This window comes from Hirundo rustica, chromosome 2, assembly GCF_015227805.2.
Source record: "Hirundo rustica isolate bHirRus1 chromosome 2, bHirRus1.pri.v3, whole genome shotgun sequence".
Lineage (NCBI taxonomy): Eukaryota > Metazoa > Chordata > Aves > Passeriformes > Hirundinidae > Hirundo > Hirundo rustica.
The window spans coordinates 55699665-55843843 of NC_053451.1; the positions used below are offsets into that span (position 1 = coordinate 55699665).

The 144179-nt window shown below is 41.9% G+C and overlaps 3 protein-coding genes across 5 annotated transcripts; all 3 read left to right on the plus strand.

Moving 5' to 3' along the window:
* Window positions 1-5527: 5527 nt before the first annotated feature.
* CPB2 (carboxypeptidase B2) lies at window positions 5528-18342 on the plus strand. Its single transcript, XM_040056005.1, has 11 exons — window positions 5528-5598; window positions 8854-8929; window positions 10680-10804; window positions 10896-11004; window positions 11538-11639; window positions 12192-12296; window positions 14872-14988; window positions 15423-15513; window positions 16726-16928; window positions 17950-18034; window positions 18158-18342. Exons 1-11 carry the CDS (start codon window positions 5528-5530, stop codon window positions 18340-18342), a joined length of 1269 nt encoding a protein of 422 aa, XP_039911939.1.
* A 2042-nt stretch (window positions 18343-20384) lies between these two features.
* Window positions 20385-67031, plus strand: ZC3H13 (zinc finger CCCH-type containing 13). 3 transcript variants are annotated; one of them, XM_040054572.1, is made up of 20 exons: window positions 20385-20489; window positions 26379-26504; window positions 26938-27047; window positions 32513-32624; window positions 38851-38959; window positions 41157-41296; window positions 42020-42180; window positions 43503-43700; window positions 45117-45290; window positions 48094-48404; window positions 49418-49882; window positions 50869-51051; window positions 54128-54671; window positions 55301-55404; window positions 55662-56684; window positions 57604-58113; window positions 61743-61898; window positions 62505-62705; window positions 65805-65968; window positions 66535-67031. In XM_040054572.1, exons 2-20 carry the CDS (start codon window positions 26388-26390, stop codon window positions 66703-66705), a joined length of 4953 nt encoding a protein of 1650 aa, XP_039910506.1. In that variant the 5' UTR covers window positions 20385-20489; window positions 26379-26387; the 3' UTR covers window positions 66706-67031. The 3 variants fall into 3 exon arrangements, with proteins under 3 accessions (XP_039910506.1, XP_039910507.1, XP_058275189.1); XM_040054573.2 differs by having other exon boundaries at window positions 20407-20489; window positions 26382-26504; XM_058419206.1 differs by having other exon boundaries at window positions 20407-20489; window positions 26382-26504; window positions 61743-61892.
* Window positions 67032-96761: 29730 nt separating this feature from the next.
* On the plus strand, window positions 96762-139562 carry SIAH3 (siah E3 ubiquitin protein ligase family member 3). The gene is made up of 2 exons (XM_040056036.2): window positions 96762-96993; window positions 136933-139562. Exons 1-2 carry the CDS (start codon window positions 96859-96861, stop codon window positions 137524-137526), a joined length of 729 nt encoding a protein of 242 aa, XP_039911970.1. The 5' UTR covers window positions 96762-96858; the 3' UTR covers window positions 137527-139562.
* The last annotated feature ends 4617 nt before the right edge of the window (window positions 139563-144179 follow it).

The window sequence follows — 144179 nt, forward strand, 5'->3', positions numbered from 1 at the left end:
TGTTTGCTTGGGTGTCGGTGAAACCATCCTGTGCTTGAGTAACATGCCAGTGAAAGGCTCAGTCAGCAGGGAAAACAGAGATTCCTGAGGAGGGATGCAGGCCCTGCCCACCACTCCTATATCCACCGCCTGCTGCGCTGTCAAATCACAGGTGGCATTAGGGAAACGTGGCCTCAGCGTCCCATAATGCTTCTCAGACCTACCTGAGGTGACGTTGTCCACGTGGGGATCACATCTTGCATACCAGTCAAATGCCTCTAGAAAATTTCCAGTTTTGTAGAAACTTCCCAAATTTGGGAAGTTGGAGCCAGATTCTAGAGCAGTGATGGGTGTCTCTGCAGTGTGGATCTGCTTGCACATACTGACGGTGGTGGGGACCACACCAGCTGGGAGGGGCGAATGAAGGAGGGCAGGACCTTTGCTCTATTGGGTTTCTCTTCACCAGCATGCTCAAAACGGGCCCTGGCATCTTTCAAACAGATCCCAGCATTCTCCAAAAGCCCAGAGGAAGGGTCCGCTCTTTTAATTTCTGCCAAAAGCCGTGCAAGAAATGTGAGCAAGTGCAGGGAGTGCAAAGAAGAAAGAAAATTTTGTTGATCCAGCCAGAGACAGGCAGAACACATCACTGCTCCAGGGCAAATTGCATTCTGGATATGTGCACACATAACCTTTTTACACAGAGAGAAGGACAGGTGTGCATCCATTCACATGCAACTTGGCCAAAGTGGCACTTGGACACCTTCCTCAAGTGCTCAGAAGTTCTGCTTGGAGTGCCCCTGGGACTCTCTTTGATATCCTTTGTTTACCAAAATAAAACTTGCCTTGCAAGTGCTCCTTGTTGGCAAATAAGGCCAGTGTCACCAGTGTGTGTATCAGCAAAAAGAAAACACGAGTCACTTGGACAAGGTGTTGTTTGGGTGGCAGTTTATAACAGAGCTTCAGGAAGCAGAGCTCATGAAGAAAGTGTTTAAACAGTGCAGACAGCTCCCCACTTACCCCAAACCATGCATACACTATAGCAGCTTTCTCTCTGCTAACCCAGGAGAGCTGACTAGCAAAGAGAGTAAAATAAAAGAATTAATAAATAAAATAGGCTGGCACAACCGAGTCCTCAAAAATGCCATGGAAACATGTATTTTCAGGCTCTGCTCACAGCTATCAGCCATGATTGAAACATACTGCTGAGGTCTGTCTCCTCCCAGGTTAATCCATCATTTTCTAGCACAAGCAGCATCTGATTTTTATATTTGAGAATGATGTGAGGGAGAAATGCCAGCACCACAGAAATTTCAACATAGTCCAGATTTTCCCCTCCTGATGGTTTCATGGGCTGCAAAATTGTTTCCTGAATGAAATAACAGAGGTTGGCGACATTGGCCGTGTATGCAAATGATCAGAGTGTCCTACAGAGATTAATTGGTCCATGAATAAAGATGAGGAGCTGAGGTGTGCAGGGAGAAATCATTTATCAATTATATGCCTTGGAAAACTGAAAGATGATGCAGCCTTAACGGCTGAATGGGTTTGAAAGGGGGACTTGTAAATTGAGCTCTAATTCTGTTCTGCCACATTCAAAATAAAGAGCTGTTACACTAATTGCATCCTTGTGTGGCTCATGAGCAACAGCACTCAGCTGCATCACACAGGGAGCAGCAGAGATCAGAGTTTAGTTAGATTTTAGTCATCTTCTGCCTCACGTGGGAAGGATGCTCACTGGTTACCTTTGGCCTCATCAGTAGCGATAACGCACAAAAAAAAATGGCAAGAGCCTATCAGCAATTTTCATGAGATTATTTTGCATTTGAATTTGAATTTAAAGAACCAGTAAGGTCAGCACAGACTCACTTGGCTTTTATGTTCTGCTTCAGTCACACGGATGCATCAGCATGATTACCCATCCTGGAGGGGCTCCCTGGTTTACTGGAAACAAGAGCACTCTGGAGGATCAAAACCGTAACAGACTATGCAAATCTCAAACAAGGAAAAGGATCTAAGGGATGTGGCTGCTGCTAACAGCTGACCTCTGCTCCTCCTGCCCCTTCTGAGTGCTTGTTAACTGGTTTACTGTTACAAACAGACAGCACCAGCATAGCATGGGCTTTAGCTGAAACACAGACTCAGACCTGAGAACCTTGATGAGACTTGTTATTTAAAATCTTGCTGCTGGATACTGTGCAAGCCCCAGGATCAAAGAGAACAGCCACACTTAGGTCACAGCTGAGTATAAAGGAAATCTCGTGATACTTGGGTTGCTGAAAATCAGGGGTGACACTTATGGGATTCACTGGAGTGCACTCAGTGGCACTGCTGCAACTGCTTGACACCATCTGGCTGCAGCAATTCAAGAAGTTTCTCCTTTGATTAGTTTTATCTGACAGCTTTCCAGGGTCTGGCTCTCCTTCACCAAAAAGAGCAGCCTGCAGGAGCCCAGCATGATGACCAGGCACAGCCCAGCATCCCAGCATGTGCAGAAGGGTCTTGAGCAATGATAAGTGTCCCTTACTTAGCAGGGACACAGGTGCTGGTCTCCTCTGCTGCCACCATTTTGGGCACTGACATCTTAAACCGCTGCACAAAGATGCACCAGAGCCTGGTCTGGGTGAGATACAACACCCAGTCTCTGTCCAGGGGACACTGGTGTTACTAAATGCGAATGTTCAGAGGGAGAGGTGAGACAGCATTCAGCCAAAAGAGTGAAGACAACTCTTCAGAACTGCCTTTAAAGTGTGATTATATTTTTAAAAGCAATATAATAATGGCATCAGGAGGCTATATATATTGCCAGTCCTAATTCCCAGAGGCATGATTTTCAACAAAGAAACCAAGAGAACACTTAGTTAATTATCTGCTCTGAAAACTAAGACCTGGTCATCCCTCTTTAAATGAAAGTCTGTGCATCTCTCAAAACTACCCTAAAAATTAACACAACTGAAATCGTGCTCCATTAGTTCAAGGCCTCTGGTCATATTTGTTATGGCAACACTTGCAAATATCAGGTCAGCATAGCCCACGGACTACCCAGTGAAGAAAGAATAATTAACCCAAGTGCAGCAAAATCGTTGAACTCTGACAGAATTTTTGACCAAGCAGCACTTCACTACGGAATGCTGACTCAGCAGAAGTGAAAAGGGTTGCTGGAAATGATAGGTTTTGATGAATTTCCTGATTAGAGAAAAATAAATTTGTTCAAGAAAGGATTTCAGATAACCTGAAATTCAACTAAAAACCTCACCTTGCAACAGTTTTTAAATTCTATCTTATTTCCTCCAGGTTTTAAAAAAGACTGTAGAAATGCAAGTTAATTTTCAATAAAATAATTAAAACACCATTGAAAAAATCAAGCAACAGTTAAAATTCTCAAAATTGAATGGTTTTACTAATTCAATTATCTTTATAGTTGCCCTTCACAGTGTTTTTTAAGACTGCATTTTTCTTCCCAGATAATCTGGGAAATACTCCCCAGGTTTCTCAGAAATCCTCAAAGGTAATTAAAAGATTTACTGATGCAGGTAGAGTTTCTTTTTTTTTTTTTTTTTTTTTTTTTTTTTTTTTTTTTTTTTTTTTTTGTATGAAATATTTCCCCTGCGTTCCAGAAACCAAAAAGCAAGCAGGGAATCAGTAGCTTTCAAACACCGTGTGAACAGCCTCTTTGCAATAAACTGGAGAATCTACTAGAAAAGCAACCAACACTAAAAAATGTCTTACAACTACCGTTTGTCTAAAACTTTCTTCTCAGACTGACAGCAGAAAGTGTCCCCTTTTCCAACATAATTAACGCCCTAAGACACGTAGAGATATGATCCTTTCCTTCATATCTAAAGAGGAAATAAAGAGCAACCCAACTCCATCAGCTGTTCAATCTCTTCTGCTGAATCTAGCTCAGCAGATCAAATTTTTCTTCATATCTGTGCACGAAACATTTCCACATGAAAGAGTGCCTGGATGAGCAAGTTTTGTCTCCTGTATTTTATTTTTATTTGACAGCTTCCTTTTGCCTGTGTGAGGAAAGAGCATCTGAACCACTGGTTTAAAGATCAACCCTTCTGGCAGAGTGCTGCCCAGTGCCCTTGCTGGGAATGGCCTCTGTACCTTACCTGAACTTCCTATTTGTTTGAACAATGTCTAGAAAAGATAAAATAAGAACTAAAAGGTCTAGGTAAGGCATCAGTGGCTTCACTTCCCATGAGCCTTTCTTTGCCTTTCCTTTTGGGGTCTGGTTTGTGCTCAACTCCAGTTTGGGGATTTTCAGTGTTGGAATACTTTCACAGAGACATTAACCCCAGTATACTCACTGGGGAGCATGATTCACCTCTGTTGACTTCAGTCACCTAAAACTCACCTGTCTGGCTTCTTAAGACAGGGCTGCCCTTCTGAAACAATTAAAACAAAACAAAACTGCGACAAAAACAAAACAAAAAACCTAGGGCTGTGTTTGACTTCCAAAGGCCTGGCTGCTTGTTGAAGTGGAGAATTGGCTCTGATCCGGACCACTCCACAACTGTTCTAGATGTTCATGGATGCAATTTACTCTGCATTACTGAACCTTAGCTCCAAGGCTTGTTCCCAGGCATTTTTCACCCAGGGTATAGCTATAACCCTAAGCTACACCTAGAGCATCAAATAATTTAGTTCCCTCATTCACACCCAAGTCTTGGCTCCCTGGTGTCCCCATTACGTACACATTGATTCACTCCTCAGACCTCTTCTGGAATAAATTCCCTCTGGAGTAAGACTTAAATCAGGATGATAAGCTGTGTCTTAGTCAAGTTTGGATTTGCTGTTCGAGCACAGAACGGAGATGGAGATCATCTATTCTGGACATGCCAAATTCACACAGCTTTTCAGCATGTCCTGCACGGATAACTGTGGACAGAGATACGGGAAGCAAACCTTGGGGGCATGCAAAAATTAATAATAATGAGATGAAGAGTCTCTTGTATTTTTTTTTTTTTGAAAAGTAACCCTTATGACATCCATAAGGAAAATACATGGATGTCAAAGCACCACAAAAACATATGCCTCACTTGCTCCTTGTTTTCTCTGTTAGCAAATGCCAGGAAAAGAAGCTTTCCTGTTCACAATTTTTCTGTTTGGACTTAACCTCACTCCCACTGCTTTGAACCAGAGTCATGCTTGGCTGTGATGTCTTAAAACACAGCTGGATGCACAGCATGCTGCTGGACCTCCACAAATATTAGAGGATTACAAAAGCTTTGTTCTTGGTGTTCTTTCTTATGTCTGTGGTTTGTAGCTGCAATAAAATAAAAGGCTGAGATGACAAAGTGATTTGTCAATATGAAAATGTCCAAAATGTATTTTATCCTCTTGTACATGGATGGCATGAATATGAGCAGCACATCCCCAGGGAGCTCTGTCATATTGACTTAGCCACCAGGAGCTTGGGGTTGAAATGAGAGGCAGTATTAAATTTTAACTACTCTTTAAATAACATTTTTAAAATCAATAATGTGGGTCCTGAACCCTCAGCTCTCCTATTGCATTTGGTTTTGTTGTAGATGCCACGAAGATGAAGTTTTACCTGCTCTTTTTTACACTTTTTATCTTGGTTCCAGAGAAGCATGTCTTCACTATTCCAAGGTAAACATCTACTGATGCTACTGGGCATTCCAGTGTGTGGGACATGGAAAATATTGATGCAAAATAATTCTGAGTTGCATAAGAAAACATTTGTCAAAGGCTGACATATATTTATTGCCCTTGTAATTGGATACGTGGCTCAATTTAACATAAAGATGGTGGGGGAAATGAAATTATTTTAAGTCTTCTTTGCATCCATAAATCCTATGTTTTTAATCATATTAAGACTACTCTTTTCGGTCTAAGTGCAAATCAATTCTGTTCATTCAGTACTTTTGAATGCCAATAAAGGGCATTTTGAAACTTAATGGGAAAAAATAATTTGCTTCATTTGCCTTAAAACAAGATCTTAAATGAATTACTTCTTGAGGTAGAAAGAGAAACCATTTCAGAAAGTGCTAACAATCTGTTTTCTTTCCAAAGCTGCTTTTATGATGGTTTTTCCAGGCATAAATCATTTTTGAATAACCATCTGGTATTTGTACAATGTTTCAGAAGCAGCTTTATTGTTACCTATCGATAAACTTCAGAAATGCCCTGAAACCAAATGTTTTCTTAAAACATGAGTACATATGTCAAAGATGAAGACAGGCAAAGTGCTTCTATTTTCTGCATGTACCACTAGTTTAAAAACCTGAAATGTTTTAATAAGTAGAACTAAAAGAATAAGTTCCTCATGTGGTGATTTTAAGCAAAGCTGAACAACCTAGGATTAAATACAACCTGCACCCAAACTAAAATACCTACACAAATAAAATGCGAATTATTTCTCGTACCCCTTCTGTGATTTTGCACCACTCTGCAGACCTTTGAGAGGTAAACACCATTGAGTTCATGCCCTAAAAAGAGGATCTTTCCTCTCCCTTTGTGTTGCAATCATATTTTGCTGTGGATTACTATGGAGGTGGGAGGGTTAAAGTAGGGGGAAACAAACATGATTTTAGGTGAATTCAGTGGAACAATATTGCTCCGTGCTACTTGAAGATTTATTTATTTCATGTTTAAACAGAACACTGAATATCTGGCTCTTAAAGAAGAATATGGTGTTTCTCACTGATAAGTGGGAGCCTAACCCCCCTAGCCCCTGTTACAAAAATGGCTAAAATAATGAGATTCACCCAACTAGATGGAATTTTTACACAGCTTTGCGTAGGAACAAGTCCCCTTCACCTTTCTGTGCAGCTAGTGGGGAAAAATATGGGTATTTAGAAGGCAATTCATTTCAGGTTAGCACATACATCTAAATTAGCTCAGGTTAACCCTATCCCCTAAAGGGCCTGTTTCTTTATCAAGACTGTGCCTAGCTCAGATGAAGATATCAAACCCATCTAAAATTAACTGAAATGTATCTTACTTACAGAGTAAGATCTTAGTATTGTAGTGTGGGGACGGCAGCTGGACTTCTACCAAGAGGCGGAAGGGAAAGCAAAAAGATATGGGAAACAGAGCCCAGGGACTCTGGCAGAATGCTGGAAGAAGGGAATGAGAAGAGTCTTTTCAAGGACAAACTGAAAGCAATCAGAGAAGGAGAGCATGAGAACAGAAAGAAAAGAGGTGTGTTTATGATGACCAGGTCCCGCTGCACAGGGGCAGAAGGCAGGGCGAGGAAGCTGGGAGTAGAGGGCGGTTTCTGAGCTTGATATAAGGGTAATAAAGTTTTTGTCTGGCTGTTTCCTACAAAGAGTGGGGAAGAAGACAGATGAAAGAGGGTATAATGCCAAATCAAAGCAGGGGAACTGAGAAGGGCTACAACTACAGTTTTGGCTGTTAATACTTGCCACACTGAAGTGCAGGGGCAGAATTTTGATCAGCTTATTCAGAGTATTTAGGTCCTATCACAAGAGCTAGAGAGGAATTGTAACACCTCTTCAGTACTTATCACACTCAGACAAAATATTTGTGCCACAAACAGTGGGGTACAAGTGCATTATGGGGCTCTCAGGCTGTGGGAATCATGCAATGAAACCGGATGCAGCAGACCTTTTCTTGGCTCCAGTGTGAAAAGGCTCCCTCAGCTATGAGAAGATATTCATTCCTAAAGCAGCCTCAAACACTTCAGAGTGCACATACCTAAAGAAATAGGCAAACTGCTCACCTTGCCTATCCCTGATTGTTTTTTCATGTTCTGTCAAATGATGGTGGAAGCAAAAATAGGGTTGTTTGCTCTGCATGAGAAACAGCAGTGATTGCTTGGTGCCTGGCTAAAAGTAAAGACGAATCACCTGGTTGCCAAATGCTGTCAGGTTTCTGCTTGAAATCAGTCACAGCAACAAGCTGTGACAATCATGTTATGTTGCTTGAAAACCCTAGTTTTGAGAGCCCTGCCTATTTTCTTTTCAGGACAGGGCTGGCAGGGACTTTGATCATGCCTGGTTTATACTGTGCCACCAGTTCCACGTGATTAGATGGCTGAGAGCCACCCCAGCCCAGGAAATGGAAAAATGGGTCTGACATTCCCCTGAGTCTCCTTCTTCTACACACATAAATTATTTCCATTATCTATCCAGTGCAATTTTTACCTACATGACTTGCAGGACACTGATGATCAGGACTCAATGCAGAGTGTTATTTATTTCTTTACAGAAAGTGAATTTCACTTCTTTCACCAGCAGTGGGTAAGGCGTGGAGTAGCTGGGAAGCACCATGTCATGCACAGCATCTCCGAGCCACAGCTTTCAGATAGAAGGGGAATATAAGTCACTGGGCAAAGATGGGGAGGACAGTGGTGCAGACCATCTGGAACAATACCAGCAGAGAGCACAAATGAGGGGATCAGAAAAACCTGACTGAATTAGGAATGCACATCTACAGAACATCGTCTTTGGCTTTTGCCAGACCCGTGAGGGCTTTTGGCAGACTGGGAGGGCAGATGTCTCTGCTGAACAGCGACTGAGAAACTCAGGGGACAATAGGGGAACCAACTTTCTGTTCTCAGCTAGTTTTCAACTGCTGCTGGTGCAGTGTAGATTAGCTGGGGCTGGCGGCTGTGGCGCTGTTGCCAGCTCCCAGGAACAAGTTTGGTATTCAGCAGTAAATATTGCCTACCAAAGCCTGGCACCATCTCTTTAATGGATCCTACTGATTGGCAGATGCAGATGCCGGAACCAGATTCAACATCTTCACTATTGGATTGTCTTTGGGCTCATGGCAGTCAAGCCAGGGAATATGAGAGAGGCCAAGCCTGCTTCTCCACTTCTGCATGAACTGGAGCTGTTCCAAGTACCTGTGCTTTATCTAAATACCCTTGTTTTTCAGAGATGAAGTTTTGTGGGCTCTCCCACAAACCAATGAACAAGTTGAAGCTCTTCAGGATTTACTGAACACCACTGAGGTAAACAGATTGTTCTGTCTCTCTGAACTCTTGGCCAAGTTTTCCCCCAAGTGCCCTAATACTGCTTCTCCCTCCCACAAAAGATCTAGCCCATTTCCATTCATTTGTTCTAAAGCATCAGTTCAAGAAATGCTTGGTTTTAATTTCTCGCTACCTTCTCATTTACATGAGAATACCCCTCCAAAATGTTTCAGTAATGAATTATATCGAGTCCATATTTCTGCAATTGATTTTGTGTATTAAGGCACTGCAAAACTGGCAAAACACCAACACACAGTGAGTAGGAATACATTTGCTAGGGAACCTCAGCACTTTTGACCAGTGTGATCTTGACCTATATGGCCTGCACACCTTTGAAGATGAGGAATGGATTTTTGTGGTATTTTTTTAAAGGTAGCATCTAGGAAAAAAAAGTATCTTAAATAATACTTTTGTATTATTATTACTTCTGTCTTTCATCATATAAAGGAGTATTTAATTAAATTGAGACATTTCTTCCTCTTCACTTGCCCAGTCACATACCCCCAGTTTGAAGTCAACACTGCAACAAAGGTGTAACTATTCCCTAAATCAACGTAATTTACAGGATGATTGAGGATGGGTTTCATATGACTGAGAGCTTTTAAAAGTGCCTATGCCCGGTTTTTCTCTGTCTTTCTTGGCTCCTATTCCTTTTATTTCCACCCTAAAATCCTTCTGCTGTCCCTACTAGCATCTTCTAATCCTTCCCTTAAGTGCCCATTCAATGGAGAGAGGGCTTGTGGTGGTTTCTTCCGAGTCTTTTATGGGAATATGCAAGCCAAATACTTTTCATGGGTTATAAACTGGACAATTTGTTTCCATGACTATGAATTGGGCAAGCTATAAGAAAGAAACATAATGGGTATGGCAAAAAGAAAGGCAATAGGAAAGGGAAAGGAAAAGGGGAAGGGTAGAGACAAACAGCTCCTCCCTGCCAACTGTAATGGTTACCATTTATCATTCAAACAATAGTCCTTGTGCAACAGAAACATAAAGGAAAAAAGTAAACCCTATTTTCTAGCGAATTCATGCTGTATGATGGCCTAAAAATGCATCCAAGTATTACGCTGATTTTTTTCACACTCTAAATTTATGGCTTATTTTCTGCTGTCACCCCTAGATCTTTTTGTATTATTGGTTCTGAAGTTTCAGTCTTTTATTGAATATATTGGATTCTGATTTTATCATTGTAAAATATTTAATTTTACCAAGAACAATCTCATTTTCTTAGTTTTCTCCAGTTTCTAATCTCTCTATTGCTTCTTCAACTTGACTGATATTCAAACCCCTTCTGGCATTTAGTTCCTCCCTGATCAAAGTCATCAGAGAATACAATAACTACAAAGACATGTCTGATCTTCATTAATTCTCCAAATGCCCTCAGGAAAAATAACTCTCAGCAGACTCGAAAACATGTAACATAATAACCAGCTAAACATATCTATTATACTAGAAATACTATCTCAGAAAAGGTTACGTTCTTGTCTTTGTTCTTGATTTATGAATTTCTGTGCACAAGTCATTATAAACCTTTCTTAAATACACACAATTCATTTCCAGAAGTAACAGAATGCTACATATCACAAGGAACATTAAACTGTTTGTTACAAGCGGTCTCTTAAATTGAAAACATATGCTTTGATTATTTCCAAAATGCTTATTAAATGTTGGTAAGTCTATTTTTTCTTTCCTCAGTAAAAAAATAAAATGTTTTTTGAAAACTTTGTAGGTCATTCTCTGGCAACCTGTTGTTGTTGAAAACATCAAGAAGGACAGAGAAGTCCATTTCTATGTCAGGGCATCCAACATAAATAGCATAAAAGCTCAGTTAAGGCAACTGACCATCGAACACAAGTATGTATTTTTTATTTGCTGTCATGAATGATTCTGTAAAGTTGTTTGTCATTTATTTAACAGGAGGTTGTGCTCTTCCTTTGTTATTCAGAGTCTTGATGGGAGATGTTCAAGGAATTATTGAAAAACAGACTGTCAATGACACAGTCAATGCTCGTGGATCTTCCTCATACTATGAAAACTACCATTCAATGAAAGAAGTAAGCTTTTTTTTTGTGAACATCTGAAGATGCAAAGGGTGAAACTCGTCTCATGGTTGAGAATGGAGATAGAAGGAAAGAAATCATCAGCAGTTAATAATTACCACTGTACTGCTCAACAATTAAGAGTTCTATTTATTGTAATGCTTTCATTGAGATAGAAAGAAGCACCAGACAAAATCAACTTGAGGCATACATGTATTCCCTCAAGGTGTCATTCAAAGGAAGTAAATACAGAAGCAAAATGAAGTCACAAAACAAATGTATATATTTAAAACATGAAATCAATAACAATTTAAACAAATAGAACTAAACAGGAATTTCAGGGCTACATTTGGACTGTATTGTGACTGTATCTTACAGTTTGTTTGAACAAAAATTAGTCAGACAAGTGGTAAGTCAGTTGAATTATTAGTTTCTCTTTACCATCAGATAAAAATTACGGGAGGTAGAATGAATTTAAGTCTAGACCACTTTCAGAGATGAAGGAAAAGAATAGAGAGAAGTTCTACTTACTAACTTCTTCCTTACAGATATATCGTTGGATGGAGGAAGTAGTGAAAATCCACTCTGACCTCCTCCAGAAAATATATATTGGATCATCCTACGAAAAGCGACCACTGTATGTTCTAAAGGTACATCTGTGACTTATGCAAAAACTTCCAAAGTATTACTGTAACCAAATGATGGAGTTTGGTCAGGGCATTTCCTTGAATCTACACCTACATTCACATTTTTTGTGCTTTTTAGAAGTTTCATAACTTGTTCTAGTAAGATGCATTACTGTTGCAAATGCATTTGACCAGATTAGGTTCCTCTCTGGGTCACAGGGAAGTTACCACATCTAGGCCATCATGCCTAGGGGGCACAAAATACTGGCACAGTGGATACCCTCCCCTGTAGATGAAGCCAGTCTAGTCTCTTGCCCTGCATAGCTGATGGCAGACTCACCTGACCTCAGGTCTTGCTGCAGTCTCGATGCTTGCGTTAGGACTTTGCAAGCAGCCTGGATGTAGCTGTCTGACTGCATGTAAACCTAACCAACGGCTGCATCCCGGCCCAGGATCTGTCTGAGCTCTCCTTACGAGACAGATACTGCTTCTTCCCTCTTGGTTACCTTTCCACTTCCTCTTTTATGTGGTACCCTTTACAATGGTGACACTTGAATGCAACCTCTCTTTTGTCAGATTTCTAAAAGCAAGGAAAACTCAAAAAATGCCATATGGATTGACTGTGGTATCCATGCTAGAGAATGGATTTCTCCTGCTTTTTGCCTGTGGTTCATAGGTCATGTGAGTACATAATCACATCAAATGACAGTTTTCAAAGCAAAGCAAAAAATCTTGATGCTATTTACCTCTGTCCAATTGCATTTTAGGATCCATAAAGCCTTAATCCATTTACTCCCACAACACCAACACACGATATTTGTGTGTAAGCTAAAAGCACAGCAGCGTGTGTGTGTGTGTGTGTGTGTGTGTGTGTGTGCAGGTCAGTAGATAAGGGTATGCATGTATGAGAGAAACAGAAAGTCATTGGGAGTGAATGCAAAGGAGCTCAAATGTATTTTCAAGTATGAAAGAAACCTCAATGTATGCACAGCAAATTCAATGGAGACATTTATTGTTATGAATGGTCAGGGATGGAGAGGGCATGCCAGAGAAAGCACGTTTGGTAATCTGCTAGGGCTGTGTCTGTACTGCCACGTGGATTCCAGGAGGGATCCTGGCTCTGAGTCACGCAGCACACGGTGACCTGTGTCCATGGTACTGCAACTGGCACTGCCTGGAGCAGATCAGAAGACACACAGGGTGAGCTCAAGCTGTCCTACAACCCTTGGCTCTTCCCTACATGCCTTCCTGGAGCAATTGGCATCCCACACTTGCCTGCTCCAGACACGGCACAGCCCCACACCAGCAATCCACTGGCTGTGATGCATCACGTACTCCTGCGTCTCTTGCTACTGCTCCTCCTGACGCCATGTTTTTCATTTGTGCTCCTGCTTTTTTCTGGATCTGAAGAGAATAAAGCCTCATAAGCCACTTTCTTCTGAAGGTATTACCCCTGATAGTGACACCCTCATGTCAGACCTCCAGAACATGACCAACAACATCCAGCTGTAGCACCAGTTCATGTAAACTAGAAAATCACTGATGGGTTGAGCCTGAGCCTGTAGATTAATCACCGATGGGATGGATTTAGATTAACCAGCCTTAATGTGTGGCCACAGACAAATAGACACATCTATCTTTAGTATCTTTATTATCTACACTGCTCAGGAGAGGGAACAAAGGTGCACCAAAAGAAACAACATCCACAGTTTACAACTGGATTTTAAAATGCATTGTCTTGATCTTTTTGAACTTCAGGCATTTCTGCTCAACTTCTTATGCTGAGATGCTGACCCAGTCCCTGGTATGGACCAGGAAATTACTTCTGAGGCTTTCTGGCCCAGACTAGGTTGTCCATCTTGCTCAGTTAATGTTCTGAGATATTATTTATTATTACTTTTTCACAAAAGCAAAGTTCACAGTAAAAATAAACTGGATGACACTGAGACTTCTGTCACCAGTACTGTAATCAGAGAAACAACAGAGACGAGTCCTTGAAATGTGAATTATGATTTGGCCATGATGGAACTAAATAATGTGGATGATGATGCTAATAATAAAAAAAGTATTTATTTTTGTCATCAGTCACAACTATAAAATCTCAATGCTTAAAACATTTGAAAGGATATTGCAGGAGTTAGGGACAGATACAGATTAATGTACCTTGTGACCTACTGATAATCCCAGCTTTCAAGGTTCCACTGGATAGAAATGCATTTGCCCTTTTCACGCTGCTCCAAATAATTACCAGCTGTGCTGTCATTTTGCCAGTGACATGTCCCTGCAGCATTTTTCAGAAGTAACAAGCTGAACATTTAGGTTCTCCATTCCTTTGATCTAATTTATGTGGTTTAAATTCAAATTTTGTTTCTATATCTCTTCATGAAGCAACATTTTAAAATCTGACATTAATACACATCTGCACACGTGCACTAAAATCACCAGCTCTCCCTAGCAAATCCTAGGCATTCTTTATAATGGGTCCACTTTTTATAATTTAATTTTGTTGTTAAGTTTGTAGAAAGATTGACATTTCTCATTTAGTCAAAGGTAGTCCATTGCCTGAGGATAACTAGGAAGGATTTAAAATGAAAGGTGATCTAAGTAAGGAATAAAAAATAAAAAATAAAAAATAAAAAAAAAATAAAAAAAAAATAAAAAAAAAAGAATGATGGAGGACTTAGTCTATTCTAATAGTAACAAACCCACTTACCTAGATTAAAGTTTATTTCTTTGTTGGACCAACAACCAGGTTCAGTATCACTAAAGCCCTCAAAATAAGCTGTGAGGCAAAATTTGCAATGTAGTTCCTACTGACTCTTGTCATGCAGTTGCACTAAACTCACAATGTAACCAGGATAAAAAATGCTATGTACGGCAGCCATTTGAAATATTACTTGTTATTTTGGAGCTTGCTGTATTTTGGGCAGGAGGGAGGATTTCTATTACTTACAGAGGCAGCAAAAGCTCAAGCCTTCCTATTAACAGGCTTCATTTCTGTCTAATGACCATCCACTAACACTAAAGGACTGCAATGTATCTGACTGACTGCATCAATTTCTCCCTGTGGCACTTCTGAGCAGAGAGCTGCTTTGCTACTTAACCACTTCCATCATGTGATGAGCCTTATCAGACTCACGTAGACTGCTCTGATAATTGCACAATTATTTTACACATGCCACCAGGTACCTTTGTAGAAAGGTAAGAAAAATAACAATTACAATTGCTTTTATTATTTTCCCCCTGTGCTTTACAGGCAATCCATGTACGTGAGAGAGATCAGACCATGACAACCCTTCTGGAGCACTTTGATTTCTACATCATGCCTGTGATAAACGTGGATGGCTATGAGTACACGTGGAGCCACCCCTATGTATGTAGACCTTTTTGGACAGGTTGTAAATGGCACTGATTTGCTATTTATGGGAATTATCATTGTGCATCGCTAGGGCATAGTTTTCATCCTGGAACTGCACTCATACTCTGTGCTTGGAATTCCTGCATCTCTGCCCACAGGATTTGTGCTCCTAAACTCACATACTTGGCCAAACTATGTCTTCTGCCCTCCTTCCACAGTCCAAATTCCACTGAAATCAGAACGTGATCACTTCTGTTCCTACCCAACGTTTCCTTTCATCACCCAGCTGTGCTGGCAAGCAGACTGTGGTTTTAGAATCTTTCTTGGTCTTCACTAGCACAGGACTGTAGAGGCACAAGTCGGAAGTCGCATTTAACAAACCAGTGAGATGGTGCATTGACTTTTTCAGCATTTTTCCTTCAACATGGCTCGTGTGTCTCTTTCCATAGAATCGGCTGTGGAGAAAAAGCCGCTCCTCGCACAGTAACAGCAAGTGCATTGGTACTGACATGAACAGGAATTTTGATGCACACTGGTGTGGTAGGACATAATTTTCTTCCTATTGTACCCATGCCTCACTTTTGGCCTTTAAATTATTTTACTTTGAAAACATTTTCACCCACTGTTCCGCAAAGTTAATACAAACACAAATGCAGCTGAGTATCTGTTATGAACCAGTGAAAACTTTCCCAGCTTTAGATAATTCTTTTTGGGACTCAGGATTTTTCATCCCACGATGACACACCACAAGAGAGCACAAGAGAGCCCCTTGCATCACACCATGACACACCTGGGGGAGGTTGTTAGTGGGAAGAAAGAAAGAGGGAAGAGGTGGCCCTTGCCATGTCACCCAAGGCCTGTTACACTATCCAGCTGAGTAAATGCTCCACTGTGGCTTACAAACTGATCAGCTCCGTCATCCTTCCCTAATGCTGGGCTGACCAAGATTTTTTGGCCCTCAGTAATTCTTAAGAAGGCTTCACATATTTAATTACTGCAGACATTTTAGTACTCGACAAGTTTTTTTCATAGTCTGCAGAACAGCTGCCTTAAAATGTTACCCTATAGATCCGATCTGACTTCACTCAGTGCTGACACTGAAGTCTTATATGGATTTCAGCCATTCTAGCCCATTGCTAAACCATCCATGGCTGTTATATAAAGCAAACATGAGCATTTTTTGGTTTGGTTTTTCCCCCCAAACACTAAAGATTCTGACTGCTTCCAGAAAGTTATTTGGTCTTATTCGGAAGGCAGAAGTGGTGAATCTTATTTGTCTTCTTGATAATTTGTTCCACTGTTGATTTTTCTTTATAATCTTCATATATGATTTGTTTCCTCAACTTCCCATTGGGAGTTTGCTTTCCCACAAGATTAAATAATCACGTAGAATTTCCTTTTTCTTGTATTACCTCTAGATTTTAAGATGTGGTCTCACAATCATGTGATGATTTTAAATGAAGTATATTCATCCTCTCCTCTAAGACTTTGTATCCAGCCATTGAATTTTTTTTTCTACATCTTCTCCTTGATTGTTTATAAGAGCATTATAGGTGAGAAATCCTGGTAGGCTCGCAGAGATTTCTGCAAGCATGTGAGTTCTTGCCATAACATGGTAGAATCCAAGATTTCTTGTGTATTAGCATCATACTCTGCTCTTTCATTTCATACCCTTGCATTTTCCATGAACAGAAATGCAGAAAGGAAGTATGGGAGTAAAACTGTGCATTTTTTTTTTTTTTTTTGTTAAAGGTCCAGGAGCATCTCACTCTGAATGCCAGGAGACGTACTGTGGACCCTACCCAGAGTCTGAGCCTGAAGTGAAAGCAGTGGCTCGCTTCATCAGAGACCACAAAGACACCATTAAAGCCTACATAACCATGCACTCCTACTCCCAGATGGTGTTGTTTCCATATTCTTACACTACAAACAAAAGCAAAGACCATGAAGAGCTGGTAAGTCTTCCCACCTCCTGAAGCTTCACACTTATTTAAGAATGATTCACCCAGCTTGGTTAATGTTGTAGTGAGAGAGTCACTGTGCTGTGAGGATCAAGAAGGAAATTACATTTTTCTTGATGTTCTTAACGATTTTAAAAAGTCCAGGCTGGTCTAGCAGTGTGTAAGTCAGTAAGCTGCTTCCGAAGGCTACAGAAAAATGAAAATATTTGTTTCAGATTGATTATACATCAACAACAACTAATGTGTTGAAGCTGTTGCTGAAAGAGCAGAGTCCTGTTGTTCTGGACATCTTGAAAAGATAGATATGCGCAAATTCTTCACTATGTTGTATGATTTATATAAACTCTGAGATTAATTGGGTCACGAAAACAACCTTTCCTTACCTAAAGTAATGAGGTATTCTGGTGGACGGTTGCTACTTTAATTAAAGCTTTTTCTAGAGATACTTATTTAAAATTGTCTTAGAGGTAGGATGGAAAGTATATCCTGCATATGTAGAATTTTACTTTCTTGTGCCACCAAATGACACAGTACAAACTCTCACTGAAAACAGCAGGGTTCAGAACAGAACGGGTACTCTTTCCCTGTAAAGCAGAGAGAGGTGCAGTGATTCTGGGCATTTCAGTCTTCCTCATGGCTTAAGAGTAGGGTTCTCTCAATCAAAATATTTTCCTGTCATATTTGTCAATATTACTTAAATAAAGAGTGACTTAAATATTGTGGAAGAAAAGAAAAATATATGAGATGAATGAGAACAATGATTTGACAAGAGTTTCCTGCCAGAAGTGGCGATAAGGTCCCAACTATGCTTTTTATCTGTTCTACAGCAGAAATGTAATCTGTATCATGGGCATAGGCTGAAAACTTTTACCACATTCAGTGGGTTTTCTAGAACCTTTTATATGATTATTTAACTAATTAGAAATCCTGAGCACACTGTAAGTAAATTCTAACTGCATACATATTAACCATTATCACAAGGCCTTAAAGTTATTAATGTTTTGTTTAATTTCAGGAAAGTCTGGCACAGAAAGCAGCTAAAGCTATAAAGAGGACAACTCGGAAAATTTACAGACCTGGTGCTGGTGCACAAACAATCTGTAAGTATGACTTTACTGCAATGAAAGGCATGACAGTATATCCTTGCTAACATCAGAAGACAGCTTTTGAACAGAAAAAGTTCTGGTTTCAGGCAATTTTTTGACTTTCCCTTCCTCACACAGATTTAGCTCCTGGAGGGTCCGACGACTGGGCTTATGATCTTGGCATTAAATATTCTTTTACCTTTGAGCTTCGTGACACAGGAACTTACGGATTTTTGCTTCCTTCTCGAGAAATCAAGCCAACTTGCTTGGAAGCACTCTCTGCTGTCAAAGAGATAGCTCAACACGTTCTACAAAATTTGTGATGTTGAATATAATTTATTCCAGCATGACTGCACTTAGTTACTTACAAAAGTGTAATTAAAAAAAGGCTTGCTCCTTTATTGAAATTCTTTCTACATGGGAAAAAACCCAGAATGACTGCACCCCTTGTATTTTAGAACATATCAGTTTTTTTCAGCCATACTTATATAGCTATACTTACAATGGTAGCTCACTTCACCACAAGTATAATCGAGAGAACACAGTAGAGGGGGAAAAAAGCACACATCCCACTAGATGGTGGGAACTCCAGGTGAATGGGTCTTTGACTGACACAGGGCACACTGGGCAGACTCCATCCACAGGAGAGATTCCCCCATGTAGATAATTTGCATTATTGTAGGATTTTGTTACAAGAGAACAACCCCACTTATTCTGTCCACTGTGAAACAGGAAGGGTGTTCACAGCAAGGCAAGGACACACAAGTGGCCAAACCACCAAGTGGCAGTTTTTATCTTCTTTTCTTCCTGTTAGAGCCAGGATTAATGCATGGGAGACACAGTTTTCTCATGTTTGGACTCAGTTGTTTATTAAGTTTTCTCTATAGTACAGTCTCACGAGTTGTGAGCTCTAGCTAACAAGGTAGAAAATGGCTGCCTCTATAACTCTTTCCAAGGTATTTTAAGCATAATTTGTCCAACAACAAGATGACACCTGTATTATTTTTACTTTCAACCTAGTAACTAACTACCCGTGGTCCGCCATGCAGACCTTTTCACCCAATTAGAAAACTACCACCCAAACCCATGAAGGAGAAAGAAGAAGAACTTAGCCAGTGCCTTAAATCCTCCACCTTGTGATAAATATATAACTATATACCGAAACTTTAAATCCTAAGTTTTGCACCATGTGATACCACACATTTCTATTCAAACTACACACCCATAATCCCAGTGCTATCACTCAATTTCGGAAGCTGGTTCGACAGCCCCAGGTCAAATTCAGTGCTTGCTTGCTTGCTTGCTTTAGCAGAGAAAGCCAAAAATTCTCAGCCTCCAGGGTTCCAACAGGCAGCTGCCCAGAGGCTGCTCCACTACAATTAACCAAGTCCATTCACCCTGCAGCCAAGGGTTTGTTGCAGCACAGCAGTGGCCTGAAGCCTCTGTAGGACCTTTGTAAGGTGACAAGACAAGGGGCAATGGTTTTAAACCAAAATCGGCCAGGTTTAGATTAAAAAAGAAGGTTTTACAGTAAGGGTGGTGTGGCACTGGCACAGGTTGCCCAGAGAAGAGATGGATGCTCCCTCCCTGGAAACACTTATGGACAGGCTGGATGGGGCTCTGAGCAGCCTGGTCTAGTTGAAGATCACAGAAACACAGATTCATTGAAGTTGGTGAAGATCTCTGAGATCATTGAGTCCAAGCTACAATCCAACACTACCCTGTCAATTATTCCAGAGCGTCATGTACAGTACTTCCTTAAACGCCTCCAGGCACAGTGATTCCACCACCTCTCTAGACATCCGTTACAATGCTTAATCATGCTTTCTGTGAAGAATTTCTTCCTAACGTTCAACTTGAACCTCCATTAGCTCAGCTTAACACCAGGTCTTCTCATCCCATACTTGGTGCCAGGGCGAAGAGACCGCCCTTCACCTGGCGAAATCTCCTTCCAGATGGTTATAGGGAACGATAAAGGTCACCCCTGAGCCTCCTCCGGGCGAGACACCCGCAGCACCGACGGCCACTCCACACGGAATTTCAGCGCCAGGGCCTCCGCCGACCCCATCGCCACACCCGGGAGGCGGAGCCCGGGGCCTACCCCGCCCTGCCCAAGATGGCGGCGCTGCCGCTTCCGACCTTCCCGCCACCGCCCCCCCAGCCGCGACGTCACCGCCGCCGTCATCGTCGTCATCATCGGCGGCGGCGCGGGCGGCGCGAGGGCCGCCGGGAAGGGCGCGCGGAGGCGGTGGCGGCGGCGGCGCTCCCACGACGGCTGTCCCGGCGCGCGGGGCGGGAGCGGCGGGTCCGCGGGGGCGCGCGCCGCTCCGCGCGCTCCTCCCCCTCCTGCCCGCGCCGCTCCGCGCTCAGGCCCGGGAGGACGGACCCCCCCCTCGCCCCCTCCCACCCTCTCCGCCCCGGGCGGCGGCGGAGGAGGCGGCGGGGAGCGGCGCGGCAGCGCAAGGAGCAGGTGAGTGCGGCGGGGCGGCCGCGGGCGCGGAGGGTGGGGCGGAGAGGCGGGGCGGGCCCCCGCGTACCCTTCCCCCGTCTGGCCCCGGCCCGGGGCCTGCGGGCCTCGGGCGCGCCGGGCCTGCGGAGCGCGGCGGCGGGGAAGGGCCGCGCTGCCGCCCAGCTTGGTGCGCGGCCGCGGGCGCACGGGGGGCTCCCCGAGGAGGGGCGGGGTGAACGCCCCCGGGCGCCATCCCGCCTGTGCCCGGGGTGCCGTTCCGTCAGTCGGTGGTCGTGCTGGAGTCTGCTTCCCTTGCGCTCGGGTATTCCCTGCTCGTGGGGTTTCTTTGGTTGGATTTTGGTTTTGTTTGGGTTTTTTTTCTCCCACTTCGGTAGTGCTCTTCTCCCACTTTCTGGCGATAAAATAGTTTCTGCTTTATGTGCTTATGAGGGACTGCTTATTTCGCTTGTATGAATTCACTCATCACCATTCCTTCAGGCAGCGGCTACAGCTAACTCCCATCCCTTCCAGAGCTTGTAGCCGGGCACGTTGGGAAGGTGTGTTATGGGTGGTCTACTTAGGGCCTCGCCTTTGACTTCTCGATGGATTCTCACTCCACCGTCGATTTTTTTGTCGACCTTCTGCAAGGCTGAAGATGAGGTGTTTGGCTCTCAGTGTGATAGCAGCCAGCGCTTTGAGAGATCTTGGGCTGGAGATGAACACTCACGGTTCCTCTGTGCAGAGGGGAGTGGATGGACTCAGCCAATGTACCTGAACGCTGAAGAGTTGTGGCTTTATGTAGCTGTGCCCGAGATTATACACCCTGCTTCTCAGCATGTTTGCTGAGAGTGACGGCACGCTAGCGTGCTGATCCAGCTCACAGATTAGAGTGTGTGTATCCAGCAAGCTGGACACTAAGGCAGAGTGAACTTGGACCTGTCCACACCAGTCTGCACAGACTGTCCCTTAGTCTGGGGAAACACCTTCTCTGGGTAGGAAGACTTTGTTAGACAAGGCGTGGAGTACTCTGTACTTCCTGATACCGTACTGGGCCCTGATGTTTTTATTCACCTGTAGAAAGCCAACCTTGATTTTATACTTGCGCAAACATAATTTGCAGTTGCTTATTGCTACTAATGGAGAAGTAGCGTATGTGAAATTAGAGGGATAGATTCAAGTTACTGTGGTGATGGGTTACCAACAAGGAGTTTTTAAATTTGGATTAATTTCTAGTTTTGTGTCAAGTAGGCTTCTCTTGTGAGTATTTGACTGTTCTTTTGGAAGGTTCATTATGAATGCATTTTATCATTTTTAGTAATACTTTTAGGTAGTAAACCCATGGAGCTTCTTCAACTATCACTATTTTATTAGTGATGTGACATGGAAAAGTTAACATTGTAATAGGATCCGAAATATTTTCAGGTAAAAGCTCTTCATTTTAAGAAGTGCAGGGAACCATTCTCAAAGCTGTTATTTAGTTTTCAACATGTATTTAGTTTATCAAGGAGTGTTAATAATGAGTTTGTATCTGAACTTCTGTAGGACTTTGAAGTAATTTCTCTTGTTATTTGAAATGGCATGTTATCTATCTCTTCACAGGTAGGATTTTCTGGAGCGGTGTTATGTTTGTGTGTGGTGTGGTGTGCATGCGCAGACATTGACATGCTTATGAGTGATGTCTTGGACTTCCTAAAGAGATTTTTATCTCCTTAAATGTTTTCTTGTTTTTGAACTTCGCTTTTGTTCTGTTACATCTCAGTTTCAAGTTTTCCTGTAGAATCCTTCAGGATTCATTTTTTCAAGGGGCTGGATTAGGTTTTTCTGACAGAAAACCAGGGGTTTCAGTTATCTCTTGATTGTAACTTATGTAGTATCACGCTGATTTTGAGGAAAAATGTTAAGCATGCTCAACACCAAAATATAGGAATACTGGTAATAAAAAATAGAGAATTTCAGTGAATGCTGTGTCAATCATATCATGCCTCATTGATTTCGGTTCATTGTTCAGTGCCCACTAGGTGCACTCACTTCTCTCAAGTCTGTCACGTTTTAGAAGATTCATGTCAATAACACTCTGTGATGTGTTCTCCTTCAAACAGTAGTGTAATTAATGTCATTAACAGATTGTCTCTCACCTGGGAAAGTTACTTCATTTAAAGAATATCACAGATGCATCCATGAATGAGTTATCTATCCTAGTGTTACAGTATTTCTAATTTATTGTAAAGGTTTTCATGGATCTTATTTATGCATGGAAAAGTGATAATTTACGGTTATTTTTTAGGTATAGGATTTATTTTAGGAGGATAAAGTTAACTTTGCTTAGTTTCAGAAACTTCATTCTGTTGCAGAAGTAGCAGAAAGTTCAGTGCCCCTAAAGTAGAGTCCGCAATGCAACATCATTTACCTGAAATAGAGAAGTGCATAATATTCTACTTAATATTTTTTAATTCTGGTAGTAATTATTTGGAATGTTGAAGAGTACTTAAGGCTGAGTCCACACTGGTACTCCTGGCTGTCCCACATTAGTGGCTAATCCCACATTACTGTTTGATAAGGAGATGGTAATTCAGAGGCACAGATGACTGGTGGAAAGTTGCTGCACTGGCCATCAGTGTGGGATTGATAGCCGGACTGTGATCATCAGTAATAAAACAGCAGCAGGTGAAAATGTTTGAGAAGGGGAATCTTTATGGGATGTTCCATTTAAATTGTTCTTGGTTCTCCAATAATGTGCAGTCTGAGAAATTTGGAAATTAAACATGCAATTTTTTCCCCCTTACAGTACTTGTTTATGAGCAAGGAACCTTCTCAGAAATATAAAACCTTTCCATTATTCATCTGAGATTTTCAATACTGTTTTAATTGTCTCTTTATTTTTGCATCTCACTTGGTCCTCAAAGAATGAAAATGAGACTGACTGCGTTTGCAAACAGAGTCTCTCAAATGCAATGTTTGACAAAGTCACATTCCTCCTTTTCCCGCAGAATAATGTGTCTGGACTCTAATCCTTTGATAACATCTATATTCACTTAGCAGTGGAATGTCTTGCAGTTCTTGTTACATGAGCGAGGCCCTCATGTGATAATATGTGCATACAGAAAGTAATATGCTGTGCACTTACAGCATGATGGATTTGTTTCCATAGAATAATCTATCATGAAATATCTCTTCTGTTAATAAAGGATCTGTTGTTAATTGTAAACTGGTAGATATGGGCCAGACTATGAGGATAGAATTGACAGATTGCTACCTGAAATAGTGCAGGTTTTTGTTTCTCATTTTAAGTTGTTGTATTGTTTTGTTGTTTTTTTTTTTATTTTTTTTTTGTTTTTTTTTTTTTTTTTTTTTTTAATATGGGGGTGATACATACCTTAGAAAATTCAGGGTTGAATGATATTTTTCTTCATTTCCTTAGGCCAAAATACAGGGAAAAAGGCAGTTGGAATTAAATTATCTGGTCAGTTATGATGATGTTGCCTCCTTCATCCTCTCCATGTTTATATCCTGTTAAGCCTAGTCATCATTATAACTTCCTATACAAGTTAATTCCAAAAAGGTATTAAATGCTTGGTAAAAATTAACCATTAAAATGAAAGTTTTGCCTCTGTTTCTTCAAAAATAAAAGTACATTGGAACTGAGGCAAAATGAATGTAATTTTTCTGTATGCTCCTACAATGTCAGTGTGTGCTGTACTTGCGTATTAGATAGGCTCATCTGTCCTTCATGTGTTGAACCCTCTCCCTTTGCCATTGCCAGTGTCGTTTATCTAACCCTTTTTTATTTCAGATATGGCTCTTTTAACTGTAAATATTTAATCCAAATTAGGCATTTGTTATATGAATGTCTTATTAAAAATGCTTTTGCATGTGTCAGTTGATTTTTATATCTTCTATTAAAAGGGTGTGACTGTGTGAAACTAGAAATTTAGTAATTTTTTTCTAAAACTCTGAGAATCCTGAAATGGAAGGGTGCTCAGCTAGGTGAGATGTGGTATTGTTTTGCTTTCTAACTTTAATGGTTTATCCTGTCAGACTTTTTAACTATTGCTGCACATTGAGCTGTCCACAATGACTCCTAATTATTTTTCTCAGAAGACTGGACTAATTTGGTCTCATTGAATATTTAGACAAAATCATTTCTCCTTGTGTGCATTGCATTATATTTATTTGCATTTCATCTGCTGTTGTATTACTTAGTTCTCTAACTCAGTTAGATCTTTCTAGAAATCTCTATTCTCCACAGTTCTTACTAACCCAAATAATTTCATAATACTGAAAATTCTAATGTTACACTATCTGCTTCCATTAATTGATGTTAACCATTGTTTTTAATGTCTGGTATACACCATATGGTTAACTTCTACCCTCCCTGAACATCATGGTTCATGTCTTGATTATCTGAACCATATTTATGAGATAAAATTCTTCAGATAATCAGAGGCTTGGAGAAGGAGTTGGCAGAGTAGAGGTCTACTGAGAAATCTCAAATACGCAGTGTAATCTTTCTTCTGTTGTTTATAAAGGAGCTAAAGTACTTCACAAGAACTTCACAGCATTTTGTTTGTAGAAAATGCACAGGTGTCAGACTTCTAGGGAAGTCTTGTCATGGAAATAACTGTAGGGTTCAGATAATGAAGTGTCCATGTTTATAGATTATAATATTTTTTCCTATGAAATGTAACCTTACCATACAGATACTGTGGGAACATATTGCTGATCATATGTTGAAAATGTGTATTAATCCTCTCTGGTGGATGTTAGTTTAAATGTGTATTATTCTGCCTTTATGGATGAACTTTGTCATTTGTAATCTGTTTGTGTATGAGATAGTTTAAGAGAGAGTGTGTGTGTTCTAAATGCGGTGAGACGTGCTTAGAAGACAGCAGCAGAAGGGTTGGAGATTAGTGTTTGGCTAATCATGATCCACTGGTTAATGAGGGTGATGGCACATTGCAGTACAAGCGGTTTTTTGAGCTGTGTATAAATTGTCGAGCACCTGGCAGGTGTTCCCAAACTGATTTTATTTTTGCGTAGATCAAGTACAACGTAAGGAATGAGCAATAGTTTTTGAGGGCCATTTTGCCCTTTTTGTACAATCTGTCTATAGTGCTAAATATTTATGTTCCTTTTTTTCTGTAAATATGGGGAGGCGGAGGGGTTTCCTATAACTCCTTCCTTTCTCAGGTAAGATAAATTGTGGCTTCTTGTTTATCAAAGTTATGGTGTATTTCCTTTAAAATCTTTTTTTCTTAAAGAGAATGAGCTACTTTTTGAGCAGCTTAAGAAGTACATTATCATTATGGAGTTGTTGGGGTTTTTTTTCCTAAACTCATGTCATTCCAAACAGTTGTAGGAATCAAACTGATAACAAATGCAGGCTGTGGATGATATCAAGATGATTTTTCAGTAGGTTGTCATATACAACAAAGGGGAGAAAAAATAAAGCTCTCATTTTTTGAAATCTGTTTCAAAAGTGGGAGTCATTTTTAGTGGTTAAAACTGGTTCCTGAGAGGTTGGTGAAATAACATTAAAGGTTCTATTCACTGTAAGTCACTTGAGTTTGTGCACCAAAAATACATGATGAAAGAGAGCATCTGTCCTGTGTGGTGTTCACTGCCTAAATGAATAACATGTCATATCATCTTTCCCAAGCGGAAGCTGAAGAATCCAAAGCAGGTCATGAAATGAAATGAAAAATTATCATTACTGGTGTTCATCTGACTAGTTTAAGTCAGAAGCATTCCTTGTTATTAGATACATTTCATTCATTTATGACTTCTTTTTCTTTCTTCATCACCTCTGCGGCAACTCTTGCAATGTGTATCATACTATTTTTTTCATGTGAGTCAGTGTCAATAGCCCCAAACTGAAGGATTTTACAGTTTTGCTTTTTTTTTTGGTTGAAGTAGTACAAAATGTCAAAAATTAGAAGGAAGGTCACAGTGGAAAATACCAAGACCATATCCGATAGCACATCCCGAAGACCCAGTGTGTTTGAAAGGCTTGGACCCAGCACTGGAAGTACTGCAGAGGTGAGTTGTAAAAGCATTCTTCTTTTCCTCCCCACCCCAGCATCTTTTTTTCCAGGATTTGTGTGGTGGGAAAGAGTAGCTCACAAGCACCAAATGCTCAGATACTACTGAGGTTAAGTAGAGGTCAAAAGAATTTAACGCATGGATGTTCAACATGCTAATACTAGAATTTTCAAATACCGTGTGTTGTGCCAGCTTCTGGATGGAGCAGGAGTACTGTGCATATTAATACTTCCACCAACCTAAATTTTTCTCTGCTCAACCTAATGCTCTTTGTTGATTATTTTTTTTTTTAATCGATTATATTACTGGTGGGCAGAAATTAAAGATAAATGGGACTTAATGTGGAGTCATTTGTTTGTTCTGCCACACTCACACCAATGGTATTTCCAGAAAGGAGTGTGAAATTCACCCAGTAATGTCTGTCTCTTAGACACAGTGCCGTAACTGGCTGAAGACTGGCAACTGCCTCTATGGGAACACATGTAGATTCGTACATGGCCCTTCACCACGAGGTAAAGGCTATAGCAGCAGTTATAGAAGGTAAATCAAGAACTCACTTTGAATTCTTCACATGCTGTAGGAAAATAGCTTTTGCAACTCTGTCTTTCGTTTTGTTGGGGGTTTTTTAAAGTGGAATGCTGTGGTGTGCCTGATTCTATGTTATATCGATAACCAATTGCCTTATGAAGCTGCTTAAAACAATTATTTTGGCAATCTGCAGGATTTTTGTATGTATTCAGTTTTGCAAAAATGAATAGAGTCGACTGGATTTACTATATATTACTTGAAATGGGAAGTTCAAGTACCTTTTTGTTTTGGCATAGTGTCACTGCAGCTTTCTGGTATTCTTTTCTGTCCTGTACTAAAATGCTGGTTTGCAATTAGTTACAGCAGTGCTCGCACTCACAGCCCTTCTGCCTTTGCTATGTTGCGTGATGAGTGTCTATCCTTTCTCTCCTGTTGTGAGAAAACACTTCTTTTCAAAACGTGGCATTGTGACTTCATCTATCAGATATGGAAAAACGTCCTGTATTGTGGGGGGAGATCCCAGAAGTTAGCTCATTTTTCAAAAGAGAATATTTTTGTATTATATGTCTTTTCATATGTTGCTAAAATTTAATTTTTTTTTCCAACTGTCCTTCATGTGGCATAACACCTAACTTAATTGAAACCAAGTATGGCAGTAAGCTTGTAGTATTCTTGCTGTAAAGGACAGAAAGATGTTATGGTTTTAGCATAGTATCTCTTTCTGTGAAGGCTTCACAATTTACAAATAGCTGTCCTTCATAATATCAATATTACATACAGATTATGGATGGGCACACTGAAGCATCAAAAAGTAAAGCAGCAACAGGAGGGTTAGCATGAGGTTAGGGTTCTGTGTCTGGTTCTTTTTCCTATTCCTGTGGCATGCTCTTAGGATGATCTTGACTTGCTTGTTCTGTCTTCCATTGCTTCTAAGGTGGTAGCAGCTGGGATACAAAATACATCACTGAGTTTAATGTTTCTTTTGGTGTGTAAAATATTTTGTTCTGTTCTGCACTGAATGCACCAAATGAATAAAGTGAGTGATTTACTGGTAGGAATTAAATTTTAGAACAGTTATAATGTCACTTTCTCCTTGCATTCAGTGTTTGGAACACTCAGCACGTAATTCTGCTTGGTCACTTGAAAAAAAGTGACATTTCTTTTAATGACTAAAGCTGTGTTTCTGCTTTACTGTCACCACTGACATTTAAGAAAAACGTTGATTTCCTTCTTCTTATTGCTAACTTTTTTCTTAGGACTATATGAAAAGTCAAAGGACAAATCTGCTTGCTTATTTTCTTGGCACATTCAGCATTTAATAAAGGTGTTCTTAAAAGTAAAGAGGGGGAGGAGGTCCACCACCCCCACACACCCCCCAAAACAGGCAAATGAAAGAACTGTGCCTGTTTTCAAAAGTTTCCACTAATATCTCTTGGCCAGGCATTGAAAAAGCTGGTACATAATATGTACATAATAAAATGTTGGCATTTTCACACCATTTAACATAAAGAGAGATTTTCACAAATGTTATCCAAGCACTTCAAATGCAATTTTATTGGCTTCAGTTCATTTAAAGCAACACTCTTGTTCCAGTATCTGGGATAACAAAATGGCAGTGTGTCTGCATGTGTTCAGCCACACCTGCCAGGGACATCTTATCTGCTTTGTAAGGAGTCAGGTAGCACAAAGCGTGTCTTGCTGCCTTTCTGTCTTCATACTTTCAAGTTCCATACCTGTCTGCAGCAAATCTTGGTTTTGATGGTTTTATCTGACCATAATGCTTCCCATAGTTCAAAACATTACCAGACAGCAGGAAAACTTGACTCTAAAATATGAAAAAGATTGTTTCATCTTAGCAGTAATGTTGCCTCTCACAGCATGAATTTTAATCTTGCTATAAAAATAAAATCTAATGTGTTTTTACATGAAGCTTGCCTGATGATAGAATTAAGATTTCAGTATTAGACCTGCCAGTCTTCCCAACATCAGAATTAAAGAGAAGCTAACAAAGAGCTGTGTGTAAACATGCTATCCCATGAGGAATTTAGCTCTGTCTGCACTTGCAGATTATTGGTTAGTTGCTTGGCAGCTTCCTGGCTGACTCCTTCATGCAATTGTCAGGAGCTATGCCATTGCTGCACCCCTTTTCTTAGTCTGACTCATCCTCTTTATTTGGGATCATCACACTGCATTTGAAAACCAAACCAGCACCCATATTAGGAAAGAATGTATGGATTTTGAAAGCTTCAAATATTGTAGTATGGGAAAGTGGAAAACGGGACAGTATTTCTTGAGCAGTTATAATATGTACAAAATACATATGTAATATTGACCTGTACATAATATATGTGTAATTAATGACCATAAATATTGGTCATCTGCCTCTGCGCACACGTGTACTCTCACACAGGTACACAGAGCTATCCTCAGGTAGATGTGTTGCCAGGTGTGCCAATTGCTGGATACTTGTTCCTGACACTGTGAGAAGTACAGGAGCAAATGAAAGCACTGTTAAGAATGTGCATTTCCTGAATGCTGTTGAACATGGAGAACTGAACTGTTGCAGGAAGTAATGCTATTTAAAGTCACTTAACTGCCTTAGAATTTGAAGTTAGGAAATTCTGCATTTTAGGCCTTATTTAAAAAATGGGCCCAGCTCAAAATATTAAAAAGAAATTGCATAATGCCTTTTGTGTGAAAGGTTCTGGCAGTTGCAGTCTAGCCACATCATCTTAAACTACAGAGGTAAATTGTCTTGATTTCTTGAAGTTCAACAGTGAGCATGACCTGACATAACCAAAAATCCCTTTTGGAGTGGGCTGGAAGAAAGTTATGTAAGAATGAAGCTGTGGTACACATTTAAAGAAAAATCAGCTAGTAGACCAGCTTGTTTTTCTGTGCATTTAGCCAAAGCATCTGAAAACAGTCATGCCTTCCTGAGTAATTATTTCTTAAAATTTGACTAATTGTCGGTCTTACTTTATTAGAGTTTTTAGAGGGTTCTGATGTCTTTGGGGAAGGATATGGTGATGACCGTGACTTTGCTTTGGTATTCTCCTAAAGCTGAAAAAAGCTGACCCAGTAGCAGCAAAACCAAACAAAAAATAGACCAACAAACCCCAGCCCTGCATGTGTACCTTGTAAATTTCTGTGGTGGTTTTTTTGATAACTTTTATAATATTCAAGTAAATTTGAAAAATGCTGTAGCAAAATACCTTTTTTCAGCATGGGAGGGAAGAAGAAGTTTACTGATTGAAGGTAAAATGGTTTGGATGTTTTTTTTTTTACTCCAGCCTTTAACTTAAAAAAAAAAAAAAGTATTGAAGTATCAAATGTCACTCTATAAGGTACATGAACTGCATTCGGTGCAAGTTCTCTTACTTTCTCCTTCAGGTAATTGGATTTTTTTCCTTAAGGTATGCCTCCTGAGGAACAATGTTACAAATACATTATTGAAAATCCTTCTGCCTTTTAACTTAATTTTCAGTTTCACTAATCCAAATCCTTTGTATTTGTAGCTTAAACATTATTAAAAATTAAGGTGTTGAATTGCACTTTAATGCTGAAAGAAAGTTTATTTGTTGAGGCGGCTGATGGTTGAAATGTTTCAGAGAGTTTTGGTAATTCAAAGAATTACCTATTTAATAAAAGGGGAGGGGAAAATACTTTGAATCATAACCTTTACTAAATTCAGACACTTTAAAGATCATATAGTCGTGCATGCAAAGAAGATAACTTATTTATATTTGTATGCTGGCTATTATTTGATCCATAGTGATGAAAAAAGTAGAGCTCTACTCTTCCTGAACATTTCCTCTGATCTAGATTGACCTGTACTTACAGTTTCATGGAGAATCAAATGCATTAAAAAATGAGAGCAGTCACTGTTCTTTGTCTCAGTAGGTCCTCATACATTTAACCCTATGATGCAGTTTAAAGAATTAAATATAGGAAACAGAACAGAGAAGGAAATGGGAAAAATTACTTTTTCAAATATGTGCAGATTGAAAATTAATTGGTATTAAATTAAATTTTTGTATGCATTGACTGTGAAAGACAGTTTACCCTTTATGTATAATGTGACAGGCAGAATGGGAGAAATTACTTGCTCAATGGAAACTGCTTCAGTCTGAAAAGAAAAAATGCAAATTTCATTATTTATATATTATGTATAAGTTTTCTAATCAAAAGTCGGCATTAGTATCTCTTTATGGTTCTTTAATGTCAACTGCTAGGCGCAGATGTAGTACTTGTATACGACCATTTCAAAGAAGAGTCTGTAATTACAGCTAACAACCATCACAGAAGTACTAAACTCTGTATCAAGCCAAATGTATATGAAGAGAAAAATTTTCTTGGACAGAAAGATCATCTAAAACAGCACCTACATCTCCTTAGCTTAGGAATTTGTTTGAATCATAGAATCCCAGAATGGTTTGAGTTAGAAGGGACCTTAAAGATCATCAGGTTCCAATCCTCCTGCCATGGGTGGGGACACCTTCCACTTGACCAGGTTGCTCAGCGCCCCATCCACCCTGGCCTGGAACACTGCCAGGGATTTGGTATCCACAGCTTCTCTGGGCAGCCTGTGCCAGTGCCTCAGCAATGCAATGGTTGTTCTCTTTTAACCCATGAAGGGTGCGTGAACTCATTAATCCATACTAAGAGGTGACAGAATTACAGTAGCGTAGGATGTTCCTCCTCCCATTCCACATCACAGCAATATCTGTTACAGAAACTATATCATAAAGGTGCTTGACTAGTAGAGTCATTCAGTATTTTGTAATCAAATAATGAAATAATTATGTTACTGCAAGATGGAAAATGGAAGAGGCCTCCAAGAGTTAATTTCTGCTTCATGGTCTTGCTGCAGTGTTTTCCTTTGTGGCAGTTTCACCTACACCATGGGAAGATGGTGCTTAGGTTATGTTATCTCTGCTTGCAGACTTCATCCACGTTCAGAGTTGTGTTTCTCTGTGATTGTCATTGCCAGTCTATAGTAGTTTGATTCTGCATTAATTGTGGTATTAAATATATATATGTAATGTAGAGAGAGACACACTTATATTTATGTAATATATATAAAAATTGTTGCAGCTTAGATTATGGAGAAGGCTAAATCTTGAAATATTTGGTAGGTGTGATGGTGAAAACATTTGCTTGATGGTCAGAAAAAGGTTAATTATTCTGGATGGAATCACGTGAAGCTGATCTAGAGTAACTGAGTCATGCCATATATACATAGAAGTAATATTTCTTCTTAGAGTGAAGTCTTCCTTGACTTTTTGAAAGGATTGGGGGTTTTATAAAGCTTAAGCCCTTTAGAATGGAGTATTTTCTTACCCATCCACCTTACCTCTGGGTGGGAGGTTTAGATTTTTCAGGGTATACTAAAAAAATAATAATTAAAAGACGGATAGTATTCCTTTTAAAATAGTCTTTTAGAACTGGTAATATTATGTTTCTGTATAACACAGGTCACCAGAAAGACCCACTGGAGATCTTCGGGAAAGAATGAAGAACAAACGTCAAGATGTTGAGGCAGAGCCACAGAAACGAAGTACAGAGGAATCATCCTCTCCTGTTAGGGTAAGAGTGGAGTTTGCAGAACTCCAGAATCCCTCAGTAGCAATTGGGCAGTGTGTCCTAGAAACCTTACCACTGTGACTTGTAAAATTGAAAATGTTTTAAGGACCTGATCATTTTGTACATAGCATATGACATTTTTTGTTATGAAGTGCCTTAACAATTGTACTGTTTTGCAATTTTATAGTGCTTTCTGGTCTTTTTGTTCCCAAAGATTTTATAAATCCCACAGACTTAAAATGTGTTATAAATACTGATAAACAGGTATTTAATAACAGTGCCCGACTCTTTGATTATTACCAAGAAAATATATTAACCATTATTTCAGTCGTCCACTTTTTTTCCCTGCCAACATTTATTCATATCCCTTGTATACATGCATCCTGTCTTAAGTTGTTCACCCCAAATTTGCTTTTGATGAAACCATGCAGTTACTATTGTGCTGGTTCATTTTGCCTCCCTCCTCACATACTCATCAGGCACCCCAACTGCTAACTTAATGGATTTTGCAAAAAATTCATTATTGTACTTATTTTGTAAACATCTTTCTGCAACCCTGTGGCCCCCAAATATCAAAATTTAATTATTTTTAAATTGTGTTATCAGTTTGTGATGTTACAAACAAACGGGTAGAATTCATAGTGTGATCCTGTACTTTGTAGCAATAGCTACCACTGTGTTCCTGCACCATGTTTAAGACCATCTTCATGTGAATAATTTTTAAAAGGTTTTATTTGTAAAAAATCAGTTTTGCTTCTTCAGGTATTAACAATGTTCTATCATTTCCTCTTGGTCTGTTTCTACTTGCTGTGTGAAATGCATTTTTTATGTCAGCTGTAAATAAATCAGCAGCAGCTGCTTTCATTAAATTTAACAGAATGGCTTACCTTCCAATCATGTTTTCAGTTGCTGTAAATTTGTGTAAACTCTCAATCTTTTTACTGAAATGTGTTTCTTTTATTTTTTAATAGTTTGAATAAACTGTTCAGTTATTGAGTACATGGTTGGTGGGAAATTTTTTTTTTTTCCAACCGTCATTAAAAGTTTGCTGTAATTTCTGTCCTGGTGCAACTCTAATTTTGATGTAATTCTTATTTTTGGTTAGTTAACCTTGTTTTTTGTAGCGTTCTTTTAATGAAATAATAAAATACTCCTAAACAACTAAAACCCAAGTGAAAGTGAACTGGAAGCAAGAATCTAAAGGAATTGGAGAATTAGTGTTAAAGTATCAGAGAACTATTTATAGATTGAGCACACGGCAGAGTAAGAAATGCTCTGCTTCAATCTCTTAAAACAGAAGATAGAGGAAACAGCTGAACTTGTGTTATAATTCCATGGAAGCAAGTCTCAAAATACAGAATATCAAAGAAAATATTCTGGAACAAATATAGATGAAGAGGGACAGTCGTCAAGAGTTGCTTTGCAAAGAACCAGGATATCTAAAAGGACAGAAGACTCAAGTGATTGAACTGCTAAGAAAAATCTTGCTCCATCGGTAGAACTGCTGTTATGGTGGAGATCTAATATGTGGTGTTTCCATATTTTATTAAAGCTTTTGGGGTAACAGCAGAGCTCGTTAAGAAAACTTTGAAATAATGAAAGATAGCTTGTTCCATAAGAAGTTACATAATTTTGGTTAAAAATAAAAAAAGAGAGACCGATCAGAAATGTTACTGCAGACAAAAACTGTGCTTCACCAGACTACTAGACTGAAACTTCAGTGGAGAGTAGTGATTAAGAGAGAACTGCCTGACATAGGTTAAACCTGTTTTGTAACTAGGCTTTTGAGGCATATGTATAAATAGTCAAAGAATAGCAGGTATATTTTAGGTTTAGAAGCCAGCAAAGGGGAAAATTTTAGATTAATTTGAAATTGAATTGCACAGAATGCTATTGTAATTCATTTTAAGAAGTATAACTTCAAAGAAAGTAGAAAAAATCCCAAATGTCAAACTTTGCAGAAGATTTGAAAACAGTACTTGAGATTACTGAAGTCTGAGGAATGCCACGGAGGGTTGGGAAAGATAGTTTTTGGCAGTACAATGGCAGATGAAACTTGGTGTTGGCAAGGACAAGGTAATGCACAATGAAGAAAGTATTTAAAACAAAAAATGAATGAATTTTTTTAAAAGTAACTGAAAGCATGCAGTAGAAAAATAAGTTATTGTGGACAGCTCAATGAAACCATGTGTTCAAAGTGAGGTCACAGTTGTAGAAACAATCTATTAGGTATATAAAAATGGAATAGAAAATAATCGATAACATGCTGTAGAAATTCATGGTCCAGTTTTATTTGAAATGCTGTTTGGTTGACATCATCTGTATGCAAGAAAATACAGTCAAAGGTCTTCTTGAAGTGGGCAAAGAGGTGAGAAATAAACTGGCGAGACGAAAGGACATGGGATGAATGCCTAAAACGTATGTTTGAGAAAATATAAGTTAGCTGCGTCATATTCATACTTTATCCCAGTAGAGTGACAAATTTGAAAATGACAAGGGGAAATGCTATTTACATTATATATAACAATTCTACCTCGTTTCCAGAAGATAGATAGATAAACACACAAAGCTTAATAGGTTCCACAGGAAGCTAAGACAGTATAACTAGTACAAAATCTTTTCAGAAGAGATTTTGTGTTCTTTGGAGAGACATAAGATAACTAGTACAATCTGTATGTATTTAGGAAGAAACTTCCTATATGGGCAGTTTATAGACTATATTCCTTTTTATTTCTTCATGCTTTGTATTATTATTTGCAGAGACATATGCTGTGTTATGTGGACACCTTGACTGAACTCAGTTGATTTTTGTGTTTCTTGGATTTGTGTTTGGGATTACTTCAGTGCTGTATGTTAGTGTATGAATTATTATACAAATAATTAGATGAGGTTCCTGCTGTTACTGTATTCAGTTGGAAATTTTTATTTTAAACTTTTCATCATATTACAGCAAGACAGTTACGTTGGTGTGTATGAAGTCTTATCTAAAGTCTTCACCTGAAAGGTGTGTGTGATGTGGGAGGAACTTAGTGTACATTTAGGAAGGTTTTCGTAAGGAGTATGTATCACTTGTTTCATATCTGTGGGTTTTGTCACTGTAGCTTTTAACTATTTCCACTGGAAATAGGACTCAGCATTGTCTGCCATCTCTGAAATGGGAACAAATACCTCCTAATGTCAGGGGAACTTCAGATTCATTTTCTTATGTGTTTCTGTAGCTTGGTAGTCATTTACACCATAAAGATATTGTACCTAGAGCAAGGAGTACTGTGCTTGCGCAAAAGGCTTTAGCTGTAATACACGTAGCTTACTGTAGGTTTAAAGGAATCTGTGCTTTGGAATGAGTTTATTTTGCTGCTGCATGTATGTGTGCAACCTGATAAGGTTGAAACCGAGATTTCTGCAATGCAAGAATTGCAGGTTGTATGAGTCTTCTATTCTTTCCGTCGGTGTTGGCAAAATAACTCTTCTTGGCTAGAAGTGTGTTTTACAGAATGGATGAGTCCTTTTGTGCTTGGCCAGGCTTTTCTGGCAGTAATGGGAAATTCATTCAAGTAGACAAGTCTTGTGCTGTAGTGTGCTGATCACATGGGACATAGAACTTTGACTTGAATAGACATTAAATTAAAAAAAAAATCACAGAAGTCACGCATAACGTCATCCGTTTTTCCCTTTCTTATGTAGCATCTCTCCTGAACATCAACATGAAACTGTAAACATCTCTCCATCACCTGCTATGTTTATCTGTGAGCATATACCTGAAAACAGCATAGACAAAGTCTACTAAATCCTTGTTTCCTCTTAGGACAAGCTACAATATTTTTTTTAGCAAATAGATACATCATTATGAAAGGGTAATGTTTCTCATCTAGTAAATGGCATTTTTTCAGAGTCTGCAGAGAAATAGTTAACAAGACTGATTGAAGTGGACTTACATCTTCAAGTACAAGTGAAAGACATGCTATTGTCCTTTAGGAATTTAACTTACTTTATTCTTGGCTTGTTAAGGGAGAGACAAACAGGGTCTGTATGGATATGAAGGGAATATTTCATTCCCATAGTGAGGGAATCAAATGTGTTAGAAGTCTAACAAGTAAAATAAAAGGAATATGTTGATGATTTTTTGCTGGGAAAAATTAGGTATGCGTTCTAAACCATCATAATTTAAATTCTTGATTTCTATGCCCCAGGAAAAATATATTCAATTTCTAAACTGATACTTGTTTTTCAAGATGCACTGTTGTCAAAATCGTTTTTCTTGACAACTACACAACATTAGTGTAAAACACTATGCTTCCCCTATATTGGATATTTCAGTTTGATAGCTGTTTTTGTCTTCAGCTCTTCTGTGGAAATACGATTGTGCCACTACCGAATCTTACCACTGAAAGGAGAAAATACAGGCTCTTTCAAGATGCTTGTATTGGCTTGTAAGTTTGAGGAGGTAGCCAAGGCACATACAGGTTGTGTTGTATTTTTAACACAGGTTATTAAATTAAACTTGAAGCATTGACTTGCTGCACGTTCTTTGATAACAAGTTATTTGAGGAATTGTTTTTGAGAGGTTTTTTTAAATTGGCATAGAGAGGTTGCCATAGTGTTCGTATTTGTTTGCTAGTAAGAGGTGGTGTTGGATGAATAGAAACTAGTATTCATATTTAAGAAATTATGGTTTTATTAGTTTATGTTGTAGGACTTAGTTGAAGTATATAACAGAAGTATACGGGTCAGTAGAGCAGATGTGGCCTTCATGGAAGGTGGGCTAGAAAAATAAGAGTCTTACAAAAGAAAAGAATGGTTGCAGAGAAAGTTTGTTATACTTAGGGATTTTTGGATCTCATCAGGGTAATTTTCTTTTAAAGTAATCTGATTCAGGGCATAGTAGATTTCTGGCCCTTAGACTGAATGCCTCTAGTAGACGCTAAGACAATGGTTTAGTGGATGTAGACTTGTCTGCAGCTGATGTCAGCAACCAATACGACTCAGTAAGTTGTGACCTTCTGCATAATTTTAGAGATTTACATCATTAAACTAGCGATAAGTTTTTAGCATTGTAAGCAAATAAAAAAGGAATAGTTGAATTTTACTCATTTTTGGGTGACTGTCTGCAGTTTTATGTTGTTTCCTCAATGTGTTTCTAAGGTGATGTTAAGGTTTTAAATTAAATCAAGATCTAAGTCCTAGTAAGGAATAGCTAGTGAAATTCTCAGGCATCTCCTTTTCTTGGTGTTTCTCCCACAATACCAACATGAAAAAATCCCCAAGAAAACAAATGAAGGCACTGTGTGAGGTGAGAACAACAGGGCTATGGGACGGACTTTGCTCTTCTGGTTTCCTGTTTAATAAATTAACCTGAGATACTTCTAAGCTTGAATTTACTTCTTTTGGTAGCAGCGAAGAAATTTTGTCCTGTATTCCGCTTGAGCCCACATAGTTCATTTGCTTCAGCAGATGCAGAGGTGCAACTATGTAGGTTTATGCTGGACTTCAGCGAGGGCACAAAAGCAGACCAGCATCAGTTGACTTGAAATTATGTTTTTCCTTGTAAGGATAGTCTCTGGCTTTCTTAGGTCCATCTGCCACATGGGAAATGGATGCTACTTGTTAGTTAGACTTGTGTTGGAGACAGTGAAAGTCAAACACAAAGCTATCAATGGAACTTGATTCAATTGTGTTGCTTTAGAATTTTTTCCCCTTCTGCCAGCTAAGGGTCTCTGGGTTTATTTATTTTATTATCTCCTCCCCCTTCACATTCTTTATCCTCTGAAGAGTTGAATGGTTCCACTTCTGAGGCTCATCTGCCTTGCACATAAATATTCTTATTTACAGCTGAGAATTCTTTCTCAAGCTGTTAAAATTTTACTTTTTAAATGTTCGTTGAACTTCTGGTCTTTAGAACTTAATCTCTTCTTTCGGTGCCTATTTTAAACTTCATTCTCTGATGTGTGCTTGACTCTTGCCCTGCCTTTAAGCCTTCTTATTTTATAAATCCTTTCTTCTCTTTTCCTCATCTGCTGTTTGCATTCTGATTATATGAAATTGCATTAGGACATGTAGCCTGTGGAGTCTCTGTTTGTGTAGGAAGGTATTTGTTCAACAGGCTAAAGGGGAAATGCTTTTTGTACTATGAAAAAATCCCAGCCCAAGTACCATGTAAAATACATCTGCTTCTTCAGGCTTCTTTTAAAATAAAGTTGTTTACTTTAATGCAGCACTTTTCCCTTTGTAGAAAGAGTCTTCACGAGGAAGACATAGAGAAAAGGAGGATATCAAAATTACAAAGGAGCGAACACCAGAAAGTGAAGAGGAAAATGGGGATTGGGAAACAAATAGAGAAGGTACGTATAAGGTATTGAAGTGACAGTCTCCTGACGCCTCAAAGAACTGTGAGATTTCTGGGCTGTGTGTCAAGTGGAATGCTTCAAGATCTGATTTCTAAGCAGAATACTTTCATGCAGTAACGTTTTGTTTGTTTGTTTGTTTGTTTGTTTGTTTTTGAGGAGAAGTAACAAGTTACCTGAGTTGGTCTGCTACAGTGGTTAAACCAAGTAGTTTTAAAAACACAGGGGTTTTTTGTTTTTTTTTTTCTCTTTGGCTACTCAGGCAGCAAGGAATTTAGGTATAGTCTACTCCATGGTGAATCTTTCACATTAAGGTCGCTAGATAAATCCAAGTTCCATCTAAAATAATTTTGAAACTTGTCAGTCTGAGAAGAAAGTGTAACTCCTTTGAATTCAAAAGTCAGCAGTTTTTGTTACATAATTTGTAATGGTGTAAATTGCCATTAACAAGGTCTCCATTAGAATGAGTATAGCAACAATTGAAGGTGGACATTGGTGAAATGTTTATGTTCTAAAAATACTTGAAGAATGTTAAATGTTTTGCATTACCTTCTGTAGTCGCTTTTGTATGAGTTGGTGGTGGGTGGGAGTTTTTGGGTTTGGAGGTTTTAGGTGGTTTCATCGTTGCTGTGGGCAGTCCTAATTTTCACTTCTGTTAGTCCTAGTTCGCCTGATAGTGATGTTATAGGAGCTTCTACTGAGCTGTGGTGTTTCTGTAGTTTTCTAAGTGTATGTGTTTCAGAAGTAGTTACAACATTGCAAGAAAAAAATGGCAATTCTGATCCCATCTGAGGGAATTCAGATATAATGAACTTATTTGCAGTGAAGTTCACTGCAAGTTGTAGGATGAAACTCCTTGGAAATGATGCTTTTCAATACTGTGTGCTAAAAGTGTTGCAGGTCCCGTTTTGCTGTGTCTTAAGAGCAATGCATGGAATGTATTGTGGAATGGAAAAGTAGCCATTATATTCACTCCTTTGTAGATTTTTCTTTTTTTCTACACAGTTTTAAGAAAAAATGATCTATGACATGCATACATGGAAATAAAACCTGACTCAAAAAAGTTTGGAACATAGAAACCACAAGGTCTATATAAACATGTGCTATGAATGTCCGAAGTCATAGACACTGAGACTTTATCTTAAGAATTCAGCTATTTTTCCAAAATAGTATCAATTGTCAGTATATGGATGAAGGAGAATTACTATCTGTTAATTTCTACTGAGTGCTATATAAGTAGATGGAATGGAAAGAATCTATGCTGTTAGGAACTGCACTTTTCTCTGAACTGTTCCCAGGCATCCATGACACATGAAGGCAATTTGTAGACTGAGTTTAGTTATTACAAAACCTTTTATATAGTTCCTGTATGTAGGAGGGGAGTGAAAGCTAATGATTTTTTAATGAAGTCATCTTTTCTCTGACAGATATTTTCCCAAAATGCTGTTTGAGTATTAGACTTAAATAGCCATAAACAAAATTAATATCAACAGAGTGAGTAAATTCAATTTTCAGTAAGATTCAGTTGCCAGGTTGGAAGCTTAAGATATTAACTGTCCGTGACTTAATGAAAAAGTGAGAGAAATAGCACTTTTTCTAATATGAAAACCAAACAGGGATAATATTGTAAAATCAGATGTAAACTCTTGAAGTGTATGTTTATCCAATGAAAGGGTTAATACAGAGCTCTTATTTTAAAATAAATGTTTACATGTAATTAAGTGTATCAATTAATTTGTAAGACACTGTATTAAATAAATTCCTCTAGTATTGTGCATCACTATATGAATCTGTTTCATGTGAGTTCCCCAGTTAAGCAGTGCTCTACAAACTTTTGCTCCTGGTGAAGACACACAATTTTTTTGTTTGTTTGTTATTTAAATGTAAACAAGAGGTTTACTGTGTTTCCCTTGGTACCTCAGATGAATGTCCATGAAAGAAGTTAACATGTGCTTTTTAACGAAGTTTTAGAGTTGAGCTTCAGGTTCACTTCATTTGGAATGGAATTACTTCAGGTGTGCACATATAATTGGAGAAGAAACTTGGCATTCAGTCCTTGGTCCATTCATGCAGTGCTCAAAAGTCATGGAAATGTTTATGGTTGGCATCTAGTATGCTAAATGTTATTGTTATATTTTTCATAAGAAATTGTCTATTAATCTATTTACTTTTTTTTTTTTTTTTCCAAATAAAGACTCTGATAATGGAGATGTTAATTATGATTATGATCATGAGCTGTCTTTGGAAATGAAGCGCCAAAAGATTCAGAGAGAACTCATGAAATTGGAACAGGAAAACATGGAGAAACGAGAGGAAATAGTAATTAAAAAAGAGGTTTGTATTATGTAAATGCGAAATAAAAAAGAGAAGTCATCAGCCATTTCGTAGCTTTCTAATAGTTTCCAGAAGGCTTAAAGTTTTTAGGGCTACAAATGCATTGTGTTACATAATTGTAAATAATTGGCACCTATATAATAGTATATTACTTGAGTGCTTGAAGTGAGTATCTGATCAATCATCCAGCACAGTAAACAAGTTTTATCCTTTAAATTAATAGGATTTTATGCATTTTAGTAATACAAAACTAGTAAGATCTGTAACAGAGAAGATACGTAAAAAAAACCACAAGGCATTTCCCAATCTCATTTTCCAGCTTGCCTTGTAGTAACAGAGTAGAGAGACAGAAACAAAGCTGTAGGTATTAGAAACTCTAAAATTTTGGGGAAAATGAAAAGAAAAATCCTGTAAGGATGTCTTTCTTTTTCATAAAAATGTGAGTGTTAGTTCTGAGCATACTGATTTTAACTTTAAGTTACAGTTTTTGTAACGTATTGCAGAGTGCATCACCTTCTCTTCCTCTACACTTTATTTGTCTTTTTTTATGTGTTCTTCCTTTATGGTGATCTTTGCAAACAGTGTGATGAGGTTGAAGTAGAGATGTACATGGTTCTCATACTCTCTCACTTGCTGAATTTACATATTTGACGCACATATTTGCATACAGTTATGCTTTTGAGCAGCAATATCTTACTGGTTAATTATATTCTTTCCCTCAAGATTTCTCCAGAGGTGGTTAGATCTAAATTAACACCATCACCATCACCACGGAAGTCTAGCAAATCTCCGAAACGAAGATCCAGTCCCAAATCATCATCTTCAGCGAGTAAGAAAGACAAGAAAGCATCTACTGTCTCTTCACCACTTTTGGAGCAGCAGAGGTCAGTATGTAGATGCATCTTGCAGGAGAGTGAGAACAGAGAATCACTCTTATATTTATTACTGGAGTTTTCATAAATAATATTTTCCTTTTTCCTTCCTTTCAGTGCCCTTGCTTATATAAATTTAGGAGAAGATCTCTAAATTGTGCATTGTGAATCATCTTATACAGAGATTTTTTTATATGGATGTAATTGTCAGTTGATTATTTTCATGGTTTACTAGCAGATCTTTTCTCTTTGAATCTCCAGAATCTTTGTGAGGTGATGAGAAAATATAAACAATTGAAAAGTGGAAAACACTTCTGTTTGAAATGCTGCGGCCTGTGAAGCAGCCTCTCTAAACTGTTTAAAATTTGACCAGCTGCACATTCTGTTGTTATTGCATATTACTGTTCAAGGTGTAATGTGTGACTTTCAAGGCAGGGAATTTCTCAGAATTCTGAGGATAAGAAGTGAGGGATGTTGCAAGGGGCAGGGAAGAATTAAAGATAAAAGATGTAAAAATCACAGCATTTTAACTGGGTGCTCTGCCACCAAAGTCAGTCTCCAAAACCTGCTTCTGAAGTTCTTGCTGGCCACAAGGCGTTTTGAACTGTTTGCAGCTTTTTGATAGGAAAGGAATTACTGCAGCAGTGTAACTAGACACATCTGTGTTTGTTAAAATCCCCTATTTAATCAATTTGTTAAAATCCCTTTTAAAATAGGGGCAGAGCAACATTTCTGCTACAGGAATTGTATAGCTTGTGCTGGTATGCTACTGATATATGCAGTGATATCTAGTTGAAGGGATTTATCTTAGTGGTAAATTATGTGGAAAATACTTACTGTTTCATATTGTGAGTTGCATATTCAAGAATGTTTAGATGCTTCATCCTGTCAGGTAGTTAACATTAAATTGAAAACATAAGTAGTTCAAGTAAATTTATGTGTATGGTTGAGGTATTACATTGCAGATATGGGAGTCTGAGCAGACAAGGTAATGTATGGTTTTTGCCTTCTGATGTACGCAGTTCATTTAAGGGCATTTTATCTTTGAAAACTGGTTCTGTCTGAACAAGAGCAATTCCTATTTTTGTTCACTTTCTTCAGAGAAAAAGGCTATAAATTGAAGAGCTCAACATAAATTTTTACCATCTATATTCACCTTTCTGTCAAGTTCTGCTATTGAATAGTGCTTGCTAAGGGAGTTGATAAATTCTGTCCTAAAAGCTTCTAGGCCTTTTATGTGATAACTGTCCTGTCAACATCTGAGAAATTATTACTTGAAATAGTTGTCAGATATTAATTTTTATACCCCCCTTGCCCTGTTAATTTCTCTTTAGGAGTTCTAAAAGTAACCAGAGTAAAAAGAAAGGTCCTCGTACCCCTAGCCCTCCTCCTCCAGTACAAGAGGAAACTTCCCTGGGGAAAAAACACAAAGAAAAACATAAAGCAAAAGAACGTTCAGAAGAAAAGGCAAGGGAGGTGAAAGAGAGAGGGCGTGACTTTGAAAGGCACAAGGAGAAAAAAGAAAAGCAGAGGTAAGTTATGTCACATTATTAACTTTTAACTGTGATGTAACCTTGCTTCTAAAGCTATCTTTTATGGAACACTGAATAATAAGGGTGGTATTACCTACTTTGCTGACAACCTTTTCAGTACACAGTGAAGTATTTTCAGTGTGTTATATAGATGGGTTGATAGACTATAACTAACAGATTGGTAGGTTTTAATTACATAACTTAGTAAGTTTGTAAAATGCCCCTTTGAAAGATTCATTACTTCTTAAGCATTTGGATCTTCACCAGTGGAACAGGTTGTTTGCCAAAATCTTTATTTAAGTTTACTGAAGTCATTCACTGGTCTGATTGTATGCTTTTCTGAAATCTTAGATGACTAATATCTTTAGAAGTTGTGCAGTGTGCATTTAAACTCTCCCTAATCTTCAGTAAGTTAAAGTATTTTTGAAGTAGTCAAAGACTACTGACATTTTAGAATTGCTTCACTTTTGCATATATACGTATCTATATATTTTTTTTAAATGGTGGACTACTATGACTATTCCGTTATTTACTGGAGCATACATGTCCACTTATGGTGAAAGACGCATGATCTGCATTTTTATGTCTTACAATTTCTTGATGAAAGTAGAGTACATGTTCTTAAGTCTTACCTTGTAACTGGCATAGCAGACTAAGGATTGGAAGAGCAGTGAATCATGTATTTTTTTATTGATTGAATAAATTTCACCCTGCTTACTTGAAAGTATTTTATATCCCTCGTGATTGCACACTCCATTACTGGAAGGAAGTCACAAGCAGTAGAAAATAACATTCTAGGTAGTGCTGAAACGATCAAGGCAGTAATTGTCTTACCATTGTACTGTAACCAGATATTGCTGTGGTGACTACAGCCTTTTATTTCACTGCTGGATTTTTGTCTTTTTTTTTTTTTTCCCCCTACATCATAAAAATGAAGTTGTAATGTCAAATCTCTATGAGATATAGTCAGTGAAATAGTTGAATGTTTTGAGATACTACTTTCATCCACTTTCTTCTGGGATTAGCTTTTAAAAATGTGTCTGAGCTCGAAGCTTAGATAAAATTCTGATATTGCAGAAGTTTTTTAATAAGGTAGCAAAATATTTCTCCATTGTTAAAAATTCTGTTTTGCCACCACATGAAATGTTACGTAAAATTACAAGAAGGTTTTTTTTTGTTTTACCACGTTCTAGTTTTTACAGTCCAGTGTAGCAAGAAATTTAGTGCATATCTTACGTTCTTGAGTTTTGCTAGCTTAAGGTAATTTCATATGTGAAATCATAGGTGGAACAAATGATTGTATAATATACCTTGATATGGTAGTCACAGGTTCTGTCTTGGAAGTGTTTGTAGTTTCTTAGAAATGTGCTAATGCCATCTTAGCCCTGTTAAACAAGCTGTGTTTATGTTTCCCAGGGATCCATCTGAAAGCTCCCGTAGACAGAAACGTTCTCCTAGTCCTGCAGATCACTCTGGCAGTAATTCTTCCCCTTCCAGAGAGTACTCACCACCTGCTGCAAGGCGAAGGCAAACCTCCCGAGCTCCAGCCAAGTCAACCACCCACAAACATAACTTCTCACCCTCTCGCAGGTGAGAGGTCAATTATGTGGATTTTATTTCCTTTAATAGTTCTGGTTTGGAATCTTCCTCTCTTGGTTTGGCTACTTGTTTAGGTGTTTGTTGTGAATATGTTTGTGCCTCAAACACTTGAGCTCTTTTTTTTTTCTTGACAAGTTACTGCATTGAAGGTACCTGTCACACAAGCCATGGTGAAAGTTGCTATGTATCAGTTCCTCTCAAGTGTTTTGCCTTCAGGTAGAACTTCAGAAGTCTTCTATGAGATATAGTCAGTCTGTGAGCTTTCAGGAGCTTTCTTCCTTCCTAACCTTCCCCTTTTGAAAAAGTGGAACATGGAAAAAGCTTTTGCCTTTGGGATGGGAAACGGGCAGAGTTTCTCCATCCTAGAGTGTCTAAAGTGATACACAGGTCCTGGTTCTGCACATTTTTCTTGTGAAGTGGGCACAGCTGGCTAAACAATGCCATACAAAGCTTCTTGCAGGAAGTTTTAGGGACAATATCATATCTGTTAGTTCTTGGTGCTTTGAAAAACATGTCTTACCAATCATTAAAAATGGAGTAGGCTCCTTATTTTGGCCTGAATGAGTGATAGCTCAGGTTTAGAATAGCAGTGCTAAATACTGCTGTAGTCCCATGTTTGTATAATGGAAAGCAAGGAATTCTTATTTTCTGCACCTGTGTTGAAGGGTGGGGGAAGCTCCAGATGTCACACATATTTCTGCATGCTGATAAAACAAGTGAAATAAAACGCAACCATTCAGCAATCCAAAGAGTTCTAAGCAAACTGTTTGATTTCTGTGTTAACTCAATTCAGCTGGAACAACATTAGATTTTTTTATGGGGGATGCCACTGATGGACGTTTTTGCTTTATTGGATTTTTCATAGGGAAGAGAGTTCCTCCTGGAGCAGTAGTATGGAGTCTGTAAAATATCTCTTTTCCCTGTTTTTTAACTCACTCCAGTGTCTGGTTTACAGCTGGGACAGAGTTAATTTTCTCCCTAGTAGCGACTGCAGTGCTGTGTTTTGGATTTAGCATGAGAGTAATATTGATAGCACACAGCTGTTTTAGTTGTTGCTAAGTAATGTTTACCACAGTTTCTCACACCCTGCCAGTGAGCAGGTGCACAAAATGCTGGGAAGGAACATGACCAGAACAGCTGGCTGAACTGGCCAAAACGATATTCCATACCATAGAACATCATGTTCAGTGTCTAAACTAGGGGAATTGGCCAGGAGCTGCCAACTGCTGCTCAGGGATGGGCATCAGTTGAGGTGAGCAAGTATGTTGTCCATCACTCTTTCTCTTGGTTTTATTCTTCTCTCTATCTCCCTTTTTATTGCTATTATTGTTACCATCATGATAATATTTTACTTTATTTCAGTTTTTAAACTGTTCTTATCTCAACCCACAGGCTTTACCTTTTTCTCATTCTCCTCCCCATCCTGCTGGGGATGGGCAGGGGAGTGAGCGAGCAGCTGTGTGGTACTTAGTTACTGGCTGGGGTTAAACATGGCATGGAGTATTTTGCTCATCATTGCGTACTTATATCAAGTATTGTGCAAGGGAGTGTTAAGCAGGGAAGATAAATGGGCCTTCTGCTAGAAAGCAGGGAAGGATATTTGAAATACTTTGTCTCCATACCATTGAAAGCTTTCTGTGCAAGCCAATTTTGGTAACCTTTGGTGTTTCAAAATAATGGTTTCACGGGGAAAAATAAATGTAGTCTTAGTTTAAAGACAGTAAGTCATGAAAGTCTTTTAGATTCCGTCAGTCATATCTAACCCTGACAGAATTTTAGGTAGACTGCTTTGGAAATTTTACGACTAATTCCAGGTCATCTGTTTCATTTGTGTACGGATTGTCATCTTAGAATTATGTGGGCTGCTTGTTTCCTCAGGAACAGTGAGGTATTTGAAGATATGTTGTCCAGCTTTTTATCTCCCACTCTTCTTCTTGTCATCTCTGGAGTTTTGTGAAGTAGAAGGCACTTTGGAGTTAAGGGCAGTATATATTTCATGAGAAAAGATACTTGCAAATTACTTTGATGCTGATAAGGGAAAAATACCCCACTACTGTGCCTAAAGACTTGAAGCGTGGTTTTGTCCATGTTAGTCATATTATAAGGAAATTTTTTACGGTTGTGTAAATTATCTTTCGTTGGTGACAGAATTTCAAAGATCAGAAATATTTTGTATACATTTTCTTATTTTATCAAATGTGAGTTTTCCGTATTTGTGTAAGCATTCACATTTGCTAACATTTTAAGTAGGTATGTGTATGTTTTTTCTGGATCTAAGAATTGTTCAAAGATCAACCCTTAAAATAAAAGGTGTTTAAAGTGAATAAGAAGGAGACACTATTGCTTTGTAAAAGAATTCAGTACTGTTGTAAATAAAAAAATCTTAGTTACACCTTGTAAAAATTAGCTGTGTAATTTTATTGTGAACTCCAAAAGCGATTCTATATTGATTCTGTCCCTCTCATTTGAGGATGGGAAAGAAGATAATGATTTTTTTCTTCTGATTCCTCCTTCCCTTCCCCTACATTCTGGTAGCTATGTAATGCATTTTGATTGGACTAATTTTTCCTAGGCATTAAATAAATAACAATCATTTAAAGATAAGCGTGTTTTGAAAACATACTAGGCACCCTGGAGGGAAGTCAAGTTTGATGTTTTATAGAAACAGCACATATTTTCAGCAGTCAGAGGGTAGAGAATACAAAAATTATTTTAATTGCTTTTTTGTATGGTATGTTAAGAACCTTTCAAGTCAAATTACTACATCTGTACCTGTTTTAACTCTTCCTTGCAGGTCTGCTTCTCCATCAGGTCAGCATCATTCTCCCATATCCTCCAGACATCACTCTTCGTCCTCACAGTCAGGCTCCTCCGTTCAAAGACATTCTCCTTCCCCACACCGCAAAAGAACTCCTTCTCCATCCTATCAAAGGACAGCTTCCCCGCCTGCGAGGCGGTCATCTTCCCCCTATCCCCCACACTCTTCCTCTCCCCCTCAGAGGAAGCGAAGTCCTTCGAGACACCGATCTCCTGGAAGAGACAAGGGAAGACACGATCGTGATCGGACTTCGCAGTCTCATGACAGGCGCCACGAAAGGCGGGACGGTATGAGTGAAAATAGCACTTCAGAATCGTTTTCCTTTGTTTGCAAATTGCATTTTGAAACCTGATTTTCAAATTGTGGCATTGCCTCAGTGGCAAGGGAGTGAAGAAGATACTGTCTGTGTTTACTCTGCCTGTGCTGGTGGCGCTGTTTGCTGGTACTGTCTATTAGAGTATCCCTGGCAGAACTGCTTATGTAGGCTCAGCTGATTGTAAAGGGTGCTTGTAGGTATCTGTGTAGGTGTTCCTTTTGTAATGCAATGGTGGTGTCAGTAGGAAAGTGATTTTCATGGCGGTGTACAACACCTAAGTAACTATTACTCTTTTCTATGAGGTGCCCAAATCCAGTCCCCAGTGATTGCTGTCTGTTGTCTTTGTAATTGACATTAAGTGAGGTGTGTGCAAAGAAACAGTCATTCCCTCTGTTTGGGCAATATGTGATGAGCAAACATGCTGTTTGCCTCAAGAGACAGATTACAAAGAGTACGTACGTCAGCTGTATTTTAGACTGGCTGTAAACTTAGCTTCCTGTAGCAGTAGTATTATAAATATGTAATAGAAAAACCCCCAAACAAATCAGACCCCCAGACTCAAACCGACAGATTTTAGCAGGGCATTGAGGCCTTACAGGTGGTCTAAATATACCACAAATGTTTTGGAAGTGTCTGTGTGTGTGCGTGTGTGGAGAAAATAAGAGGAATCTATGATTGGAGGAGTAAAGACCCTATCTTAAAATTATTGAAGTGTGCTTACTCTTGAGTGTGTTTATCATTTATTTTTATTATATTTACTGTGTTTTGAAAGGGTAAATAACTGTAGAGATTCATGTTCAGAATAAGATCTTTAAAACTTACTAGATGTACAGATAGATAACCTGGCATGGTCTTGTCCTACTTACGTATTAATTTTGATTCACTAAGTATGTTTGAGTATGTTATTGTAGTGTTATTTGTCTGCTAAATGTTTACTTGCTCTGATTAAGCCAGGTATATAGTATTATTTCCAACGTTTTACAGAAACAAGAAGCAAGAGAGAAAAAGAAAGAGAAACAAGAGATGATCGTGATTATGACCAAGAGCAGAGTACGTCCAGGGACCACAGGGATGACAGAGAGTCTCGTGATGGGAGAGATCGGAGGGACACGAGAGACACCAGAGATCGGCGGGAGCCCCGGGAATCCAGAGATACTCGAGATTCCAGAGACACCCGGGATTATAGCAGGGATACCAAAGACAGTCGTGACCAGAGAGACTCGCGCTCCACACGAGACTCCCACGACTACAGAGACAGGGAGAGTCGTGATGCCCATAAAAAGGATGACCAGTACCAAGACGACTTGCGCAGCTACGGAAGATCCCATGGCAGAGAGGAGAGCTCTCGGGCTGAAACAAGGAATGACTCCAGAAGTGACTCCAGAAATGAGAGCAGAAGTGATAGAACTGGCAGAAGTCGAGGCAGAGGTCCAGAATTATCTGACAAAGGTATCGTATAATTTAAAAAATTCATGTGTTCCTATCATTAAAGACTGATTATTTGCATTCATACTGCCTGGTTAGATATTTGATATGCAGGTACTGCCAAATAGTTCATGCTTTTAAAGCTGTGTTCAATTCTTTTGTCATTGAATTAAAACTGTTGTTGAAATTTATAGCCCTTTGGTGTTCTTCATTCATTAAAGTGGCATAGCATTGGTATTCTGCCATCCCATTTTAAAACAAAGCCTTACCCTTACATCACTCTATTTAATGTTTCTGCAATCCTAGGTTTTCCCACTGCCTACAAACAGTAAGAGTCTGATGTGTAGAGGAAAATTCATAGGGGGTAGTGCATCTCAAAGCACTGGGCAACAAGTTTCTTATGCTCTTTCAAAAACAGCTGCATGTTTTAGGTGCCTGAAAACCATTTTTCACACACACCCACCTCTTCCTGCCTCACCACCCTGCCTCATCCAATTTCCAAAAAGCGTGACTTTAATCTTGAAAATGGTTTCGGAAGTCTGATGCATTAATAATTATAATTATTATGATAATAAATAACAACTTTTAATAATATGTAATTTATTTGGCTCTTTCAGGCTTGTTGTGACATTTTCATTAGGGAAATTACATACAGTTTTTACAGAGAGAATGACCTCTGCTTTCTCCGCCTGTTCTTGCTGCACTCTTAGCTTATAGCCTACTCAGAACGATTGTGAACTGGCTTTTGGACTGATATTTCTAGTCAGGAGACCTTGTACTATGACCAGGGGATGAGGATTTAGAACGTCTTGATTTTGCGGTTTGCAAATAACTTTACAGTTAAAACATATGAAATTTGAGTTGTTGGTTAGGTAGAGTTTGATGTTACAATCTAAAGGCCATGAACAGCTAATTCAGATTTATTAGATGTTAATACATAAGTTGTTACAAAATATCAGTGGATTCCCTTATGTGTGGAAGCTCATGTTTTATTGCTACATCTCCATTAGGAAGTCGAGGGACTAGAGGATCCCAGGTTGATGGTCACAGCAGTAGTGGGAACTACCACGACAGCTGGGAATCAAGGAGTAGCTACGCTGATCGGGATCGCTATGACAGTCGGGATCAAGCAAGGGATTCCTCCTTTGAAAGGAGACATGGTGAACGGGATAGGCGTGACAACAGAGAAAGAGGTATTTTAATGTCTATTTTAACTCATACATCTGTAGTCAAATGTTCATGTATGAATGTGTGTTTCCCTCCTTTTTCTACCTTGTTCTGCCCCCACCGATTCATAAATAGCCCATCTGACACTATACACTGACGCTCCTCCTATCTTTGATAGAAGATGACTTCTGTTGTAAGATCATTCATTGTCATTGTATGCACAAATGCTGTCCATTTCTCCAGCCCCTTGGCTTGACACTGGTATCTGCTGTGTTTATTCATCTAACTAGTATTTAAACAAACTAAGCTTCAAGGGATTTCATTGTGCAACTTCACTATAAAATGGTTTTGCCTCCTTCTCCTCCACTTCATGTTACATAAGCATGTTAAGCTTAGAGTCATGATTGCATTTTTTTACTGGCTCTGTTTGTCGGTATAGAACATTATGCTTTTCTACTGTAAATTGCTTGAGTGTGTTTTGGGGAAGGCCTGAACTAGACTGACAGTTCTGGACTACTTGCTACTAAAGTAAGTGACAATTTAAATTTATGCTTAATTCAAAAATTTATTGTCTGGGGAGTTTAATAGTGATGAGTGCCTTGTTGTTGTCAATAATAATTAGCTAGTAAGCAATGCTGCAGATACCAGTGATGATGAAAAGAGCATGCAAGACTTAACCGTAGTCTTTGACATAGTATGCGAGATGTCAGACTTCTGTACCAGAAAGTGTACTCTGTTGGCTTGAAGGAACTTACTACCAGCTTACACTCTGGAATATATTTGTTTTGCTCACCAATTAAGAGAACAGGAGGAGTCAGGGAAATCAAAATAGTGTGAAAATTAAAAGAGGAGCTGTGAAGACTAGACATAAAATCACAGTTGGTTATTTTCTGTCTTGAGTTTTGGTTTACAGATGACAGATACATTCTAGCTGCTGTGTTATTTCAGTTTTTCAAAGAGATATTTTGAATGCCACTTTGAAAGATACTTTTTAGCCTATTGAAAGAGATCTGTTGTTGCTTGTTCTTGTGAAAGGCTTTGCTTCAGATTCTCTCTCATCTTCAAGGCAGGATTTCAACGGACCTAAACTCCAGGCTTCCTTTTTCATGTCAGCTGAACAATCCTGGAGACTGAATGTGTCCTAGGGGTTGACTTTTGCAGTCTAGCTTTCATCTCTGTCACCTCCTCAGCACAAATAAATCCTACATATATATATGATATAATTTTGTGCCCTTCATATCCTAGCAAGTTCTTAATTTATTAAGAAAAAAACCATCCACCTCCCCAAAAAATCAAAACCCCAAAACAACAGAAGAAACATTGGAAGTAAAGGCATGTAATCACAACAAAATAAATTTCTAGTAGGGAAGTTGCTTTGAATGGGTTGTGTTTCCCTTTGAGGGAAAAACATAGAGCATGCATTCAAAATTTATTGTCTTCTTCCTTAAAAATTTAGATCACTTTTTGTACTAGTAAATCCTCAGTGTTATAATTCAAGACAGTTTCCCTAATTAGACTACAGTTTTAATATATGTCATTCTGAAAAGAATTGAGATAGATTTGGGTTCTGTGATATGCAAGGAATGTGATTTTAAAATGCAAGCTTGCAAATTTGAGCTGTCTCTATTCAGCGAAGGCAGATATGGAAGTTTTCCAAACAACCACTGGAACAGTACTTCAAAAAATGAAATCACTTAAGAAATGCTGTCTGCATTTAGTTGTCTAATACACTTGAGTATTTGATTCACATAAGACTTGCATGGGGGTGTTTTGTCACCAAAACTGATGTAACAAATAGGAGTTACAGAACTTCTTTATAAAATCTAATACTTGGTATGCACACTAAATCATATTACAGTGTTGTAGGCCCCATTAAAAGAACATGAAACCTGTTCACGGAACCGATTGTGTGGATTGATGGTTTACCTTTATAAAAAGGCAGAAATGTCACTCAGCTTTGCTTTTAATTTTACATGGTAACGGAGGAACACTAAATCATTGTTAATTCACTCAGAGATGAAAATTGATTAAACTGATGGAAATTCACGTTTTATTGATTTAGTTCTGTCCCAACCCTGCCTGCTCACACCTAGTGGACATTACCTCAATTCACACAGCAACGTGCACTCAGCCTCAAAGTAATGGAGCGAGAAATACCAACCTCTGTTCATGCCATTTTTTCCTCTTTCACATAGTTTTTTTAATATATATGTTGTAGGAAAATAGTTTTATTGATTTGTTGTGGCTCAAATACTATTAACATGAGCACTGAAATTGCTATGAAGTAATGAGAACTTATAGAAATACTCAAAAAATATCCAAAATACAATGAAGAATATGTAGATAAGTCTGTGGAAAGTAAATATAATTGGATAAATCAGATTTTATTGTCCTTCTGGATCAGTCATATTCTACATGTTTAGTTTTCCCTCGGACTCTAATCCACCGTCTGAACAACAAACTCAGATTCTAAACTGTAAGACTCTGCAGTGAATACAAATGAAAACATCTGGCAGCTCTGCTTCCCCTATCTCATCCATGCCTCTCTCTGTCTTGTAGATTTGGTTGTGTGTTTCTGTGCAGGGATCTCTTCTATGATGAGACAGGCCAGTCTTTCTAATTTTGCAGAAACTTTTACTCTGTGTTGTAAATAGCTTGAGTCCTTGTAAAGCACTTGACTCCTAATAGATTTGGGAAGTAAAATCTTTGTACGGAAGTTTAACTGTTTCCCTTACATGCCATTCCCACCTTTTTAAGATTTTATACCAGATTTGGAATCATTGGGTTATGCAGTTGAAATAGCTACATTGTGAAGCATACATTTGTCTTTTGAAGCCATTCAGAAATTAAAAAGTTAGGCTACTTTTGGTTAAGTAAGCAAAGCCCACTTCCTAAATGTTGAAAAATTCTTTCAAAATTATTTCTGCTTTTTGTCTTTCTTCCTCCAGGGAGTTACATTCATTTAATGCAAACATTTAATGCATTCATTTAATGCAAACAAAGATCTAGAGTGTCAAGACAAAGGTTCTTTGTTTTATTAGTGTGGTGGAAGCAATGTATATCTGTTTGGCACTTGGTAATCAAACCTGCTTCTGTTTGCAGATCAGAGAGCAAGCTCACCGGTACGACACCAAGGACGGAGTGACGATCTCGAGCGGGATGAGAGGAGAGAGGAGCGAAGGGTGGATCGGTCTGATGACAGGAGAGATGAAAGGGCGCGGGAGAGAGAGCGGGAAAGGGAGAGGGACCGAGAGAGAGAAAGAGAAAGAGACCGGGAAAGAGAGAGGGAGAAAGAAAGAGAGTTGGAACGAGATCGTGCTCGGGAACGGGAGAGGGACAGAGAGCGAGACAAAGACAGAGACCGTGAGCGGGACCGAGACAGAGACCATGACAGGGAAAGGGAACGAGAGAGGGAGAGGGAGAAGGAGCGAGAGCGGGAGCGGGAGGAACGAGAAAGGGAGCGAGAACGAGAGCGAGATCGGGAGCGGGAGCGCGAAAGGGAGAGAGGTCGAGACAGAGACAAAGAAAGAGACCGCCAGAGAGACTGGGATGACAAAGAAAAAGGAAGGGAAGACCGCAGGGATAAGAGAGAAGACATTCGAGAAGAAAGAGGCTCAAGAGATGTCCACGAGGAAAGAAAGTCCAAGTGAGTCAATCTAAATGTCACTTCAGTCAAAGAAAAAAAAAAGGCAGTCTTTTACTGTTGAATTTGGTAAGTTAGTAGACAAGGGAGTATCTTAAGGAAGAATACATCCTGTTTATGCATAGTCTTGGTCTGGAGCTGTCTCCCCTGCGTCTGTATGGCATAGGTTGGTAGCCCTCAAATTGGTTTTGCTAGTGCTGAATTGTGGAACTACATATCAGTTAAAAGTTGAGTCAGATGATGTAATTTCCCTTTTTATGCATGCTTGAGTTGTCTTGCCTTACAGTCATTAATGGAAACGTAATAGAAAACTGGTACATTATGAAGTCTGAAATTCAAATAGCAGCTATCTAGGTCAGGGTTTTTGACTTTGTTAATTAAATTTCTTTGGAACATGCATTACCCTTTGCACTACCAAATTTCCAACACCAGAAGACTACCAGTGGAGGTGTGAACCAGTATATGGGTTGTGCTTCCTTTAAATGCATAGCTGTTACTTGGAATGGCAACTTAGAAAACTACAGAACTTCATGACATCTTTAAATGCCTTCTGTATGAGGTGCTTAGACTTCAGGGATTGTATTGATGATAAATGATCCTGAAGAATCTGATGGTGCATGTTCCTTTTTCAGGAAGCGTCACAGAAACGAAAGCAGTCCAAGTCCGCGTCAGTCACCCAAACGTCGCCGTGATCATTCTCCTGATAGTGATGCTTACAACAGTGGAGACGATAAAAGTAAGTGGGAGTGGGCTCTCTCTGCAGCTGGACTCAGGTTATCTTCTGTCTGTGGAAAGTAACTTGCAATTTTAAATAGAAAAAACATGGGGAAAGTTTTGTAAGTGTTCCCCATATTTTTATGAGCACTGCCATTTTTCATCATCGTTATTTGTCATTTATCTTCATTTTGTCACTACGTATTATGTCTGCCAGGTGATACTGACTTCCACAGCTCCTGTTTAAGATAAAGGCACATTCTTTTTCACATTTTGCAGATGAAAAGCACAGACTCCTGAGCCAGGTTGTGCGGCCGCAGGAATCCCGGTCACTGAGCCCCTCTCATGTCACAGAGGAGCGGCAGAGCCGTTGGAAAGAAGAAGAGCGAAAATCGGACAGAAAGGAAAGTTCTCGGCGCTATGAAGAACCAGAATTTAAAGAGAGAGTTTCTTCAACAGATAAGCAAAGAGAGCAACCAGATGCTTCAGAAGGTTCCCGGTCCAGGGTTCAGGAAAATCTTGGACACCGTCCTTCTGAAGAAAAAGATGCTTCTGATAGAATGCATGATGACAGCAAGAAGAAGGCTAAGATACAGAAAAAGGCCACGAAGAAGAAGAAAGATGATGACAGTGGGGTGGAAAGGTATGCTAATGAACCAGCAGCTGAGGAAAGCCAGGTCTTTTCCCCTAAAAAAGGTCAAAAAAGGAAAAATGTGGAGAAAAAGCGGAAGAGATCCAAGGGTGATTCTGAAGTTTCTGACGAAGAAATTGTTCCACATCATAAAAAGAAAAAAGGCCCAAGAACCCCTCCTGTAAATAAAGAAGAATTGGTTGAAGCACCAACTGAGAAAGCAGTGGCAGAAGTCCCCACAAAAAGAGAAGATACAACATTTAGTGATTGGTCAGATGAAGATGTTCCTGAGCGTGGTGACATTGTTGTTCCAGAAAGAACCGCTGAGGATTCCCATAGAAAAAGCCACAGGACAAGGGCAGAAAAGGTGGAAGCCCCTCATGTTACTATAGAGGATGGACCACACCGTAAGCCTGTGGACCAGAAGCGCAGCAGCAGCCTCGGTAGCAATCGGAGCCATGCCTCCAGCAGGCTTAGATCCCCGTCCAATGAGTCAGCGCATCGCAGTGGAGACGATCAGACTGGACGGAAGAGGATCCTGCACAGTAGCTCTAGGGACAGGGACAGGGATAGGGACAGAGACAGGGAGAAGAAAAGCTTAGAAATCACTGAAAGGAAGTCCCGAATTGATCAGCTGAAACGAGGAGAACCCAGTCGCAGCACATCTTCAGGTAATAAGATACATTTTAGTGAGACTGACCTATCATTCTGTGTACAAGTCCCAAATTGTTCTTCATGGCTCTAATTAGTGTGACAGGAGAGGGAGGTGCTGTCTGCCTTTCACTGTAAAACTAGAATGAATTAAGATTCCTGCAAGGGTTAACATATTTGAAAAGCTGATTATCAGTGGGCAGGATTACCATTTTGTTTACACCAAAACATTCAGTTGGATTTGGTTCATGCTGTCCGGGGAATAAAGTGATTTGTAGAACAGGAAAACCTCATAGAGAAAATGCTTGTGCTAACAGAATACTGAGGTTGTTTTATAATCTAAATAATGTTCTTAAATTCATTATTATTGTTAATTTTGATATGGAAATTCCTGAAAATCATGAAGAATGAGGTAAATTTTTTTATGGTTCCTGTTAGGCATACTTTTAATGCACATGGAAATCATCTTCATTGCAAATCAAATTAGTCATATTTTTAAATGTGTGTAGTTGCTGTGAAAAAAAAAATAGGTGACATACTTTAAAACTGAAACTGCATCAATACAAAAATACCTTCTTCCAGAAGCATTTTGGCTCTCTGTTCTCCTCAGGTTTACATGCTTGAATTCATCATTTGTTAACTAAGGCATTCCTAGCTTATAGAAGACGTTATATGTTATATGATTGTATACCTTCAGTTGGTTTCTCTCATAGTAGAAAGTAGCCACTGAAGTTCTTTTTTGGAAGGGGGAAAAGTTACCTCCTGTTTTTAAGTAAGGTTAAATCTTCTAAGGCAGTCTGAAAGCAATATTAATTTGAAGATGATGCTTTTGAGAAGTATATTTTCATACCTGAATCTTTAAAATACTTTGCTCTAGTAAAATGGTATTTACATTTATGTGTCATAGTCACGCTTATATATATATAACCTTTTATCCAGATCGTCAAGATTCAAGAAGCCACAGTTCAAGAAGAAGTTCCCCTGAGTCAGATCGTCAGGTTCATTCCAGATCCGGGTCCTTTGATAGCAGGGAAAGGCTTCAGGAGCGAGATCGACATGAACATGATCGGGAACGAGAGCGAGACCGGAGAGAGGGGAGACAGCGAGACTGGGAGCGAGATGTGGACAAGGACTGGCCAAGGAGCCGGGAGCGAGAGAGGCTCAGGGAGCGAGAGAGGGATAGGGAGAAAAGGCGGGAGCTGGAGAGAGAGAGAGAGCGACAGCTGCCTGATGCTGCTGAAAGAGAGAGAGAGAGAGCTCTTGACATCTCCTCTCAAAAGGAATCAACAAAGCACAGTGAAACAAAATTGGACAGAGATCACGAAAAGGAGTTTGATGGTATTGGCCGGGACTCAGCGGCTTCAGAGAAGGAAAAAACAGACAAAGATTTAGGACCTTTACAAGGCTTTGAAGATGGAAATGAGGCCGAAAAGGTAGAGAGTTTAGAAGGTGAGCTATTCTGGGAAAGAACCTGGATTAACACATATTTTTTTCTTTCTCTTTTAGCATAGTGCTGAACTGAGCTATATTGCAATAATTTTCTACTGAAAGGCTTATTGGCTTCAGCTTCTCTGCTGTGGAAGCAGACAGTGAGAGAAATCTGATGAGCATCTTCCTTATTGTTAATTGTGTTAGTGCTGTTTCTTAATTTCTAGAGAAGTCTTGGGGCAAAGAAGCATTAATTATCTGACATAATTTCACCAAAATGTAATGTTTCTGAATAGGCAGTTTACTAAAAGATAACATCAACATTTGATTGCCTTGTGTTATATCATTGTAAGATCTATTTCTTATTTTGGGAGTGACAGGTAATGAGTGGGAAAAAAAGTGTGGACTTGGAATTGTTTCTTGATTTTTTTTCAGCCAGAGCCCAATTATCATAGAACTGTTTGTCTGATGAGTAGGTGAAATGTATGTATGGCTTGGCACAGTAGTCCAAAAATAGCTTACCTGAGATAATCTTACAGATCTTTCCTGATCTAACCTTATCTGAAGTGATCTCAGTAATACCAGCTGAAAATGCAGCTTCGTTTTGCTGGCCCTAAATGATACTGGGGGAAGCATGCTTAGAACTGATAAAGTCAGTAAGGGGTAAACACTAACAAACTCCTAACAGTTTGTCACGTGGATTAGAAGTTTGAGCTTTGCAAGAATAGGGAGTTGGCTTTTATATGAGCAACACAAAAGAAACAAGAGTCTACATCCAGAGTAACTGGTGTATGTTATGGTCATGCTCATTGTGTTTGCCATTCTTAGTAAGAATTAGCTGTAGTGTTCATTGTTAATTTGGGCAGTTAAATCAAATGCTGTATCAAGACAGTGGTGAGGAATATTTAGTACTTAGGTCTCCTACCTGATTACTCGTAAAGAGGTCTTTAGAGTTGAGAGATCCTGTTGAGAAAGTTTAATTTAAGGATATTATCTGTAGAGTGGAAGCACTTGACAGACAAAGATAGTATTTGAAGTGGTCCTGGAAAAGTCTACTTTTGCTGCAATAGACTTTACTGTTTTTAAACTAGGGGAAAACCGTGGTGTGATAAATCTAAGAGTTCCGTATGGTAACTTGAGAAAAGAGATAATGAAAGGCCATTCTCAGGTACAGGACCTGTTTCCAGGAGGGCACCTTTAACCATAAAGGCTGTGCATGTTAAATGTGTTCTTAGGTCTAGCCTTTCAGTGTACTTGTTTTAACGTGTATTCTTTTGTCTGTCAGAGGCTGTGTTCTAAATTCTCTGCAGGTTACCATCTGTAGGGAGTTACGGTATATTTAGGATTTCTTAATTTTTTTAGGAAAAGCTATTTTGTAGAATATTAGTTGGCATTCCATTTTATTAAAGCATACTCGATATAGCATGGTTATGATTTTCTAAAGTTTAGTACACTTCATTGTCTTTCATTACTTTGTAACTCCTCTTTGCATTGCTCAGTTCAGCTGATGATTGTGTTTTTAATGCAGAATTAATATAAACGTACACTTCCACGTAAGAGTGGTAAAAGATAGTGTAGAAATTGTTATAAATAAATCGACCAAATTCGATTTATTAAAATTTAGAATTTTATTGTGAGACAAAATATCAGTCTCAGAAAGCCACAATTAAAAGGACAGCGTCGAGCCCGGGATCGCCGCTGGGTGAACACGGATATCAGTCTCTGCCAGCCTGGTATCCCCCCAAGTTCACAATTTTGGGTCTCCAGCCACCCCTTTTTATACACGAGATCGCGGAGTGAAGTCCGAAATTCTGACGTTATCCTCTTCGAGGCGTCTTCATTAATTATTCAAGTCCTGGTATCGGAGGTCTGAATAGACCGGTAGGGTGGAACAATGCAGCTGATGGCCGAGCCCGGGTGTGTCGTGGATATGTTAATTTCGGCGGAGACGAGTAGAGATATCCATCTGAAGTGATTATCTTGGTCTCCGGACTTGTATCTCCGTCTTCCGTGGTTCTTTGTTTCTTTTCAGGGATTCCCGGCAGCGATAGTTTCAAGGCCCCCTCTCTGGTAATTCCAATCATACTCGTGTCCCTCCTGTGCTTCCCAAGCTGAGGAAATTTTCCATTTTTGGTTTCTACATTTTACTTTTACCTATGTTAGTGTGAGCACATCTTTGACACTCATATTCATACAGTTAACATTTTACCTTTTATAATTTGATAACACGAATTAACTTTAGCACATATATTACAGAAATTATCAAACTTTTATTTGAAATGCAAATATAAAGTATTTTTTAAAAATTATGTATTGAGAACTATGAATTATATTATTTTAAATTTCTTAATACAGTTAATTTTTAATGGGTCCAGGCATGTAGTACTGGTGAACTGGTACATCAGTGTGGATGTGGCAGATGGATCTTACAGGCAGTGAATATTTAGAGTTGTAAGACACAAAATTAAGTCTAGTGCAGATCACCTTATTCTCCTGTCTAGAAAGGAAAGCACTTATTAAAAGTACAGTTGTTACTTGCAATTGTTACTTACCTAATTGTACTTAGTAAGAAATACAACTTGTTTCCAAATGTGATGATGTAGGGGGAGGTATCTGGTATTTACTTGGGCAGTAATTTACTAATTACTATTGTAGATTGTCTTAACAAAATAAGTCAGGATATTATTAAATTATCTTAATGTTTTGAACCTAATGTGTTTGCTTTAGGAGTGGACTTAAATAATGCCTAAGATGCTATATGCTTCCTCCAAAGCATTGCCAGATGGTCTGAGTAGTTTGTTTATGCTCTACTGGCTTGTCTTTTACTTGCTTTTTCCTTGATGATTTTTAGGTTAATTGAGGTGACTATTTTTTCTTCCCCCGCAAAGACAAACCAAAAATAAAAAAAAATAAACCCCGAAGAATGGGGGGGATACTTAAATGAAAGCAGTTTCACTCTGCTTAAGGCAGCTGGAAGGTATCAGAATAGTCATCCACAGAGGAGGATCGCTGTAAATTCTGTCCAGTTTGTGTGGCACAACACATTGCTAGTACCCATGGTGGAAAACTGTAATAAAGCTTGAGTTTAGAGCAATGGGATTTTTAAATGCTTGGGTCAGGTCTTTCAGTCTTGGAGGTGAGAGGTTGTCCCTTTTGTGAACTGCAAAATTCAGTGTTTGAGTGTCTTGTGTTCACAGGTCCTAAGGAATACGTTTCCACATACAGCAACACGCATTTGCATATGCAGATAGTATGTGGATGGGAAGGAGGGTAGCAACTGAAGAAGTTTGGCATGGTTTTCTACTTTGTGGCACTAAGTTAGATTTCTATAAACTATTTATTATTATAAACTACATGTCAGATATCAGATAAGCTACGTGCATGTTGTGAAAATGGCCTGCTCTGAGCAGTTTGACTAATACTGCACCAGAAAATTGACCAGTGTATGTAAAATTGAAACTGCCACCTTGTGTATGGGAGGAATAACTTCACTGTTTCTGTGGGTTAATACCAGTTTTTATGTTGAATATACTTGTTCCTAAAAGCCAACAGTTTAGTTTACTAAACCTTTTTGTCTTCAGGCAGCATACAGCATGTTTAGAAAACAAATACGATTGGTTTAAAACTACAGTATGTATCTGTCTCTGCAGGGGGAGAGGATGAAACAAAGACTAATGATGTGCAGTCACTGGGGTCTGGTGCTGGAGAATACGAGCCAATCAGTGATGATGAGCTGGATGAAATTCTGGCAGGTGATGCTGAAAAGCGTGAGGATCAACAGGAGGATGAGAAGATGCCTGGTAAAAGTATATCAACCTCCTTTGTGATTATTTGAATATACAGATTAGATCAGTGTGTGTATAATGCTATTGTGATGTTGACAGTATTTGTGAATTAGGGGTGCAGTCTGTGAGCAGATTCTGTCTGTGCTTGAATGCTTTCTAAGTGCATTGGGAAGAAGGGAATTGTCTATTGTCCTAAGTTCAGCTGGGTAATCTGGGCTGTGTGAACTAGCTTTCTGAACATTTAATTTGAATCTATCTTAGCATGTTCAGTTGTACTATGACTTTTCTGAATGCATAAGTAATATGTCTAAACCTGCTGGCTAAGCAGCATCTGAGAAACCTTTCATAAAGGAATTGCAATAAAAATAAAGCAGAATATTAGGCATGGGTTGGGGTTTTTTTAATCCATATAACTTATTTCTATTTCTTTTTGCATTTCTCCTGTTTTCCGCGCATCCAAATGAGTTTTGACATTCTTGTCTGAAGGGTCCAAGAGGACTGCAGAACAATGTTCATCTAATATATGTATTGCTTTCAGGAGACAGCCATGTGCACAGCATGTGAAATTAATCGGCTGTGGTAAGAGGTGGTGATGTGATAACTGATTCTCTGTCGATGTTTTTGCAGATCCAGTGGATGTTATAGATGTAGACTGGTCCAGTCTTATGCCAAAGCAGCCAAAAGAACCACGGGAGCCAGGAGCTGCACTCTTAAAATTCACACCAGGAGCTGTTATGTTGAGAGTTGGCATTTCCAAGCGATTGGCAGGACCAGAACTCTTCACCAAAATAAAAGAGACATGCCAGAAAGTATTAGAAAAACCTAAAGGTAACTTCTGCACAGATTAAACTGTCTTTTGCATGTACTGAAAAAGTCCTTATGAAATGTGCATTTGTTCATTATTTTAGGTTTCAAAGACCACAGAAAGTGTGTAACGAGTATTGTGTGAAAATTACAGAAATGTGATACAGCAGCATGTTAGTCAGATTAGGGTTTTGATTCCAGCAGTGGTGAGGAGGTCTAGACTAATAAACAAAACAAAATTGCTTTTATCTTAATGGAATATTCTTTTTGTGAGACCATTAATGCTTTTCTAGCCTAAAGTGCATGAGCAGTTACTTAGAGAGCTAAGTATCTTTTCTAGTGAACTAGTAGTAGTATTTCAAGAAGGAAATAAGATTTCTTATTTTCATTCTAAGGATCCTTTCTAGAATTCATAGATAGGAGTTTTGGATCAGAATGAAGGCACTAAGTGAAATATGTATATTATGCCTCTACTAGAAGTGGGAAATTCAATAATTTACAGGTTTGGAATTTGGACAAGGTGTATGTGATAAGACATGTATGATAAATGGATAGGCATCAATTGCACTAGTGCTGTTTACTACATTTCTGACCATTAGCAAGGCTTTTCCATGAGAAAGAATACTAATTTTTCTCTTTCACACCCCAGGAGCCAGTTGAGCTGCTTGCAATGACTTGCATGGCAGAATGGTTCTTTTGGAACATTTGAAACATTTGCTTTTTATAAGACCTCTATGCCTCTATGCAAATCATTGCAGGATCTAAGTGTTAGAAAATTGTGGCTTATAAATAATAGCATCTGCGGAGCTCATGGGGTTCTTTTACTCTGTAAATTCTAGTTCTTAATTTGAAAGCAATACCTTTCACGTTGTTCTTTATGCAGTTGTCCTGTTAACCTCACAGTCTCAGATAAGTGGGGGAAAAAAAATCCAAAACTTCTTTTAGCTGTGCTGATCTCCATCAGTGTCACTGTTTGCTCGAGCTATTTACATCATATAACTATATTAATTGTGAGCTGTTACTACTGCTCCTACTTTTTTGGGGTTTTTTTTGGTTTTTTTTGAGGGGGCCAAATAAAATATTGAGTCTGAGTGTACAGACTGGTATAGTAAGGTATGAACTGTGTCTCTCTCTTTAGCTTTAATATAAGCTTTAATGTTGCTGTCTGCCTCAACAGTTCTTACCAGGGATTCCTGGTAACAGCAACTGCACCGCAGGATCATTCAGCCTGGCTGTTTAAAATACATGATACCTGAAATAATCTCAGCGATCCTTGCGCGCTTTCCTGGAAATAAAAGTCCTTAGTGATAGGAGACTCTCCAGCGCTGCCTCTGGCCTGTCTTAAGTATACTTGGATTCAGCAGAACTTTGCTCTGGAAAGGATGGGGGGATTGAAGTGCCTCTTGATTTCCCTTTGGTGGTGCGTGCAGTCTCTCACACATCAGAGTTCCTACACTGCCAGTAGGCTTTCAAGTATATGCACTTCCTCTGCAATCTGCCAGGTGAATGTTCTCTGTATAGAGATTGCACAGCCACAGCACCTATATTCTAAAGAAGAGCACAAATATGGTGCTCTGAAATCTGAATGAATCTGAGCTAAATGAGCTCAGTGTGGGTAACAGTGAAAAAGTAGTATTTGCACTCTGGACTTCAGGGTGGTGTAATTTGTCTCCCTGTCTTATTCCTGAGGTTTGTGTTCCCATCTTTGTTGAGGAACAAATCAAAATATTTCTAGTAATACTATTAAATGCAGAAAGTAGGGAAATAATACCTTGTTTCAGGGTGTGCTTTTTAAATTATTTTTTCTTTGGAAACAAAAATTTGTTCTATCTGATGGTATTGAGATTTTTAGCTGACTTGCCCTGTATTATATGCAGTTGTTCCTCTAAGGATGTGGACGTGCTTCCTTGCCAGATATGCTCAGCAAGCGTCTGGCACCTGAGAAGACACTGCAAGCTGTCCGTGTTACCTTTGAAGTGGCCTCTTTGTGTCTTGTCACTTATTTCCATTTTTTGATTGTCCATTGAGGTTGTCTTTGACTTCAGTGCAGTTCTCTTTGACCGGCCATTCATTTTATGTAACTTTCTTGTTTCTTTTCACCTTGTTTAAAAACTTGTTTAAAAAACTCTTGAGTTTCATCCAAGTTCTGAGTGGTTTAAAAAAATGCATCTTTGTTATCCTCTTCTGTGTTCATACTGCCAAACTGCTGGAGCAGTCTTTGCTTTTATATGCTGTATTTTCCCCAGGGTTCTTCACGTCTTGAGTGAGGTGTTAAATTCTCTGCTGAACACCCAGATTTACTATATAGCAGCAGCTGAATTGGACTCAGCCACATACCTTTCCAGCTTCTTTTCTATTACATGATAATCTTCCTATTTATTGTAAAAGGGCTATAAATCAATGAGCTCTGGTCCAGCCCTGTGTGGTCTTTTGTCTTTGCATTTCATAGGAACAGACTTGTTGCAGAACAAGATTCACCTCAGGTTCTGTCTTTCCTAAAAGTGTTCTTTCTGCACACAGTTTCTTCTGGTAAATGTGTTGAAGGACTGGTCCTGTCACGTTGAGTTCTGTTAAATGCCTTAGGTGAGCCAGTAGGAAGGGGTAGTCCACTGGCAGCCTCTGACTTGTTCTCCCGGTTCATCCACCAGAAATAACAAAAAGTATTCTAGTTAGTTGTATTTCACTTCTGCATAGTCATAGAAAAACAGTGTTGTCACTGGCACCTGATGTCTTGCAAAGAAGTGAAACTTGGGCTACTTTATGATTAAATGCAAGTGGTAAACAAACAAACACCTTTTGTCCATCACACATCTGACCATAAATCATGCCCCATCTTCTGTCCAAAGCTGTCACTTCATTTTTAGACTTCCCAGTGATTGCTGTCTCAATATTGCTTTCCAGTGCTGAAACTAAATACAAGAGTATTCATCCTTCCCTTTGAATGGTGAAGAATTTATTCATGTTATTTTATAAAGTCAAGTACTCTTTTTTTCCCCCAACTTCTATATTGCTTAGAAGGCAGAAATACAAATAGTGAAATGTTAAGAAAATTCATATGACTGCATGTTGCTGTTCAGAAATACCATGTTTATATTGATCCCTGTAAATCTCAATTCTTTCTAGATGCAGAAAACCTTTTTGAACACGAACTGGGAGCACTGAACATGGCTGCACTTCGTCGAAAAGAAGAGAGGGCAGGTCTTCTCAGCAATCTGGGTCCTTGCTGCAAAGCACTGTGCTTCCGCAGGGATTCTGCGATTCGTAAGCAGCTCATGAAGAATGAAAAGGCAAGTGGTCTGCTTACAGTGCTGGGTCAAAGTGTGGGAACACAGATGCCCCTATGCAGAGCTTTTCTCTTGGGAGATAATTTTTGTGTTGGTTGTTCTGCAGCAGATCTGGTCCTTTAAATAATAAACTGACTTTTATTTAGAGAGGTTGTAGTGTGTTTATTTTTTTATGTAGAATGAGGGTTTGAGTTTGAGACTAGAGCTTGGTCCTGTTTCTTATAATACCTTAGATACCTTTTCTATATTTAGAGAACACATAATAAAATAATTAGGTAAAATATTGTTTCAAAGGTAACTGATGAATAACTTTCCTGCTTAAGATTCCATGTGCTTTTATAAAAACTGTAAGAATCCAAGTTAAAATGAAAACTTCCGCAGTAGGTTTTATGATTTTGTAGGTTAGTAGTAGAAAAATCATTAATTCTCCGAGTCTTTTCTAGTGGTATGATTAGTATGATTAAGCCTCTAATTGCTGAGAGAATCTGAGGTTAATTTCCCAGCTTGCGTGTTAAAAGACATTGTTTTCAGTTCTTCCTTTTTTTAAATTCTATTTCCAATTTCAACAGGGTGCAACAAAACAAACTTACACAAATTCTGCAGCAATGGACAGCGACTTGTTACGGTTGAGTCTACGGTTATTCAAACGAAAGACTGTGTGCCAAGTTCCTGGGCAGGAAAAGACAGAGGACAGCAAAATTCCACAGCCAGCTCTCCAGCAGGAAGTGTGTGTGACTTGAGGAAATAGCTGCAGTGGCACTTCATCGATTTTGAGTTGATTTCTCACTTACCAGTGTTGGTGTTGCTGTTTAGAACTGGTAGTTGTAAAGCACCTCTAGAAGATGAAAGGAAATACTCCATTTGTACACAGTTAAGAATATTGGGTTTAGATGTGAATAGGAGTGAAAAGTTAAGACTTCTGTGTGGAGGTCTCTGCAACTTTTGTAATATTGAACCTTACACTGTAACATAAACCTGTTTTATGGTGCATCAAGTGTAATAATGTGAAGATGTCTGGGTTTAGCAGTTTATAACATCAACTGATATTAAACTGAGGAAAACTGTCTATGTATCTTTTTCCTTCTTATGAATGGGTATTTCCACCACCACCTTGGTCCTGGAGTACACTTCTGAAATCTGTTAAATAGCTGTGAGTCTGTTTGCCTTCATTTTTCCAAATCCCTTTCTTATCACAGTAGCCTCTGGTGTGGATTTGGATCAAACTTCAGCTCTTTTCCATCTTCAACATAGGTTTCCTTTAATGTGATTTCTGGACACAAAAACCTAGTCCAGTCAGTTAAGGCTCCCTTTTCTTGCTGATTAAAGGAGGACTAACTAGTGCACATTGAAAAACACGTGAAGAACAGCGCAGTCATTGGTTACAGCTAGCAGAGCTTTGTGTGGGAACCTGCTTTTCAATTCAAACCTGATTTCCTCTTAAAACAAGGGAATCAAGGGTGGTGGATCAAGGGAAGCCAGTTGATGCAATCTTCTTGGATTTCAGTAAAGTTTTTGATACTGTCTCTCAAATATCGTTGACAAAAAGGATATCCAGCACACAGCTGGATAAGCACATCATGCAATGGGTGAGCAGCTGGCTCATGGGTCTGGTATACAGTGTTACAGTGCATGGGGTGACAACATCAGAGTGGGAACCTGTCACTAGTGGGGTTCCACAGGGCTCTGTCCTTGGCCCTGTGCTCTTCAACATCTTCATTAAGGGCTAAGTAAGCTTGCCAGTGATACTAAATTAGGAGGAACTCTTGATTCCCTGGAAGGCAGAGAGGCCCTGAAGAGAGACTGTGATAAGTTAGAGATGGGCAATCACCACCTGTATGAGGTTCAACAAGGGCAAGTGCTGGGTTCTGTACCTGGGATGGGACAACCCTGGATGTATGGACAGATTGGGGCATGAGAGGTTGAAAGGAGCCTCATGGAAAGGGACCTGGGGGTCCTGGTTGATGGCAGGCCAGGAGTCCCCTGGCAGCCAGGGGGGCCAACCCTGTCCTGGGGTGCACCAAGCACAGCATCGACAGCCAGGCAAGGGAGGGGATTGTCCTGCTCTGCTCTGACCTGGGGCATCTCAAGTGCTGTGTGCAGTTTTGGGTGCTACAATATAAACAAGATATTTAACTGTTAGAGAGTGTCCAAAAGGAGGGCAATAAGGACACTGAAGGGCCTTGTGGGGATGCCGTAGGAGGAGCAGCTGAGGTCACTTGGTCCATTCAGCCTGGAGGAGAGCAGAGACCTCATTGTGATCTGCAACATCCTCACAAGGGGAAGAGGAGGAGTAGGCACAGATCTCTTCTCTCTGGTGACCAGGGACAGGACCAGAGGAAACAGCATGAAACTGAGATGGGAGTTTTAGGCTGGATATCAGGAAAAGGTTCTTCATCCATAGGATGGTTGGGCACTGGAACAGACTCTCCAGGGAAACCGTCACAACACCAAGCCCGACAGAGCCAAGAAGTGTTTGACCAAGGCTTTTATGTGTATGGTGTGATTCGTGGGGTGTTCTCTGCAGGGCCTGGAGTCCGACTTCGATGATTCCTGTGGGTCCCTTCCAACTCAGAATGTTCTGTGATGAATTTTACATTCTGTTAATTATCAGAGCAGATCAATTTCATACAGCAGCCTGGGGGTGTTTCACAGTTGTCGAGTGTCAGGAGGCTGTTAGCTGTAGAGGTGTGTTGGCTGAGTATGTTAGCTATAGAGGCAGTGACCAATGATGGTTTTGCTGGTTAAGATTTCAGAGGCATGTTAGAGACTTGTCAAGCCTGGGCTCAATTTTGTAAGAATTGTTTTATTACAAAATTTGCAAGGGATCTTTGGATCATACCAGTAAGGTATCTTTAGGTAGTCTCTGTTGTCCTCCATATGAAACCAAGACTTCTGAAACCTCAGACTAAGTCTGTATACACCTCTATACTTTTCCTGGCTTTAAACTCAAACTGTTTCTTTGAATTCTGGTCATAGAGGATTGAAAAAAATCTGTAGCTATATCTTGATACTGGGTTGCTGCAGAGCAGCTTGCTTTTGTTGTTCTCAGGTTGAAAATGAGTTATGAACCACTAAATTTTTGACAAGTTGGTTTATAGCAGTTTCTTATCCTTTTTCTCCACTTGGAACCAGCACACTGGTGGGATGTTGAGTGTGCTAACAGCAGGTCTGTCTCACATCTCTTGTGATTGCTGACAGTTTAATTGGCTTTAGGCAAAGACCTATGAAGAGCAATGCAGTTTAAAGACAGAGACTTCTTTCTATAATGCTTTCTGTAACACCTAGTACCTAAGGGTTCAGTAAAATGTTATTACGCTACATTTAAAGAATTGTTGAAGAAGACATGAGGAAGTTTTCATTTCTGTTTTTAGTTCTATTTTTTTAAGCAAACACACAGAGGTGCATAGTACTTGTATCATATATGAATGATGGGAGAAATCTCTGCCATTTTTTAAAAAATTCTTTTTAAAGTATGTGACAGGCAAAACTTCATTTTATGTATTTCACTTGCTGGACATTTTTAGCTTGCTAACAATTATTTGTGGTATCATGGATGATTTTATATATGCTTTTAAAAAATAACATCCTAAACTCTGTAGCACCTGAGCAAGAGTTAACAAGCCAATTCTATTCAGCATTTAAAGGTGTTCTCACCTGTTTTATTGCTACAATAATGCTGCCTTTAAGCTGAAGGTATTAGATCATTGCTACCAATTATGTTAAAGCCTATTTTAACCTCTGTCTCTAAGAGACATAAAAATGTTTGATGGCTAGAAACAGCCTTATCTAAGACCACAGTACACAAAATAGATTAATGGTGTGGCATTTAATTACACTGTGCTTTAAACTATCTTCCTGTAAAACAGTCAAGGTGTATATACGCACTTAGTTTGGAGAAGAATATTTCACATTGCTCTAGGAAATACAAAATAAAGTAGGTCTGATGGGCTACTGTGATTATCTCCTGAAGTGACAGTGTCCCATCAAAGCCACTGCTGACCTGTACCGGCATTTGGTGGGATTATACCAAGGACAGTGCTGAAGTTGCCTTTTACACACCTTTGCTTTAATTCAATTTGCAGCACTTAGGACTGCAGAAGCATGTTACAGTACTGGCAGAAAACGTGTTCCTATGGGAAGCACTAAGATTTTTTTTTTCAAGCATTTCCCTTCACCTGGCAGGAATTACTGTACAGGTAGAGCCCAGTAAGTGAGAAGTTCCTGTGTATGAGTATTTTGGTCTCCATAATTTTAACTAAAAGCAATGTTATTTTGCAGGGAATATAAGTTAAAAACTGTCATTAGGTAGTTTGGCAACAGCTTTAAGAAAAAGAGAATTGCTCACAACCCGATTTCAGAAAAAGGCATGACATTTGTCAGAATTGCAGACCTTGCTTTAGGACCTCCCATCTTTGGACCCTCCACACCTTCCCTATGTTGATCATAATTTCTGTGACGGGTCTTCTTGCATCTCTTTCTTCCTCCTCATTTCTCTCCCAGCTTGAGTTTGTGTGGAAGAATTTTAGTCTATTTCACATTTTGCAAAGCTTCGGGAGGATACACATGAGCCTCTAATATGTCCAGCAGTGGGGTAAATGAGTGCCTTGGGTGCCCTTTTGTGCTCTGGCTTCCAAGTCTGAGAACATGGAGAATCATCTCTCTCTACTCAATTTCTCCTTCTAAGCTGTGGCAATGACTTTAAAGTGGTCCCTGAACCAGATTAGAGACGTCTGCCCTCTCTGCTGCTAAGCCCATGCTGTGCCTAGTTGGATGATAAATTAGTTTTAAGCATCCCTGAGGTGCCGCTGGCACGTGGCGCTGCAGAACAACGAGCTGTGTCTGTGCTGGTGGATGAACCAGGCTTTTGTCCCAGTGAAACGCTGGGCCCAGCTCCTGCAGCCGGAACAGATTCACAGGCAGAGCAGATTTTTAGAGCCTCGGGACACAACAGGGACTGTGACCTGTATCTTGGGGTAGTGTCACGTTCGTTATCCCAAACAGTACTTTAGGGCTATTGCTGCTTCAGCTAGTGGAGGGAGATAGGGATTTTGACAGTGGGCCATCTGCACAGCCTACTCAAAAGGCAGAGTTTAAACTATTTTGCTAGATTAAGGCTTTTATTTGAATTGCCTTGACACAGTTGTGTTCTCCTCTTCCTGCTATAGGGATGCCCTGCAGCCGGGAGCAGGCTGACTGGAGCTGGACACAGCCTGTGTGTTCAATTCCAAAATCTGCTACCAGCTAAAAGAGTTCAGGAAACTTGCTTTGCAGTAGAAGTCAAAACCTGTTTTTCAGAGTCCTTTTACAAAGCAGCTGTTTTTACTGTAAAAGTCTTTGTTTTAATGCCAGTTGGAGGCCCAAAGATACGGTACCAAATGCTTGGTGTCATTGCACACATTGTGAGTAAGGGATTGTGGGCAGTGTGGGTGTCCAAGGTGTTTTTGGATGCCATTTGGATACGATTGAGAATGGCAAATGATTTGTTTAAATAATAATGAAAAGCTCTAAACAAAGCCCTAAACTCCAAAGTAAAGCAATGTGACCAGACATCAAGATGTGAGGAGTTTCTTCAACAACTAGCTTTCAGAAAATCTGAAAATTTGGCCCATCAAACTCTGTAAAGGAGACCTATCATGGGGAAGTGCTAAAAGAGTATTTAGTGGCCAAATGCCCAGAGTTTTATGGAAGAAGACAGCTTTTGTACTGAACAGCTGGTATTATTGCCTCTACCCTATCAGCAGGGATCAACTGATGAAAGGGGGAAGAAAAACTTCTGGGAAAACTTAATTTCTTAATATTTGCTTTCACTGCTGGGGTTGCATCTACCATAGGCTTGCTTTCATTAGTGATGAAGTTGAGGTATTACCTATAAAGATTGAAGTGTCAGGATACATGTTTGTACTAACTGTGGCACAGAGCAATGTGCTGCCAGATTTTAAGTGTATGTTCATGTGTGAATGGGCTGTGATGGATGCAAGCATGCAGTTCCTAACCAAGGGGAGACTGAAGCAATGGGTTTTGGATGAGAATTTTAAGAAAATTTGCAGCTTTGGGTAGAATGGAAAATGTTCTTTCTCATCGACTTAATGTTTCAGTTTGTTGTTTGGATATATTATAGGTATGAGGAGTGCTTGGGGCACTAGTGGCCTGGAAAGTACCTGAGGAAGGGACTAACAGAAATGGGGCACAATTTGAGTAGCAGAGGTTGTAGTTTTCAGCCTGGGAGTGTGGCTTCACACTCCTAGAAGGTGCAAGCTCACTCATCAGAATGGTGGAGGCAGAAGGATCTAGGTGTGCTGAGTACATGAAGCACTGGTGAAATAGCTCTGGAAATAGGCTGTGCAGCTGTAACATGGCTCCAGTTGGGTGTTTCCAGCAGGGAGAAGAGAGGTTTTACTGCTCTCTGTAGTACCTGCAGATTCTCACCTGATCTGCTCTGGTCTGCTTCTTTATGCTTTCAAAAGCTGGATTCAACCTCCAGACTCAAAGAGCACTAAAAACAGGAGAAGCATGGAATATGAATTCTGTTTTCTGAAAAACTGAGAAAGTGAGAAGGGGGGAGAAAGAACTGAAGGTCAGGAAAAGAATGGGTGGGGGCCTAAGCTGCTCATATGTACTTTTAAGATGGCTACTGAGATCTGAATAGGTGCACACAAGATTTGCCTTCTCTTTGAGTTGCAAAGGTGCTTCGTACCAGCACAAAAGATGCAGCTGTCTCTGTCTTAGACAACAGGCCTGCATCTGTGCCTTGCATGCTCACAGAAAATGTGCTAGCAGGAGGTTTCAGAGAACTTCTGAAACAATTCACACAAGGTTTGTAGGAAAAAATAAGGCTGTAGTGAGTGAAGAATAAAGAAATTACATAGATTTAAGATTAACGAGGAAACAGAAGGTAAAATAAGGGGTTAACTGATCACGTCTCATCACAAACAACTCACAGTGGGAGACCTCACTGTACATTTGTGTTTTGGGAAGGAGCTGACTGAGAAGCAAGATGAGACAATTTGCAAATCACAGTTATAACTGGAGGGAAACACAAAGAGATGCGTTTGCTGCCACGCGGCCCATTCATTTAGTTCATTTCAAGTCCTTCTGCCAATCAGCATCGAGATGTCCAAAAGTGACTTTATTTGGTTTGCTCGGCGTGGGTTTGGTCACAGGGGTCTACAGGGACGGGGTCTGTAAGAAGCAGCCAGAAGTTTCCCCCATATCCGACAGATCCAGGTGCCAGCTGGCTCCAGGACAGTCCCTGCACTGGCCAAGGCTGAGCCCAGCAGTGACAGTGGTGGCACCTCTGGGATGACAGTTAGGAAAAGGAAGGAAAAAGCCTGTACCATTGTGGATGGAGAGAGGAGTGTGGATACATGAGAAACAGCCCTGCAGACACAAGGTCAGTGGAGAAGGAGGGGCAGGAGGTGCTCCAGGAGCCAGAGCTGAGATTCCCCTGCAGCCCCTGGTGCAGACCTTGGGGAGGCAGCTGTGCCCCTGCAGCCCATGGGTATCCTTGGGGAAGCAGAGATCCACCTGCAGCACGTAGAAGAACCCACAGTAGAGCCGAGGGATGCCCAAAGGAGGCTGTGAGCCTGTGGGAAGTCCATGCTGGAGCAGCCTCCTGGCAGCACCTGTGGCCCTTGCACAGAAGAGCCCACATTGGAACAGGTTTGTTTGGAGGACTTGTGACCCTGTGGGGATTCACACTGGAGCAGCTCTTGAAGAACCGCAGCCCATGGGAAGTTCTCAGGGAGATATTCATAGAGGACTGTCTTCCATAGAAGGACCTCACAGTGGAGTAGGGGAAGAGTGTGAGTCCTTCGAAGGAGGAGGAGGAAGAATCAGCAGAGACAAGTGATGAACTGACCACAGCCCCAATTCTCTATTCAATGGTGCCACTGAGGTGAGGGAGATAGAAAATTCACAAGTAAAGTTAAGCCCAGGAAGAAGGGAAGAGTGAGGGAAAGGAGTTCTAAGACGAGGGTTTTATTTCTCATTACTCTACTCTGATAATAAGTTAAATAAAATTTACCCAACTTGAGTCTGTTTTGTCCATGACAGTAATTGGTGAGTGATCTTTCTTGTCCCATAAGCCTTCTATTACATTTCCTCTCACATGTCCAGGTTAGGGAAGTGAATCAAGTGGCTTTGGTGGGTACCTGGTGTCCAGCCAGGGTCAGCTCACCATATTGACATAACACTGAAGCAGAAAATTTAATCAATGTAGTGCCATAGGTTTGTGGTATTAGTGCCAGAAGGAAACCTGAAGTTCACAGAAAATTTTAATCTGATGTAGAGAGATATGTGTAAAGCCAAAAACAGAAGAATATACAGAAAAAAATATGTATGCAGAGGTAGAAACTGCACAATGAGTAGCTTCCTAATGTAAGAAAGTTTATTGCAAAGCATGTGAGAACTTGGGGAAAGCACGTAAGACCTTATATCAAGGATATTAAAATTCTTGGGACTGTGCCCTTAGACAGGAAAGGAGTAATAGTAGATACTATTAAATTATCTGAAGTAAGATCAGGAAAAAGAAGCATGGAAGATACTTTTTTTCTGCTTCTTATGGCAAAGCTCAGCCAATACTCAGTAAAATTGAAGACTGGAAGAACTGAATAATGAAACAGAAATTCTTGTTTTCCTCACAGTGCCTAATTAGGTTTAGAGTTCAAGTTGTAGGACCTGTCAGAAACTAAAACTTACCAAAATTTTCAAAAGTTTTAAGCATGTTGTGAGCATATACAGACAATTCTGGGACGTAAACAAAGACTGTGTCTAAACCAGCTTCTATTACATGAACTTTCACACAGTGGGGAAGGCTGTCAGGCATTGTGAGTTCCTGGTATCCAGCCGTTTGTTTCTGTGTGAGCAAGCTGTCCTCACTACTGAAATGAGATAGCTGCCTGTTGGGAAAAGTCCCTGACCCAACTGCCAAATCACATAGGGCATCTGGTTGGGAAGAATTCACATTGGGATGAGCCAGGTTCCACCATGCAGTCATTCAGACTCTGACACGTTCCTGCACTTGGGAACCATCCTGGGCATGTTTGAATCTTCCAGGGTGTCTGTCATATGTGAGGGCGCAGACAGCTTGTCTCTTGAAAACTGTAAGAGTGCTGAGCAGGCTATGTCAGCCTGTGTCTAACTCCGGCAGAAAATAGGAGATTCTGTCTGATGGCTTTTGAATTTCCCTTTGAGGTATCTGATTAGGACCACTGTAAGAGACATAAATTGACAGACAACATGCCTGACCGTGATATTTTTCCTGCATGATCTGAATTTCTTTTTTTTTTTTTTTTTTTTTTTTTGGAAATAGATTTTTTTTGCTAGCTTATCCAAAAGCAAGTTGTGCAAATAATAAACACACTGGTAAACCCACAGTTAGCAGCAACTGTTCTGTTCTCCACTTCCCCAAACCATGGTACCCCTTTTTGAAAATCCCATCTGATGCATGAACTGACAAAGCATAAACGAGCAACTGTGACTTCTATGCTGTCTGCTCTGGAATGATAGCATAATCTATTTGCTGTATTCATGTCTTTAATTTCCATTTTTATTGCTATAATCTCACCCACTTTTTTTTTTTTTTTCCGTAGTGCACAAATTATGAATATGGCCTTGCCTATTCATCAGTACAGTCTAAAGTGCATGCAGTGTTTGATGCACATTCCTGTCTTGTTGTTTGGTCTAGTTAATGCTGCATTCATAACTATACATAAAGAATGGGAGTGCTGCCTGATGACAGCTTGCTGTAAATCATGGCACCCTCTGGCCAGAGTGGAAGCATGGAACCTTAGCAGATCTGAAGCTTAAAACGAACAAACAAAAAAAAGGAATAAGCAGTGCTTTTAAAACATTTCTAAACCTGTGTAAAACAGAGTTGTTCTGCTGTTCTCTTTGTTGTACATGAATGGACACATGAGCCTTTTCCTGGAACATAGGACCAATGGCATCACCATTTATACTGAAACGTCACCGTGGGAAGGCTACATAACTACAAGATGTGTTCTTAAGGAAATGCTCAAATGAGGGTCCCGCTTCAGCATTGTTTTAGAAAAAGCAATTTAATCCTGTTCAAATTCAGCCTGCTTTTGCTTAAATTCCTAGAGCTTATTAAAAAAAGTTATTGGGTAGTTAATAAACAAGGCAACTGCGTAGAGTTTGAGAGTCAGGCTTTTTTTCTGGCAAAGTCATATATCAGTTCTAGGCTCAGCTTAACCATGCACATCTGGGTAGAAAAGAAATATCACATTTATGTACGGGAGATTCAATTCTAATTTTCACCTGTATAAACCAATGTGAAGTGTGAAGAGAATGACATGATAAAATTGATGTACTACCGAAGTGATAAATCCAATATCTGGAAAGACGTTTTCCTTCCCTGCTTGCTTCTGAACCGTAGAAATTGGTTTTCAGCTCTTCACCCGAGAACAGCAGAGGAGGATTTATCACGTGGGGTTATTTTTTTATTTAGAAGTATTTTGTGTTGCTCTGAAAGTACCTAATCACAGTATTGATTTCTGTATTAAAACAGAATATTAGTTAAGAACAGGAGTTCTCTTGGCTTTTGTTACTGATTGTTACTGGAATACATATATATATATATATATATATATATAATTTTATTTTTTTTAACTAGAGTTTCCAGAGGGTAATTTATCTGATCTGGCCATGGAGTTATTGCCATCATGCTTGAACCTGTGGGGTGCCCCTGTGGCGGTCTTGGTGCCATGGAGAGGCCATGGGCTCAGTGTGCTGCTCCTGGCTGTGCACAGCTCCAATGAGGAGCACCAATATGTTGGCCATGGCCCCAGGGGCTGTCACACCTCTGGCTGCCTGTGGGCAGAGGTATCCTAAACATGTTTGCAACCAGATCTTTAGGAGGATTTACGTGTTGTCACTGTTTTTAAGCACGGCACAAAAGCACAAGGTCCGCAGCTACAAAAGAAATATTTTATCTGCAGACATTAATCTGATAAATGCTGACACGGTCCCATAAAGGGGTGGAGGAGAAGTCAATGTAACCCTAAATTAATTTGAATTGTTGGGGTGTTTTTCCTCTTCCTTTTTCAAGACTAGGAAATCTTTGTGATTCATTGATCAAGAGCTGGGAAAGTTTCTTTCCAGGCTTACAAAATTAAATTTCGTGCAGTTTTTGACCCGGATTAGTGGTGGACGGAGCAATATATAGCCTGATCCCAATTATTTCTTAGCTGTCACCACTGGCCTGCTCAATCCCTCCAGTGCTGGCGTGTGCTGCTCTTTGTGGGCTGGCAGCTGCACAGAAGCCTGCTGGAAAAGGAGTCATGGAAGGGTTATTAGATGGCAATAGAAAGCTATGGTAAACAAAAACATTCAAAAAGCCAGCAGAAGTCTTAGGCATGTCTTAAAATACATTGTAAAGAATATCGCAAAGACAATTTTAGAGATATAATTATCGTCAATATGGCTTTCCTTCTAATTGAGTCTTAGACCCCCACTGCTTAAATGACTGACTTTCTATCTACATGGTTAAATTTGCTTTTTGGGTTGGTTTTTTTTTCCAGATAAAAATTTATGAACACTTCTCCTGTTACAAATCCTGAGGTACAATTTACATTGACAATGAAACCCTTAACAATTGCTAAAACTGTTAACCAGCATCATAGATTTAGCCTTAGGAAGTTCACTAACAAACATGTTATTAACCACTGATGGGGAGCTGTTTGGAAGAGATCATTGCTTAATTAATCTTTGTACTGAGCGAATAAGAATGTTAAATGGGCCTCTCTGTTGAACTGGGTTGTTAGTACAGATTGCGAGTTCCCTCGGGGGGGAATCTGAGGCCAATATGACATTAAAGTTAGCCATCCAACAAAGAGGATATTTTAGGCATTACAAATAGTGAAGCCAAACATCTCCATTAATAATGCCGTAAGATTCAGCAGCTGTGTATGGATGACTGAGTGTACGTGCGTGTATGAATTACTATGCTCTTTCCTCTTCTGGTAAGAAAGCTTTGTCAAAAATCTTATTTAGATTCAGTGTTTTCCATCACTGTTCTATTGTGGCATAAATTAAACTTGTCACACTTATCTGAAGGAGGCAGGTTCCGCTGATCAGGAAGGCAGAATCTGACGCAAACTCTAATGTCATCTGCTTATCCTAAAAAGACAAACAAGATCAAAAAATCTCTTCATATTAATGAAATGGATAAACCCTCTGCTTGATACAATTTGAAGCCACAGTAAACGGCAGTGTGACCAGATTGCCCTTGTGCCTCACAGCATTTTTAGCAGCGAGTGCTCAGGTTTTAGCCATGGAGCAAGGTGCCCATACTTAAATGTAAGCATTTGTTTTGGAAGGCATTATAATTCCCTGCACGAGAAGTTACCTACCGCCTTCAGCTCCCTTTTAACACACATGTTACATCTTTTGGGAGAAGAGAAAGATTCCATAAAAAGAAAGGTTGGAAAGGAACAATTTGTCCTTGAATATCTGGTGTTAGCAATTCAGAAAGGATATCCGTCTGTCACTAGAGTCACTTCCCCAGCAACCGCTGTCCCTCTTGAGACCAACTTCCATCCTTACATCCAGCTCAGAGCTGTAAGGACTCTGTGTGTGCCTGCATCCCATCATCTGAATATCACACTCAATGTGTGATTACATTTGTTTTGTATGAAATTATCTCAAAGAGGACTAGGCAGAGAATTTATAACATGAAAGTGGCAATATGACAAAAATGCATTCATGCATACCTGTATTTTTAATGTTTGAGTTTTATCTCGCCTGAATTCTTGCTGGCTTCATGTTTAATATACTGCACACAGCCCCTTGGCAAAGCCTGGGCGTGTCTAAAGGAGATGAAATCCTTGTGTGCCTGACTCCTCTGTGACCAGCCTTTGACATCTCACAGGTTTCTTTCACGGTCTTTTGCTAGGCACACTTCAATACTGATAAGAGTCTTGCACTTCAGGAATGTGGTCATAGCAGAGATCATCACTTAGTGGTCTGTGGACTGGTTTCTCTGTGTTGTCTATGTTGTCTCTAATGCATCCCATTGAAGCACCAAGGCAAAACCCTCTTGATTAGCAGACCCTTGGAGACCTCTAAATATTGCCTCACTTCATTACTACTGCAAAATGATCAATACATCTCACCAAAATTAACTGTACATTGGACATCTACCTTGCCTGATTACTGTGCATATTTTATTCCTCAAGGATAATGGAGGTTTGTTCCCAGCCAAGAACATGTTACCCTGGTTGTAGGTACAGCTGCAGAGCCTCTCTGTGCCTGCGGACTTTTTGGGAATGGGTCTTAGCTGCTAATCAAAAATAGTCTGTACACGTGTAGATGATTTCTCTTTGGTCAGTATGAGCTGAAATTCATAAATGGTGAGTGATTAGGATAACATACCCCTGTGCTTTTTTAAACATCAGGATGAGGGCTGTAATAACTCACTCCTGACTGTCTACAGCACATGTTCACAAACCAGAGACGTTTTCCTACTCTTCATTTCATGCTGACCTTTTAATGCAGTAACTGAAGCTAATGTTACAGGTACAACATCATATTTGCTGCTATGCAAATATGGGGTTTGTTACAAATAATTAATATTGCTCTAGTCAGACATTTTCTCATTTATTATTTCCAGATGCTTCATGGTTATTAAAAGGCCACATTTCAAGTGTGGACGAGTGTCCATGATGATACACAGAGGTCTGTTAAGTGGAAAACTTAGAGGTGCCTTTGTATTGCTCAGATCCCTGAGGAATACTGCTGCGGCCATGCTGTCTTCAAAGACATACATGACCTATCCTCAGTAAGCACTGCTAAAGGTTAGAATAAATATGCATGTTTTCTATGCTTATAAAGCAAAACTCTAGACATTAAAAGAACATGAGAGGAGTTTCCACTGGTCTCCCAACTAACATCGTAAATTGCTCGTGCTGGATGCGCCTGCCTGCCTCAGCTCCGCTCCACTCATCCATGCTGCTGTTTTTTCATACATGAATTCATAGAAATCCATTTGAATGGAAATACAGCTCACTAGTTAAGCCTTTGCATTGTAAATCCAGCTTTAGTATTATCAGCAGTGCTGCTTCCTGCTGTGCATCAAGGCCCGGTGTCCCCTGCTGCGCATGAAGGTCCAGTCAGCCACTCCTTCATGTTGTGGGCTGTGGGACCCACTCCACGTCCTGTGTCTTCCAGGCTCTTGCTTTCCATTGCACTTTCTTCTGCACTCCCTCTTTCTGCAGTGGAGGCCAGCTGAGCTGCTGCAGTAAGTGCAACTTACTTCTAGAATCACCACCACATGTTTTCCACATGTTGTAATCAGTAAAATCTCCTTATCAATATTATTCTTGCAGGATCCTTTCTGTACAGAAGGAGTTAGATCCCAAGTGAGTGTGAGCTTCAGTCTGGGGGTCTAAGTGACCAGGTCAGAAAGCACAAAACCTCATCCCTTTCCAGCTCACATCCTAACCACTGTCAGGTGGGTCTGAACAGTGACAGGGCTTGGGAAAAGAGGAAAGGAAAGATGAAAAGGAAAAACAAGTGACAAGAGTACAGACAAATGTCTGAAAAAAGAAGTGCAAGAGTTAGAAAATTATGGAGTTAGAAAATTACTTCAGATTTCTATTCATCAGGTAGTAAAAATCTACACAGAAAAATAATTTGTTTCCACGACAGACCTAGCTCCCAACAAACCCATGTTGGATTCAGGGACTTGTTTTTCACAAGATCATTTTTAAGTGAAAAAATGCTGTGTCCTTTTACTGATAAAAATCTGAACACCATGATCAGGAATCCAGGTGAGGGTAAACTTCAACTCTAGTAGTCCTGTTTTACCAGGACAGGTCTCCCTCTTTGCTTTCAGACCTGATATTTCATTTTCTCAGTTGCTCTGGACACTCTTTTGTTTCCAGCCACTCCCCCAAACACTGCAACAGCCATCACCTGCCCCCTTTTCCCTCTCCTGTTTGGGTATGTTCCCACCACTGCTGTGACCTTCAGAAACAACGTATGAAGCATCCTTACATGATCCCCTGACAATAGGAGTGAGGCTGGGCAATAAAATGAGGAATTATCAGGCATTTACATTCTGAAATTAACGATGAGGAGTGTGCCTTCTGAACATCTGTTTCCCCTGTTTTCAAGGGGGCTTGCAATTTACTCCTGGTCCTTGACCACGTGGCTGTTGCCATCAACCATCAGTCAGCAGTGCCTTGCATCCCCTGGGAAGGGCTGTGGAATGGACTCCCTCCAAACTGTGGTACATCTCCGTTTTGGGGGGATGATTGTAACAGCCATGAGGTTAGGAAACAGCTGGAGACCCCTGTAAGGGTGATGAGGGAAACAGGGAGAGCTGTGCTGTCCTCAGGTCCGCAGCCAGACTCAGGGCTGCACAAAGAGGAAATTGCTCTCCAAGTGGTTGTGGTCTCTGTTCCAGGACACCACTGTCCTGTCTCCTCTGCTGTGTCCCAGGCTGGCAACTGTCTCCCAGGGAAGGACAAAGATCTGACCCGAAGGTGAGAGAGGAGCCAGAAACCTCAGAAATGTCAGTTTCCTGAGGAAAAAGTAATAAAAGGAAAAATATAGTAGGGCAAAAGCCCCAGGATTGCATGTGTGTGGAAAAAGAAGTAAGGAGAGATGGGTGGAGGGGAACTCTGGGTAATGACCGCTGTTTGGAAATGGACTTGATGGACAAAGGGGCAGAACGCTGTTCCCCAGTAAAACATAGGCGAGGGTGAAGCTACCAAAGAGCAGCCATCTCCTGATCCCATGAGGGACAAGGGAAAACGGGGAGCCCAGGCACATGGTCAGGGTGTCAGAGCAAAATGTAGAATGGACTCTTGATGGAATAAAAGAGCTGAGTGGATTACAAAGGCAAAGAAAACAACAAATCTTCCTGGTGCCCCTGACTTTGACTTTCAAAGCCTTATGAAGGCACATTGTTCAGCTGTTACACCCCTCCCTGCTTTAGTGGCACTGGAAGCAACCTTCCCCTCCCAGAGTTCCCCACTTTATTGCCTTTAATAACCTCATGAAGGGTAATGAAGCATACTAAATTTTGTGTCAAGCTGACTGGTGTGGTGGGGGTGGGAAAGGGGGGCTTTGGGACATTGGGTCAAGGCTTTGAGATGTCTTTGAGCAGGGGCCTGGGCTGGGAATGTGACATCCCAAGGCTCAGCCCTGGGGTCAGGGTGCTGCTGCAGCAGTTTCAGCTGAGAGACCCCTGCCTCATTCAGTGCTGGCTCCTCATCATTTCCCAAATTCTCCTTAGTCCCTCTGTGAATTTCATGTGGAAATTTAGGGCTGAGGGGGCACAAGGGTGCAGGGAGTGAGGCACTACCTGAGCCTCACACCTGCTGCCCACCCACAGGAAGAGCTAGAGGTGAGCTTTAGCATTTCCTCTTGTCAGAGGAGCTCCCCCATGCCAAAGTCTAAGAACAATAAGAGCTGGGGGGGAGCTTTAACAGCCTGATGCCAAAACCAACTTTCATTATGCAATCACACTGCTTGCAGTCATCCAAGCGCTGTGATGTCGGTGCCCTCCCAAAATTGGATTTGTGACAGCTGGATTCAGGGTGGAGGTGTGGGAAGCCTCTGTGGTTTACCAAATAACAGGGAGAGACAGGAAAATCAACATGTCACACAGGGTCTGCTGGCAGTCTGATGGATTTAACCAGCTCCACATTTTTTAGCTTTTGTGTTGAATTTGCTTGGCTTTTAAGAACAGACAGACTTTCAGGCTTGCAGCCATTTTCAGACTAAACACCCCACACCACTCTGTCCTCCCCACGCTATGTTGAGATGCTTTTTTGACCTGTGCAGATTGTCTGATGAGGGTTTGGTTCCAAAATGCTGCATCCAACATCCAAAGGAGTGTTGTAATAAAACGTTTTTCTTTTTTTTTTTTTTTTTTTTTTCCTTTTTTTGGCTGTTTCCCTTTTAAACCAGGTAACCGAGAAACCCCAGCTTGCACCCTGAAATGCTGATTGCGTTTAGTAGCTCAGTCCGTCAAGTTCCCTGTGACACTTTCTGTCTGTGAGTTTCAGATAAAGACAGGCAACTAAAGTAGCTTAGTGGATTAAAGGAATTGCCTTTCCCACCTAGACACCTCGGCTGGAACCCGATTTTGGCACTCAAGTGCGATTGCCCATTTGCCTGGGGGAGGGAGGTGGGAGAAGACCACCCGAATTTGTGTGGTCACCTGGCAACCAGGGCTGGCAGCCACCGGCACGGGGGCCATTGGCTCCCTGCAACTTGTTCCCCTATCAGATTTCCTCACCCCTAAAAATTTAGTCCCCTTTGGCATGAAATAACTATCCCTGAGAGCAAATGTGGAGAAGCTCTTCCCGGTACAGAACACACTGTGACTAATTCTGCCAAATTCGTGTTCATGGAGAGCAGTGTTCAGACAGAGGAGGTGCTAAATGGTTAACCTTTCCATCAGTCCAGAGAGAGGCTCTGGCTGTGAAAGCACCAGTAATTTGCCTTCCATTAAGATGCTGCAGCTTCTCCTCTATTTGAAGGCTGCAAGAAATTGTTTTCTAAATAATAAGACTTTCTCTGTAAAAAAATATCATAGGTAATGGAAAGATTAAAGCAGGGGTTGAGACACCACCAATCTATATATTCAATCAATGTCAAATGCTTTATGCAGTCGTTGCCTGTTTCCTGATACATTTTACTAGGACTGTACCAGAAAGCTCAGGAGAATTTCCAGGAATTGCTGCTATTATAACTTTCTTTTTTATTATTATTATTTTTAGTCCACTTCTGAGGTCTAGAACAGAATAATTGAAAGTTGTCCAAATGACTGAGACCAGTGAAAAATCCTGCAGAAAACCCATAACTTTTGGGTTACAGTCCTAGGGCCACTTTCAGAGGAGCAACAAAGCTCTCAGGGCTGTTCCTGTCACTCTTCAGTGTGGCTGTAATAAAAGTGAACTTTCTTAAGGGATATTTGTTTCTGTGTGCAGCTGAGGCCAATCATTCCTTATACGCCAAGACATCCCACAGCACCTGAGAAAACGTGTCCTGAAGAGCTGCCTCTTAACTGTTGTGTTCTCCAAGGTGGAACATCACAATTCTGTCTGGTAACAGCACACTGCAATCCTCATAAGCAGAAAATTTGTCCAAACTGAATCTGAATAGTCAATACCTCTATTTTGCAGACTTCTTTTTTTCCCTCATATATTATGTAGGAAAAGTCTGTGAGAGCAGTAGGGAAGAGGAAACCACTTCTTACCTCTGCAAACCTGGAACCAACTGGTTGAGGCACAAATGAGACACATAATTTCATGGGAATGATGTGTCCACATGGTAGAGGAGAAGACAGAAATATCACTTAATGTCGAATTAATCCAACACGATTTAATAATAAGGCACAAAGGAACACAGTTGTCATTTAGCATCAGATTTAAAATGCTTTGTGAGTAAGCTGCCATTTAAACCCTCTTAGTATTGTCTCTTGTCAGCATTTGCTACATATCCCAGTTTTACTGCCCCTCTCTTCTGGGCTTTTCCTGATGCAACTTTCATAGAAATGTAATTCAAGCAGAAAAATTGGTTGAAAGCTGCAGCAAGGGGGGTCCACATCTCTCTCAATATTTTCTGTAAGAGACTAGAAGAAGGCTGACCCTAGAACATGGTGTCATTGCCTCTTCCCTTTGCAACATGGTGTAACAGCTATTCCCTCTCGTGAGGATGCAGGAGGAAACCTGCTCTGCAGCCCTAAATAAGGGAAAAGTTTTCCTTGACACTGAATTGATCTAATAGGATGGGAGATGATTCTTGGGTACTGTCTTCAGGGTTGATTCTAGGCTGCAGGCAGAGCTGATGGGGGTCTTTTTTCTCCCATGGAATTAGGGACTTTTGTTGTCTGTGCTGATTTTCAAGTCCCTCCGTGAGAAACCCATAGGTTACGAAACAGAAACATTTGGGAGTTTGTTGGCAATCAAAACTTTTCAGATCATGAAAAATCATTAAAATAATCATGTACTTGAAAGTGTGTATTGAGTGCAAATGCTGTTTTAACTGGAAAACATCAGGGACAATTTTCTTCCCCAGTCTGGCAGATCTAGTCACACATAAGCCTTAGCTCCTTTCGTATCCTGTTTCATTTCCGTTTGTTTTGCCTCCTTCCACCCAAATGCCCCTCTCCCTCTCTGCCAGCCACAGGGCTGGCGCTGTGGTTGAAGGATCAGCACTCCCTGTCTCAGCCCCTGCAGAAGGCTGTCAGCATCATTTAAATGCCCCGGAGATCAGCGGGATTTTGTGGCGCGCTCGTGTCAGGGGAGAATGGAGTAACAGATTCCCCACCTCCTTCTGACTCCAGGAAGCAGGAGAAGGCCGGAGCTGGAAACGGGAATAGAGCACAAAATGAGGGAAATTTCCAGGCCCTACCCAGGCTTCTGCTGTAGGCAGCAATGGGTCACTTTACCCCTGTGTCCATCCACAGAGGGACACTCTCATACTGCCTGTCGACCCACCCCCCTGCCCTGTCCCCTGCACTGTGGCATAAAGATCCCCGAGATCCTCAGCGGAAATATCGATGTGCAATGACAATATTACCAGGATACATTCATCTGCCTTACTCAGACCTGGTTAGTTAGGATCCCCTTGCTAAAGAAATTGGTATTTACCCCAGTCAGCCACCGAATACAGTTTATTTAACTTACAACATGCAAATATCCTGGTGGTCAGAGGGCTAAGAAGCAGCAGTGACTACGCATTTGCAGACTGATGTAGTGCCCTGAGGGCACCTCTGCCAGTAACAAAGTGCATCTCGAACAGATCTGACTGTGCTACAGCCCAGCAAAGTGAAGTGGAGTGGATGTGTCCCAGGTTACCTGCAAATGAGACTGACATTCTAACACAAATCAACACCCATCGGGGCTCTAATTACAAAGCCTTGGAAACCCATCTATGAGGACTTCCCATCTCTAATAGATGGGATCTGCAAACAGTGGAAAAATCAGATGTACAAGAAGCAAAAGCCTTTTTTAAGCTCTTTCCTTTGCTCACCTTTCTCATGATGGAAACCAGTAATACCAGCAACAGCTGCTAAGTGTGAGTTAATCTGGGCACTGTGTTCCTCCTCCCCCGCTTCCCTTGGCCTGGCCTTTGAGGTGGAGAAGCCTCTCTCACCCATGGAGGTGGCAGCACCCAGACAAGCGGCAGGAGCGAGAAATCACCGCTGCAAGAGTGGCAGTAGGAGACGAACGGGACAGCGATAGTGAAGAATGCACGGCTGGGAAAGGTTGGGTTTCCCAGGGGGCTTGAGGACGCCCATGTGTGGTCTGAGTGCCCCTGCAGGTGAGATTAGGGTGCCATGGGTGCCTCCCACCCCTGCCTCACCCGGGAGCACCCAGACTCCTCTGTGCCAAATCTTGCCATAGGGGTGTGACCGCGCTGTCCCCAAGCCCACACCTCTGCCCTCCTGCTGCAGGGCTTCAGCCCCAGGCAGGCTCAGGGCAGGCACCAACAGACACAGGGTGGCCAAGCCTCCTCCACTGGTGTTTTGGAGGAACAAAACTGTGCTTATTTTCTTTGCTAAAAGGAAATGTATTCAGGAGCCAAGATCACTGGAGGGTTGAGGTCCTCCCTCATGACTCTGTGCTTTGTGCAGTGGAACGTCTCTCCCTCAGCAGGCACAGCAGAAATGCAGACAAGGTGGTAACCCCCAGGCTGCACGCTGGATCAGGGGCTGAATGATATTGGGATTAAATAAACTTGAAAAATAAAAATTGGAGGAAAAAAAAATTCCTCATCTGAACTTTGAGACTGAAATTTGTCCCAGCTCTTCCCTTCCATGGGCCAGGATGGCTGGTAGGTATTCTTTGAGGCAGGATGACTCCTCTTGGAGGATTTGATTCAAAGCCACCATGCCAGGAAGATGCTCCTTCATACCTTATCCTCCAGTTCTGCTACTTTGCATTTCAGGTGCAGGAACATGGTTTATAACCTAATTCCAAAACACAAAGGCTTGGCATCTATTTTTTATGCTTTGTTAAGTAGCTGTTTGGATTTTTATGATTCAGCTTATATTGGTGGGGTTTTTTGTTGTGTGCAGCCATCCAACAGTAATATTAAATAAAAAGTGGAGTTCCTTTTATTGATTTGCTTTTGGTTAAAAACAAGCATGTGATATATAAATGAGATGTACACTGCTTGTAGACAGTAGAGAAGACATTTATAAAGCCATCAAAAGAAATAATTAAACTGAATTTATCACAGCCACCTTGCTGAATTTTTCAAAAAGGAAAGTTTACACCCGTGAAAGGCTGATACTCCTTCTGGCAAACTTTTAATATAATCACTTGGTTCATACTTTAAATGCCTGGCGTATTTTAACCTTGGAGATAAATGAATCTCAGTGGGATTGCTGAGTAATTAAGAAAAGTGTGTGTGATGGGCTTCCTTCATATGGAGAGGTGAAATAACACCGTGAGAGTCAGCTGATCATTTGATACCTTTACATTTAAAAAAAAAAAAAAACAAACCAAGGCAAACCCTGAGGCATGTCATTGTTATGCTGTGTGACAGGGATTGCTTTCAAACAAGTCTTGTTTTCAGCGTTAGCTGTATCATGGTTTTTAAATTGCCATTTAAAATGTAAACCAATGTGCATTCTGGAAGGAAACCTCCTGAGACCCCCTGAGCCGGAGCATGGTGGCCTCGAGGCCAGAGGTCAGGGCTCATCTGCTCACTGGGGCTTTCCTTGATTGAGGTGGGAAAGGGGCAGTGCTGGAAGGGCTGGAGGAGGAGCAGCTTGGTGTCTGCTGGCTAATTGCTGGCAAGACATCTGCAGGAGCTGTTTAGTTTCTAGTAACAGGTCAAGACATAGGATAGTCTTGAGAACTTGCTTTAGGCTTTTGTGTTGAGCCAAATGGATGCTGTTTTACTGAGGGCTTAGGCTCCTGGTAAGAAATGTCGAAAAGCAGCTGAGACATTGAGCCCCCAAAGAAAGGAAATCTGGCTTTGATTTACTGCCCGAGTGTGGTGTGCCGTGAGGATCAGCACACAGAGTTTTAGTCCCAGTGCTACTGCACACAAATCACACTGGGAAGGCTCCCTCAGCTATTACTGCCAGCAGAGGGATGTTTTCACATCCAGACATTTCACTCCAAGTAGTCGCTTTGCTGGAAAAACCTTGGAAAGCAGGCTCCAGGAATTTTCCCTCCAGCATAAAGCAGCAGAGTTATATCCCAGGCCAGAAGCTTTCAGCCTTGGTCTCTGCTGGCTGCCCAGGGTCAGGCTCTGCTCATCCCTTGGGAGTTGGCTGTATCACAGCCAGGAACGCGTGGTATCAGCTGGGATTTGCGCTGACAATATTGCTCTTGGTTTCAATGAGCGTCCTCTAGCATGAAAAGCATTCCAGGGAGGAGGTGGCTGTATCCCCAGGGATGATAACTGATCTGGTTGTGAAAAACATTCATTGTTCTCTGGAAAACAGAGCCACCATCAAGACATTATGCAATTAGGACCATTGCCCCTTAAAATTATTGTTTTCCACAGAAGGATGTTGTTATTATTGGTGGAGAAGTGGCTGCAGGAGCAGTCCACTTGACAATTGTGTCTGAGAGCATGGGGCAGAGGCACCTGTTTATTGACTATATAAATCAAATTAATTTAGTTAAATTTACAAGCACAGGAAGAAAAGCAATAAGGTCTGTCATGCGGCTGTGCCCCAAAATAGGCAGCACTGTCAGTATTGAAACTGCTCTCCCCAGGGAGACCAAGAATGTGATGTGGCCGCAAGTATTCATTTGGTTGTTGTCATTTCCAGAGCTACATATTTTAAATTTACTTCAAGCACTGTTGAAAGCCCATAATGGTGAGGAATTACCTGCCCAGAGGGACTCCGGGTGACATGCCCACCAGCACGAAGGGAAGTTGTGCTGTCTTGCTCCATGGAAATAGTGAATTAAGGGTTTATAACCAAGGTTAATAACTCCAGATATATCTCCTTCTACCACACAAGGAAAGTGAATTATTTATAGGCAGAACTCCTGCCCCCCTAACTCTCACCTTCTGCCCCTCTCCACTGCTTTACCAACATCTTTTGCCCTATGCATGACTCCAGCCATGCCTAAAGCACAGCACAGCATCACCCTTCCAGTCTTCCTGGGATGCAAAGAAGGGGTAAAAAGAGGTCATGTTTGGAAAATCCTCTCCAGCATTTCTCTCTGTGTTATTTGCCACGTTATCCAAGGCCAAATGGGCTGTGTGATGTGGATCCTGGACACCTCAGCCTGTATCTGTCTTGCGAGATGCTGATCCAGGGGCACAGGGAGACAGTCCCTGCAGAATGTAGCCCAGAGGGAGCTGGGTGGCTTCCACTGCCCTGGGCACCTGGTGATGGCAATCGTTGGTCTGTTCCATCTCTACTTCATTCAGCATAATCACAAGGGTTCCTTGAGCTGAAGGACAGCACCAGATTGTTTCAGGGAGGACTGAAACAGAGGGGAGACACCTTGGATTTGCCTCCTGAGATTATCCTGAGGGTGAAATATACAGTTTAAAAGTGAAATTTCGTTATCAGATACTTGTCTACAAATGCCACTGGTATCATGGGAGCGCCATATGTGAGCACAGGAAGAGGATCTGGTCCTCCAGGTGAGGCTCTTCTTCTTCAGCATCTTTTTTGTGTAGTTTCTGGGCAGCTGAGTCCCTGCACCCTCTCTGACCTCTGTGGGCTCAACCTAAGCTATCTGTAGGCTGGAAAAATGCCACCAGCTGCCAGGGTGCCTTTGGTACTTGTGCAGATGTGAAAGGACACATTCCAAGCAAGCTGTTCCTGGGTACAGCTCATGCAGGATGGGCGCCTCTGGTGACATGCTGGGACATGGTAATCATCTTGACAGCACTTGGCACTGAACACTGCCTCTCATCCTCATTGCTCCCCAGTCTCTCTGCCATTAGCTAATTGAGCTTTGCAGCAAAGCCTCAGAAACATTGGCTTTGGCAGGCACATTTTTCAAATACAGATTTGGAAAGGCTACATGTGCCTCTTGGTCAGTGGTCATCTGTGGGATCTGTGAGCCTTTAGATGGCAGGAGCTGGTGAGACTCTCTGATAGTGAAGGTGGCCCTGTGTCCCATCAGGGCAACAAGGGAAGATACTGCCGTAATCTGTCCCAGAGACACATGAAAGGTGGTTTGAAATTCCCAGCCTGAGCAATTTATCATTCTTGTGACAAAGAGGAGCAGGGACTTAGCACTCTGTCTTGCTGAGTTGTTTGGATACAGCCCTCCACCTCTTTTTCTACACGTCCTTCTCCTTGATGGGGGAGACAGGAGCAGCAGTACCTGATTCATCAGGGCTCCTCTGCAGCCCCAAAAATCTTCTCACCCTCTGGCACAAGTGCAGCAATCTATCTCCTTTCTGCTACCTATCCATCCTTTGTACATTCCTGTGTGTATTTCTGAGTCTGTTTTAAAGCATTTGGACTGGACAAAGCCCACTGGGGCTCTGAACAAAACCTCCCACAGGCTTCTAGGGAGGTCCCCAGCACTCTGATTTCACACCAGCACTGGAGCTGAGAGCAAACTGAGGAGATTAAAGGGCATCACCTGCCCTGCCACCAAGCTGCATGGCCACTGCCACTTCCCCCAGCTCAGTACAGCTCTGGGAGCAAAGAGAGCAGCCTCTCAGGCAGCCTCCCAGCCACAGAAAAGTTCCTCATCCTTTAAAATCTCCTCGGAGTTAGAGGCTACCTCTGAGCAAGCCTCTGCCGACGCTGTCAGCAGGAGAAGGAGCCTCCTCCATCCATCATTTCCGGCTCCAGGAGCTTTTTCTCTCCAAGGCAATGCGACTAAGACAGGCAGGGTCCATCCACCCAGCCGGTACAGCCTGGGGCAGCAGAAGGCTCCGGTGGGCACTGTTAGGCTGGCAATTGAAAGCAGTAGGTCTTTATGGTAATTTGGGCACCAGGCAACCACTATGAATAGGAAATGATGGCAGTTACTTTATCTAGTAACAGCATGAAAATGTGAAGTGCCGTTATTGAGCTGCTGGCTTGCTGGTGAGAGTTAAAGGAGATGCTCTCTCGGGTATCACATTTGCAGAGAAGTGGCATGAGATATTGCCATAAACTCCTCCGTTAATAAGCGAGCAGAGGAAGGCAGAGAATACCTAATGCAGCCGTGTGAGAGGACAAAATTGAGACGCTAGAAACAGCGACGTTTTTCCCTCGGCAGCAGATGTACCCCAAGGAGAAATGAAGATTTTCCCTCTTGACCCAACAACTAGGAAACTCATGTAGTGCTAATATTAATATGGGAAGGATGGCTTTGAAAGGAATAAAAGAAAAACACATCTTGCCACATCAGTGTCCTCCAATACCGGCGAGAAATTTAAGTCTCTGCCGAAGGGAAGATTAACGGGGAAGAGACCAACCCAGCAGCTGTGCAGTGACGAGGCTCTGCAGGTGGCCTGGGGGTGCAGAAACGACTTTTGCTCTGCGGCAGATGGGGGAGATGTGGCCCAAGTGCATAAAAATTTGGCAGCGTGCATCCTCGGTTATTGCAACGATGGTGTTGGATTGCAGCGTTGCAAAGCGGCTCTGAGGGCAGTGGCCATGCACGGCTGGAGGTGAGCTGCCCAGGAGGAGCAGAAGGGCAGCACTCAGGAAGCACTGGGAAGAGCCTCAGAATTTCAAAATTGGTTACAGTTCAGCAAATACTGTTTTCTCCCAAGTTTTGTAAGATTGTCTGTGGCATTTATCACTGATATTTTAATTGCCATGTTATTTAACTGCTTAAAAGGCTGATTTTGATAATTCTTGCCCAATGAAAGGTGTTCTTCTGAGAAAATAAAAACTGTTGACACATTTAGGATCAGTTTCTGCTTAAAACATGTGTACAGTTCCAGTGCAGCTATTGCTCATATCAACGAATGGAGTCAAAATGGATTTCTGAAATCTGGCAAAATAATTCACCACAGATAAAGAACCTTGGTAAAGCAAACAACTTCTCACAAAACTTTGCTTTTGGAAAAAGACAAACGATTACTAAATAAGAGAAGAAATATTTGCTTATATTCTCACCTCCCATCACTGTAGTTTCCCAAGAGGATGAGAGGACAGAGTACCTTCCTGCATTTTTCAAGATCTATAATTCTCCTCTCTCCTCTGCCTGAAGGCAGCTCTGGCTTCTTTGTAGCTGCACTGATGTTAAAGCTGTTCTGCAAGTGAAGTGGAGGTGTGGAATTGAGACCCAAAGGAGTGGACGGGTCATGCTTGTAACCAGAGCACCACGGCGTCTGTTTGCTTCTGTCCTCATTGATGGTGAGAAGATGATCACGTTAGAGAAGAGATGAGGAGGAGGAGGAGAAGGAGGAGGAGGAGGCAGAGGAGGAGGAGGAGGAGGAGGCAGAGGAGGAGGAGGAGGAGGAGGAGGAAGAGGCAGAGGAGGAGAAGATGCATAGAGAAGCTGCAAGGGTGACCTGACCTTGGGCAAGAAGGGCACTTTGCAAAGGAAACACTCCCTGTTTATTGGGTTTGCTGGAGGAGGTTCTGGGCCAAAACTGGGTCTTCACATGGAGAAAGTCTGATAGCAGAGGCTTCCCCAGCTCAGTGAGGAAAAGCACAATGACTTTCTGAAGTCAGAAGCTCATGCAGGAAAATAATTCAGACTGAAAATATGACAAAAAATTCTAGTTGTGAAGATAATAATCTTTGGAAGAACTTAGCAGGAGATGCCCACTGGTCCCCTTCATGGGAATCTCCGAGGCCAGTTTTTTTGGAAAGAATGGGCTCCAATCAAGGCACAAAGCAGCCAGTGTGAAGTAACACATGCTTTGCAGGGGCCAGGCTGGAGGGCTGCAACTCTTGTTCCAATTGTAAAATTTGTTGCTGCTTCTAAAAGGCAGCTCTGATTAAAAGGCTCTGATTCCCTATGGATGTGCCCTCCAATGCTCCAAGATGACAGCTGTAGGTGCTTAGGGAATGCCAGGAGAATGGGCAGCAGGCAGTGATCCCTGTCCACGAGTCAGCTCAAAATGCCATCACCTCTAGTAGCTGCAGCGGACAAGGTGCTGGGCTGGAGGGGTCACTGCACTGAGCTAGTGAGACTTTTTGTATGTTCTTGCCTAAAAGACAACACAGGAAAATGATAACACTTCAAACACCTCTCTTCAAAACCTGCTGCAAGAGCTAGGAGACCACATGAAGCTTTGTACAGTTTGTATCCAAAGGACGCAGAAAGCTGCCTGATGTCCCAGCCAGGTGGCAGGTTAGATTGGCCTGGCTCCTTTCTCAGGGAAATATGAAGAGTGGAGCCAGAGGACCTGCATCACCCAGCCTTGCCAGAAATCCTACCAGCACTCAGAAACCTGAGCAGGCTGGTAAGGGGCCTGAATGGACACTTGCAATACCCTGAGCAGCATCTGCTTTCCTGTTCTTGGGATAAAGACTACTGCTGATGTGGTCCATGGCAAGTTAGGTTTCCCCTATGGCTGCTGAAGGGAAAAATCAGCATGCAGGAAGGTCACTCCCAAAAGCGCCCAGTCAGAAAGACAAACAAACTTGGGCTTGGACAGAGCAACACATCTCCCAAGCTATCATCCCGCCAAGTCACACGGTGCCTGGACACCTGAGGCTTCCCAAGAGCGTTCTCCTATCACCTTGGCAGCTTGGGCTGAAAAACTGGAAAGCTGTTGCTGCTGTGGTTAGTTTTTGTTTCTGGCTGATCCTATTACCATACAAACCTGATGCAGCAGCAGCAGCAGCAGCTCAGCGGTTAGAGCATTATAATCCCTTGTGTGTTACAGCGATGCCACTTGAGCTGCTAATTTGGGAAAATCTGGATCCTGATGGAGATTTAGCTCAGGGACTTCTGACATTTCCCATTTGTCTGCTACAGAATTAACCATCTTGGATAAAAGGGCTGCAGTCACCAGGAATTTGCAACCAGCAGTGAAATGGGATTCACCAAACACCTCTTGCAGGTGAACTTGTTTCTCCTCTCTCTGGCTGCATCCATACAGCTAAATAATGACGTTAAGGATCTGCTCCATGGTGTGAGGCCAGGTGGGGCAGCAGACCTTGAATTCCCAATCCTGGATGAGACCACCATGAACTCAAATTAATGGAGTTGTGCTGGTCCAGAGCCTCTGGGCATGAATGCAGAAGAAAGAACTGGATCCACGCCCGTGTGCCAGATGATTCTGCTGATCCTTTGTTTGCAAGAGAAATTGTGTGCACAGCCAGCTGTTGTGTCTTGGCGAGTCCCTCATCAAGCAGGTGCTGAAAGTCCTGTGTTGAAATGCAGTGAGCAGGTGCTGTGTGTGGGCCGCTGGAAAAAATATGGGCAGTAAAATATTTTCCAGGTGTGCCACCATGAATGTGAGCTCATGCACTAAGCACGAGTTACCTTCAGATGCACTGAATGCTCATTTTCATCCTTCCCCACAGATATTGGTGGCAGATAGATGCTCCTCAGAAGGTCACATGTAGTAAGTATGATGGGCACAGATGCACACAGGGATTTGGGCATTGCAAAGGTCCCTCACCCATCCTTGAACATGGTCTTTTTTTGGAGAATGACGACCCTTTTTGTATACCAGCCTAGAGGAATGAACGCATTTTCAGGTTGAAGATGATCCTATGTGCCTGTGGGATCAGGGATATCTCTCCTGCCAACCCTGGAAGGCAGCTGGGTCTCAATGGGGGTGGACCACAGAATTGCCAGAGCCCTGAGGTTAGCAGGACTGTGGGAATGAGGGTGCCATCTCTGCTGCCCATGGATGTGATGGTGCTCCCCAAGTCAAGTCATTTAGTCAATAGTCAAACAGAAATGATCTCCAGGGATTCAGGCGGCAATAACCAGTGTAAATAGCAAGGACCTTTAGCTCATTTATGGGTTGCACTGCTAACTTGCCATCTGAAATTTCCTGATATCAAGATTTGTGCAGCTACTAACTAACAAATCAAGAAAAAAACCAAAAAATAAATAGCTGGAGGCTCACAGTTACTTTGGGAACAGAGAGAGAAAGAATACATTTGAGCAACGCGATTCACTTACTTGTCCTCAAGTCTGTCTGAAAATATTCTCAAAGTGTCACTCAGCACCGCAAAAATTATCTCCTGTTCTCATTTTCATTTACAACCAAATGTTAAGAACTGAGGGATACATATTCCTCCCATCCCGACTGTTTTTTTGAGGGCTGTGTAATCAACTGCTCCAGCATTCACAATTTCCACTTATTTATCTAGTCAGGCTTTTTTTTTTTTTTTTTTTTTTTTAAATGCACAGCCTCTCCGCAGTCTGGCAGAGCCAGCCTTGCAATATTGATTTAGGAAGAGGCAGTTGTGACAATACAGTCCCAGGCTAATTCCTGTGCTGTATGGAGGCTGCTCTGTCTCTAGCAGCAGCCTCACCCCCAGCATGGGGCTCACTTTTAAAATGAAGGGAAGAAAAAAAAAGAAAGAAAAGCTACTTTTCTCTGTTCTGCTTTGAAGGGAAAAAGGATTACCAAGGCTAAATAAGCCATCTGAGTACTTAGCTAGCAAGCCTAAATAGCACTCTGATAGGAAGTTCTGGCAGACAGCTAATTAAATTAACTCTCTTTGATTTATTAACAAGCAGAGCAACACATCACACAGGATTGTCCCATGAAATGAATGTGCTTTCTGATTCCCTTAGCTGCTTCAGCACAGTCACCTCCCAGAAAACCCGGTTACAGGGACTCAAGTTTAATGAGACTCAATGGCTCGAGAAGGATCCCTGCCCACCAACAGAGATACACACTGGTAATCATACCTAAAAGCATGTTTATTTTTGTTGCACTTCCCTAATTCCTTTTTAATGCCTAGGACTATCTAATGGCTAATTTGTAATTTCCTGCTCACCGATATACAGATGAATGACAAGCAAAAGCCTTCTGCATGTTTAATTACTCTGTTGATTTAAAAGCCACTTTTCCCTCAGTGCAAGTTTCTCTCTGTGTGTGTGTGTGCTCTCATGCATCACGTATTTCATTATTTTTAGAAGCATGCTCTGTGCCTTTTTATGCTCTCATAGTTCCAGCATCCAGTAATTACCATGTTTTGTGTCCAACAGACCTGATCCACTAGCAAGTGTAAATCAGGAAAACATTGCTGTCTCTAAATGGAGTTGTTCCAAGTTACACCAGACCTGAGGAACTGACCTCTCCCATTTGCAATGATGGGGAAAATGTTATTTGTATGCTGGGACTCTTGTGAAGTAACAAGATATAAAATTAAGAAAACTTCAGAGCAGTGAAAATCCAAATTGAAGCCTGTGAGTGCACAGACGAGAATCTATTTATGTAGCAAGCTCTACTTCTGCTTAACCCCTGCAAGGAACTGTAACTCTTTTTGCATATTTGATTTTTATCCCCCAGTAAAACATAGTCTGCTTAACCTATTTTTGCTACTTTCCAACAGTTTCACGGGAGGGAATCTTCCTTATGCCTTACATGTAGCTTTGCTATCTGAGAGCTCCTTTGTTAAATTAAGGCAATTAATAAATGGAGATGTTAAGCAATCAATTTTGCCTGCATATCTCCACAGCCTTACGTATGACTGGCTGTAATCACAAGATAAATGCAATGTGCTGATGTATGGTAATGTTCAATAATACATTCTACACCAGGCTCAATTCATCAGGGAGTTTCTGGAGGGGAGGCATTTGTTATTGGCTGTCTCCGGACCTCAAGGATAACATTCCTGTCCTTTCCATTGGCCACCCCGCTGCTGCAAGCCTCTTCCCGTCTTATTTTGATGATGAATATGAAGGCATGCTAAGCTGTGCCGGAGAGTAGCTCTCGCCGACTACACTCCCACCCCGGGCTCAAGGACTCCAGAGCTCCTCGGCTGCTTCCCCTGCCCACTGCCAGCAGCAGCAGCAGCAGCAGCAGCAGCAGCAACGCCAAAAGTTGTGATGCTTTTCTTCACCCAGTGCTTTGGGGCTGTGTTAGATCTTATTCACCTGCGGTTTCAGCACTACAAGGCAAAGAGGGTTTTCTCAGCTGCCGGGCAACTTGTCTGTGTCGTCAACCCAACACACATCCTCAAGGTGAGTTAAAAAATTTATTTTCTCTTCTAACATCTCCTCGTCTTCCCCACCACCGCCACCCGTGATTCTCCACAGGGAATGAAATTATGCTCTGGCAGCAAGGGGAGAGTGCTGTTAACACATTGCAGCCCTGGCAGAGAGGATGTTTGCGTTGTCTGAATGCACGATTCCCTTTGGAGCGAAGGAGAAGCGACCCACTGCTCCGGGCGATCGTGAGAAGTCGCAGCTCCCCCTCCCCAAAGTTTCCTCTTCCTTTTCACCCACATAATGAGCATGCATGTTGCAAGCGTTTAGCGAAAATGATCGGAAAAGTTAGTCGGATGAATTAACATCCCTTTCTAGCAGAAGGGTGCTGTGTGGTCCCCCAGGCTGACACTCCAGCACAGAGGGATGCCGGCAGGCAGTGGGGAGCAGGAAGAGAGGGTGGCAGCGGAGGGATCTCCTCGGCTGTCGTTTGCTCTTTCAGGGGGAAAAAGGCTGTTGCTGTCTCCTGGGGGAGTTGAAGGCATTCCTCTGGCGCTGAAACTGTCCTTAAGCTGTTTGCAAGGTGAAATCTATTTTAGGAAGGAGAATACTTTTGCTTTAGTGCAAAACTATTTATAGTTCCCATAAAAGCATTTATTTTACTTGCGCAGCTCTGAATTTTCACTGACAAAGCGTCAACAGCTCCATCTATACCAGAGCCTTCACGTTTGTAGTAGAGAAGGAGCAGCAGGGGGAGAAAGCAATCAGGAGGCTTTAATTACTTCTTCACACTAATGAATGACCAACTTTAATGAAGTGGCTTCTGTTTTGTGAGAAGTCCTTGCTGACCTGACTTGTGAGGTAGCTCCGCTATCCTGGTGCAAGCTTAGAAATTAATTTAATTCAGAACAACTTATTTTTGGCTCTGCAAGGATTCCTGTGAGGTACTTTGGAGGGGTTGCAGGAAGCGTCTTTCCCGAGCTCCTGGTCCCTGGGACGTCTATTTGATGGGGTAAATCCCTCTTCAGAACAGCATCACCTCACCAAAAAAAAAAAGGGCATGCTTCCCACAGTCATCTTTCCCGTCTCAGGCTGCGCTTAGGCAGGAAGAGATGGCTTCTATCAGGGTGCCGGCTCCGGGAGGATTTTCCCGCAGGGCAGCGCTCTGAGCACTGCCGGCTGGGGCGGGCACTCCCAGGGGATGAAGAGCCTGGGAGCAGGCTCGCATCTCCCGGCGCCACGCTCCTCACAAGATAAGTGAAAAACACACAGCCCCGTCATTATCTGAAAGGGTCTGGCTGTCTGAATGGGTAAGAGAAATAGCTGCATTCTTGAGTGCACGGGGAGATTATGTAAGTGAAGTCTTCTGTGCTCAACCCTTTTATGTGACTGTCTCCCGCTACATTCATCTATAATTTCCATTATTAAAAAACAACAACAAAAAAAAAGTGAGCAGAAAAGAGCCTGTGAACACACAACATGTCCCAACACGATTTCAGTACCAGTGGAACTGTCTGATAAGGTCCATAAGCACACAGGAGGGTGACTATTGCTCCACTGTTATCTAAGACTAGATCCAAGTTTATCATTTCAGGTCCTGCTGAGCTGCAAGTTTGCTATTGCAGGAGCTGTGACTGTGTTAAAAACAGTCATTTCATTAAAAACAGAGCATTTCATTTTACTAAAATCCCCCATGGCCGAGCTCTTCTCTGCTCAGACCCAAAGCCCGTCAGAAAGACACACCATCTCAGTACTGCCTTGGCAGGCTTTGAGCGTAGGCATTGGAAGCAAAACTGTCTTGGAAACAAACAGGACCCTCTAGGAAAGGGTCTGGTGTGTCAGAGAAGCCCCAGCAAGAACTGTCTTGTCCTGGGTGGGAACTACTCCCCTGATAAGCCTGCGCTGGGAACCCAATGGCACAGGTGTCTGCACAGGAGCCCGTAGAGGCACGGTTCAGATGAACAAGCTGATGACAAACCCTCTGCTCTGATAAACCCCTCTGACTGTGGGTTTGTGAAATGTGCTGTGCGAGTGCTCCCAGGTTACCAAGCTCACCAACACGGTGGGCTTTAGCTCTGATGTGCTCCCCAGGTGTTCAGCTTCCCTCCAGCTGCGTAAGGAACGCATCACCACTCTGTGGCAGCAGCCAGGGGAGATGTGGGGATCAGGTCCCTTTGTGCCCAGCATGACAAACAGTTTTTCACCCACAGCAGCCTGTGTGCCAGCTGGAGCCTGGTGGCTCCGGGCGAGCAAGGTGCCTTGTCCAAAACATGGGGTCAGAGTCAAGCCAGGTGAACCTGCTTCTCAGGGTGCCCATTTCTCCCCCAGGGATGCACAGGGAGGCTGTTGTTGCTCTCAAAAGGCATCTAAGGGACTATGAAATGTGAAAGGGCCAAACATATTCCTCTGTGGTGGTTTACAGTATTATGACTACTTTGACGTTTCTCAGTATTTTATTTCTAGCTGGGTCTTTTCAACTGTAACATTTTGTTGACAGCCCCCAAATCTATCTTAACAATTGACAAGTGGAGTGAAAACTGTATCAAGGTTCACAGTCGATGAATACAGACCTGCTAGGAAACAAGGGCTGGGAGCAATGTCATTTCTCTCACTTTTCTTCAAGGCTTAACTGTTTGTGCTTACTCCAAAATTGTGAATTGTAAATCCCTTTGCAAAGGGATTACTTTATCCCATGTCTCCACAGTGCTGGTGCAAAGGGACTCCTGGCTGATTGGTGCAAATGATAAGTGACAGGCATCACACTCTGGTGTGATTATGCATGTTGACATCCTTCACACGGGTCAGGCCTTCAGTCAGTGCCAACGCACATAACTTCATTAAAGTCAATTGCTGCAGGACCTCCATTTTCACTCCTTCCACCCAAGGGAGTGCTCAGGGATGGAAGTGGGATTCAGCCCACACAGGGGGATCCATGGCTGATGATCAGGTATGTGTGTAAGAGATGTGGCATCACGGAAAGCATCCAGTGAGCAGCAGAGGACAGGGGAGACCTGGTACCATCCAGGGAATGTTGCACCAGCTTCTGCTGTCACAGACCTGCCGCCAGACCAAGGGGGCACCGCTGTAAAGTTATGCCAGAACGTTGTCCCCATCACCACAGCCTGGACCTCTGACAATGACCAGAACCCATCACTTTTCTTTTAGGAGAGATCCAGAGGCTGGTAGAGAAGAACACTCTTAGAGAGAAACCCATGTATTCCTTCCCACTGAAAGGCTCATTAACTGGGAAGGCTGATGAACATTTCTGTGCTTCTTAAAGGACAAGATGGTAAAAGCGTCAGCACAGACATCTCTTTTGATCTGCTACTATTTCCCCCGCACTTGACAGGCTGACATGGGTGACTCTAAGAGGGGAAGACAATTTTGCAACTGTCCCCCTCTGTTTTGTTGGTTTGGAAGGAGCATGAATGGGAGGAGGTTCTTGCTTCGGAGCCTTTGTCCTTCTTGCCACTTTCTGCTCTTTGTCCTCCTGCAAAGCTTTCCCAGACATAGCAGTGTCTCTCAGCACAGTGCTATGCTGAGATCAAAATTCACTTGCCAAGCAGAGAAAAACCCTTACTTACCACACTTCTATAGGTCACCTTTGTCCTCAATCGTATTATGTCCATTACTTTGTAACCTGTCTTCTTTCAAGTGTGTGGTCAACCTGACATCTTTCCCTGGAGAGGCACAGCCGGGCAGCAGAGCTCTCTAGACAAGTGGCTGCTCCCTCCAAAGCCATACTGATTAAAGGAGCAATGCTTGCACTGCTGGCTGCAGGTCCCAGCACGCAGGGAAAGTTTAAATGTCCTCCATTTGCATGGAAGAAATGGACTGGGTTATCTGATCCTGCAAAGGTGAGGCTCAGTGAATTCCTGTACATTTGTGCCCTGTCAATAACAATTGTCCCCAGAATTGCAAACTAGAAAGAAGGTGAAGTTGGGTGATATCCTCACTCCTTAGCAGCAGTCCTTGTCCCGATAGCCAGCCTCACATGGCAGTGACAGCAGTGCAAGCACATTCCAGACATGCGCTGGTGTTCCATGAGATGCTGCATATGGCTGGGTAAAACAGATCTTCTTCATTCAAGGAGTTACTAAGTTTTTACCCACCATTTTTAATTCTTTGAGGAGTGTTAAAAAGTGTTTGTTTAAATAATAAAAAATGTGTTCACACTTTTCTTGTAGAAAACACCAGTCTCCACCTCTGTAGGACTTCAAGGAACTTGTTGATTTACAAAAAAAAGAATATTCAAACAAGATCATAAATATTTAAATCTTATATTCTAAAAGGGTAGTCACACAGTTTGTGGGTCCAAGCTGTCTTTCAGCTAGTTTTTAAAGCAACAAGCAAATCTGCTCTGACTTAGGGAATCCTGTTATAACCGTTTGGTTCTGCACCCAGTGGCAGCCAAATAGCACTGTAATCCACTTTATCCCCAGGAGGATTAAAGTGCTAGGGTGCATTACACCCGCATGAGATCGATTTATTTGGTGCAAGGGAGGAGAGCGATTCTGAAACCTGCTGCTAACAACCCCCAGATGCCACTGTCTCAGCCCAGACCATCTCAAATCTCCCAGGCAGGGCTGTGATTTGGAGACAAAGTTGTTCTGGAAAAAAAAGAGAGAGAGTCAGAGACTTGCTCTTTTTGTATGTTTCTTTATTATCAAGCTTGGCCTTGGGGGAGAGCTTGCTCTCTTGGCAACGTGGAGGAGGAGGTACACACAGCTTCGCTCCACAGCAAAGCTGGGGACTCCCACCCCCCCTCACGGGCTTTTTCCTTGCCGGGGAGTCCGTTTCGCTTCGCTGATGAGGGATCATCCAGCTATGGGGGACTCCTTCTCAGGTCACGGCGACTAAATAAAACTGCTTCGGCGGACCCCCGTACCTTTTGCACTAATCTAAAGTGTGACTACAGTCTTGGATTTTACTTTGGTTCTCTGCTTTTTAGAGTCTCTTGTTCTTGAGTTGTTCCCAGAATTCCAGTGTCCTTTTTATTTGCATATTCAGACACTATCCAGCGAATGGGAGCAGAGATACAGGTAATAAGGTGAATTCTTAATTAACAAACAAGTAAATAAGGTGATAAATCAATATTAAAGCAGGAATAAGGCAAATTCTTTATACAGAACTAGCATTAACAATCTTAATGGAATTACTTAACAATCAAGTAACTAAAACATAGATCCCTTGAATAGAACTTATTTATAACAAAGTGACATTTGGCCCCAGTGTCCAGTAGGATTGCGACAGCTGCGGTGAGAGGATCTGTAAGATGCCCTGCCACCTGCAAACCTGGGCTCCTGGCAAGGTGCCTCTTTCCCACCCCAGCTGTGGGCCAGGTCTGTGTGAGCACTGGGCATGTCAGATTTTAAATCCTTTTGTAGGGATGTGGATAGCAGCAGGCAGGGCTTTGTCACCCCTCCTTCAGCCCTGCCTCTGTTGGAAGGGATTCCAGCTCACCCTGAGCGCCCCAGGAGCCTCGGTCTGTCCTGATTTGAGGGTGCCCTGCAGAGGGGAGGCACAGCACGCTCAAGCAGCTCTCCAAGGGGGCTCTCCATGCTCCTGGGGCTGCTTCCTGGCCCCAGGAACCCCTCTCTCCAGCAAGCCTTTAACCTTAAGCCTGCAGATCCATTTACCTGCACGACTGTGGGCTATGGCAAGGGGCAGCACGGGCTTCACTCCAAAGCAGGACAGCTCCGAGCTTCTGCCTGTTCTCACAGAGTAACAGCCACGGTGTCTCCTCGGGAGAGGGAGGGAAAGAGCCCCCACCTCAGAAGTCTCCGTGTTGATAGCCTCGGGCTTCCTTCTCCTCACCTCCCAGCCCACACCCACTGTGGAAAGTTAATTACTTTTGTTAACTGGTCCTGAGTGTTATGCTACATCTCTGGAGGGGGGATAGAGCAGCCGAGTGTTGAGTCCTTTCCTACCCACATTTGATTTTGAGAGTGAGTCTGAGCCAATAGCACAAGGGGTAATGGTTTTAAACTGAAGGAGGATCGATTTAAATTAGATATAATGAAGAAGCGGGTTTTTTGTGATAAGGGTGGTGAAACACTGGCAGTTTTCCCAGAGAGATGGTTGATGCTTTGTACCTGGAAACATTCAAGGTCAGGCTGGACAGGGTTCTGAGCAGCCTGATCTCGTTGATGTCCCTACTCATTGTGGTGGGGCTGAAGCAGATGGCTTTTAAAAGGTCCCTTGCAACTCAAACTATTCTAGGATTCTCTGATTTTGTATTAAATCTGACCTGGCTGCAGGACATTTGAAGTCAGATGTTATCAATGGAAGACAGTGCTGTTATTTTAATATTAGAGAAATGTCTCTCCCCTGGAGAGGGAGTTTGACAGCCGGGTGAGGAGTAGCCATCAGACACGGCCGCACGTTACTTTGTAATCCCCCCACTCTGATATGGCTCCATATATCAGGAATTTCTCAGTGCAGCCCTTCGGGTTAGACACAATAGCCCAGGTAACCCTCAGGAGAAATACTGTCCCAAAGGAATTGCTGTGACTAGCACAGAGCATGCAGAGGAAAAAAGGGTGCTCTAATACAAGGCTTGATGACATGGAGTCAGGGGCAAGGTCTCAGTCTGCTTCCCATGAAATCAAGTTAGCACTGAATATGGTCCTGCAAGTCCCAGGTGCTAAAATGTCCTCAGTCAGGTTCTCAGACACCACGAATTTTGCCTCAAAGTCAGAATTTACAGAGATTACAGTTTACAGAGAGTATAATTTTTTGTTTATCCATTAAGATTTTCACCTGGTAGCAAAGAACTCGCCGCATATGTAGCCGGGTGACATTTAAAAGCTTCGTTTCTTTTCTCAGAAACAATCTGAGGTTCTTAAGTAATGCAAGAAATTGAGTTTAAAGGCGGCACACTGGATCCCAAGAGCTCTGGTAAAATGAGGGAGAGGAGCTGCTTTGTCTGTGCCCTGCCTTCCTGGGACTTTGGTGCTTCCCATGCTGTTTAAGAGCCCTTAATTCTTGTCCTGCCTGGCTAGGTTGAGACTTTGTGTCTTTTTTGGCACCTCCAAAGTCTTCCTCTCACAACAGGAAATTGGCGTCCCTCAACTGAGTGCGCGAGAGAGAAAAACTGAATCCTGCAATAATATCATGGGGCGGCAGTGAGGGGAAGACAGTCTTTATGCAGCTTTACTGGGAACTGAGTGAGGAAGTCAGCAACAAGGGAGGACACAGCCATGCTCTCCTGGATGCGTGGGGTTGGGGTGTCCGTGTTGGTGCTGCTCCCCTGGCACGGTGACCACGGGAGCAATGACCAGGATGGGCTGCCCTTGGCACCTCTTGGAGCATTGGCACTGGCACACGTGGCACAGCACAGAATGGTACACAGCCATGGCTGCCAGGCAGCGTGTGAGCCGCCAAAAAGGAGGGAATTCCTTTGGAAAGATGAACAAGGTTTAGGCAATATGCTGGGCCTGCTTTTGCTGTGATTTTTGCAGCGGAACTGAGCAGAGCTGAGCCACTCCAACTTCTGATGGACCGAGGGCAAGCCACCTGGGTCTAGCTGAATGTGACACCAACTTCCCAGCCCACCTCTGTATGCATGTGGTGTATTTGGAAATAAAAAGCACGGATGTTCAGTCGTTAAACACCTTATCAGACTGCATTCTTTTTCTTTCTTTCAATAGCTTGCCTCTTTTTGTTAAGAATCTTTTCTTCTCTGCTCTTGCTCTTTTTCATTCTTCCCATTCCCTGCTGTACCAAAATCTTAAAGCGAAAGATTCTCATCATCTGTTGTTCAAAAACCTAATTTGGGGCTTTTCTTGCTCCTGCTGAAAGGAAAGCATCACTAACTTCACTGCAACTTTCGACATCTTATTTTCCTCCAAGCTGTTTCAGAAGAGATCACAATCATTCAATCCTTGATGCCGCCAATTTCACTACTGACAGATGAAGTTTCACTTTAACACGACCAGGGGCAAGACCAGGAGAACTACAAAAAGCAGTGAGATGTTGTGTCACCAGCTGTGGGTGCAGCTGGCAAGGAAGCCAAGGGCTTCAAATGCCTGCAGATCTTAATTGCCATCCTGCACTGGACTGGAGCCCGACAAAACAGGCCCAGCTGAAGGAGCCACAGCCCTTGCTGTCCACCCAGCACAGTGAGACATGGAAATGATCCCACCAACTCCCAAAAGAGAATAACTGCACTCTGTTTTGGTGTGGCAAAACAAATCCACTTTCAGTAGGGATTTAAGCTGGTTGGTTTTGTGTGCACACCGCAAAAGTAGACGCACGTCCCTTCCGCTTCCACGCTGCAAGGGCAAGCGGATGGGCAGGGCAGTGGCTCAGCTGTTTTTCAGAACCTCACATAAAGCTCTTACCCCTTGGGATTATAGAGGTTTGTGCTAAATGGAAAGATTTCCCTCGTGCATGGATTCTTCCTGAAAATTGCTCTGGGTGACCTGCTGCTAATACCCTGCAATGTTCCTGCTCGGCTCTCCCATAGCATTCTCCAAAGAGGGAAGAGCATCTTGGCACTGCCAATAAATTTCCTGACACATGTGCAGTGTACAATTTGAAGTAATTTTATTTATTTAGAGGCATTTCTGAGCATCTTACATAACATTAATGGATTTATCTTTAGCTCTCCCCTTTCGTCTCAGCAATACCACGAAAGTGTCACTGGAGAAGAGCAGCAGGGACTGCTGAGTACTTTGCATGTTTATTTTGGTGCTCTTTTTCAAAAGACAGAAATGTTTGAAACAACTTTGGGAAGAAATTAACCACCCATTTCCAAACCAGATGCAGTGCTTTCAGTTCTAGTCTTTTCTTCCACAGTGATTTCATTCTGAACTGATCTAAACTGAAACCCTTTTTCACTTCCAGATTGGTCTCCTCAGGAAAAAAAAAAAAAAAAAAAAAAAAAAAAGAACCGGTTTTGTATTTCACACGTGGAAATATTAGGGTTCAGAGTAGCTGATGAAGTGCTCATCAGCTCCTAGTAAGTGCATAGCTGAGAAGAGACACATCCTTGTAAATATTTTAAACACAAGATCACACACTCTTTCACACCAAATGCCAGCTGAAATGTAAAGAGAAACAGAGAAATGGAACATAAATAAGACAGAAAAATATTAAATTGGTAACATCTCCTTGTGCAGAACACAACTGCTATAGATGAGCAAGGAAGCGGATGCTACAGAGCAGAAAACCACATCAGCAGAGGATGAAAATGTTCTTCCACTCCTGGGAACCACCATGTGGAAAATAAGCAAAGTAATAAGCGTAAAAATGGAGTAAATGACCACCACACAGGGATTACATAGGGCAGCTGGGGAAAGGGGATGGTTACGGTCACCTTCAGGTTTTGTGAAAATGAGAGGCTGAAATGGGAACAGCAGAATGGTGGCAAGTGGGGTGATCATGGCAGTACCCCAGGCTCAGCAGGAGCACTCAGGAGCTCAGTGTCAAGCACACACATGGATGGAAAAATATGGATGTTTTGGAGGATCAGACACTTACTCAGACATACTTATTCTAAAAATTATCAGACTCGATCCAGCAAAAGACTGTACAAAAACCTGCCTGAGTTCAGCAAATTTCCCCACCTCTTTTGAAGGCTGCAGGGCAGACTGAAGACATCCTCCTCCGTGGGAATGTCTGAGACATTGCAATGTCTGCTCAGCTGAGGACACCTGGTTGCACACAGGGATGCGCTATCTATGCTGGTTGTACTCCCCTGTATGAAAAGGCACCACAGGCCAGGGGAGTCCAGGGAAGTCCAGGCTTTGCTTGTAAAAGGAGGACAGTACTGTGAGTTCCCTGCTTTTCCTGCCTAAGAGCTGAGGTTCTCTCTGTGGTGCAACATCCTCAGGAGTCTAGGGCCAGTGAGATTCTTTGTTCTCAAAGAAAGACTGTTTTTCTTGGTGTCAATATTCAAGGAAGCTGGAAGACTAGCTTGGGATGGGTATGTCATTTTTGTCTAGCTGAAGTTAAGTTAAATGGACCCCACTGATACTCCACAATTCCTCTGACTCATGCAAAAGAAAAAACAAGCAGGATAGTTTTATCCTTAAGGCAAATCCAAAAGTCTGGGCACAGTAACACCAAATATTATGTTCGCTGTTTAACATAGGTTCAGGTAAAACAGTTTCCTTTCCACTCCAGAAAAGAAAGCTTTTAGGGAGACTTCAGATATAGCAAAAAAAGGAAAGGAAAAAAAAAACAAAAAAGGTCTGGCAACATAAATGCATGCTGAGAGCTTTCAATTTAGTTCTACTAGAAGGATCTCATGACCAGGAAAAAAGTAGAGAATTACTTTTTGGACTAGTTGACGACAGAGAATTTGAGGCAAAGTGAGTGAATAAAGCATGGATTTTATTACCTTTGCCAGGTAAGAGGGACAAAGGGCACCTACCTTGTAGATGAGCTGAACATGAGCCAGCAATGTACCCTTGGGGCAAAGACCAGCCTCATCCAGCCTCATTGTGAGCTGTGTTAGCAGGACTCTAAACCAGCTGCAGTGCAATTTCAGAGATCACGTTCAGAACTGCCCAGAACTCCTTTCTCACCTGAAATGTTCTGACCCTGCAATACTCCACAAAAACAGAATTTGGTAACTTGCTGTGAACAAGGAGGTGCAGCAGCATGAGGGTGTCGAGAGCAGTCTTTGAACATTCACCTCAACAATGACCAAACCAAAGTCATATCAGAAAAACGTACCTGAAAAGAACGAAGGAGGCAGACAGAAAATCATGTGGGATGCACTTGGGGATCCAATGTTCAGCACTGTGGACTGACACCAGTGAAAAAGTATGGAGGTGTGCCAGCTACACAAGTATCTGGTAATTTAAATTCATCAGAAATGCAAATCCTCACGGTGATCCAAAACTCAGAGGCAACACCAGCTAATTAAATCAGTCTGGACTGGAAAGGAGGTCACTGTGGCAGATGAGGGATGACAAAAGAGAGTAAGACATACTCCAAAATATGCTTTGGGACAAGCACCCTTATTTTAGACAGACGGTTCAACATCTACCAGAAAAGTCTTTGCACCTTGACACAAGTGTAAACATGTTCCTGAAGAGAGCTGAGTGGAGAAAATAATATGGAACAAATCACATGGAGAAAATAATCCACTTGGACAAATCTTCCTCTCATTCTCCTTATGGGATGGCTTCCAGCAGAAAAAAAATTCCTGGGCTTGTTCAATTAACTGCTTCATGATTACTTTCCCCCTATGGCAGAATCCCTGATGCTTCAGACCCGTTTTTGGATGTGCAAGCTGTGTTAATTTGCTGTGCAAAGAGGCACAAAGCAGAGAGGTTACTTAAGTAGTGTAATTTCAGTTCCCTGCCTGGATTCTGGGTCTGCTCACAGGCTCAATGGAGTCTGTTTCTGCTTGTCTTTGATCACTGAAAGCCAGAGGTGCAGCACAGATTTTGGTGACTTAGGATGAGATAGCATCACTAGAGATGAAGAAATGCTGACTCTCCCAGCCTTTTTAGGCTGGTTCATGTTTTGCAGCATGGAAGTCTGTGGGTGACCTGTGTTTTGTTGGGGGACTCTGTTGGACTAAAATACTGCCATTTCTCATGACTTTGTTGGTTCCTTAAAAGCTGTCATAGCCCTGGTGCAGCAGCAGCAGAGGGGAAAACAAAGTTTGGTCCTCAGGCCACCCCCGACCCATTTCACAGGCTTTTGTGGGTTTATTAAAATAGTTTGCATTTGTATGTCAGACTAGAGAGACAGCTGAATACAAGTACATGTTCTTCTTTGCTGCCTTGGCAGTGGCTGTGTTGGTCCTGGAATCAGGATTGTCCTAGGCCACCATAGCAAGCTTCATCATAAGGTATCTGCCAGGAGCCCAAGACACAGGTCCTTCAAAAATGTTTTCTTTCAGGTTTGTTGGCTTGGGAGATAGGTTCACATCTTATTTTCTCTCCCCACATTCCTACAAAATAGCTGTGATGTGGTCAGGGCATTGTCTGGCTCGTTCAGTTTTCTCTTTGTCATCATTCTGGCAAAAGCTTTTTGGGGATGTTTTTACCCCTGTTGAGCCAAGATCATATAAAGATCTCCCTCAAGACATCAACTCAGGCTTAAACTTATCATTATTTGTGCTTCAAGGAATGGCTGGAAATAGAAGTTTTTCACAGCCACACACCAGCCTCAGCAGAGTGCAAACTCAAAGAGTGCAACAAAGCAGCAGGAGCACATTCCTTACAAATAGGTACATGTCTACCTGCAGACAATTCATGGCTATGCCCAGGTCAAGATTTAAATCATGTCAAGAAAACCAATGTAAATGCTTGCAGTAATTCACAATTGCTTCTTCTGGTTCCCCCATACAGCCAAACTGGAACCCTTTGTCCAATTACTGTTCCTGCCTGGAATCTCAAGAGTCTAAATCACGTGGGAAATGATACAGCTTTAAAAGAAAATTGAACTTTTACTGAGTTTTTTTCTGCCACAGAAAATATTTCAAAAAAGAGACTCAAAAATACTAAGGTCATGAATGGTTGCACAAACGTAATCAACGATTGGTAAAAAACTGATTATAAAGATGAATTCTGTTTCAGGCTGTTGGTAAAAGATGAAGGCACTATCAGAAAACAGATCTGAAAGCACCTTAATCTCCGGAAGCTTCACAAGGCAAATGGAGATAATTTATACTTGCAGCTAAACATGAGCTTACTGGTGAGGTATTGCTTAATAATTTTTAAGCTTTTAATGATTTTTAAATAATAAACCAGTGATTAGAAAAGAGCATTCCAGTTCACAGATAAATCCAGGCTGTTTCTGGATATTTTGGATATTTGATGCTTTAACTGAAGCAACTTCAATTTGCCAGCGGCCAATGAACAGCCGGTAGCAAGAGAACTCAGTCTGATGAAGCAGATGTTGGGAAAGGGAAAACCTTTTCATTACTCACTCATAGGGAAAATCTGCCAGAAGCAGCCTTTCAGCATTTTTTGTAATAGCAACTTTTGCTTCTTGGCTTTTAGAAGAAACTTGCAGATCAAGTAACTTCCAAGATATTTTTTGTGAAAAGGACCTTTTGGCTCCCTGCAGGCAAGTCACACAGTGTGTTGCAGCATCCTTCAGTCCTGGATGACCCATAATTGCAGCTCAGGTGCTCCAGGAAGACCTGTGCCACCTGGTACTTGCAAACAGCTGAGTGTTAAAAATTGAGCAAAAATCTTTCTGCAGAAAAAGATGTCCTATAACTAAGGTCTGTTTTTTGTGGGTTATGTGTTTTCCTGGTGGGGAACAACCCTGCATCTTCGTGCCCATCACCAAGATTTCCCCAAGACTCATCCATCTGTTCCTGAGTTCATGGACAAAATCAGCCTGAGCTCCCCTGGAGAGCCCTCAGGGATGACTGACCAGCCTGAGCCCAGGGTACAGTGACAGTGAGTTTGCTGTGCTTTCCCCTGTACCCAATACTGCCTTTCCCCTCCGTGTACAAACAGCCTTTGGCACACCAACAGCCCTGGCAGTATGTCTGTCTCCTCCCCCTCTAGGTCTTGGAGCTGAGGTGCAAGAATAGATGGAGCAGAGATGCAGCAGAGGCTGGATACGAGCCAGGCTGACCCTAAATAGATGCATCAGGCAGGCGCTGTGCCTGAACTAATAAGCCCTGCAGGAGCCAGGATCTGTTCAACACAGCATCCTGCCAAGGCCTTGTGGTCTGTCTGCCTCCAAACCTGACAGGGCTATCCATGTGCTGCAGCACTCCATCCTGCTGCTGGAGCTGCAGGAGCCGTCACCTAGCTGCGATGCTCTGCGGGAACCTGTGTCTTTGGTTTGTCTCTCCCTAAATTAGTGAGGGACAATATTGCCTGACATCAGTTAAGGGGTTTGGGGTGGAGGCCAAAATAGCTAAATCACCTGTTTAGGTTAACCTTCTGCGTGTGTGTGTGCAAAGGGCCCATCTGCAAAACTGATGCTGTTGCCATAAATACTGGGAAGTTGCCAATCTTTTTGGGGCCAGTAAGGCCAAGGATATGCTCTACTGATCTCACCACTGTAAATAGGTAGGAAACAAAATGAGGATGCTGAACCTTAACTGTAGCCATCTACATTTATAATTTTTTTTTTTTTAATCTTAATCTCTTAATGATGATTACAATGTAAGTAGAAAATAGGAAGCATTTTAGGAGCAGTTTGTAATACTTAGAGGGCTCATTAATCCACGGTTAATACGCAGCCGCCACTGAGAAGGAAAGAAGCAATCACGCCACCTCAGCATTGCACAGTGTGCCCTCACTGCCTGGCTTCAGGAGGGAGGCAGGGGATGCCCCCCTCAGCCTGGCACTGCGGGAGGAGGCAGAGGGGGACAGAAAATGAGGGTCTGAAGTAGAAGCCACAAAGCACGCACAGCTCCCTAGCATCCCTTGTCATCGTGCGTTGAGGTTTGGGGACACGTTTGTGCCAACAACTTGACTTTTTCCCTTAACAAAAACAGCAAAGTTGGCACCTTTTTCTTTCAGCTTCCAACCTGAGTAAAATTCAGTCACCTAGATTATAGGTGAAGGCTGTACTTTGGAAAAGTGCATGTCAGTGCAGCAACCTCTGTGTTTTTCCCTTGCAAAGGCAAGACCCTGGGGAGCTCAATCATAAATCATCTAGGTTTCACCACACCAAAGACTTGATAAAAAAATACATGTGTGGAAGTATTTGCCAGCCTTATCATCACCAATAAACAAAAATGTTCTTCATCATGTTGGGCTTTCTTGGTGGTTCCCTGTGCACTACAGTGATAAGACTGTCTCTTGGGACTGTTCTGTCCCAACTATCATGAGCTGCCAGACCTGAAGAAGAAGTCTGTGTCTGCAGGGCAGCCACCCACTGGGCCTTAATTATGGGAAAGGGAGTTAACTCTCATACATATGTCCAAATATAAAATGGAAAAAAATTTTAAAAAATATATTATCAGCTCAGTGATCTTCAGGAAGTTTTTAACTGGCAGAAATGTCCAGGGTGTACTGTGCACTGCCTTAGGACGGGGCCAAACAAGAAGGGAGTGGCATAATAGGCAATAGTAGGTGTGCATGTACGTCACAGTCAAAGCAAGATCTTCCTTTGTCTTGGCAGGGAACTTAATTTTCCTAAATCCTTTCACCACAACACATGAGTAGTGAGGCTGTCGCAGTTCCATGTGATATTTTTTCATGCATTATCTTCACTTTCAGTGTGCAAGATAAGGCTAAGGCTGACTGGGATGCAATACAGTGTCATGGCCAAATCTCCAAATGGAAGGTGGTTGCCCTAGCTGTAAAGCAAAGAGAGGAGTAAGCAGGAAGTCTTTTGTTTAACACACCCTGTCCCTAAGGTGAAGAAGGAAACAAATTCATGTGCTCAAGGGGTAAATCCTTCTCTAGACAAACCCAGCAGGGGTGCAGGGCCCTTTGATGACTCAAGCCTGTATCTGCACTCTGTGGCTCACACATGGGTGCTACCCATGGTGGTAAGAGACCTGTGGTGTTCTGCTGTATCGGCAACCACCCCAAATGTCATGGCCAGGGAACAGGGAGTGGGGACAGGTTATCTTCAAAATATAACAGCTTGCTGCAGATCAGCCCCCTCCTTCCTGCTCTGTGCTGCCCCTGTCACTAATGTGGGTGTATCTTCTGTGCCTACACTAATCCAGGAGCTATGCCCAGCTATGACGCTCCTGATTTTCCAGAATTCTTATCGAAGCGTAATCTATTGGTGTTGTTTAATTACCATAAAGCAGCTGCCTTATAGCATCCAAAATATATCTCTTTGCCCTAATTTTGCAGTATGGTAATGAAATACTAACGAATGATTTAAAACATATTTACAGAGGGAAATGTCAGAGATGCATTATTTTTTCATGCCCAGTAAATGCACTCACAATAACCAATTTGGTATTTAATTAACTCTCTTATGAGCTCACCTATGAGAAATATTGTTTGAGAGAACGTGCTGGCTATGATGCTTAGGCCGGCTCTCAGAGGGAGAATGCACCAGCTGCAGGTCAGCAACAATTTTTGCTTTATTATGTCAGGGCATTTTGCTGCTTGTATGGGCTTAATGTAGTTATGGCCTTCACATAATTTCAAAGTTAAACTATTAAACATGCAGAAAATCAATATGTGATAGAAGAATGTTCATTAGGCGAACCATAAATCAACTCTTCTGTAGACAGAGCAGGTAACAAAAGCTTTCATAAGGCTCCTGGCCCATCATGATCAGAGGAGAGGAGATGGTTGCCATGAACAGCACATTTCTGTGTTTCAGACCTGAGTTAAGTAATACATACACACTAACAAATATTAATTAGGAAGGGAATTTGCACCCATCAGGATCTATCAACAGTGTGGTCCTTCTAGTGTTCCTTCTGCTGTAACTCCCCAGACGGGATGGAAATCGGACTAGTTAAATGGCTCTTCCATTTCTGTTCCTATTTGAAATTGCACTGATGTAACACAGGGTGAAGCTTTGGTGAGGGTATGGTAAGGGTTTGGTGAAATTTTCTTGTCTTGAAGACATAAATTCACATCCTTTAAAGATAGAAGAGGCTCTTATGGCAACCTAACCAGTCTAGCTACACAAATCCAAAACTAAGATCCTTCCTCAGGAGCTCAAGGCCATAACTTCAGCTCCCAGATGTCTTTTAGAAAGTCTTCTGTTTTGGACACAATGACTTTAGTCAATAGAGATTACGTGTCTATGGGCAAAATATGATATTTTTAGAAATGGTACTGTCAGCAGGAAAAAAAAAGGTTACATTTGATTAACGTGGAAGGTTTTGGCAAAGCTGGGAAGGCATGGTTCCGTGTTTTCTTCTTCCTGAATGTTAATAAAATAGCAGCAAAGTTTGTATCCATTTGGCATAGCTTTACAGTCAGCTTGCACTCCCTCAGTGTTTACTGCATTCACTTGCTCCCTCCACAGCTCCGTTTCCCTGTGCTCTTCTTCCTACCAGCTTTTGCAGGTGCAGTTACAGCTCATCTTGACTGCTGGATCAGCACTTTCTGCCCTCTGAGGCTTTGTGAAAGTCACCCCAGCTTGCAAACCTCCTGACTGATGTCTCAGCACTCTGTAAAAGCCAGCCGTGTCTGCACACACCCCTTACCCCACGGCAGTCCCCGCTCTCCCCACTGCTCTCCCACAGGTGGCTGCAGCATCCTGCCCCTGCCCCACTTTGCTGGATTGCTCCTTTGCTTTTCCCCCTGTCACCTCCTGAGCCATCCAGCTGGCTTCCCCATCCAGGAGAGAGCAGAGAGCCCTCTCCCTGCAAAGCATCTGCTCCTGCAGGATCCTGAAGCAGCCCTGGTCACCCTATATCACAGGGATCAGCTGTGGGCTTTCTGCTCCCTTCACCCTGGCCTTACCAGCCTGGCAGAATTAAAATGCCTTAATGATACTTCTGTTCTAATTAAGTACTGAAGCGCCTGTTTCAGGGGACTGGTACTAGATATTCTTATACTTTTTTTTTTTTTTTTTTTTAACCTGCAGTATAGAGGCTGTGGCTCATTGATCTGGAAATTATTGTGCTTGTCTTTGGCAAATAGCTAGGCTTCCATAAAATGTCCCTCAAGTAGAAACTCCCGTTTGGCTTATAAATATTGTCACCTGCATTTTAGAGCTGGAAAAACCAAGGCCTTTCTGAGGTCAAAGCAAGATCTGAGACATGGAAAAGAGGAAACTCCAGTCTCTTTTCATTAAGATGTTCTCAGTGATTTCATGGAATGAGAGATGAAACCTCTTCTGAAGTCAGAAAAAGTCTCACGGGCTCAGCACTTAGAGGTTCACACCTCTCATTAGCTGAAAGAAGGGGGTTTTTTGAAAATGATCAAAATACATTTGATGTTGAAGTTACAGAAAGCCATTAATTATCCTGGTTTTGGAGATAATCAGTCCAGGCACCTGTTCATACAACAAACAGCAATACAGTGCTAAAAAAAGAAAAAAAGAAAAAAAAAGAAAAAAAGAAAAAAAAAAAAAAAGAGAAGAACAGTAAATGTAAACTGATAGCATTCATAGTGAGAAAAAGGTGTCCTTTGAAGGACAAACACTATATGTTATCTCACCCTAAAGTCAATGAGCTTTGTGAGAACAGCCCAGCTCCTGTCAGGGCTGTTTCGCTCATCCAAACAATCTAGAAAATTAATTAAGAAAGTTACTTTCAAGTCTGTGCTGCATCATCTCAAGATTGTCCTAAACCTGTTATACAAAATAGAAAAAAATGAAAACATTGTTGAGTGCCTGAGGCCAAAAGTGCAAATTTCATAGAAGATGCCTCTGTCCCCAAGGGCAGTGCTTGGGCAGCGCCTGTGGGATGCTGCCTTACAGCTGTGCCTCTGCTGCTGCTGGTCATGCAGGGGAGACCTACAGCAAGTGCCCTCTGCTGACTATTGAAGAGGAAGAGAGAAGTTTTGATTGAATTAAGTCTGTGGTAGAATTTATTTAGGATTAAATTGCAGCTAAGTTTAATGTTCCTTTTTGAAAAACTGGGAGAACGTTGTGTGCATTTCCTAGAGGTTTTTATCCACTTTTGGATCAGAACAGGAGAATGAACTGTCCGAGTGGAGATAGTTTCAATGCCAAAATGTAAGGAGTGGGGTTTGTTCTCTCCCCTGTGGATGGGCAGGTAGCAATCCCAAGGTACAAGAGGCCCGTGGCAGCAGCTCTGGAGCTCAGCCTGGCCCTTTGGCCATTCTGCAGAGCTCCCTGGAGAGCAACAGGGAAGTAGACAAATCTGCATTTTTCTCATCACCCGAATTCACAGAAAAGTTAATGATAGTGCAAGGCTTGTACTTTTCTCCTGTCTTTTTCTTGCTCTTAGTATAGCCAAGTGGAGTGCTGTTAATGGACATGCATCAAACTGCTTGAGACAGCATGTTCAGCACTGAGAGCAGGAAATAATCATTTCAGGGCCACTGCTAAGAAAACCTGTCGAAATATCTTGGGGCAGAGTGAATATCTAGTACTTGGGGATTAATTATCTGGAATTTAATGAGGCCAAAAGGTAGGTAGCAATTAAACGTCTGTAGATGGAGAGAACAGTTTCATAAAAGGCTTCGGTGGTGAGGCCGGCTTAAAAAGATTTTGCTCTCCCATCCCAGGCTGTTACCAGTTATTACTGGCTTTAGGGATGTGCTGTGAACCAGATTGCTGAAGGGATCTGCATTGCAAACTCTTTGGGGGGATTATATGTGAGGTGTGACATTTCAAAATTAGACTTAAGTTTCTGCCAAATTGGAGGAAAAAAGGAGATGTGTGTGTGTGCATGCAGCACATATGCCCTTACACACATATACATAAATGCATTGCAAAAGTGGTGCTTGCACAGTATCAACATCTAAGACTGGTGGATTATGTATAAATAAATAAGGGATGGCAAGTAACCTCTTTCCTGAAGTTAGTACAAATGACTTCTTCAGCTGGTTAGGGTTAGCTCTTGCCACAGCAATTTCACCTCGGAAAGATGCAGCTAGGGTGGTGCAAAGAGAACCAGGCAGTGAGCTGATTGTTCAGGTGTGTGGATGATCAGGAGTTTTATTGTCCTATGTACATATGTACATAAAAGGACCGTGGTTTTTAACAGCAAATGATACTTTGATAACTCAACAGGAGGTCCTGTTTTCTTTCTTCTTCTAATTTATGTTAAGCTATGATCATACCCATGTACTCAGCACTGGTGAAGCTTCACCTCGAATCCTGTGTTCAGTTCTGGGCCCCTCAGTATAAGAAGGACATAGAGGGGCTGGAGCAGGTCCAGAGAAGGGCAGTGGAGCTGGGGAGGAGTCTGCAACACAAGGCTTATGAGGAGGGTCTGAGGGAGCTGGGAGGGTTCAGCCTGGAGAAAAGGAGGCTCAAGGGAGACCTTACCACTTTCTACGGCTCCCTGAAAGGAGTGTGGAGCCAGGTGTGGTCAGTCTCTTCTCCCAAGTAACAGGAGAAAGAACAAGAAGAAATGGCTTATGTTGGAGTCCAGGGCATTCCTTTGGTTGCCCTGGAGGGTCAGGGACCTGGGCAGGGGGGTCTGGGACCCCAGCCCAGAGCTCAGAGAGACACTGGCTTTGATTTCAGTCCATGGGAAAAACTTCCTATACTGAGAGAAGGTTTACAGACCACAAGATTGTGAGAAATAGTAGTTTAGCTTATCACAGAATGAGAAAATAATAGTTTTAGGTTCCTAGCGTTGAAGTGAATGGGGACAAGATGGAGAATCTGGGGCGTTGTCTCCTTCTTCTTCTCCTTCTCCTTCCCTCACTCCATTGCTGCATGACGTGGCACAAAGTAGTTAGTGAGGATTGGGTCAGAGTAAAGGTGACCTTTTTAGTAATAGTGATAGACATTGGTAAGAAATAGTAAATAAGAAATACGTAGTAATTAGTATAAAAGATAAGGACAGCCCAGCTCGGGGGGAGACGTGAGGAATCCATGCAGCTGCGAACATCTTGTCGGACTCCGAGAAAATTGTAAGATAAGAAATAATAAACGAAGTATGCAACATTGAAAAATCTAAACCTGAGAACTCCGTCTCTTCCTTCGGCTCGGCTCGGAGCTGTGCAGGGGAGCAAAGACCCTGAAACCACCTCAATGTTGGGGTAAGTCCCCGACATCTGGCGTCCCTGAGTGGGCAGAAACTTCTGGCGTCCCTGAGAGTGTGCGGAAACAGGCTTCAAGTTGTGTCAGGGGAGGTTTAGATTGGATAGCAGGAAGAATTTCTGCCCTAAAAATGTAGTCAAGCATTGGAACAGGCTGCCCAGGGAAGTGGTTGGGTCACCATTTCTGGAGGTGTTCAAAAGAGATGTAGATGTGGTGTTTAGGGATGTGCTTTTGTGGTGGTCTTGGCAGTGCTAAGTTAACCATTGGACACAAACTTAAAAGTCTTTTCCAATTTAAACAATCCTGTGATTCTAAGAAATAACGTGAACAGTTCCCATCTACTGTTTTCAAGAAAAACATTTTGGACAGTAAAATTTCTGATCACTGTATGACCTGCCATACAGGTGTCTGTGTGACATTAACCAAATTCCAGTCCTATTCTCTGTTTCATCCAGTCCAGTTTTTCTGCAGAGTTCCTGTTTCCCTCTGAGTACAATAACGATATCACTTCAGTTATTGCTGTTGTAGCAAGCAGATCAGACACGCTCCCTGGCATCTCCGTACAACATATTAATTCTGATTATGTAAAATATTACAACAATTATTACATCAAACAAGATGCAGACAACAAGATTAAAACACTAAGGCATGACACATATAATATGAAATTATAGACACATTACGTGACTAAATATTTTATTAGTTTGCATATGGGACCTAGGAAAAGACTTGCAGCATCAAAGCTCATTTTATTTTTTAAATCAAGAATCAGAATATAGTCACTCTGGGCTTGAGCAGAGCCCTTTCTTGCCACTTTTAAAAAGACTGATGGTTTTCTTACTGCCATGAACCAGCTCTCCATCACATATTTTGTTTTTTAAAGCTGTAATGAGATCAGACATAGCTCAGCTTTCCTTAACTCTCTGCGGGCTTGTATCAATGCAGATGTTCATTAAGAAGAGATAATGGTTTAAAAGCTCTAATTTTGTTACCCTCTCTGCCATCTAAACTGATCCTAATGTGATTAGGAAAGTCCTTTCTTACTTAAGCAGGGTCAATTTGTCTCCGAGGAGGTAGGGAAAGGAGACATTGAGGGTGCCAGTGCTGGCTCCGTGCTCAGAAATGTTATTGTGGCAGCAAGCAGACTTGTTAATGCCGTGTCCTTCATCACATCCTAAGGCAGGGGAGGGCAACCCACTTTAGTCTTTCCTTATTTATCTGCATTTATCTGGAAACAATGGGCTGCCGCATTTCCACAAGTGCACTTTATACAAAAGGAGGCTCCCAAACCTGGTCACTGAGGCTGCACCCTTCACATCTGATTTATCATATCTTCACCTCAGTGCTGTGGAGGACCACAAGGAACCCAGTGAACCAAGAGGAAGCTGCAGAAGTGTTGGCACAACAGGTTTGGTTGTCAGAGCTCCCAAGCATTTTGTGTCACACAGAACCAGACAAAAAGTTAAAGCAGTCATAAGGTAGTCAATAGGCTGAAATACCACAGGTTTCAGTGGTCCCCCAGTAAACAGGGAATGGATAAGTTCCCATGTGGGCTGCTGGCTTAGCCAGTGTGGGAGAAAGTCATGCTATCTCCTTTACCTGTTCAGGAACATGACGGGCTGGGGACTCAGGGCAGGATCCTGCTCCTAAAATACAATTAGATGCTATTTGGTCTCTGACTCCAAAAGACTCACTTGATCACCTAGAGACAATAAGAGTCCCTGTACACCAAAACTGCCACTGAAAATGTGTAAATGTACTCAGTGTGCCTCTGCCTGGGGCTGACGTCCTCAGACCATCTTGTTCAGCTCTTTGTCTCCCACTTGTACCTCCCTGGGTGCGAAATCAGATTGTCCCAATGGACTAGATCCTGTATTTAATCTGTGGGTACCCAACACAGACTGACAGTCTAGAGGACAGGAAGAGACACAGCTCCCTATCAGCAGCTTTCAGTCTGTGTTTCATCCATTGCTTACAGACCAACTTGACAAGTAAGAAGTCTCTCCCAAAAGGGAGGGAGCTGCATCTGCTACTTCCCACAGGAGTGCCCTAGTGGTGGAACAGATTGAAGCAGGGATCACCTTCCCCTCTTTCCGTCGAAGCCGGGTCATCATGCAGGCAAAAACACATGCATCTTGGAATAGAAAAAATAGGATTCAGTACCTATGTCTCATGGAAACAGTGAACCACAGCCTGGTTTTTCTCTCTCCTGTAAAAAACAATCCACAGAAACTAGGGCTCAATCCTAAATTTATCTTCCTTCACGTCACAAACTGTGAAAGCCTCTGCTGTCCCTATGTCTTCCTGCTCGTAGCAGCTCAGCTCTGTGGAATAGCCGCAGTGGAGCTGTCCTGGCTTTGTTCAGCTAAGAATTTGGGTTTGCAGTGGTTCACCCTTTCTGCACAGTGCTTTCTCAAGGTACCTCTTATGCTCAGCACTGGAGAAAAAGCAATAGCAGAAATAATGAGGGTGGCACAACAGTAAAGCAGCCAAGTGAGAAATGTACCACTCCAGTGCAAACGAGACTCATTCTGGCCACTCAGCACCTGCTCTTCTCCCTGGAGCCGCAGCTCCACTAGCAACGATGTCTACAAAACCTTGGCGTGCCTCCGCTGCATCATGATGTCACCTGCACACAGTGGAGCATGTTCAGCTGAATGTGACCCCTTACCTGGTGTCTGCAGGTATGTAGATGGGATGAGGATATATTATGAGAAGCCAAGTTTACTTGAGATATCCTTGTTCCAGAGTGCCAGTTTCAGGACACAAATGACATGAAAGGAAATAATGCACTTAAAATTAATTCTCTGTAACTGAAACTGGTTGTTCACATAAATCTCACTCTGCTTTTAAGCTAGGACATAACCTCTGCTTAATTGGTATTCGTGCCTGAAGATGAAGAAATCAATTTGGCTTGTCTAAGGAGCCTTTAGGTTTTTTGCATAGAAAGTCTTTCCCTTCTAAATGAGTTTGTCTTTTTCTAGGCTCGGGTTCAGGAAACAGAAGATAAACCTTTAATAGTTACATGCATAGATGTTGCCCTTCTTGGTAGGTTTGGAAACCAAAACACGGCCTGGATGCATCACTTCTGTGGCCAAATGCCTGGGCATATGTAAACTTGCACAGTTAGTTCCCATTCTTTCCCTCACTGTCTCACTGCTCCAGGGGAAGATGTCCATTTGTGATTGTTTATCACTGTGCGTGCCATCAAGCCCTGCAGAAGCACCTGGTGACATGGGAGAATGACACTTCCATTGCCATTTTATTTGTTCTTTAACCACTGCCCACCCAGTAGCATCCTCAGATTCAGGTGAAGCTGAACAAATGAGGTGGGAAAGCTCATTTTAACATCAAGCCTGCAGTGTGGGCATATCAGCATTACAAAATACAATGTGTGAGAAATCTCAGCCCCATTTCTGACTGACTGGAGTTTGGATGCGGTTAGCAATGTATACTCACAAGCATGTCCTTCCTTTAAGCTCTGAACCAAGCAAGTGGAAGAGCCAGGAGTCTGTGCTAGATTTTGAAATGAGCTTGTACAGCAGGTTCAGTGCATGGTTTTCATGCCTTGTTACACGCACTGCCTCATGTCCTACAATTTATGTGCTAAGTATTTCTAATACAGCAACCGCATTGATTTCAAGGGCAGTTTGCAAAATGGTGTGACTCTGCAGCTGACAGGGAAGGTAAAACCTGAATGCCCTCTTCTAGACACAGAAGGGCTGCAGTACGGCTGAGGAGTTGAAATCAGTCCAAAAGCTGCTGACAAAATGTGCACTTGAAGGAAGAGAGGCTTTTTACACAGTGTCTTATGAAAACAAGCACGTCCCTGACACGTAACTGCATCTTGACATAAGAGGCCAGAAGAAAAAGCCTTTCACTGGAAAGTGCTTATTATTTTCACTTTTAAATGACCACGTGCTTAGGAAAGGTGTCAAAAGAAGTCCCTGAAGGCTGTCAGTCTCTGTGCGGCCATTAACCTTCAAGCGCTTGGGAAGCAGGACACGAACTCCCCTGCTGTGGATTTTTACCTCTCACCTGCACATGCTGAGCCACCTCTGGGTGTGGGAAATTCAGATATGGCTCTATCTACCAAATCACAGCTGGCCAAGGCCACAACACCAGCTTGCGACTATCCGTGCAGTGTGATGGGTAGAATTCTCCCCGGATTTAGCACATGCCAGCAAGCATTCTCCTTACTGACCTTGGAGAGACAAGGAACTGTTTCCACCCGACAAAATGCAGAGGCCACTCTGTGTGAGAGGTAAATTAAACCACATGGACAAAAGATACTCCACTTGATCTCAGGACCAGGAAATGACCCCTGATTTGTTTTATTCACCTGTATAAAGGTAGTAAATTAGGGATGAGCCAATGTGGGGCCAGATAGATGGATCAGGAAGAGGAAGACTCAAAGGGCTTGAAGGCTACCAGGGAGCTCAGAGGCAGAAGCAAAGTGAGATTTGTCTCATCTTAGTGTAAGAACTGAAAACCTGACATCTGCATCTGAGTGCAGCTTAGTCACCCTCAACTCCCCTTACGGGCAGTGGAGAGAAATAGCCAAGTGAAATCAGAATCACCAATGTTCATTTTCACATGTGACTATTAAGAAAGTAGATTACCTTGCTCCCCACTTTAATGCAAAGAATTCTTCTTAACACTCTTTTTAACCTCAGTTTCTCATCCTGAGACATTCACTCTCATCTTCTATCAGTGTCACCTTAATGTCCACCACCTGGAGTTGTGACTATGCCTCCCCTTTGTTGCTCTCTCTTGCACGGTCCTTTCTCACTAACTCACTGCCTGAGTCACACAACTTGAAAAATAGTAGCCAGCCATCACTGTCACCTGGGCTTGGCACTTTTCTAAGTACAAAGGAAATTAAATATTGAGCAGTAATAAGTGAAAATGAAACATGGATCAGTATGGCAGATCATGAGAATGCTGAGGGGCCTTGAATTACAAGGGTTCTTTCCTTAAACTGTTCTCATTTCACAAGACCATCTACGCACTCTGTACCCAAGGGCACTACCAGGCCCACAGCATTTAACACAGCACGGAGTCTTCTCCACAGTCTATTAATTTGGATGATCTCTGGCTGGCTCGAGCCACTGCTGTTGCAGACCCTGTACAACACTGCTGCTGCTGATTGCCATTCTCGTAAAAGGAAGAAAGCAGCATGGCCCTGCTCCTCCATTTACTTAATGTATCCTCACCAGCACTGCCCTGTAATATATCTGTTACCAATCAATACTTGATATAATTTTAGCGAATGGTGCTGGAGCAAGCCCAAAAGCTAAAGCAGATCTTCACATAAAACAGGCAGCAGAAATAAATGGGGAGAAAGCTCATGTGGAAAGCAAAGTAGAGATGGTACTTTCTGTGTCTGCAGATTTACTCTGTGACAGAGCATGGACAGACTTCTAGGAGTGAAAGACAGTTTTCTATCTTAGGACTGGAACAAAAAAGAGTAAGAAGTCAACTAAAGACTAACTATTAGTGGATTAAGTGGCAGGCAATTATCAGAATTTTTTTTCCCTTCAGTGCATGAGACAAGGCCAGGGCACTGTGTCATGCAGTTGGGAAAGGCTGGAGAGTCAGGGTGGGGAGGAGAGCAATGCTGCTGGATCAGGGAAGGCTGACCCAGGGTGCAGCTGGAGCACAGGCTCAGGCCAGGATGGGTGCTGTGGTGCTGAGTCACTAGGGTGTGGTGGCCCTACAATCTGTCTAGGGGCAGGAGGGGCAGAGAAGAAGCCAAATGTCTATCTTGAGTTTGAGGCTGTGCAGAATTCTAGAGTCTAATTTTGCCTTCACACAGCTCAGAGTCAGGTTATCCAAGACATTTTTCAATATTTCCCCTAAAACTTAGAAGCTATTGGTTTCCCTGCACTGAGGATGCTTTTGAAGGAGACCAACTTTGTTACTTGACAGCAGGGATTGGTCTTCAATCAACGTAAGACTAAGAACACAGGATTCTGTCAGGGTGGCTGTCCTAAGCACTCACCTCCTTTTTATTCAAAACCTCTTTGGTGGGGAGCAGAGCTGCAGGCGATGACAGAGGGAAAAGAGCCAAGCGAGTATATGGCTAACTGCTCCTTTGTCTCTATGAACTCCAGCACGTGGCAGCTGGATTGCACTTCCAGGTAGCAATGGAAGGAAGCCTGTGTGAGTGAAAAGCCCCACTAAGCTCAAAAAATTTGGGCCTATAGCTCAAGGTCCTGATGTCAACTGAGCTTTTCCCGCATATAATTCTAGAAAGAGCCTTTGGTAAAGGCAGTGTTCATCTCCTTATCAATACATTTTTTGCCATAGCCCTGCTAGGCTCTTAATTTCTTGTGTTAAAACAACAAATGAGATGACCCAATTGCAATCTCTAATAGGTATCACGGGTCAGCAATCATTCATTTATTATGGTGCCTCTCACCCGAAGGACAGAGATGAAAATTGGTCCTCCTAATGGCAAGAGCTGTAAATTAGTTTTATTTCACTGTTAAATCTAGATGCCTGAAAATTAGGATGACCAGCCCTTAGCTGGGAAGCAAATGTGTCAGCTCAAGGGATTTTCTGCATTAGGCAAATAGGCAGCTCATAATCACCCATTAAACAGTCACAGTGGCTGTGTCCTGACATCCTTGCTACTCGGAGTCTGAGTGACTCTGCTGATATACTGAACATGGTGAAACTTTGCAAGCCTGATGCCCACTTCTGGGCCAGTGACTCCAACCCCACTTCTAGCTCAGGAAGAAAAGTCAACCTCTCCTGCAGGTGCTGATGGTAATTTCATCTTTCATGAAGAAGGACATGTTCAAGACAGGGATGATGAATTTCTTTGTGAAGGTACATCTTATCTCTGTTATTAAGGGAGCTTCAGATAAACAGGTCAGATTTGAACATATTGATCTTTTAGACATGTACATTTAGATGAGAGAAATCCCGCCCAAAATTTAGCCAGTTGTTTGTCACAGTGGCTCTTCAGTTGGATATTCTCTTTATCCTTGAAGTCTTTACAAACCCTGTGGGTCTGAAAGGTGTTATTCTGAATTAGCATGGACTCTGTGTGGATTTAGAAATTACAGGGTAAGCCATCACTGCATACTTATGGGGTATAAAAGAAGGACATGAAGGGGTTTAAAAACAGATGGAAGCTCTGTTGACAGGAGCACGAAGGTGCTTAACAGCCTTCACTGAGCAAGCAGCTGCTGATGAAGTTGTAGAAACACTCGAGTGGTTCCTCCTGGGAGTGTGGGTGTCCCTCTAGCAGTCACTTCACACATTATTCATGCTTTTGGCAAGACAGACTGCACAAAACACCACACAGCCATTCCTGCTTGTTAAGCCTGATCCCGGAGGACTGCCTGGAACTCTCACAGCCCTGTCTGAAACCAGCAGGGGAAATAGTGCTCACCCCGACTGATGCAGGTCCTTGCAGCAAAGCCATGCTGTTCACTGCAGGGTCACAGCCCAACAGGCAGCAGGGATTTCAGCAGGCACCTCAGCTGCCTGAGGGCACCCTCAGAGGGCAGGGAGGGTGGGTAGGCAGCACCGCAGTGTGAGAGAGGGGAGCAGATGTTCACTCTGTTCCGCCCCTGAGAAACCACGCTTCCCCTATGTAGCCCTTTGGGAAGAAAGAGAGAAATTTGTCCTGGGAAAGAAAGGCTGAAACCCCTTTGATGTGATGAAATGAGTGGTCTGTCATCTTGTTCAATAACGTGTCACACAGAAAGTTCTCTAAAAAGCTCTCTATATATAGAAAGCTGAAAATAAATTTTAAAAATCTACCCCACTGTCAAATCCTCAAAACCCGTAAGTGTATTGGAATAGTTGTAAAATTATTCACTTTTATGATGTGCAAGTTATGGAGTATTGTACAGCCAGACAAGTTTATAAGAACATGTATTAAGCTGCCAGCATGGGGAGGACCTGGCTGAAGTTAGCACATAAAACCTTGCCACAAGACAAGTGGGGGTGTGAGGAGGGACATTAAAGAATGAGAATGGCTTTGAATAAGAAATGTGGTCCTCTGCCCCCTTTTCCTGGTGCTCCACTTGCACTGAAATAGGAAATTTTAGATTGGAGGACCAGAGACCAGAGCTGATAGAAAGAGTCTGTGGTGCTGCAGCCAGAGCTGCCTAGTCTATGCTAATGGATTTCTGACTTTAAAAGTAACTAGACTCAAGGGACTGCAGCTCTGCTGGGTAATGGGTCTCTAACCTCTGATCGTGCCTGTTTTCCCCATGAACAACCTTATTATTCCCAGATGATAGCTAAGCAGTCAGCCTCACATCCATGCCTGGTAAAATCATGCAGCAGATCGTCCTGGAAGATGTCAAAACATGTGGAAGACAGGGATGTGATTAGAGAATGCCTACATGGCTTCACCAAAGATAAATCATACCTGACTATTTTATTAGCTTTCTTCAATGGACTGATTGCATCAGCAGACAAGGGAAGAGCTACGGTTACCATCTACTTCAACTTCTCTAAGGGTTTTGATAAATCCCCCACAATAGCCTTACCTCTAAGATGGAGAGAGGTATGGGTTTGGCAGACAAACTGTCAGATGAATAAAGAATTGACTGGATGGCAGCATCCAGAGAGCCAATGGCTCAATATCCAAGTGGAAACCAGTAACCACTGGTGTGTCCCATGCTGGGACAAATACCATTTAAAATCTTCATCAGTGACATAGACAGTGGGATCGATGTACCCTCAGCAGGTTTGCAGGGGGGTTTTAGGGTTACCACAGGCAGATGTCTCCAAGCTGAGTCCTGCAGTGGGGGGAAGGGGTGATATCCAAAGGGACCTTGACAGGCTTGAGGAGCAGAGCCTTGTGAATCTCATGAAATTCAAGTGCAAGGCCCTGTACCTGGGTCAGGTCAGTAGAGGCTGGGTGATGGATGGGTTTGGAGCAGTCCTGTGGAAAAGAACTTGGGGGGTACCTGTCCACATAAAATCAGACATGACTCTGCAATATGCACTTGCAGCCTGGAAAGCCGACCATATCCTGGTGTGTATAAACATAAGCATGACCAGCAGGGCAGAAGAGGGGATTCTGCCTGTCTAGTCCACTCTTGTGAGACCCTACCCAGAATGCTGCATCCATCTCTAGGGGATCCCAGCACAAGAAGGATGTGAACCTGTTAGCGCAGATCCAAAGAAGGGCCATGAAGGTGATCAGAGGGCTGGAGCATTTCTCCTATGAAGGCAGGTTGAAAGAGATGGGGTTGTAGAAGAGAATGCTCCAAGGAGATCTGACTGCAGCTTTTCAGCTTATAAATAGGCTTGATAAAAGAGATGGAGAGACATTTTTTACCAGGGCCTGTAGTAACAGGACGAGAAACATATTTAAACTGAAGGAGAGAAAGTTTAAATTAGACATAATGAAGAAAATCTTTACTGTGAGGATAGTGAGACAGGGGAATAGGTTGCCCAGAGAAGCTGTGGATGACCCATCGCAGGAATTATTGATGGCCAGTTTGGGTGGGACTTTGAGAAACCTGGCCTAGTGATAGACGTCACTGTCCACGGCAGGGTATTGGGACCAGATGATCTTCAAAGATCCCTTCTACCTCAAATCTGTGGCTCGGTGGTCCTACACTCCCCCTTGCTGTTGGCACATGAGGTCAGAAGGCAGGGGCCAGCAGGCTAGGGGATCCAGGGGAATGTCCCCCAAAACAGCAGGGCTGCACGAGGCACAGCATGGAGACTGACTCAGCTTCTCCTGGAGAGGACAGACAATAGCTTTCTGTAAACAAGAATGTTAACTTAGAAGATTGTTGTGGATTTTGGTTTTCAGTTTTTTGCTAGGTTTTTTGTTTTGTTTTGTTTTGTTTTTTTTTTTAACAAAACCTTTTAAATTTTCAGTCTATTAATAGCAATGGAACATTGTCTTCTCAGGCTAAGCTGAGCCTCCCTTTCTGTTCTTTCTTTCTACCTGCATCCTCCCCTGATGAAGAAAACTTCTAGAAGAACTATTCTTTGAGAATTTGAGGGGGAGGATAAAGAAGGAACAGGCTATGATTTGCACAAAATTAAAAGAATATTTGAGACACAAGACAAATGTTGCCAGAGAAATGTCCCCTTTCCTTACTGCAAAGAATATGTCAATGAAGCATTTGCATACATTACACAGACTAATTTACCCAGACTTGCTGGTTTTTTTTCTTGCCCAAAGCTCATAGCTCATATGGATTTTCTGGGTTGTTTTGTGGTTTTTTTTCCCCCTTTCTCAAGCCTGACTACACAAACTCAAGATACACTTTCATCTGACAGTGGAATAAGGAAGAATTTTGGGTGGTCTTGTAACTGGGAGACTTTTTTTGTGCCACACTTACATTGCAAGGTACCCAGAGCAAGGGCAAGATGAAGGTCACTGGTGGAGAAGGGGCAGAGATGTGCAGGGGAACAGAGATTTATTCTGAGCTAGAAACAATCTATGTTCCCCTCTTCTCTAGCCTGGGCATGACTCCCACCACACCAGGCCATTGTGGGTGGGTTTGGGATGCCCATTGCTTGCTGGTACCAGCAATGCCTCACCAAAAGGGAGACAGGCATGACTTTAGGACACCCTTGCTTTTCCTCACAAACAGCTCCTGGGAGAAAGTCTGAACAAAAATGTGGAGTGTTTTATGGTTGATACATTGCTCAGTGACTGCTACAGAGGTGTAGGCACAGGCAGAGCCTATGAGACAGGACAGGGAGACAGAATTGGCAGCTCTGAGAGCCCTGTGCTCCCTCCCCACTACGCCTACCTGGCCCCAGCCAGGGGTCTGCACTCCACTGTGACCAGTCTGGCAGAGGCTTAGCTGCACATCGCCGTGTGAGAGTTGACAGAGCAATGTGACACAGACCATAGAGCAAATCCTTGGCCAGGAGGGATGGATAGATGGGATTGGAGACACTGGTCCCACCAAGAGAGGCTGTGGGCTTGTTCAACAACCACCACCTCATCCCTTCTCACCTTCCAGCGGAACAGTAATGTTTGTGCCGCCCTTTGGTACTCCTGGTGTGCGTCTCTGAAAGAGCAATTAATGGATTTACATGCCATATAATTGTGATAGCTACAAATTGTCTGATGGAAGGGGAGAAATTCAATTGTCTCAGGATGGATTTGGTCTAATTATCTCAGATGACACCAGCAAATCTCCTTCTCTTGGAGACACGCTGTTACTGTAGTAACTTGTAAATGAATATCAGATGATGAGTTATTTAGAGGCAGTCTCAGCTAAGTTTATGAGCACAGTGGGCAATAATTTCTTCTTTTTTTTTTTTTTTTTCCTAATTCTTTTCCATATTAATTTCTTTTTCAGCTGAATGTAAACCACAAAATCAACAGGTCAGATATAGGGCTCTTGTGAACTCTGCCTTCCCTATCAGACAGAGCAGATGCAGCTTGGAAGGGTTTTATCACTTTGCATTTAATTAAAGTCTATAATGGTTTTGCATTTTGCGAACAGGTTTTATCCAAAATACAAAGTGGATAAAGGATGAAGCAAATCTTCAGATAACTCTGCATTTTTGATTATCTCTATTGTACACATGCAGGCTGCTCACTCCCTCACCCAGAGCCAGGATCAGCAGCGTCTCATGAGCAAGCTGCTGATAAACAGTGGTTGCACCCTGCCCTTGTGGAGAAAGAGCTGATAGGGTGTGCCTTGGCTTCTGATACTTGGCTCGTGCGGCCAAAGGGGATGGCATTCAGAGGCATCACCCTTGCTTAAATCAAGGCATAAAATCTTCTCCTCCAAAGAGAAGATGGTAAGTGTCTGCACACCCCAGCGCATCAGCATCGGAGACGCTATGCTGTGGTTTGCGGTCACTGCACTGCACCCTGTCCTAAAATGCAGCAGAGAGAATACGAATTGCAAATCAGGTCACAAGGGCATGTCCCACCCTCCAGCCTAGCCTTTTATTTTGACTAGCAAATAGTTGCCAGATGCTCCACAGGAACTGCCCATGCACAGGTTTTGCTTGTATCTATCAGTGTATTTTGTTTCTCAAAGGCAGCACGGAAAGTGATCTCAGGTTAGATCCATCAAACAGAGCAGCTAAATCGGGATTGTGTGCCTGGGTGTCCATGAACCTGCTGCAGCTTTGGCTGAGGGTCAGCAAGGTGGTGCATCTCCCTTCAGCTTGAAACATGGGAAGTTTTGGTGTCCATCTGGGCTTGGAAGCGTTCATCAAACTTAGGTTTGAAGTAGGAGAGCTGGAGAGCATGACCTTGCTCCATCCTACCACATGGGTCTGTCTCAGAAAGCATCTGTGGACTGAAAGGTTTTAGTGTGGATCCTGTTTATATTTCATTATGACTACATTATTTTTAATATATTAAAGAAGGTTAAGTTTCTTGAAGTTTTTTGCTTGTACTTTAATAGTGCATGACAGTTAACACTGAATAAAATTATTTTTGAAAAGAAAGCAAGGGAATTTAATTTGAGAATAACATCTCTCTTTTCACCTGGGATGCATTTAAAATAATGAATTATAGGCTTGCTAGATCTAACACAAAACCAATGGTTTTTTTTTTTCCAAAATGTCTCTCTATATATGTGGATTAATCTAAAAATCGGGGTCGTCTGATAGAGAGAAGTGTGTGGTACAGCATGGACATGTACTAAAGCAGCATTTTTTCTGCATAGTCAGAAGTGTGTAATTAGCATGAGGACAGCCATTAACACATCCCTGTGCTGTGTCACCAAGTCATGCCTGATTATGTTGCAAAGTGAGATTAGTAAAATGAGCTTGAAGTTGTCCTCTCATGGCCATTTGATAGCAGGGAAAACAAATTCTTCCACTGCCACAGCTGCAACTAATATTCAGTGCTTAAGAAATTCAACTGATGCATTCAAAATGAACGGGATTTTGTGTAATTAAAATTTTAAATAAATCCCCAACATGAGCCCTGGCTTGGATTTCTTAATTTCAGATATGAAAGTACAGCTTTTGACAAAATAGGTTGAGGGGGTTGGGTTGGGGTTTTTTTTCCTTCTCTTTTCTTTCATCTGAAAGACTTTAAAGAATCTCATTAGCATATTAAAAAAGAGCAGAAGATAAATTAAATGAAGACCAGGATTAAAAGACTCTCTACTTTCTTCATGTCACCTTTATAGTTCTTTTGAGCTTCTGTCCCCGTGAGGTGGGTGTAAGTAAGGTGGAGGTGGATGTTAGTGGGTGGCAAAGCTTTTGTGAGACAGAAAGAAGCTGAGGATTAGAAAATTATTGGAGGCAGTTTCCACACAGATTAGAAGAAGCAGTCATAACCTGAGGAGCCAAGAAATTGGAGGAAGACAGTAAGAAAACTGAAAAAATGGCACATTTCACTGGCTAAGAAAATGACAAATTGTTTCAGCAGAAAACCGAAAAGTTGCCATGGTTGCTGAAAGTTGCTGAAAACCCTGGAAGTTGCTCACTCAAAGCAATCTCACAGCTGCAGGCCCGGGTCCCTCCTTGTCTGCAGAAATCTTTAGGTCACCGTCAAAAATCCACCGAGTTTTCATGGCTCATTTCCAGTTGCTTACCTACCTACAGGGTGACGGCATCTCTTGTTCCTTGTCACAGGCAGGCTGGTGGAATTGTAACAAGGAATGGGAGCACAGCCCCTCTCAGTCCCTGGATCCCACCGAAGGCTGCAGCTGGCATGAGCATGTACGGCTCCTAACAACTCCCCCGTAATCCAGCCAAGAAAGCTGTGGATGAAGAGGAAAGAGTTTGGGCACATAGAAGTAGTTTCCTCTTGGGAAGGGGATTAGTTTGCAGTGTCTCAGGATGTGCTAAAGTTGGACGGGGGCAGAGAGGGAGCAGTGTCTTCTGGTTTGGGCTGGCTGGCATGAATGATGGCTTTGTTTTCATCTCTGCAGTTTTCTCTGTGACCCTGGTCAGAAGCCCCGCCATGGTGGCCTTCAGACCACGTCACTGACTGCCCCAAGCAAAATCCCAGAAAATGGGTGAATTGATGAGAGTTTGCGAAGTGTGTGTGACCACTGGAGAAAATGCAGTTGCACGGGTGTGAAGTGTCTGGAAAAGGATAACTATTTGCAGCACCTGCTTTCCTGTCAGAAACACTTATTTACTGGGCAATGAACCAGTCCCGGTTCTTCCTCCTTGGGATGTTCTCGGCACGCATTGACACTGTTCACAGGGATGAGAAAGGCTGATTTTTGCACATTGTGTGCATTACAGAAAGTAAAAGTATGAATGAGACATCCAGGTTTCCAATATAACACTGAGGAACACTGGAAAGTGCTGAAAGGTAACACTTAACCTTTACTCTGAAGACCTGAGCAGTGTTTATTCTTCTAAAATGTGGTATTACTCGCCTGTCACCAAGACACACAAAGCAATCACACACAGACAAGAGATTTTCGCAGAGGCTCTTCTGATCCAGCTCCCAGCTGAAAGACCGGAGAGAAGACGCCCCTTTGTTTATTTTTTTACTTTTTATACATTTGTGGGTCTAGCAGAAGATTGGCTTTTTGGGGTTTCCACCTCTCAGCCTCAGTGGCCAGACCAATTGTCAGTTACAATTGTTTTCAGGTTAGAAATATACAAACAAAGGACAGAGAATGAAAACCAAAGGATTTGTTTATGTTACATCTGTGGGAAAGGTAGAAAACTGCTCTTAATATTGTACAATTACTAAAAAGATCTGACTCCATTTAAGAAAACTAAAAGGCTCAGAAAAACTCAGAAAAACCAGGGTAACACTCGCCCTCCTTATACACCAGGTCATCAGTGTCCAGACACTCTCCCATGGGATAGGAGCACTGTTTTCAACTCTCCCTCACTCTCTGGGGTTTAACTTGAACAAATTCACCATTTTTAAGTCAGAACTACAATGGCAGGACATTTAGCTGCTGAGGGCAGCAGCTGACCTTGCTTTCCCAGTTGAAGGTGTGTCAGTGTGCAGCAGAGAAGCAAGGCTTCAGGGACAGTGGTGTATCCATTGCCTGCGCCCCACAGGGCCATGAGCTTAGCCAGCAGAGATGCAGTGTGGGTTGCTGCCTCGCTTTCCACTATTTTCACCATAGTTGATCTAAAGACTTCACTAGTTCAAATAGAAAAGGTCCCTCAGAGCACGAGGAGCAATCGCAAAACCCTTCTGGGTGGATGCCTCAGCTTTCAGCTGCAAACTCAGAGATGCGTTTGCTTATTCTTTACCTCTTGGAGGTCTTTAACTCTTGGATCTACTCTTCATCCTTCCTCTGAATTTTCTATCAAGTTATTGGAGTAGTGATGATGGTAGGGACCCACAGATTTACACCCTGTTATGAACAGGCATCCATTTCTCTCTCCATGGACTGCCTTGTCTCCAGCACAGCAGGAGAAGCCCATAGTGCTGCAGCTCTTTCATGACTAAAATAGGGTTGTCCTTCTGTTTCTTGTCTAGAAACCAGTAAAAGCCTCCGTGGGTCTGTGCTGAGGATGAGTTTGGTCCTGTCTGCATATTGAGAGGGTGTCCAGGGGGGTGCTCCTTCAGCATCTCTTGGAATCAAGTGAATTGCACTCCAGCGCTCTTCAAGGGCTGTAAAAGGAGCTGACAGTCTTCAGAGTTAGGGACTTACCCCTCAGACATCAAAGGCAGAACAAATGTGTCACATCTAAAGCAATTTGTTGCATTTTTTAGCAGAAAACCCGTGTCCCAGTCCAAATCTAGTCATGATTTGGTTGGGGGATTTTTCCATAAGAAAAGCACCATGTGTTTATAACTTGCTCTTTGCCAAATTACTTGTTCTTAAAAAGAACTGCTCTGTAATAAGCTGCATCATTAAAAAGATATTTTTCTGTGAGCAGCAGAGCCTGGTTTCCTGCGGTTTTGGTGCCTCATGGTGGGATTATGTTGCATCTAATGAGGAGCACTCTGGCTGAAGCCTTTTCTCCTGTTCATAAAGACTCTGTCTCATGTGAGTTCTCTGGTGTCTATAATCCATTTGGGATCAAACTGCCATTGTTTAGGTTCTCTCCTATCTGTCAATGTAATGCTGCCCACGTGGACAGCTGTTCCTCTCTGGAGACATGAAAGGGTCATGCTGCTCTACCCTGATGCCTCTTCTCTCAAAAATGGTTGAAAATTAAAGCATTTGAGAATTCCGTCCCATGGTTCAAGTTGACTGAAATTGGCCAACAGGCTAAAAGATAATTGAGAATAATACTGGAGTGACACAATAATATAATAAACCTAATTTTATTTAGTGATCGGGCAATAAATGATAGAAAGTAAATACTGGAGCAGATTAAACATGGAAAAACTGCTCATAAATATTTATTCAAGCATTAAATGCACTCAAGGTGACCATTTTTTTTGCCTGTTTTGCATTTCAGTTTTAGTATTTCAATTCACAGCTGTAAGAATGACCAACAAGAGCACACCCCAGTAGTTACATTCATGCCTCAAAAGTAAATATAAAATAATATTTTTCTCTGAGACTTTTTTTTTTTTTTTAAGTGACAGGGAACTATTAAATATTTCTTTCAAAATACTACAAATTTAGAATTTTGAGACAGGAATGTCAAACAATTCAGAAGCCAGATTCTGAAGATGGTTCTTACTAAGTCAAAGAATAAAATTAGATCACATTGTTTGTGGTTCGTGCTGAGTTTCCAGAATTTTCAGTAAACCTGAAATGAACAAAGTTAGACCAGAAATCCTTTGTTGAAGTGATTAATGGAAATATTTCAGAAATGTGAGTTGTGAAAGGGAGTTCATAATTATTGCCAAACACAAAAAAATTTACAAGTTTAGGAAAGAGGAAAGACATATTGTATAAGTTGCTCATTGTAATTTATTCTTCCAGTTCCCAAGCCATAGAAACACATTTGTCATAAAATGATTTTTGGAAGGTATTCATATTTTCTTACCTTGGATACAGTTTAGATGTATGAGCTACCATTCTTCTCCGTGTTTCTCAAATTAGGAGAATGCTTTTCTAAATTCAATTTCATCCTCAGTGGAAATGGTTTCTCTGACTCTGGTAATCTTTGGAGAAGAATTATGCACAGTCTATAAAGCTTCGAATTTCAAAACCTAATTTTGAATGTTAGTCAAGAGGTTAATTTAAGATTCATTTTCCAAAAGGGGAGTTAAATAAAACTGATAGAAGGCTGGAACTTCTCAAGTGGTTGAGAGGTTTATCAGCATGTGAGTATGAGTTCATTAGTTTTAATTAGTATAATCACTGATGTTGCATTAACAGTTTGGTGAGAGAAAGTAATTGCTCACACCCACTGTATTAGATTGGGAGATTAGAGTTCATTTTATGAGGCAATTAGCATTTCAGGGATTTTTTTTTTTTTTTTTTAAAGGCTTTTACCATCTACCATTGCAGCAGCCTCCTTCACCAAAAAGAGTTTAAATTAACCATAACTTTCATCCTAATGGGATGCAAAAATTAATGTAGAATTAAGTGTGAACCAGTAATCCCACTGCGATAAGCAGGCAGCTAAAGCCACAAACCTTGATTAGTTTATAATGACCTGTTTTATTTCCCAGACAATGATAGTCATTTATCTGTCCTCAATTCATTATCTTCTCGGAAAGTTTATATTCTTGAATTTTATACAGCAAAACAAATAAAATATATGGAAGCGAAAAGTAGAACAGTACTAATGAAGTAATAATTGTCAAAAGAAAAAGCTGCTAGTTTCAATAGTAAGGCTTAACTTGTCAATTATTCTTCATATCAAATGCCAGAGGAAGAACAGCTCCCTTTGACATCCAGTGCCTTGGGAAGGGCCATGAATTTCACAGCAACACCAATCATAACCCTGCTCTATCCATCACAGCCTTTGGCAGCTACTGACACAGTGAGAACGGATGGAATTGTCATCCTGGTTGGCGAGGAAGCCCTGGTCATCTGAGAGTTAGGACAGTTTACCCAAGAGATTGCCTTCCAAAACATCCTGTGAAGAAATGTGCAAGCTCTGGTGGGAAAAGGAAAAATTGCTTACAGCAAGGCTGTCGTGAAAGCTTTCATGGTATCCATAATAAGATAAGACAATGTTCCCTTTGCAGCAAATCTACCAGCCATTATATGGGATTATGCTTGCCCCTGGATAAAATAAACCTCTACTCAAGAATCCTAAATTTGCTGTGAGTTGAATGTTGCATGGAAGAGAACAACTGTTAAATCCATTAGAACTATAATGTAGTTCATGTCATTTTGGGTACATATATTAAAATAAGGGGACTTGAGACACTATTTAGGGAATTATATTAGTCTTCCAAGGACATATGTTAAAGCAAAATGTACCAATATATGTACGTACTGCTATAAGGGGCATTAATGGATGTAAGAGGTGTATACCTTTATAAGAGGATTTCAGAGAGAAAAAAAATGTTTAAACAGCTAAAATTTAGGCACAACTATGCAGACTGGATCTCAGTCTCTAGCATCAGCTGGTGTCACCTTGAGAAGCTGAACTACTCCAACTAAGATCCAAATCCTGCACTCTAAGGGCTGCCTCACTATACAGGCTGCGGAGGCAGTCCCGGGTAACCAGGTTTCCATCCTGGGTGGGTGAAGTAAATGCTTAAAATTGGGTGAGATGAATCATGACCAGCATGCCTGTGCCTTAGGGTTTGTCTATTCACACAGTTACTGTGGAGAGGCATTACTCTTCCGGAATAACACTACATGTAAATACACTTCTGGCTGAGAAAGACCTGTTTCTCTTCCACAACATCCACTTGAGAGAGGCAAAGCAGTTTGCTTTTTAGTCCCCATGTGGAATTCTTCTGCAAGAGCTGCTGCCTTTACAGCTAACTGCCCTACCTTAATCCAAATTTACTTTAGTATAGAAATGCTCTAAATCTGCCATCCAATCACCTTTGAGAGCAATTTAAGATTTATGGTGGTAAGGGTATCAATTAGGTACAAATACATTGACCAAAAAAATAGTGATGGTATCATATACAATAAAACCTGACATTTATTTCACAAATTATGGATGCAATAAAGCCTATAGTTTCAGGAAAAATGCCTGTATTTGCCCGTATGTTTCATTAAAGAATAATAATACCATACATATTTCATTCCCTTGTTCTGAACAGCAAGAGTCTTAACTATATAAAATGCCCCATGCTGTCCTTGCTTTGTTGGGTTGTTTTTTCCTTTTAATCAGATTTTTTTTGCCCTGAACTAATAAAATTGCTCTTTAAACACATACATCATTTTCATTTAAAGTGACTTATCATGACTCAAACAGTTTGTCTGTTCTCCCAGAGAGGAAGGTAACTGCCTTACCCTTGTGCTGGGCAGATCCAGGTCAGGACTGCCTCTGATCCCTGGTGTGCTGAGTGCTCTGCACCCCCACTGGGGCTGCATTAGGTGGAGTATGGGAGACTGATGTCTGTGGGGTCTACGTCTCGCATATCTGCACTGGTTTCTGGTCCACTTGCTCTCACATTTAATTTCTCTCTTCCCGTAGTATGCACCGACCCACTGCGCAGCTGAGCAAGCATCCACAGAGCAAGGCATCCTTCCACCCTGCCATCACCACGAAGCAGTGCACGACCCCCAGCTGGTCCCCTGCACGTGCCCGCTCTTCTCCTGCCCGTGGGAAGGACACCTGGAGGTGGTGGTGTCCCACCTGAGGCAAACCCACCGCATCAACATCCTTCAGGGCGCGGAGATTGTCTTCCTGGCCACGGACATGCACCTGCCCGCACCCACGGACTGGATCATCATGCACTCTTGCCTTGGCCACCACTTTTTGCTGGTTCTCAGGAAGCAGGAGAAGTATGAGGGCCACCCCCAGTTCTTTGCCACGATGATGCTGATTGGCACGCCCACCCAAGCCAACAACTTCACCTATCGGCTGGAGCTCAACAGGAACCAGAGGCGCCTCAAGTGGGAGGCGACCCCCAGGTCGATACTGGAGTGTGTTGACTCTGTCATTTCGGACGGGGATTGCCTTGTGCTGAACACTTCCCTGGCTCAACTCTTTTCCGACAATGGAAGCCTAGCGATAGGAATTGCGATAACCACCAGCAAAGTTCACAGCTCCGAAGCTGAAATGTGAGGGCGAGGAGGAAGAGGAGAAACAACAGCAACAACAATGGTGCTCTATCTGCCTTCTGAGAGCCAGGACTCACAGACTTTTTTTGGGTGGGGGTGGGTCTCAGGTCTTTTATGGTATTTAGTACTCGTCCACAGTGGGCATTATGTAAACATCCCGTGGTTACGGTCCCTGTGTCATGTATTTACCATTTTGCTAATACAATTTTATGAGAAATTTTAAAGAGGCTAATCAAATTTATTGTCACCCTCCAGCAGTGCTGGAAACAACACTCATTAATGAAAAGTACACCCAGGGTGACTGGCAGAAACCTTTGGTCTGACCATGCTGTACAAATGTGTTTCCTTCATTGCCTGCCTAATGGACCAGAGGCCCCTGTGCCTGACGAAAAGTTGAGTATTCCACTACGGGACAAGAGCACCCAGGTTTTCATATTAGCAATATTGATTTAACTCCCATATTTTGGCCACAGCCAAGCTCTGCAGGGCCTGGCAGTTTCAGAGCTCCCGTCAGCTTCTGAGGAAACAATTTTCTCACCCAAAGAGTGAAAGCTTAGAAGAAAAAGTCACCCCGTCTTCTGAGCAGAGGGCTGGGCAACCTCATCCTGCATTAAATCAGGAATGACAGCTAGTGGGTGGTCACAGCGAGCAGAGCTAAATCTCACCCCTGTATCATAAGTAGCAGGGTGAGTTTGCTAGGTGGTCTGGCCATAGGATGGACATTACCATACCCAGCCATTGGAGCATTCATCTTTTGAGCTGCTGTTTTCTTAAGCATTCAAAAAGAGATTTTCAGGAAAAAAAGCAATAAAAAGAGTCCTAAGCTGGGTAGTGATCTTGTTATTGAATTCTGTGCCAGTTAGACCCTCAGTTCGTGCTGCTAAATATTGATTTACAGCAACATAGATAGAACATCCGTTTGCAAATTGGCTTTGAAATTTGACATGTACTCCTTTGAAAAAGACCTCAATGTTTTTTCCCTTGCATACATTTTGTGGGGCGGTGGTGAGTGGTGACTGTCACTTTCTTCTCCTGAGGGTGTTTCACAAACAGTGATGGTCACAAAAAGACACAGGCTTCTCTAAGAGCTTCTCCCTTGAATGGTTCCTTGGGGGAAAGTTGGAGGCAGGTGCTGGCCATCTCCTGTCAGTCATTCCCATCTGCAGTCAGGCCTGTTTCCTCCACAGCCAACAGCAGCAGTGAAATCCCACTGCAGTAGGTGATGTGTTGAGAAGGAGGGGGCTCAACAGATAGTGTGACACGTGAGAAGCATGGGAAACTCTCTTTTCCTGTTTTCCCTTCTGCCTGTGTGTGGCTGTGGTCTGGCTGCTCCCAAATGCTTTTTCAAGAAACATCTGGTGGGCTGGGCAGGTTAGTAGCTGCAGAGACTGGGGCTCACAGCGGAGCCCCTTGGAAAGCCAAGGAAGAGCTGGAAACAAGAACCGTCCTTCTGTGTTTCAAAAGGCATCTCACTCTAGCTTTGGGCAGGCAAAAACTCTGATGCTGATCTTCCCCATGCATCACTCTCCTGAGGGTTATTATAAATGCTGCATGAAGTCAAATGAATTGCAGTATTCCTGAGGTGAATGCCATGCAGGCAAAATGTCTTCTGAGGCATAGATGCACCTCACCTCCTTACCTGGGCTTTCATAGCGGGTCAGAGAAGGGTGAGAGTCTCTTCAACAGGCTGCACATGACCACACAAGCTGAGGTCTGAGGAAGTCTCAGTGCCTGTAAGGAAGGCACTGGAGCATAACTTCCCAGCCCTCCTACCTCTGAATTTAGGGGGCCAAGGGTGGCATGCTGATTTGCAGTGCCTCACTGGAACAGGCGGGTTTCAGTGTGGCTGGCTTTTTCCCTGTGATGTTAAATATTCATGACCAGCAAATGCTGCCCTTTCCCTAAATGAAAGCAATAAATAAATCATTGGTGCTTTTGTGGACTGAAACTGGCTTCTCCAGCTCCTCCAACAATTACTCTGCTGCTGAATTGATGCAAAGCGAAAGCAATAAAACATCAGTAAAACCAGTGCCTCTAGTTTAAACTTCCTGAGCTCTTTGTACACTGGAGTGAAGACCAAATGTAATGATGCCTTCGTTGCCTGACCACAAGTTCTAGGGAGAAGTGTATTACTCAGTTATTCCTTTTTTCATCCTATTTACTTCTTGTTAGTTGGCACCATTTTTTATTGAAATATCCACTGAAATGCAGGTATTTTGGGGCATGGTGCTTGCTGAAGGACCACTGTATTTCTGGCAGGATGAGTGTGACTGTATCAGCTCTCTGGAACGGGTATCTCCACCTCTTGCCAGCACCCTAGTTTTGAAGGAGGCATAGTGGAAATGTGACCTCCCCAGCGCAGCCTTTCACACACCCCATGTGTTCTTCTCCCAGAGCTTTCTTGTGACCACACCAACAGTTCAGCTTTTCCATTTTGTTTTCAGTCTTCTCCCCATATCCCATAGCTGCATTTCTCAGCCCATTCTCAAGGCCTCACCTGTGGCTTCGCCCTTTGACTTGCAGAGCCCATGGCAGTTCTTGCCTTCTCACATTTGTACCTGTTGGATGGCATTGTTTAAATCATTCTCACTGCTGTCTGAAGCCAAGCAAGTAACTTCCTTTATCAGTTTTCTCCACATCTGCAAAAACCCAGCTCTGGCAGGGATCTCAGAAATCAAGATACATTCGAGTACGGATGAAAATCTGTCCAGTAAGACTCCCAGTAACAAAAAAAATGAAGACATATTTTGGGAAGAAATGAAATATGGTTGCCTAAATCCTGCTTTCATAAGCATCTCAACATGAAGTGCAAGTGTTTTAACATATATTTAAGGACTTTCTACCATAGAACACATTCTAATTCTGTCATAATTCAAAGCCTATGAGCAACCTTATACTGCTATAAAGCAAAGGTGAAGCAAATATTCCGCATAGTAGGACATAAATCCTAAAATACTAGCAAGTAGGATCAACAATGAAATTCAGTTTGCAAGCATTCTTTCAGTGTTCATGGTATAACACTTTTTACGGCTCTACTTATGGTTAGAAGGCAGCTGAAGCTTGGCTTCGTAAACTTAATCTGAAATCAGGGCTTCTGAAACTAATTTTGTACTCTAATATTTTGCATCTCTATAATGCATTAAATCTCAATTCCTGCCTTCCTGTGAAGAACACAGCCTTACATCTCTTTGAAGTAAGGAAGTACTCTTCATGTGGTGCAGGAGAAAATGAGATACTTCAAAATTGCTATGCAGCTGCTGCAAAATTTTGTTTTCCTTCCTACCTGAGAGTTGTTTTCCCTCTTTGTTTTGGTGGGGTTTCAGCTGTGGGTTTTTTTGTTTGTTTGTTTTTTACATAGACAAAATACTGGCATTGGGTTTGTGATTTCATTTTTAGGATTTTTATATATCTCTGTTCACAGATGGATTTTCTTGCGCTTAGTTTAGTAAATTGCAACAATAATTTCATCAGGCTGAGACAGATGGATTGCTACCAGACCCACTAGAAAACCTACTTTGGTTCTTCTGCACTATTCATCAGACACTGTGAATGCAAATGTCAGACCTGCCGTAAAACAGCATTGGTGCTTTCAGCTCAATCCCATTATGAATTAAGCTCACATCATGTATCCATGACTCCTTATAAATCAGCTGAAGCACCCTGAGTCTCATCATCTTGAAGATGACAGAGGATCTTGCTGAACCAATGCTGGTGGTGGGGTTTGTTGAGAAGTAGGGCAGTAGTCCTCTTCTCACTGGACTTGATATCACGCCCCCTGTTTCATATCATCCTTATGAATACAGGCCAGTAAACTGCTGAAGGAACAAGAGGTGGTAAATTCTGGACAAGTTAGGGTTGTAGCAAAATGAGTCCCTTATAATAAATTGCCGGATGCTACTGCATGGCTCTCTCTTTTGTGCATCAGAGGAACTAAATCCAGTTGACACCACTGTAGTAGAGGTGATTTATCTGTTTTTCTAGCCCAACACATGCCTGAAAAACACTTTGATTGGAGAAGTCTGTTCTGCAATTGAATCAGAAACACCTTCTCACATGGAAGAGCTGCAGATTTTGAACTGTTCAGACACAAGCTTAAGTTCTGAATTATTTTTTTCAATAAACTCAGTCTGCTCACGCCATCAGAGTGAAGGGTGGAAAACAAAGATTGCCATGTGTCATCACCAGAACTCCTCACGCACAAATGTGATTTGTCTTCTGGAGAAACAGAGAGGGTTTCACAGCAGGGTAGCACAGGGCAACACCTGCAGGCTCCAGAGGAGAACACATAGACCTGAGGGCAGAGCTCATCCTCTGGACAGAAACTACTCAACAGGAACCCCTCAGAGCGCAGTCACAGCGGGGCTGCTAGGAAAGCGATCGGACTTCCTGGGAGTAGCAAATAGCGGGAGTTGAGGCTCCGTGGAGAGTTTCTCTTCTCAACATCACCTTCCACCTGGCTACAGGGTCTCTCCTCTCCTGGGTACCTGGTCTCTGGAGCAGTGCAGGTGATCAGATCAGCTGGGTCTGCATGTGACTGGTCCTGCACAAAGATGCTGCATTAGCAGTGCAAATACCCAGCTCCCTTGGGTTTGGTGGGTACCCAGCTACCTCAGCTGTTAATGATTCCTCCAAGTCCTGACACCTGATGGTTTTGCTGTCTTTCACCTGCATAGCTCCCACCAGGACTGTAAACTACCTCTTGAAAATCACACAAAAAATCTTTGGCAGAACATCACATTAAATCTCTACCTCATACCCTTGGCTAGGACTATGAGCACTCATTCTTTCTCTCTGCACACAGACAATAGACTAATGCACAGCTTTCTTATCTCCCTTTGAGATCTGCCGCTCCAGAAAATACATGTGAAAGGTAAGGAGGCAGTGATCATCTTCAAGGGAGGAATGAGGACTAACTTTCATTGGAAAAATGGCTCTTCTCACAGTACTTTAACAAAAGGATGGCAGGCCCCAAGAAAGAAAGTAACGAAGTGTTGTGGAAGGAAAATGGGAAACACCAATTGCAAAAGCCTGCTGTCCTTCAACCAGAATGAGTTTTATGACTTCCAGGTAGGGAAAATCCTCCTGAGACATTGCCTATCTGAATACATCACTTAATCATGTAGAAAGCTCCAGGACGGAGAGGTTCTTCCTGTTAGAAATTGCATCAAGTAACCTTATTGAAGATAAATGGCATTGAACTTTCATAGCAACAGTGATGAAGTGCTTCAACATCCATGCAGTACAGACTGAAAAATCAGAGCTTTTAGACAAAGAAATAAACTTATTCAAATGCAAATGTGAGATTTAGGGCAGTTTCCAGGTGATCTAAAAAGCACTTTTCTTATTGCTGAGACTGGATGTCTGCATAGCAAGAGATATTTCACTGTCAGCCAGGTCCTTTTGGCTTGAGTTTAGGAAAAGCTCAGATATTCTTTGTTTCTCTGCTAAGTGAGACCACTCAAAAAAGTAAAGTAAACACTGTAATGTATGAAAGAAGTCTGGAAAGGATCTTTGTTTTCCAATCAGACTGCCTGGTGAGCAGACTCTGGGGAAAGCACTACATCTCCTACCTGCTCAAAGTGAATCCAGACTGGCAAGCACAGACTATGTAGAAATTTTCTTCATGTTGTGATCTCTGCTTCAAACACTGAAGATAACAGCTTCCAAGCACCTGGCTTGAAGACTCTCATGACTCTGAGACTGTTCTCTAAATATCTACTGATATTGACTTTTAGGCTGAGGTGGTTTCAGGGCACGAGACAGCAAGGCTCCACAGAGGCGCTGCAAGTTCCTCAGTGTGAGTGCATGGAAGGGATGCAGGCAAGCCTCACATCTCTGCCTCTGCCCTTCACAGCAGGACCACTAGATACACCCACAGGATCAGTCTGGGTCTTTCCCAGCAAACTGTGGCAAATAGTTGGGCCACAAAACCGGATGCTACCATTCTAGAGTGGTTTAGTTCAGCAGCAGCCAAAATCAATGTGAGTCCCCCCCTTAGCTTTGAGAATTCAGACAGGATCTGCCACATCAGAACCTTTAGGCCCGTTCTTATCACCATCAGATATTTCCTATTTCAGGTTACAGGTTCCTCTCTGGCTTCTGACAATGACAGCGAACTACAGAGCACGGCTGGGTGCTACTGCAGCTTCCACAGTACGGCTCCGATCCAGAGAGAGATCTCTGGGAACTAGTGACACAAATGAATAATTGTATAATATCCTAATATAAAATAATAACACAGTGATGCTGATAGCATCTTTAAAAGTAGCAGCTGATACTGAAAGCGGTCATTACTTTCAGTGAGCTTCAGGAGAGGCCTGTGTTTTTGCCTAATTGGGATGTGGAGGGAGATATCCAGAAGAGTGACAGTTTCAGGTCTACTCTGATTACACAAAGAAATGCTGAATAAGAAAAAAATCAGCTACAAAAGTCCTGAGTGAAACAGAAATATATTGTTGTTGCCTCTGGGCAGCAGTTTCCTGTGGCATGTCCTTGGAAAAGGAATTTCACTAGGCAGAGAGGATTGAAATTCAGCGTGCCATAGCTACTTCATTGTCACTTCCAAAGTTTTTCGCTAAGAAATACTTAATCAGGACTGCAAAAAAAAAAAAAGAGTGTAACTATCCAGTGGATGGTGTGACCAGTGTGAGAGCTGCC

What these genes read in the sequence shown, in the direction of transcription:
- CPB2 (XM_040056005.1), top strand. Translation starts at nt 5,528, where the DNA reads ATGAAGTTTTACCTGCTCTTTTTTACACTTTTTATCTTGGTTCCAGAG. An exon ending in ATTTACTGAACACCACTGAG is followed by an intron (nt 8,930 to 10,679) that starts GTAAACAGATTG and finishes AAAACTTTGTAG; the next exon opens with GTCATTCTCTGGCAACCTGT. An exon ending in GCAAAGACCATGAAGAGCTG is followed by an intron (nt 16,929 to 17,949) that starts GTAAGTCTTCCC and finishes GTTTAATTTCAG; the next exon opens with GAAAGTCTGGCACAGAAAGC.
- ZC3H13 (XM_040054572.1), top strand. Translation starts at nt 26,388, where the DNA reads ATGTCAAAAATTAGAAGGAAGGTCACAGTGGAAAATACCAAGACCATA. An exon ending in AAATAGTAATTAAAAAAGAG is followed by an intron (nt 41,297 to 42,019) that starts GTTTGTATTATG and finishes CTTTCCCTCAAG; the next exon opens with ATTTCTCCAGAGGTGGTTAG. An exon ending in GCGTGACAACAGAGAAAGAG is followed by an intron (nt 51,052 to 54,127) that starts GTATTTTAATGT and finishes TTCTGTTTGCAG; the next exon opens with ATCAGAGAGCAAGCTCACCG.
- SIAH3 (XM_040056036.2), top strand. Translation starts at nt 96,859, where the DNA reads ATGCTTTTCTTCACCCAGTGCTTTGGGGCTGTGTTAGATCTTATTCAC. An exon ending in ACCCAACACACATCCTCAAG is followed by an intron (nt 96,994 to 136,932) that starts GTGAGTTAAAAA and finishes CTCTTCCCGTAG; the next exon opens with TATGCACCGACCCACTGCGC.